The sequence below is a fragment of the Cupressus sempervirens genome, chromosome 11, assembly GCF_028749045.1.
Source record: "Cupressus sempervirens isolate cs-2001-9-10 chromosome 11, ASM2874904v1, whole genome shotgun sequence".
NCBI lineage: Eukaryota > Viridiplantae > Streptophyta > Pinopsida > Cupressales > Cupressaceae > Cupressus > Cupressus sempervirens.
Window position 1 is genome coordinate 472,274,456 of NC_143128.1, and position 144,179 is coordinate 472,418,634.

Consider the following 144,179-nt stretch of genomic DNA (forward strand, 5'->3'; position numbering starts at 1 on the left):
AATTGATCTACCAAAACCACATCATAGATCCATGGGTGTAAATGTGCATCAATGAAGATGATGAATGTCTCAATGTAGATCTCCTTCCTTGATGGCAAACAAATGTTGGATCTTGAAGAGGAAATGCTCACAAAGGATCCTTAAATGCTTGATGAAAAATTCCTTGCTTGAATGCTTGAAATGCTCAAATGCCTTGAGCTTGCACATGAATTTGATATCATGAAGATGTAAGTTGACCAGGTTAACCTATTCTAAAACAAGTCAATTAGGTCGACTTATAACCCAGGAAGGCTTCAGAAAGAGCACCATAAGGTCTCTTAGGAAGCTCAAACGAAATGGGGAAAAGAAAAAATAAATAGGAGAAAGGGAACATTGAGAAAAAATTCATCCATGGTTCAAGAGGTCACTATGGGATGGGTGCTAAAAGATTTTAAGTCATGGGTGCTTCCATTTTAAGATGATAGAAAAAATTTTCAAGATTTTTCAATGGATTGAATGGAAACTCAAGTCATTGTTAGAGGAGGATTCACAATGAAGTTCACAACTTGGAAAATTTGTGAAGATTTTATCTGAAGACATGCAATAGTAGAGGTATTCCATATTTTTGTGGTGAATAAGATTGTAATCTGAAGGCAATAGTCATATTTAATTTCAAACATCTATTTCAAACTATTATTCTACGGTTTTCAATATAATCAACTAAATGAATATAAAATTTTTTTTCTTGCAAAATATATAATAAATATCTATGGAACATTTGAAAAATCAAGAGCGGATCTAGTGGGATATTTTGAGACTTGAGTACAGAGAATCCAACATTAAAACAACAATATGCACAACACAAAAAAAGTGCTTGAAAGAACATCTTTCAAACAAAGGAATATGAACACAACTAGAATTTTGCAATATCATATGAACAATTTTCAAATCAAAGAGCAAAACCTATGAACATAAACAAAAAAAAAAAAAAACTTCTAAAGCATTTTCTCACAATGTTTAACTAAACTAAACATAGCTGGACCAACAAGAATAGCCAACAACACTATCATCCAAACCAAAAATTATATTATCATTTGGACCAACAATCATGTCAACATCATTGTCACCAATACAACATCATATGCACATTTTTTTATACATCATACCTCATTAATACTACATCCTTCAACAAGTTTGACATCAATGACAACCAAAAGCCAAATGTGTAACAAAATTTGCTAGCAATTTTTTTTCATGGGACCTCCTCTTCCTAAAAAATTAAAGCTTAATCAATTCCATGGGGCCCCTCCCGAAGTGAATAGATATGAATTATTTATCTAGCATTTATATGTGGTAGTATACTAACAAAGAATAACACTTCATATTTTTAAATTGATTTATTCTATCAATAGTGGTCATTTAGAAGGTCAAAGTGAATGAATGCTACATATGAAAAGGATGCAAGTGCTCTTCTTTTGTGTATTGGATAAGTTGCAATGGGTATTGTGATGCTAGATCCTAGAATATCTTTCAATGACACATCAAGTTGAGAGTTCTTTAAAAGCTATAAAGAGGGTAATTTTTTTAAGTTGTATCTTGGTGATGATGAACCTTGTAACATTGTCGAAAAAGGAGAGGGGTGTTAAAAATGTTCCTCAACTCAAAAAGAACTTGATTTTTGTGGGAAAATTGTATGTTAAAGGTTGTAGCATCACTTTTGAGTTAAGCAAATGGAAGGCGAAAAAATGAATCTTGATTATTGTTGGAGGTAGCAAGTATAGCACTTTGTATGTGCTAGAGAGACACACTAAAGTAGGAGCTACAATGTCACTTGCGAGAAATGACATAAAATTTTGGTATCATATGAGAAAATACAACCTTTAGATTTTGAATTAAATAAATCAACTTCTAAGTTGGAAATAAATTTATTTGGAGTTGTGAATGCATTGTGTCCACATAAAAAAAATGATGATTGATTTCTCTACCAAAGGACATGATAACAAAACAAGGCCATTCAAAATTGTGCACTCAGATGACTTTGGCCCAAAAAAGATTACATCAATTGGTGTATCTAATTTCTTTTCTTCCTCTCTAGATGATTGCACGCAAAAAAAATTGGGCTTATATCCTAAAAAGGAACTCTTAAGTGTTAAGCATATTCAATAAATTTAAAGCACTTCAAACATTAGACGAAATATTAAAGTAAATGCTTAAAAGTAAGTAATGGAGGTGAATTTTGTTTGACATAGTCTGATCAATTTTGAAAATATGACATTAAAATTTGGTGTTGTTGAGCAGATGAAGGGGACTATTTTGAAGAAAGCACAAAGCATTCTCTCAAACGTCGGTTTGGGAAAATAATTTTGAGCAAATGTTGTCAATACAACAGTTTAATCAATTAGAGTCCATCTTCTTGGTTGGATTGTAAAATTACCAAGTGGGTGGGAAAGGATTTCTTACAATCACCCATAGATATTTGGGTTTGAAGCATTATTTGCATTTCACTAGAGAAAAGATCAAAGTTGGGCATGAAGACAAATAGGTGTATTTTTGTTCAATATGGAGATGAGAAATATAGTTAGCGGTCATGGGATCCTACAGTGAAACAAGTCACTCACAACAAGGATGTGAATTTTAATGGAAAAAAATTACTGTGTTGTAGAAAAAAGGATATATGCTAATGAGCACATGTTTGTAGAAGACATCTCATGTGGAAATTTAAAAACAACAAAATCTACAACCCTATATATAAGGTGTTGAACCATACATTTTGCACCAGCTACCTATGTCAAACTCTCAAAGTGCACCACTCTTTCTAAGAAATCTAACGTGACCTTTGGAAGTGCAAATCCATCTATGCTTATGCAACCCCATATCCAACATAACATGTTCTTGTGCAAGTATTAATGTAATGCCAAGTAGAAATTCACATCTAGACTGATACACATACCATGCAACATCTTGAAGTGGAAACTAGTACGAACCAACATTGTGTTCCAAAATCCTCATCTCCTACATAAAAAATAATACATTATCTACCACCCCCTATGTAGGTGTCATGCAAAATTTTAAACTTTCCCTCAAGTTATGTGAAGGGTATTACATTGAGTTTTTCATCTCTTTCTCGAGCCTTGCATCAACATCAAGTGGGTAACTCACAAGAAAGGCATATAATTAGAAGAAATTTGTAAGGTTCAGATGTCTACTAGGGTGCAAAGACATCCATAAAATATGGATATTTTATTCAAATGTTATGAATTTTAGAAAAAATTGAACTTACCACATTTGAAGAAGTATGTTATGAAAAAGATCACAAATACTTGATGGTAGCTATGAAATGGGTTGCTTGATGGTGAACCACACATGGGATTTGATCCCTCTTCCACATCACTGGGTAGATTTGACAAATAGAAGGGTTTACAGTAAGGAAGAATACAATGTTAAGAAGAGGTACAAGGCCAAATTGGTGGAGAAAGTTTATTATTAGAAGTAGGGTAAGATTTCTCAAAAGGTTTTTCATCAGTAATGAAAATGACTTACTTTCGACAATGTTGGGATTAGCTATTGTGTATGACCTTCAATTGGAGTAGCTTGACATCAAGATTGATGCAACACCTACTAGGTTGGAGGATGTGAAAGTAAACTATCCAACCAAGCTACTAAACAATCTCAACATAAGCACAACACAAGATTTCATAGGAATTCAACTTCTTTATTCATCAATAACTAATTACATGCAATGTGTTAGGTTGTAAGGCCTTCCTAGTTACAACCAAATACATAAGCAATTACAGTGAGAGTTCTACAAGATCCAACCAACCCTAGCTAGTCCAGATGTGTAACTCCATAGCAATCTAGTAGAAACCCCAAGAAAGATCTCAACTTGTTCTTGCAAGCCACCAAGCAACCTTCTTGTTTCCCAAGCCCGCACTCAACTACTAACTTTTCTACACTTCACTCATCCCATCTATTCCTCTTGATGACTCCCTTTTCTCTCACCTTGTTTCTTCCAACACTACCCTAAACCCTTCTTTTATACTTGCATGACCACAAGGTGGCCTGTTGTAAATAGAAACTTCTAGAACTCAAACAAACACAATATGTCTTAAGTCAGCATACAACCATCATTAAGTACACATAAGAGAAAGAACCAAGACCAAAAATAGGTCCCACCACATCCCATGATCGATCCATGTCTCAACCAAACACAACACAAATTAAATGCACCAATTAATTAGCCAAAAAATCAAGAACATTTGGTCGATGAACCAAGCCACCGAGCATCAGCAGTAACAACAACCAAGCACACTGAGTATACATTAAGAACTACAAAGCATAACTCATCCACTAAGTTGTGTGTTACCGAGAATGAGTTTTAGCAAGAAAAACACCTCTCAAACACCACCAAGATCACTGAGCCCATTCAGCCACTGATTTTGTTAGTGAAACCACATCTTTAAACTGAGAACTACCACTCAAGTAACTGAGCATCACCAACCTTCATCCAAGTTCACTAACTACAGGATCAAAGCCACTCCAACAAATAGGATTTCCAACTACCCCACAATGCTCTTGCATCAAAGATAATGTTTCTCCATGGTAATTTGGATGAGTTCCACATGCAACAACATGAAGGATTCAATAAAAAAAGGTGACAGGGATCTTGTTTGCAAATTCAATCATATTTTATATGGATTGATCCCTAACAATGGAGTTTTGATTTTTGACTCTTATGGTTGAGCAAAATTTTGCTAGATGTGAACATGATCCTTACATTTATAATAGTGACCTTGTTTTTCTATTGTTGTATGTTAATGATATGCTAGTGACTAGATCTAGCATTGCAATTGTTAATAATTTGAAATAGTGATTTGCAAACAAATTTTCTATTATAGATTTAGGCACTACCAAAAAACAAGGAAAATATATTGAATGATTTTGGAAAAATTTGGCACAAAGAATGCTAAAGCTCATTAGCACCTCTTGCTAACCAATTCAAGCTGACAACCAAGATGTGTCCTGAGGGATAAGAAGAAAAAGAACTTATGAAACAAGTGTTGTATTTCTTTGTTGTTGGGAGTCTCATGTATGCAATGGTCTCCACTAGACTTGACATTTCTCATGCAATTGATGTAATCAATAGATCCATGAACAATATGTTAGCATTCATGCTAACAATCTCCCCCTTTGGCATTGATGACAACATAGATGAAAAATATCTAAGTTCCATGAATACCAAAACAATACTCTATTGTTGTTGGTGCAGTTCTCAATTTTTCAAATCCTCTTCATCAATCAAATCTAAAAACCTCTGGAACATTACTCTGTTCATCATCTTCTTAGCATCGACAAAAGTTGCTTTTACGAAGCCCTTTCCTAAAGATACATTTGAGTACTTAAGAGGCCTGCTTGGGGTTATGCCCTTGTCTGCTTCTGAGTAGATGATGCAGAGATTGCATCAGTCTAGTGGTATAGAGCACTATTGTTAGAATGGATTGAATTTTGATGCTTCTTATATGGGGGAGTATCTATGATGAACCAAGCCTTTGACGACTCTTGCTATTTGGTCTTGAACAGTATCTTAGGACACTTGAGTTGGTTGAAGACTAAGAGTAGTAATTGACATCTTTGTCATTGATGTCAATGAGGGAGAATATGCATGAAAAAAATCTCCTAAGAAATGGGGGAGAAGAAAATATCTCCTAAGTATGTATGGGGAGAAAAGTGCATGAGAAGTCTCTACTTTACTAGGGAGATTTAGAAAGATTCATGTAAAGAAAAAAGGAGAAATATCTCTATGGGGGAGATATGCAACATGAAGAACCTTAGAGTATAGTGAGTTGTTTACCGTGAACAACTGTTTTCGATCCTAAGAAGATGATGAATAGAGCAATGTTTCAAATGTTTTTAGATTTGATTGATGAAGAAGAATTGAAAAGTTGAGAATTATAGCAGTAGAGTACTATTTTGGTATTCATAGAACTTAGGGATTTTTCATCTATGTTGCCATCAACGCCAAAGGGGGAGATTGTTAGCATAAATGTTGATGATACTACATTAGGGGAGTATCCTAAGCATTAGAGAGTATTGACATGTTGCATTCATGATTGTGTTTGTCATTGATGTCAACATAGCAATAAGTATGTGAAGACTAGAAGAGTAGTATATAGAGATCTTATTTGTACGAACAATATTTTGATTGTCTGGTAATGCACGGTCATGGACATATCCTATATTGTGTCTTGATTACAAGGTTCAATACACAGAGTCTAAGTCAAAGACATACGAAAGATATGCCTGATTTACAGAGAGTAGTACAGAGACAAAGTACCTAAGAAGAAATTTCTAATGTTTGTATTATATCCTATATTTTGATTGTCGAGTAATGCACGATCATGGACATATCCTATATTGTGTCTTGATTACAAGGCTCAATGCACAGAGTCTAAGTCAAAGACGTACGAAATATATGCTTGATTTACAGAGAGTAGTACATAGATAAAGTACCTAAGAAGAAATTTCTAATGTTTGTATTATATCCTTTTACAATGATATAATATGGTGATGTGCATTCAACTAGTGACAAAGGACAGCCTGATGGTGACATTAGCAAGTGTGCAGGTCCTGAAATCGCACATGTGAAGCTTTCTATATACTATGATCCATCAGTGCTATTGTAATTGTGAATTAATTAATTATCTTATTATAATTAATTGGGAAAGCCTCAAGGCCAACTCAAGGAATTATTTTGAAGATATGGTATAAAGGAAAGATGTTTTCATTGTTTGTAAAGGGTATCAAGTATTGTATTGAGTCTGAAGTGCGAAAAGGAGCAGAGTATTTAGTCAATGCGGGTAAGAAATCCAAGGGATTATTGGATGCAGATTTTGTGATCTGGTTACAAGATCAGAAGGAGTAGAAGTCTAGTTGGCAAGACATAGAAAGAGGAAGGAAGTACAATTCATTTCTACCATTCTACAAGGAATAATACAAAGATCATTTGGACAATGAGTTCATTGATCTTGCCCTTGAAGCTATTTGGACAGTGGGTCCAACTGTCTTCCACAACTCCTAACAGGGTTGCCACAACTCTTAATAGGGTTGGAATCTCCTAACAGGGATTCAAAGTCTCCTAACAGGGACTAATTTGTATTGAATATTGTTATTGACTCCTAACAGGGTCTATCCTCTAACAAGGAATATTATATTAGTACATCATCTTGTGGGTACCATTCTCATTGAGGTTTTCCCTCTAATCAAGGGTTTCCCTAGTCAACATAGCTGGTGTTATTGTGCATGAGTATATTATTATGGTTTTTAATTATATTGCTCATATGGTTAACTTGTTTAATCAGGTTGATAATTGTGATATTAGTTGGATAAATGATTCACCCCCCCTACCCCACCTCACCCACCCCTCTCAGTTATAATTGTGGACTATATATTCTAACACAATCTAGGTAAAAATCATTGGCAAGATGTGAAATGGATTTTGAAATACCTTTTTTTTAGATTTGGAGGAAAAGATGCACAGCTGCAAGGTTTTTTTGATTTTGACATGGTTGGTGAATCGGACAAATGGAAAATCAACCATTGGGCATCTACTCACTTTTGTAAGGACATCAATCAGTTGGGTTTCTCGAATGCAAAAGGCATAAGCTCTTTCTCCCACAAAAGCAGAATATATTGGTCTCACCAAAAGGATCTCAAGAGATGACATGTTTTTAGTGGTTAATAGTTGAAGAAAACATAAAGAACTCACTTTGTATAGTGGCAAAAATTGCATCATACATTTGGGCAAAAATTTAGCTTTTCATAATCAAGCAAAGCACATAGAACTGGAGTATCACTTTATCCAAAGCATTCTTGAACAAGGCAAGTTGAAGGTTGAGAAGATGCATAATAACATCAATTCTATTGATACACTTACCAAAGTTGTTCCCAAAGAGAAGTAGGATTTTTATAGAGTATTGGTTTGGTAAAGTTGTGATAATAAGCTTGGAAAAGCAAATCCATCTCAGAGTTGCAACATGTGCTTGGACTTTAAGTGGGAAGATTGTTTGCGTAATATGAGCTCCAATGAGCTTATTACCTACCCCTTTACATTCTACATTTGGTTTGTTTGTTTGATGCTGCCACCAAAAGCCTTTTATATGTTTTTAGGATTGATTATTATAAGCTTCTTGATGAACATTGTTATCATTTGTCACTGTTCACCATAAAGATAATGTGCCCACCATTCCTATGGATGTAGCCAAATTGGCAAACCACGTAATGTGTGATTTTATTTCGTACACTTTGTTTTGCCTGTTGTGCATTGATATTCAATTTCACTTTTGATATGCTATATTTTTTATTAATAATAGTAGAAGATGTTCATAATGTGTTAAAAATGCCACAACCAAATTGAAGCCAAAGTAAATAATTCACATTTAAAGTTTATCAGAGTCATAATTGTAAAGTTTCTGCAAATTGTATGTGATCAGACTTTAATAGTAACTTCTAATCTATTTGTTGAAGATGATCTTCCTTCTAACTGAACTTGGAGAAGAGATGTTAATATCAATTGTTATTATGAAATATTTTGTTCAAGCAAGTATTCAAGTTTAGGTAGAATTTTTTAAAGGAGAAGACTTGATCTATTTGTGTGTCCTTTAACTACATTTCCATCCTATATAAATATGCAACCAAAGGGCATGCCTCTCTAAGAGACATGCCCCCATCTAGGTCGGCCATGATTAGTTTTTTTCCAGAATTGACACTCAAAGGAAAAGACATTACTTAGTGTTTATCCTAACTAATTAAAGACAAGTTAGATTTATCTAAATAACCCAAGGAAGATGCCGATACCTTACTAAGACAAGGCAATTATATATATTTAGCCTATCACAAGAAATGCATAGATTTTTTACGATGATCTGTACTATCATATCAACATAATTAATAAGTTGCATAATTAACACTCCCTCTCAACTTAATAATCATACTGAGAGATAACATATTTAGCATCCTCGATTAAAATGAATAAGTATAGATTGATACTTTTATATCTATCTAAATCTTCAGAATATGTGGTGTCATGAACACATTTTACTATGTCATATTACTAAACTTATGATATGACATATCACTAATACTAGTGATAATAGTATTGCAAATAATACAATATACATGATAAAATCTAGAGAATAATTAAATTCTTCATTTATCCAAGTTGTGACTCATAGGTACTGGCATTCCTATATCACAACATGATCCTGAGTTAAGATCTACCAGAACATAGGATAAACTCTAGAGAATTAAAAAAAAAATTCCTTTATCCAAATTGTGACTTATAGGCATAACAATGTCTACATCACAATGTGATCTTGAACTCATCTAGATATGACAGTAGATCTCTACTATTTAGCACATTGTCTAAGAAATCATCATTTCTCATAATGTCTTTTATAACAGTGTTCATTATCTTAGAGATCATCACCTCTTAAATAATGAATATACATGGTGGAGTCCATAACAATCAATAGCTTGACAATAAAATTATTTTACTAATCATTTATAGAATACAAAATTTTATAATTCAACCATCCCAAGTTTTTTCCTGAAGTGATCTATCTTCACTCGAGAGAGAGGTTTGGTAAGAATATCTGATGTCTAATCTATAGTACAAATGTATTCTAATTTTATAGTATTCTTGTCTACCATATCTCTTACATAATGGTAAGGAATTTTGATATGCTTGGACATGTCATGGAAAATTAGATTCACAGAAAGTTTTATGGAACTCTGATTATCACAATCAATAACCATAGGATTCATGGTTTGACCAAATAATCCCACAAGTAACTTTCTAAGCCAAACTACTTCCCGAGAGGCCATCACTGTTGTAATGTATTCAGCTGTTATGGATCTCTATGCTATTGAAGACGGCTTTCTGCATATCCATGATATCATTGTTGATCATAAACTGAAACAACATCCTGAAGTACCTTTTCGATCCTTTACACTTCCACCCCAATATGAGTCTATGAATCTATCGAAATCTAAGTTAACTTTCTCATATTTGAGACCAAGATTAAGAGTGTCTTGTAAGTATCTCATAATTGTTTGACAACAACTAGGTGAATCTCCTTTGGCTCACACATAAACTAACTTAAGGCATTAAAAACATAGAAAATATTAGGTCTTGTATTTACCAAGTACACAAGGGACCCAATCATCTATCTATAGAGAGTAGAATCTATGGAAGATGATTTTGTTACTTCTTTAAGTTTATGTAGATTAGTCTCCATTGGAAAAGACATAGACCTACAGTTTCACATTCCAAATCTCTTCAAGATATCTAATGTATACTTATCTTGATTAAGTATAATGTCCTAGGAAGTAATGAAGGAGGCCCAAATCTTTCATCTCAAATTCTTTGATTAGATATTTCTTGGATTGATCTATGAGATGATCATCACCTATTATTAGTAAATCATCAACATACAGTATCAAAATTATCATATCATCTTTATCCCTTTTATAATATAGATTTGGATCAGCTTCATTTTTGGAGAATCCTAAGCTAGTGAGATACTTATCAATTCTTTCATACCAAGTCCATAGAGAGCTTTATTAAGCCTACAAACAAAATTTTTAGGATCATGAGTTTCAAATCCTTCAGGTTGCTCCAAATATACCTCTTATGTAATCTTTCCATTCATAAATGTTGTTTTTACATCCATCTGATGTACTTTCCATCCCTTTGATGTTGCAATAGCTATGACTACTCTTACAGAGGTGTATCTGGCAACAGGAGCAAAGGTTTCTTCATAATCAATTCCTTCTTTCTGAGAGAACCCCCTGGCTACAAATCTGACTTTATATTTTTTAATGCTACCATTAGTAGCATGCTTTATTTTAAATAACCACTTGGAAGAAATACAAATTTTCCTTCAGGTCTAGGAACAATTTCCCAAACATCATTCTTCATAATTGATTGGTATTCTTTCGTCATACCACCCTTCCAAACTATATGTTTAATAGCGTATGAAGGATTGGTTGGTTCTGATTTAGACAAATCATTCATGTTTGCTGCATAAATAGAATATATTTTGGGTCTTTTACTTTCTCTGACCGTTCCAAATGCTGCAACTAAGTCTTGTGCTTCCTCTACTATCTTAATGGCCCAAAGTGGTCTTTTCTTAGAATTTTGAGTTTTCTCAAGATTGATATTTTGAATTTCATCTTCAATTTCTTCAATGTTCTCCCTATGAGACTCAGATTCAGTATTTTCTTCAGAACTAGGTAAGGGAGAGGGATCTCTAGAACTTAAGGCTATTTTGAATGCTAAATCTTCTTCAAAAATTACATCCTACTAAGTTCAATACTTTTCTGACCAAGTATCAAAATCCTATATGCTTTAGATGTTTCACTATACTATACAAAAATACCTTTCCTCCCAAAGGGTTCTAACTTAGTTCTCTTTTCTTTGGAACATGTATATATACTAGGCACCCAAAAATCCTAAGGTGACATATGTTAGGTTTAATTTTAGTAAAGATTCTTCAAGATTTTTATCTCTAAGGTAGGAGTGAGGGCTTATGTTTTGAATATAGAGAGCAGTACAAGAGGCTTCTGCTCAAAGATAGTATTCCAGATTTTGATCAAATATCATAGCTCTTATAGGTTCTATAATTGTCTTATTCTTCCTTTTTACTACCCCATTTTGTTGTGAGTTATAAGGAACGATATACTCCCTCTTAATTCTTGTTTCTTTACAAAACTTTTTAAATAAATTTGAGGTATATTCCCCTCCATTACCAGTCCTAAGAGTTTTAATTTTATGTCTTTATCAGTTTTCAATTAAGTTTTTAAATTCTTTAAATCTCTTCAAGATTTCTTCTAGTTCTTTGCATTTTAAGAAGTAACCCCAAGCTTTTCTAGAAAAGTCATCTATAAAAAGTATATGGTACCAGAATCCTCCAAGAGAAGGAATAGACATAGGTCCACATAAATCTGAGTGGATTAATTTTAAAACATTATTAGTTTTTCTAGTGCTATCATGAAATGGACTTTTGGTGTTCTTACTTAGAGGACATCTTTTGCATATGCTTGAGTGAGTGTTATTTGATTTACATAAACCAGTAACCATCTTCTCCATAGTTGATAAAGTTTTGAAATTTTGATGTCTTAACCTTTTGTGTCATATATCGTTTATGTCAACAACTTCATGAATTAAGGCTTGAATAAGTGAAGTAGGTTCTGAATTTAATTCATATAAGCACCATTTTTCTTTGACCAATCAATTTTTCTTTCTTAATTGGGAAGTTCTTAGCCCAAGTTATTACTTTACCATCCATGAATGCAACATTATGTCCATCATCTTCAAGTGTTGTAACTGAGATTAGATTCATTTTTATTCCTAGTACATAAAGTACTCCTTTGAGAATAAGAGAATTACCCGACTTTAGTTTCAAGATGCAATTTTCAATTCCTTCGACGAAATGTGTTGAATTATCACTGATGGTGACTTTGCCATTGACTTTTTCTAATATAGAGTCTATTGCTTCTTTGTATCTTATAATATGTCGAGATGATCCACTACCAATCACTCATGCCTTACTTGAGACTTCTTATGATACTGTTTTAATACATTTATCTTCTTCCCTAATAATGTTTGTACATTTCACTTATTCTTTAAAATTCTCAAGGCAATTAGATTTGTAGTGTCCAAAAATTTTGCATCTGAAACATTTTATTTTGGATATATCTTTCTTAGGTTTGTCATTCTTTTGATTACCCTTTTTCTTCTTGAAGTGCTTCTTCTTACCTTTATAGAAATTTGTATTAAGAACATGAAGTTCTCCATCTTTGGTTTTCAATTTTCCCCCTTTCTTAAGTTTTTTGGATTCTTCTTGAAGATAATCTCCCTTTAGTCTATTGAAGTCAAGAAGATTATCTCTGGGACTTACTCCTTGTGCGAATGTTTCCCATGAATCTAATAACCCATCTATAGCCATCAATGTTAGTTCCATATCATTAATGATGGTTCATAAACTAGCAAGTTCATCTCTTAGACTGGCAACCCTTAGGAAGTAAGAATTCATCGATTCTCCCTTCTTTATTTGTATATGATTTACTTATCTTTTTAGTGCGAGAACTCTAGTTGCATTGTTAACCTCATATGCATTTAGTAATGTATTCATCATATCAAATGTTGTTTGATGTTTTGTTAGCATGGGTACTATATCATTTTTCACTCCATCTAGTATGATCAGAATGGCTTTCCAATTTCCTTTACTTCAAATAGTTTTATGAGGTTCAATAGTAGGTTGTTTGGATGTTGAATCAACGAATTATTTTACATCATTTTCTTCAAGAATCATCATGATTTTGAATTTCCAAGCATTAAAGTGTTCTTTCCCATCAAACTTGTCATTAGGTCTAATTGTGTATGTCATTGAAGATAGAAGGATAATGCTAGATATATATCAAGTCTGATTTTAATTTATAGAGCCTAGGTTCGACTACCAGAGCTCTGATACCATGTAAAGTTTCTGCAAATTGTATGTGATTAGACTTTAATAATAACTTCTAATCTATTTGTTGAAGATGGTCTTCCTTCTAACTGAACTTAGAGAAGAGATGTCAATATCAATTGTTATTCTGAAATGTTTTGTTTTAACAAGTATTCAAGTTTAGGCATAATTGCTTAAAGGAGAAAACTTGATCTATTTGTATGTCCTTTAACTACATTTCCATCCTATATAAATATGCAACCAAAGGGCATGTCTCTCTAAGAGATATGTCCCTATCTAGGTCGGCCATGATTAGTTTTTTTTTCAAAATCAGTGCTCAAGGGTGTTGTGGTTCCACAACGCACACCTCATTTCGCCTAGAAATGGGGATCCCCTACTTTAATTTTTGGCTTTTCAGATCCCTAGTCTAGGGTCCAAGTCTTTTCTAGGGTTTTTTCCTGATGTCTTTGGTCAAATCTAAGTCTTGGCTTGAAAACCCAGATTCTAGGAACCAGAATTCTGAGGGAGGGTAATTTTTGCAAGAAAAATGGCGTACCTAGTGCAACTCACCAAGTGTGCCAAAACCTTTGAGGCAAGCACTTCCTCTTTGAAATGCGCAGCTGCGCACCTCAAAGAGGTGCACTGGGTCCCTGATCTGTAAAACTTGGGACCCCCTTACCCCTCTTCAATTGTCATTTTTTTCTTCGCTCCAAGCTCATCTCCTGCACCTATGTAGCTGCCCAGGTGTGCTACTATGCCGCCTCACCTCCTCACACTTGCACCCAATAAACACAAATAGATAAAACACCAAGTAAAAGGTGCGCAGCTGCACACCTATCTAGGTGCATAGCTGCACACCTTTTTCTTTGCAAAAAATATAAAACATTTAAAACTAAAACCTAAGTAAAGGTACGTAGTTGTGCACCTCTATATAGCTAAGTACTTATGCATTTAAATGACATAAGGGTGCACACCTAGCACACCCTCATATCTTGAAAGCTTAACATGGGATTAGGCGCACCTAGCGCACCTCGAAGGTGCACTAGGTGCACCCCTTTTTTCCTTCTAGGGTTAAAAATTGAGCTTTTAAGATGTTTTCGTCAATTAGGGTTTTTGGGTTTTTTCATGTCATCGTTAGGGTTTGTGTTAATTGATTTTTCTTTGACTCTGGACTAATAAACATTGTTTTTGTATAGATTCAATGGCTTCTTCATCGTCCTCCCTTGCTACAAAGATGGTCTCGACACTAGTGATCTTCAAGTTTCAAGGTAATTCGGCAAAGTCACACTTCCAAGACAGTTATTCAAAGATCCGGGACATAGAACTTGGTCATACAGATTGGAACACATTCCTAGTGTTATGCAACAAGCCTACTAAGAGGTCCCCATCGATATCTTCTCTTATCCGATCAGGACTAGTCAATGCAGCATCACATCCAATATCAGTATAGTCCTTAGAGCTGATCATGGCACTGGCAGAGAACTATGTTTTTGAGAAAAGGGTCATAAAGAGTATAACTAGAGAGATCGTACCAAATCTCTGACCTAAGAACATAGAGAAGGTGTTCCATCTTCCAAAGGCAAATTAGTTTGTCCAACTAACCTATCACCAGGTGGAAAGATGGTACAGAGAACATGCAGAGGAAGCATCCAAAATCATCCAGTCTTCATACTTTATTAAGAAGACTCCTCTGGGGTGTAAAGTAGGCAAAGTGGACATGACAAGGGGTTACATGAAAGAGGATATTAGGTATTCTATAATACTTTTGAGTAGAATTATGGGGTTACCAGCATCAAGACACTTGAACAAATGGATGGTGCACTTTATTGAGAATATCAAAACAATTAAGATGCCAATAGATTGGGCTTCCATTCATAGTGAGAACTTAGATGAGCAGCTGGTGACTGTTAAGAACAGCCGTAAGTTCTACATGACATCCTATCTGGTGTACCTGCTAGCTGCAAGGGTGACAGATTATCCCAGACTCTTCTAAAAGGGAAGTATGCAAGATGCAAATGCATGACTGTATATAGTATATCCCCAGTTGGCTAGAAAAAGCTACTAGAGCACAAGGAATATTGCATAGTGAATGATGCATTTAAATTCACAATTATCCAATTCATTTAAGGGGATTATGCGAAGAGGATGTCAGACGAGGCAATGGTAAAGATTTCAGAAGTTGGCGCCTATTACATCCAATTTCGAGCATTCACTTATTTGAGGGTAGTGGGTACCACTATTAATCCCAAGAAACTCCTTACGTATTCAAGTGACATACTTATATTACTAAACATCACTCAACAACTCTTGTCTACTTATGACAGAGTAAAGAAGCAACATAAGATAACCTAGGTGTGGCTCATTACTATCAGAGCATTTAGTGTGGTCCTAAGATAAGATATTCCATCTTTTGAGCCTAAATGGGATCAATATCCCTTGGAGGAATATAAGTCTCCTCGACCCTATTTTGATAACATTGGAAGAGTGTAGTATTTATCAAGCAAAATATTCCAACATGAAGATGCAATCGAGGACCACTGGATGAATGCTATAGATGACTACGATATTCATATAAGGGATTATTGTAGAATGACTCTCTATTTGGCAAGCAGTGCTTTGAAGATAAGGTTTCCTTTAAAGGTAGTACAACAAGATACTAAGGATGTCCTTGACCCATTGTATAGTAGAGACAAGATTTTTGATCGACCCATTATGAATGCTGAGATTGATAAGGAAGAAAACTCAAAGGAGCTAAGGTGACAATGCCCACTTTCACAACTCAGTCCTTAGCGAGGCCAGAAACAATGCACCAACTTGATAGAGAAGTTGGATATTATAAGGCTCAGAAGGGTAAAGGCAAGAGGAAGAGAAATTATCCCCAACAAGCCGAGCCAAAAGAGGAACCAACTCAAGCACCACCATAGCCTAGGGCAGAAAATGTACAAGGGTTAGAGAATGTAGAAGCTACACAAACCTAGGATAATCCTCAAGTGCCACTGCCAAAACAAGGGCAAGGAGGAGCTGAAACAAAAGTACAAGAAGTGTCTCCATCTCAACAAGAGGTGCAAGCCTCCCCATCGACCCCTAAAAGAAGAAAGATCAAGACTCTGGTCAAGACTCTGGTCAAGAGGAGACAAAAGGTGATTAGGAGAGTTATTCCTTTCCCATCAGTCCTAGAAGTCATTCCAAAAGGAGAGGAAGAAGAGGATCATGAGGGTGAAGAAGATAATCTTCCTTTGAGTTGAAGGACTTGTCTTGCCAACGCCACAGAGTTGGAACAAAGAAGAAGCTCCACAATTACACCACAATCCATTCCTGAGTAGCCTATTCAATCTACTACATTAGAAGATGAGCTGCAGCAAAGGATTGATGAACAGGAGGGTGAAGGCATTGATGTCTTCTAGATGTTAGATTTTGATTTTATGTTGGTTGGCATTGAATTGGTGGGAGATAAGATAAGGGATACTTTGAATAATCAACCTCAACAGGAGGATTGGAGTCAGTTGTCATCGCAGCCACTAGGACCTGAAGTAGTTCCACCATTGCTAAATTCAGTTACATTTTGTGTGGATAAAGGTTCAGTTACTCCTCTCCCTCCAAGCAATGAAGAAGAATAGATTCAAGCAGAACAGGAGGAAGAGCCACACAAAATATTGGTCGATGAAGTGTTAGAGGAAGGGAAAATATGTGAGCAACCTCACTAGACTTCCCAAGACACAAAGGTAAAAACCATGGACTCCACGGATATAGACTCCCGGTGTGAATCTCTTACAAAAGGATAAGACTCCAGAGATGAGTGATAAGGGGAAGAGCATAGCAGAGAAAACTCCTTCATCATCAAAAGGAAAATCTTCGATGGAGCATATTCCAAGATGGCTAAGAAAAGAGGAATTAGAAACAAAAGGCAACAATATGATACTGAGGAGGAAGGAATAAGAGAATTGATTGAAGTCCTAAGAAAACTTGAGTCACCGCCAAAAGATGCACGAGCATTGGCCTTCATCATGAGTGATCAGAATCAAGATTTATTTGCTCATGTTGCTATCCCTCCTCCACATGTAGATGTTGAAGAATTAAATCCGAAAGATTATCAGATCAGGGAAGTTGTGCTAGGGAAACCCACGTTGGACACCGCCAATTTTATGGTAACAACTAGGATTAAAGAAGTGTTTAGGCACTTAGAACAGGATGACACAGAATTGATAACACTTCAGAAGCAGAATGAGATCCTAAAAGGATATCTGAACGAAGTTGTTAGTACTTTAGATCCTGAAAATCCTGAAGAGACTTTGAATGCAATATTGGAGAAAAGGGATAAGGAGACAGTGCAACTAGACCCATTTTTGAAAGCTTGTTAGCAATGACAAGAGCTTTGAAGAAAAGGGTGTACAGATTATATGAGGAAATCTTAAACTGCTACACCATATGCAGGATAATGCAGACAAGTTAGTGGCCATTTTGAACCAGGATTTTGGTTTAATGGACGAAGTACATACCTAGGGCAAGGACCTGCAAGCACTACAGTTGATTAAGGGTCAAAGGTATCGAATGTTAATGAAGGTATATACAACAAAAGAATTTGATAAAATTGATGATTGGATAGAGAAGATTGTAGATAGCAATAAAGTAATGGAAACGTTACATGCAGAGATTCATAAGCTCAAGGATCAAACCCAAGAGCAAATTTTGGAGGCAGAGAAACATTATAGTGATGCATGCTTAGATATTTTTGAATATGATTTAAGGGACAAATTGATGACTGTAGAAGCAGTTGTTGAACAATTCTAGGAGACTTTTGAAGAAGCTTCTAGTGATGATGATATTAGACAAGCATTCATGACTGAGGAAGCATTACTAGATTTGGATGTGAAACTAAGAGATTTTGTAGAGACTCGCATTGAGGTGGGCAACTATAGGCAGAAAGTGAAGGACAAATATGAAGCCTTAGATTTGCCAAATGCAACTCAAGTCACCGTGATTATTGAGAAATTCAAGAGCAAATACCCAGACATAGCTCTGGTATAAATGGGAACAAAACCTAGAAGCTAGAATTTCAATTTTGACAGTGAAATTTTGCATTTTTTTGAACAGGTGCACTGCTTCCGAGGTGTGCTTTTTCAAAGGTGCGCCAATTTTTTTGAAGAAGTCAGAGGTGCGTCGACAGTCAACTACCAATTCTAAATTTAGAGCTTTCCATGCATCGGGAACGCATTCTGATAGCAATTTAACTCCTACAGGCACCTAGCAAACATGGAGCTTCTATTTTTGCCACTTCTAGACACTCCTACATCATCTAATGGCTTTCTTCTTCTTATTTTCTTATGCTTTCTTTGTTTTAAGACATGGAAAAGCTCATACATCCATTTAATGACATAAATATGGATGAAGTCCTACTAAGCACCAATTAGAGAGTTAGTTTATACATAAATAGATTTGTTTTATTAGTTTAGAAGAATATGTTTGCATAAAGAGATCTCTCACTCTCAACACAAATTGAGGAGAAGATTTTCTATAAATTGAGGAATGTAATATGTATTCCAAGCTGCCATTATTTTGATGCAATAATATATGCTATTGTTGCTCTCATTTGGAGTATAGTGATTCTTGCCTAAGTGTGTTATATTTTGTGGATGTATGTTCAAGGAATGTAATTGAGCTAATAGTTTTATTGTGTTGTTCTGGTTGTGCAATCTTTTAATTCTGGTGTTTACTACGGGTCTACAAATTCTACTGACGTACTTAGTTTGAGAAGAGATCACCATATTGTTCCTAAATAGCTTTTTGTCTCACATGAGTGCACTTTTCATGGCCTTGCAATTTGATGAAAAGTGAAACATGTTACAACTACTCAATTCTCATTGGCGATTGCATCAGTGGAATTAAGGAAGCGTTGCTCCTTTTTTCATTGGTTAGCTACCAATCTTTTCAAAGACGTAATTCATAGACGTGTTGTTTCCATAGTTTATGTCTGTAAGGAATTTACTTTTCATGTTATTTGTTTAAACTTCTTGTTACCCTATCTTCGTTATTTGCTTTTACAAACACTTGGTTAATTTAGGTATTCATATAGTTGTATTCTTAGATTGCATTCATTAAAAAACCAAAAAAATACAATAATATATTTCTTTTTGTGTGTTTTATTCTTTTGAGATAGCAAGTAGATTCTACATCTTATTTAAATTGTTCGAACCAACAAAGGCCTCCCTGTGAACAAATACATTCATCTTCAACTAAACAGATTCTAGTAGATCGCAAGATCGCCTAGAACCTTAGAGTTGATTCCAAATTAACTTTTCAAGAGAAGAGTTCGAAAGGATTCCTGTCATTAAACATCGTGCAAAATGACAGCTCAACAAAAAGAAAAGACATTAGTTAATGTTTATCCTAACTAATTAAAGACAACTTAGACTTCTCTAAATAACCCAAGGGAGACGTTGATACCTTATTAAGACAAGGCAATTATATATATTTAGCCTATCCAAGAAAGGCATAGATTTCTTACTCTAATCCATACGATCTGTACTGCCAAATCAACATGATTAATAAGTTACATAATTAACAATAATCTAGTATACTTAATTTAGAGGCAAAAGTGAGAATAAAGGGTCTATAACTAGTAATAGCCATCATCATAATCCGTAAATGTCAAAATGTTTTGAAAAGTATCTATCTACTAGAGGTCATGTGATATCAATTGCAAGTACTTTCAATAGATGATATGTTCAAACAAGAATCATATTTTCTTAGTTACCGGATTCGTGCCCTAGAGGTTGGATCCGGATCCAAATCCATGGCTAGATTCGTCTCGATTCTTGCAAGAAAAATTAATTTTTTTTTTGAATTTTTTTTTTCTCGATAATTTTCTTATAATCATAATGGATTTGATCCATAGATTCATACGAAAATCATAAATTCACACTATGAAATGATTTAAAATCATAGATTCATACTTTGAAATGACTTAGTTTTAGAATTATGTATATTTCTCTCATTTTTTAGTGTATATATATATATGCATTACATGTATTATTGTTACATCATGTGAATTTTATTAATTAAGTGTGGATGTGTTGTTTCAATTTTCAATAGATTGAAAAATTACAGTGAAACAATAGAAGATGGCTACCAATCAGTTGAACATCCACAATGCACTAAAACAAAGAGCTTAATGTGCCCTAGATATTCACACTGCTGTAACATGCAAGCTGTGGAATAGTATCAACCAAAAGCACGTGATAACTTCCCTAGACCTCGTGGTATGAATATTTATGAAAAATCGATTTCAGAATACATTAGATTTTGTTTGTTGCTCCATAATTACACATTTGCATTTTTCACACTAAAATACTTAAATGTTGACATAGTATTGTGGCAACAACAATATTCTTTCTCAAAGACTTTGAATCCACTCTAGTGGTTTTCATGCCTTATGCCCCATGTTCTCAGTAAGTAATAGGAAATAGCAGCTGCCTTGGTAGATAAAATTTACATTTTAGTGTAATGCGTACTATAAGATGTCTAAAATCCCTTGGACAATAATTCCAGTAGCTAAAAGATATTCTTCTTTTTAAAAAAAAAATTCCGATTTTATTTTGCAATCTCAGTTTGAGAGATGAAAGTAAATAACAATGATATTTAGATTGGTGTAAGCATAATGCCAAAAAGCATCAATTCTAATAGCAAAGAAGAGTTGTAGACTGACTTCAAATTCTAGGTATTTGATTATCTCATGAAAAACCAAAAGCGATCCTCATGTTTTGGTAAAAATAATCTTTCAAAAAATGCAAGAAATTGTTACTTTGTACAAAACCAAGAGAGCTTAAGATCATATAATTGCGGTGGAAGTTGACCCAAGGTTTAAGAAACTAGATCTGTGAAATGCTCAAAATTCTCCCAGAGATTATTGGAACTCGAAATATCAACTCCATATTGTCAAAATACTTGGAAAAGGAAAAAGATGTGAAGTAGTTTTTAAGAACAATATTTACATTGAACTTTGACAAAACAAAGTGAATATAGTAACAAAAAACAATTGGGTAGTCGAGAAATATCACCCAGGAAAGGTCATTCATATTCCAACACTGTATGACTTTTCAGCTTCAAGTCAGCTATTCTGTTACTAGAAATTAGTGAAATGATTTATCCCAGTGTTTCGAATGATATCATAGAGGCCAATCATTATCTCTGTACTTATCAAAATGATGATAAGCCATTCCAAAGCATCGGATTTTCTGTTCTGCAGTATCTCCAAAAAGAAGCGGACATTATGCTGTACAGCGGGACCATAGAAGGACATTATTGCCTTGAAATTTTGATCTCTTCCACAAAACACACAAAGCAAGAGTCTATATAGCAAGAAAAACGTTTTTTAAAAAATGCACCTCTACAAACTTCAGTTTGTAATCGAGACTCCCAAATCGCTGTTGTAATTCATATTCATCTCGAAGATACTCCCAAATTTGTGCATATTTTGCATTTTTCCAAGCAACGTCTGACCTGAAAATTATTAAATAGAAATTATTTGAAGCACACTAGTAACTACCATTAGGAACACAACTGTTAAAAATTTAAAATCAACATTCAAATTTAGAATGCTATTTGCTTGAGAAAAAGCACGCCAAGCAATATCAGAACATTACTATTGGAAATTGTCTCCAAACAATTATATATTGAAACACCTATTGCTTTTTCTTTCTTGGCCAACAATTGAATATGGGACACCAATTAAAAGTACCAAGACATACACAGTATCCAACTATCCAATCTGATAGATTGTTCTAAATTTTTAAACAATGCATTATTTCATTTACTGATACCCACAATAGAGAGTAAGGACTGGTCAAGAAAGTTTTACAGATTGCTTCCCAAACACATTACAGCCAATGTGTACTGGAATATCATAATTATACGCACAAAAAGCCATTGATGTATTTACACAAAAACAAGTTGATACACAATAAAATCGCTCTTACTGTCAAACAACTACTGAGTAGCAAAACTTGAGAAAAATCAATAGCGTAAAGAAACATTTCTTTTGTCTGTGTTCATTAACCAAAAACTCGAGGTGAAGATGGGTGCAAAACCCTTACAATTTCACCATAGAAATAGTCAATCGCAAATAAGAAGTGAAGATCAATAAACAACAAACACAATTCATGCAAGTTTTGCCTCTCATATCGAACATCATCACTATGATGTTGGTTATCAACACCACGGAGACAGCTTGCAAGCACCATTTCTTCACAGTACTAAGTAGTGACTTCTTGTTCTGTTTATGGCAGTTCCAAACTGTTTGATTTAAATAATATTAGTGATTGGTCAGTAAAATCCTTGCCTCTAAATCCAAAGCTGAGAAAGGACTGTTTTGTGACCACGGCAAGAGCATCATGTCACTGTAGTGTCAGCTTAGAAAAATATTTAATTTGTTTAATATAAGGAATGTTTCTGGCATCTTATTGCTCAAGTGAAATTTGCTTATTCTGAGGAACAATACTGCATTTTTATTGCTCCTCTGGAACAACAAATATAGAACATAGTTTTTCATAGATTTTCCCACAAGGACTAAATTCTCAAAAAGCCAAAAATCGAAGCAAAAAAATGCAGAATAGAAACACTTCAACCATGATTGCTATGTTATGCCAAATCCCTGGGATGTGGATTGGATGTAGATGGGAGAGGATGGGACACATTTCTAAGACATTCTTTTAGAGGTCATTTTTTAGGGGATGGTAAAAATTAAGCAAATTTTCAAAATATAGGAAATTTTAAATCTTCATATGATAACGTTGATAAGGCATTCATTACATACATTACAAAAGCTTAGTGCATAATATTGTTAATTCTGTGACTTGTTAATGCATACTGGTCTGAGAACAGATCAGTTCGATCTGAGATTGCATGATAAGTAAAGGTTGAATCTTTGCTTTATTTCCTTTACAAGATCGGCACCTATCCTTGGAGGTTTAGTTTAATGTTAATCTAACACCCTTGTTTGGTTGATAATTAATATTTAATTAATCCTAGTTGATCGCCAATTTGGGAGGTTAAGTAAATGATTTGTTGGAAGAGACATGTCCTTTCTAAGGACATGTCTTTTAATCCCTATACTTATAGAGGGTAAGAATGAAGTCTAAGGACACACAAAAGATAAATACAAGTCTGCCCCTTAGTCATTCTGCCCTCATACAATTTGCAGACGCAAAAGAAAGAATTCTGATTCATATTTCTAATCCAGTCAAAGACAATAATCTGAAGTTACTCACTACTAGTTGTAGAAGACAGAGAAGGTAGAATCATATCTATATTCAGTCCAAAGAATTTGCAGAAACTTTACATGGTATCAGAGCTCTGGTAGTTGAACCTAGGCTCTGCAAAATTCAGTTATCAGACTTCATATATATTTAGCAACTATTTTCTATCTTCAATGGCATACACAATCAGACTCGAGGATAGGTTTGATGGGAAAGAACACTTTGAAGCCTAGAAATTCAGAATCATGATGATTCTTGAAGAGAATGATGTAAGACAATTCGTTGACAAAGCATCCAAACAACCATCAGTTGAACCTCATAAATCTATCTAGAGCAAAGGAAATAGAAAAACCATCCAAATCATTTTAGATGGAGTAAAAAATGATATCGTACCTATGCTTACAAAATATCAATCTACCTTTGATATGATGAATGCATTACGAAATGCATATGAAGTAAACAATGCAATTAGGGTTCTCGTACTGAAAAGGCAACTAAATCACATTCAGATAAAGAAAGGAGAATCGATAAATTCTTACTTCCTAAAAGTTGTTGGCATTAGAGATGAACTATCAAGTATGGGAACCACTATTAGAGACACAGAATTAACACTAATGGCTATAGATGGATTGCCAGATTCATGGAAGACATTTGCACAAGGAATAAGTGCCCGAGATGATCTTCCGGACTTCAACAGACTTAAGAACATTTGTCTTCAAGAGGAATCCAGAAAACTAAAGAAAGGAGGGAAACCAAACAACGAAAACAGAAGATGAAGAACTTCATGTTCTTAATACAAACTCCTATAAGGGCAAGAAGAAGCATTTCAAGAAGAAAAAGGGAAATCAAAAGAATGGAAAACCCAAGAAAGATCTATCTAAAAGTGTTTCAAATGTGAAAAATTTGGACACTACAGATCTAATTGTCCTGAAAATTTCAAACAACAAGCAAACTGTACAAATGTTATTAGGGAAGAAGATACTTATGATCCTAAGAACCGTGTTTTGTATTCCTCACTATCAAATGAAATTTCAAATAAAGCATGGGTAATTGATAGTGGGTCTTCTAGACATATAATGGGATACAAAGAAACACTAAACTCTTTATCAGAGAAAGTTAACGGTGAAGTTACCATTGGTGATAATTCAGCACACTCCATTGAAGGAATTGGAAACTGTACTTAGAAACTAAAATCAGGAAATACTCTTCTTCTTTAAGGTGTACTCTATGTACTAGGAATTAAAAGAAACCTAATCTCAATTACAGCACTTGAAGATGATGGGCATAATGTTGCATTCGTGGATGGCAAAGTATTAACTTGGGCAAAAAACTCCTCCATCAAGAAAGCGAAGTTAATTGGTCAGAAAAAAGATACTTGTATGAATTGAATATAGAATCTGGTTGATCTATTCAAACCTTAGTTCATGAAGTTGCAGATATAAATGAAATATGGCACAGAGGATTAGGGCATCTAAATTTCAAAACTTTATCAACTATGGAGAAGATGGTTACTGGATTACCTAAACTAAATAAAGACCACTCAAGTATTTGCAAAGGTGTGCCCTAGGTAAGAACACTAGAAGTCCCTTTCATGATAGTACTAGAAAAACAGATAATGTACTAGAATTAATTCATTCAAATTTATGTGGACCTATGTCTGTTCCTTCTCTTGGGGGATTCTGATATTACATCTTGTTCATAGATGACTTCTCTAGGAAAACATGGATTTATTTTTTTAAATGCAAAGAATCGGAAGAAATCCTACAGAGATTTAAAGAATTCAAAACATTAACTGAAAACTTTTCAGGGTATAAAATTAAAACCCTTAAAACTGATAACGGAGGAGAATATACCTCAGACTTGTTTAAAAGGTTTTGTAAAGAATCAAGGATTAAGAGAGAGTACATTGTTCCTTATAATCCAAAACAAAACGAGGTAGCAGAAAAAAAGAATAGGACAATTATAGAAGCTGCTAGAGCTATGATTTTTAATCAAAATCTAGAATATTATATTTGAGCAGAAGCCTCTTGTACTACTGTATATATTCAAAAGAAAAGCCCTCACTCCTATCTTAAAGATAAAACTCCTGAAGAAGTATTTACTAAAGTAAAACCCAATATAAGTCATCTTAGAACTTTTGGGTGTCGTGTATATATCCATGTTCCAAAAGAAAAGAGAAGCAAGTTAGAATCCTCTAGGAGGAAAGGTATTTTTGTAAGGTATAGTGAAACATCTAAGGCATGTAGGATTTTCATACCTGGACAAAAAAGTATTGAACTTGGTAGGAATGTAATCTTTGAAAAAGATCTTGCATTCAAAAGAGCCATAAGTTCTGATGAACCTTCTCCTTTCTCTAGTTCTGAAAGAAATAGTGAATCTGGGTCCCAGAGGGATAACTTAGAGGAAATCGAGATGAAATTCAAAATATGACTTTGGGCCATCAAAACAATTGAAGCAGCTCAAGACTTTGTTGCACCTTTCGGAACAGTCAGAGAAAGCAAAAGACCTAAAAGATTCTCTAGTTATACAACAAACATGAGTGATTCATCCAAAATAGAACCAATCAATCCTTCTGATGCTATTAAACATACAGCTGGAAATAAGCTATGACAGAAGAATACCAATCTATTATGAAAAATGATTTTTAGGAAATTGTTCCAAGACCTAAAGGAAAATCTGTTGCTTCTTCCAAGTGGATATTTAAAATAAAGCATGCTGCTGATGGTAGTATTGAAAAGTATAAAGCTAGATTTGTAGCTAGAGGATTTTATCAGAAGGAAGGGATTGGTTATGAAGAAACCTTGCTCCTATTGCTAGATATACTTCCGTAAGAGCAGTCTTAGCAATTGCAGCATCAAAGGGATGGAAAGTACATCAGATGGATGTAAAAACAACATTTCTAAATGGAAAGATTACAGAAACAATATATTTGGAGCAACCTGAAGGATTTGAAAAACATGATCCTAACACTTTTGTTTGCAGGCTAAAGAAAGGTCTCTATGGGCTTAAATAGGCTCCGAGGGCCTAGTATGAAAGAATTGATAAGTATCTCACCGGCTTAGGATTCTCCAAGAATGAAGCTAATCCAAATTTTTATTATAAAAGAGATAAAGATGATATGGTAATTCTGATACTGTATGTCAATGATTTACTAATAACAGGTGATGATCATCTCATGGATCAATGCAAGAAAGATCTAACTAGAGAATTCGAGATGAAAGATTTGGGACTCCTTCATTACTTCTTAGGATTGGAAGTACAACAGAATTCTGACAGTATCATACTTAATTAGGGGATGTATACATTAGATATTTTGAAGAGATTCGGAATGTGGAATTGCAAGTCTATGTCTTCTCCAATGGAGACTAATTTACATAAACTTAAAGAGGCAGTAGCAGAATCACCTTCCATAGATTCTACTCTCTACAGACAGATGATTGGGTCCCTTACGTATTTGGTAAATACAAGACCGGATATTTGCTATGTTGTTAATGCCTTAAGCCAATTTATGTGTGAACCAAAGGAGATTCACCTAGTAATGGTTAAACACATTATGAGATACTTACAAGGCACTCTTAATTTTGGACTCAAATACAAGAAAGTTGGCTTAGACTTACATGGATTCACTGATTCAGATTGGGGTGAAACTGTTACAAACAGAAAAAGTACTTCAGGATGTTGTTTCAGTTTAGGATCAGCGATGATATCTTGGATATGCAGAGAGCAGTCTTTAGTAGCTCAAAGCTCCACAAAAGCTGAATACATTGCAGCAACGATGGCCTCTCAAGAAGTAGTCTGGCTAAAGAAGTTACTTGTAGGATTATTTGGGCAATCCATGAATCCTCCGATTATTCATTGTGATAATCAAAGTTCCATCAAGCTCTCAGTGAATCTAGTTTTGTATGACAGGTCCAAGCATATTGAAATTCCTTACTATTATGTAAGAGATATGGTAGACAGGAATTCTGTAAAATTAAAATACATTTGCACTGCAGATCAGATAGTAGATTAGATCTAGAGTGAAGATAGAACACTTCGGGAGGAGACTTGGTATGGTTGAGTTGTAATTCATTTGTACTCTTTAAATTATTAATAAAATAATTTTATTTTGTCAAGCTATTGAGTGTTATGGGCTCCACCATTTGTATTCATTATTTAAGAGGTGACGACCTCTGAGATAATGAACACTTGTACAAAAGACATTATAAGAGGTGACGATCTCTTAAATAATGTGCTAAATACTAGAGTTCTACTATAAGATCTAGATGAGTTTACGATCATATTGTGATGTAGACATTGCTATGAGTCACAATTTGGATAAAGGAAGAATTTTATTCTTCTCCAAGTTTATCTTGTATTTTGGTAGGTCTTAAACTCAAGATCATGTTGTGATATAGAAATACCAATATCTATGAGTCACAACTTGGATAAATGAAGAAATTATATTACTCTTCAGATTTATCCTGTACATTGTATTCGTTGCAATACTAGTATCACTAGTAGTAATGATTTGTCATACTACAGGTTTAGGAATATGACATTGTATCATGTATTTTATGATACCACATGTTGAGCTTCAGATAGATATAGAGTATCAAATCTTGCTTGTTCATCTTCATTGATGTTGCTACATATGATATCTCTCAGTACGATTATCAAGTTAGGAGGGAGTGTTAATTCTATAACTTGTTAATGCATGCTGGTCTGAGAACAGATCAGTTCGATCTGAGATTGCATGATAAGTAAAGGTTAAATTTTTGTTTTATTTCCTTTACATGATTGGCGCCTATCCTTGGAGGTTTAGTTTAATGTTAATCTAACACCCTTGTTTGGTTGATAATTAATATTTAATTAATCCTAGTTGATCGCCGATTTGGGATCTTAAGTAAATGATTTGTTGGAAGAGACGTCCTTTCTAAGGACATGTCTCTTAATCCCTATACTTATAGAGGGTAAGAATGAAGTCTAAGGACACACAAAAGATAAATACAAGTCTGCTCCTTAGTCATTCTGCCCTCATACAATTTGCAGAAGCAAAAGAAAGAATTCTGATTCATATTTCTAATCCAGTCAAAGACAATAATCTGAAGTTACTCACTGCTAGTTGTAGAAGATAGAGAAGGTAAAATCATTTCTATATTCAGTCCAAAGAATTTGCAGAAACTTTACAAATATTAGACACAAATTTAGATTTCACATGGGACTCGACAAACAAATCAACAAAATTTTATTGGTTTTTACTTTTTATTATCAATGTGCATATATTTCAAAATTACAGAAAATGCCCAAAAACTGCAAGTTTGCATTTGAACTACACAATTACAAAGCCAGAGAAAGTATGCTGCTGCCAGTAAACAGCATCTACTAACACTGAATCAAAATTAGAGTCTAATAATAAGTTACTGGCATTACAAAAGGGCTACCTCATCCAATGGAATCCTAAACTATCCCTAATGTGGCTCCTCATCAAACTATGTGGCATCTTGAGGATCAACATCCCAGCATGCAGCTGAAGTGTATCCATCTTGAAGCAGCAAGGCACTAGGCATGGCCGCCAACTCCTCCAATTAGATCATGATTGCAGATGGTTAAGGAAGTTATTTTGACATTGATATCTTGGGTTTGAAAATGCTACTTTATTTATTATCATGAACAATGAAGACAACTGCCCACATCTGAAGACAACATCTCCGTTTCAGACTCTTCTGAAATATCAGCCCTTTTTCACTTATTAATTTTCATTTGCAAGGATGCTAGTAGATATACATCACGTTGCATTATGTTTGGGCATTGATCAAGTCCTAAGACACATGTGTCCTAGAAAGTTTTCAGACATCCTCTGATCTGAAGAACACAAAGACATCATGTACACCACGCACAATATTTGAAAAAAGATCTCAACTTATAAACAGTCTACATTAAGGACATACATCAAACTTTTAGAAATTCATGTTGTAACATGCACATGTTTTCACACATGCTAGAAATTGATGTTGAATCATGCCGTTGAACTGCTCCACATGGCAGTTTTGAAATTGAACAGTAGTTGTACCCTAGATGGGCAATTCTCTTTCCCCAAAATCTAGATGAGAAAAAGTTTCCAGTTACATTGTTTGATTCCCTGTAAGATATTTAGTTTCCTCTAATATAAAGAAGTGCTATTAAGATTATGCTATTTCCCGATAACGTTTTATAAATTTGTTAGTCACCCTTCCAAAATTACCAAATTTGTGAGCTTGCAGTATCGGGAGTCACTCATTTACTCACTAATTCTCTTGGGTTGTGTTTTGCCTAAATCTAAAATGTTGAACATGTTGTACATGTTGACCTGATACAAGATGTTCAAAAAGTTCACACTTTTCGACAAAGGAGTGAATCTTCGGAGTCAAGCCATCAACTTTAGTCCATTTCTAAGTTTGCAAAGCCGTGACCTGCTCAAACCCATTGAACCAATTCAAGCAGTTCATACGATTCAAACTGTTGTGTGTTCGCATTAAAGTTATATTCAAAAGGGAAGTCTTGTCACCTCTTTTTTCATCCAGTCATATGTTTTTGTTCAATAAAGCATATGCTAAAGCACCGAACAACCTGAGCACATCAAGCCCATTGAAATGGTTCGGTAGGTCCAACAATTCTATGCAGAAAAGATATAAAGAAAGTACTAAGTGATGTGACTGACGGCAGCAAATATTCTGTTCATTGTATTTGAAAACTGAACCTTGTTGGCTACCTCGTGTGAAGTGAAAAGTAATTATGATTAGATATGCTCGCACGAATACTTGATATGGCGATTAATGCCCTACGATTATTGCATGTCATGCTATTTAATTGCATAAATATGTTCGCCGAGTATTAGTTATTAAGTATTCTGCAAGAGGAGCTTAAGCATACGGGTGATTGGAATTCAAGGAAAGAGGTAGCAAGGTTTAGCCACTATCAAAGATGAGTTGTTGATTGTTTTCTTTCAGCCTTCAATAGTCTGTGTTTGCAGTTGAATTTTGTTGGGTTTATCCGCTTCGTTTTGAGGCGAAAATGCGGACAACGTTTCAATTTTTTGAAAATGCCTCGTCTGGTATGCAACACCCCAGAACGTAGGGATACCGACTGGCTTCATTTCGATATAGATGACTTCGTAGAGGTTGGAAACCCTGTAACGGACACTGTCAGGAGCACCATATAAAGAGCAGAATCATCAAAGCCACAGCTTTTCCAGCATCAATGATTCACCCAAAATTGGTTCAAGTATCTATAGACAAATATGACCCTAAGGAAAAGTGCATAAGAAAAGTTGATGGTGAGGTGCTGCTCCCAATAACCAAAGAAACCATTACAATGGTGAGTTGCTGCTCCTCTTATGGTCTGTGTTCTTGCCGACGGTTTCCCTGTCCAATTCAGTACATCAACATGTAAGCACCTCGTGACTGGGTGTTTGCCTTATGTTTGAACTCTTTATCTTCGTTGTCTACTAATATTTTCGTGTCTCAATGTCTGCTCCAATAATTACTCATGGAAACCATTGTATTCAAACTCCCTTCACAATACATCTGGTTGTGTCAACTTCATGTGAATCATAATTATTCCTTCAATACATTTGCGGCCTAGCTCTGATACCATGTTGAAGGAATAGATCTCTGCAAATGTAAAAGCACTGCTCTTTATTTCTGTGTTCCAAATGCAGATTGAATGTTATATAAATATGTGTAGAGGAGACATGTCTCCATGGTAAAAATAACCATTAGACAATATTAACACAATGTATAAACATACACACACACACACACACACACACACACGTGAGATTGTCTAACTGATGATTAACTAATAACCATAGAAGGATTATACTCTATATTAATTCAATCCGACTAAAGCCACAACATTAACAGAGATGACGCCAAAGGATAAAAAAATTGAGAGCCACGACATGAATGACAATTGATTCACAACAGGAAGATGGGTAGCAAAAGTCGCCCGACCAGTAACCACAGAAAAAGTGGAGGACCCCACTGCAAGTGACTTCAAGATAGAAAAATTGGATTTGAGAGTTGCAATCAGGGAGGCTGATAACCACTTATTCAAGGCCACTGTTGAGAAGGTGTTGAGCAGGTCTTGGAAAGACAAGAAAGACAAAAAGGAACTTAAGCAAACGTTGGAGGATATGATTAAATACATTGATGTCGTTCACGGGTCACACCCTCAACCTCTGGCTCAAGGACTGCAATCTTTTGATCCCAACCTCCTGCCAGCCAAAAGTTCCTCAATCAGGTACAGAGAGGTAAGATGATTGTTGGCGTGGTTGAAGAGTGGATACAAAATATCATTCGGCAGGGTAAGATTTATGTAGATAGATCCAAAAAAGTGTATGATGAACTAACTTCTGCCCAAGTTGAACTGAAAACACAAGCCTCCGCCTGGGAAAAAGAAAAGAATAAGTGGGTTAATGTAATTGCCCCAATTCAAGAAATCCAAAGGTATGGTGGTCCTAAATTCCTTACTGAGAAACCTTCTTAAGAGTGTAGATGAGTATATGCTTTATTCTTGCAAAAAAAGAATATCAAGTAGAGAAACTCAATTATTGAACAAGGGAAGGCAGAATACTCAAAGTTCATCAAGGAACCGAATGAACTCATCAAGATGCTAGTAGAAGAGGTCAGGTGCAATCGAGCCTTATATGTTTCAGAGAACGGGGAAGTGGACCAAAACGAGGAATCAATTCTACAGCATATGAGGTAGGAAGTCGATAAGGTCAAAGAGTCTAAAAGTATTACTGCAGACAAAGTATCAAAGCTTGCACAGATTGAAGCCTTGTTGGCCATTTTCTCTGATAATTTGTCTAACCATATTATCAAAATCCAGGAAATTAAGAGGGAAAAGGATGTTTGGCAATAGTGTGTGACACATATTAGCACACCTAACATGAAGGAGATCTAGGAGTTAGTGGCGTCCTATGCAGAATGGAAGGTTGTTCATTAGCCAACTCAACCCATGGAGTCCAGAAAAGCAGCCCAGTGATAGCCCACACATGGATAGAAAGGGATAAATTTTGGGGAAGTTTTGAGAATATAAGTTAGGTACTAGGAGATAGTTACATAGGTTTTATGAATTTCTTCAATATCTTTAAAAACTAACTACGGGTGAAAGTTTAACCCATCTTTTTTAATTCTGGTTATGTAAGACTATTTATAACCAATCGGCTGATTGGCGAAGGGTTCAACAGTTTTTCCCTAAGCGTTTAGTTTATTGATACATTCCATAGCATAGAATTGTTTTTGGCTTTTCCTATGATATGAATTTATGACGAACAATGACGACTTCTATATGTGAATGAAAGTTATCATTTATATGATGAACAGATTGATCCTTTGAAATATGTATTTGGGGATTCGTGGAATGCATCTTATTTGTTGAATGTCGTTTCCAATCAATCTCTTTATCAACTTCATATTTCATATCTGCTTTGATTTATATGTGCCAAGGAATGTATGCAGATATTCTGTGAGATTAATTTGCCTTATAATTAAAAGATATGTGTATCTTTCAAAAAAGACTGTTTATTGTGCCACGCATTCATTGTGTATTGATATAATGGGTGTAAATATCTTTAGTGCTCTCTAGTGAAAAGTGCATTTTGATAGAAGATTGGTCATAATTCATTGAAAATCTAATCAAGGGAGTTGTACCTTATTAAAATTCAGAGGGGATCATTAAGATCAACCTATTGTTGTCACTACATTTTTGTTCACCCAAAATTTGGGATAGACTCATTTTAAATTAATTTAATAAGAGGAAAGGAGACAAACTGTTAGCCAACAAAATTATAGCTAACAGATGTTTAACTTGAAGATGAAGATGTCAAATTTATACTGCCAAATAGCTCAAGCCTTAATCCAAGTGGCCTTGTGCATTAAAAATATTGTATGCACACTCAAACAACATATAGTACTTAAAATGCCAGTTATAAAAAAATGTATAAGAATATTAAGTAAATTTTTAAATTGTTGAATCAACAAATGGAAGATTCCTATTATATCAAAAATATCATAAAGATGATTACAATGAGTACCATGATATCAAAACAAATAGAAAATCACAAGATGTAGAGAAGAGAAGCCTCTAATCATCCCTTGGGAAGTCCACCCTCAAGGAAAACTCTTCATTACTGGAAATACTAGACTCCTCATGGTCAAGATCTGCCAAATGAACACCAACCAGCTCTACATTTGAAGTCGTTGCATCCTGATCCTCATCAGTCTGTGATGGCTCCTCTAGCTCTACATCCCATTGTATTCTTGTGGCTCTCCTTGTACACGTGTCTTGTGATGACTGGTATGCAAGGTACTATGTAGAACCACTAGCTTCTCCGCTCTCCAAGAGGTAAGTTTGTACCTCTTGAGAGAGTGGATGACATTATAAGTAAACTAATTCCTCTTTGAAGTTGAAGAACTAGAAACTTGATTTCTCCCCATGATAGTTCCACCACAAAATTGGGTCCTATGCTACAATTTTGATATCCGCCTTTGTCTGCAGCCTTATAACCCCAAAGAGCAGCAAATCTTGTTCACTCAATGTGAATCTTGTCAGCAATTTCAGCATAGTATTAAAAATATCTCAAATATATCTGCAATAAGTCTACTTATCATGATATTTTTTGGCTCCCGAGACGTAACGTCAACTTATCTTCGATAAGTCATTAGAGAGAAGTTTTAAAATATTGGCAATATTTCACTACGTTATCGCGATAAATAGAGAACTTATTTTTTGATGGCCCAGAAAAGATGAAAACACATTTGGAGAGTAGAGAGAACAAAGAGAAGGTTTCATTAGGATTGGAAAAATAGATTTTTGACTGGAAAAAAAAAAGATTTTGAGTTTCCGATATTTTCCCAAGAAAGTTTCTGACTTAGCTCTGATATTTTTCAATATCCATTATTTTTGCCCTTTGCGATAAGTTGCCCATAACGATATTTTGAACTATGGTACATCCTATCAATGCACTTGAAGAACCCTCCCTTCACCTCATCATCATGAAGTAGTGTAACTCTACCAGGCCTAGGCATGTACCACTTCGTATTCAATTTCTACGAAGCCATGTGCAAGGGAGTGTTCACACTATCTTGTCTACACTGAATAATTGGCAATTTGTGCTCATTGTAAAATGCTAAAGTGAGGTCCTTCTCTTGCACGATTGCCATCATCTGGTCAAGCATAGAATCAATATGCTCATACATCTCTCCAAAGGTAGGTGCATCCCCATCTCCATATCTGATGACATGGAGAACTAGAGTGATGAGAGAGACTGTATTTTGCATCACCCTTCATTGTCTCCTTCACCCTCCTCCCTTGCTCTATCCTAGCCTCATCCTAACACTTTCATTCTTGCATCATAATCATGAGTTGCAATGGCTCTTGTAACTCAAGCATTCTCTAACTCTCCAAGTAAATCAAATAGAAAACATATTTGGTCTCAATTGGTTTCAAGAACTCCTTCACGAAGCTCCTGAAGAGCATATGTGAAGTGTGGTGGTTGCAAATAAACATCTACGCATCTCTAGCATCATTGCCCACTCCTCTAATCTAATCAATCTCTCCAAGTCCTTGAGTGCATTGTTCATGGCATGCACACAACATGGAGATTGTCAAATATGTATGTAGGCTACCTCAATAAGCTCCCTTGCAGCTTTGCATACGTGTTGCATCTGTTACTACTTGGACCACATTGTGTAGCCCAAACTCTTTAATAGTTGTTTGAAAACTATCAAATTAAAAATCAGCATCTTTTAGATGCCTTGAACCCATCCATAATTATGTTGTGTTGAAACTCCTCCCACCATGCCCTCATCATCTCCATCAATGTACTTACTAATCTTGGCATGGTTGTTATCCACTATCATGGTCCTCAATTTGTCGTCACCTAGTGGCACATATGATGGTCCTCCCTTCACCACCCTCCTTATAATAAGGAGATCAAGCTACATGAGATGGGATGCCATTGACAAAGAACTTGCCAACGGCATCATCTATTTGTTCATTCGAGTGCACATTGAACAAATCAGCTATGTGGTTACTCTACATCATGTGTTTCCCCTTACCCTATTGTGATTCAGCCATAGCACTACAAATGGATGAAGATCTTGAGGCTGACCTTGACATTATTCCTACTCTTTGATGCAATGTATTAGTTAAAATATGTGGTTGCCCCTGCATTTGCTAAATAGTCTAAATTTGTTGCCTACTACACAAGGTAGTAGGCATTTCAACTCTAATGTCATTTGGAACACCAAAGTTTGTTGAACTCACTTCTGCAGTGTATATTTTTAGTCCCACACCTTTTTCTGGCCAAAAGAGAAAGTGTACATTGACTTTAGTGATGCTCCCAAACCATTTTGTACCACAAATGTTACATTTCCATTTCCTCGTGCCATCACTTGTTGGTGTTGGTTTTGTTATTCTTATTGCAAATTGTTGGAGAGGAGATTTGTGATCATAAAGACCCATAGCAAATAACTCTGTCAAAAGTTGAGGGGCAATCAATGGCAATTGGTGCACTAGCCATGGAACTAGTGTGGCATCCAAATTTAGCCTATGCTCATCCCCTCATCCTTGTGCTCAAGTTCATATTACAAATGACTTGCAACATGAAAATGAATTTTCATCTCATCCTCACTCATATCACGACTATAGGAGCTCATTGTGACACTGGATTTCATAAAATGTAAAAAAAAACATAAGCACCTAATTTCAGGCACCTTAAAAATTTAAAATTTAAAAAAAAAATTGAACTATAAACTTTAAATCTTTAACAAATTTCAAAATGTAAAACAAAATTTGAATTAATTATTCAATCTTGATTCTTGAGGGAAAAATGAAGAATCATAATGATTCTTCATTTTGTCCTCAAGATTCAACATAAAGTATGATTTACAAAATGAAACAACAAAAAATGAAGAAACATTGAAATTTGAAACAAGGTTGAACAAAAACTATTGCAATTTGAATTTACAAATGAAATTCATTAAAATTTTGAAAATCAGTTAAAACCCTACCTTGTGCTTCAAAAATCTCTTCAATAAGGATATTGGAATTCATTAAAATTTTGAAAATTAGTTTAAAAACCTATCTTGTGCTTCAAGAATCCTCTTTCACTTGCAATCACTCCTCTCACTCCTTCAATCACTCTTTTCTTAGCTCTTCACTATTCTTCTTGCTGTAGCAAAGAATTAGAAATGAAAATGTGAATTAAAATGAAGCTTGGAAGGCCTTTTGTAGGTTTGGAAGGCTTTAGATGGACCCCACATGTACTTAGGGTTTAAATAGAACCCAAAAATTAATTAATAAAACATGTCATTTCATTAAAAGAACATGGTAGAAATTGACCACCATTGGGGGATGCCCGAATGGTTGAGGGACGTCTGAGGGTCCCCCTCAACGATCCGAGGACACATGGCATCCCCATGTTCCCACAGAGATTCATGGCTAATGGACAGTGTTGAGGAAACTCAAGGAAAGATGTCCCCAAGTCCTGGGGATGCCCTCGTTTGGGGAATACTTGGGTTTAGGGGTGGGCATGCATCCCTAGATTACACTTACTGCCAATTTTTTCACCAAGATTTTGTCCAGTCCTAAGTTTTTGAATTTTTTGGGTTTGCCTAGTTATTTCTGAGCCCAAGTTTTTCATCCATGATTAAGACCATTTTTTAAGTTTATTACAGATTTCTTTGACAGTGCTGAAGAATGTATGGTTTTTATTTCAGATGCAATCTCTACTAATGAAGGATCTAATGTGCTCCACAATATGTATAACAACAATGCAAAGATAAGATAAAAGTTCTTCAAACTTGATATTTGTACTACCTCCGATCTGCCCGCATTAATCAATTTTGATGCTTGCAATATCGGCCAGCATACAATATCTATACAAATGTGGTTGGGTATATGGGTGAATGGGCATGTCTCCAAAAGGAGACATGACCATTCATTGATACACCTGATTGATGGTATGGTCACACCCGTTGATTAGTTACAACCAAACTAATGATTCCAAGACTTAACAAAGTCGAATGCAATCGATAATGATCAGAATGAATGCGATCATTACTAAGATCAATCTCAAATATAAACACAATAATTATATGCACAGTTGGTCCTGAATACTACGATCACCATGAATAATGCAGATTATATTCATGCATATATAAATATCGATATTCAAATCATATTGACATGTATATACACATGAGTATATTCTCATACGATCAAAGATATTGTCTGGACCGAAGCTACATGTTTCAACACTCCCTCTTAGCTAGAGAAGACAAAGTGCATATGAATTCTTCTCATTATAAGAAGTAATATCCTCTAGATATTTTAAGAAAATCAAGTCTTGTGATATTCTTTCAATTTTGTGTACACAGATATCAAGTTTCATGATATCCTCTGTAATGTCCCCTTTTTCTGGGACATTATAATTCTGTGTTGTTGGCTCACTTCGCCTAGGTTTCGGGGGCAAAAAGGTTCTTTACAGGGTTCAGTTCAAGGTTTGGTCTAGACATTTCCAGTTTCAGACACATTAGAACAATTTTGGCAGGTTGTCCAGATGCTTACTATTTTTAGTAAGTAAACTGAGCACAGTATTTTCGATACCTCAATGTTGATTTGGAAGCCTCTCGCTAAGAGCTTTCCAACGAGCTATTGCACGTGATTATCTGAGTTCATTTGATCAACTATTTTTTTGCCTGATGATTATATGGTTTACTAAGTGACTATTAAAGTTCATTTAACTTGTCACTTTATTTTAAAAGGTACTATGTTCACTTAAGTGACTAAAGCACAAAAAAGGTGTTTTATTCCACATTGCTTAAAAGAGTGTGCATCACATTGCGAAAAGTAATAAAGGTACAACAAACTCCACATGGGATGTTATGAAGATTATAATATTTAAAACAACTATTAATCTAAGAGTTGAAAACAGTTGCTGGTTATTTCTTCGAGGATGCGAACCCTTGAAGAAGCTTTGAAGGTTGGACGCAAACTTAGCCTTCTTACAGGTTTTATCTATATTGACCAATCTGACTGTTATTTATGTTTATAAGATTGGATTTTCTAGATTGTTGCATGTTATTGTATTGCTGATGAATAATATAGTAACATTATTTGGCAACTAATTGTGTTAATTGCTGGTTTAAATATGTACTTCTGAATATTGGAGGAAATAAACACACTTTCCTGGGTTTTCTCGTATGCATATCTGCTGGTTATAAATCGATTAACGTTTTGGAATTTGTATCAAATATTGGCTTTCTATTCGGTTATAAATCTGCACTTTAATATCAAGAGTTTTTGGGAAAATATCCAGAAAGGGATATTACAGTGGTATCAGAGCTAATTTTCCTGCTAGCCTGTGAAATTATATCAGCAATTAAATTGTAGAATTAAGATATACAAGAAGTTTGAAACCAATACACTTCATATTCTGGTTGCTTAAATGTGACTGGTCTAAAACTCTGAGGACATAACCCCTCGAGTTTAGATTTCTGAAATAGATTGGACGACACCCTAATCTTTTCCTTCATTGAAGTTGGAACTCATTACAGGCAGGAATTGGCAAGTAACTTATGGATTATAGCCGGGTCAAATTCAAAGGTTAGGCAAACGAAATAGCAGATTGAGTAAGTGTTGAATCTACTTATTAATGTTTTGCATTTAAGAATAATAGTTAATATGGCCGCAAGACTCAATCTTTGAAGGAGGTCGTCAATTGTTTAACATAGCCGTGTGAGCAGCATTCAACAGTAAGGAATGGTGGACAGTTGAAGGACTCGACTTAGGTTTCAGTATTACAATAGTCGGTCTATAGTTGCAATTAAAGCGGTGACAGCCCCTCCTCAGAAAACGTGTGACAGGAAGACATGGAGTCGGCAATTCCTAAGGTTACACGCCAGCATATTTCAAATTGCCAAGGCAAAACAAGGGAGCACGGGTTGTATCCGGCATTAAAGGAAACATCTTACATCTTTCTTAGCCACGGCAATGAGTGAAGACATTAACATGAGGGCTGGAGAATTCTAAACGTAGGCTTTGCAAGATTAAGACCACCAATTTGCGAAGGCGGCTAACTTGATGCTTGGGATAGACGTGATATATTCCCCACTACAAAACCTGACTAATCTACAAGCTCGGTAATAGGGTCACGGGTCTATGCCTAACTCTCTCACATAAACAATTCTTGTTGTTTGTTATTTCTCAGGCTTACACTGTGTTTAGTCTAAAGCAATACCTCCCCACTGTAGTAAACGTTTTGGGCATGAACCTTGAGATAAAACTCTATCTGATTATTATTTGGTGGAAATATGGGAGGGTATTGATTATATTTATTCATAACGTCCTGCAATTAGTAAGATCATAACATTTTCACAGTTGCTTATAGAATGAAGGACTGAGTTTAATGTCAAGTGTTTGATGGAATGTCTTAACTAGTTCATAGTGATATTAGATAAACTTGCAAAGTTTTTTTCCAGTCTTATCAGTGCATTAATTGGTTGCTTGAGAACTGTTTGATGAAATTCCTCCTTAGCTATACATTCAACACTTGATCTAAATTTAAGCACCAGTTTATTACAGTAGCAAACAAATATCTTCCTTATTGTGGCATCCTCAGCTGGTGGAAAGATTATTTCTTGGAACTTTGACCTGTAGACTCTTCATTATGGCTCTTCCTACTTCAGAAAGATTCTGGATGCACATCTTAAGATAGCATGAGATATTCTGAGTGGGTAGTCACCTAAGAGACATGTACAAATTTCATTCCAGCAGGTAGGAAAAACGAATGACTCCAAGCAGATTGCATACTCCCCACAGTTTGAGGCCATATTGTTGCCGGCAGCAGGTTGGACAGAAATCAAGAAGGTTGACTGGGTTGTATGCGTGGAGCAAACCAAAGGTTTCAACGGCATTTTCCTTGCACGGGTCTGTGCACTCTTATAACTCTCTTGCATTATTTTATCTTGTCAACGTGAGTGGGTCTATTATATGAGTTTGAGCAAGGCACGTAATTCTGAGAATCTATGATTTCACGACAACTATTTGTCATAATACCTCAAAGCTCAGATTTAACTAATTAATCAAAACTGGCTGAGACTATTACAGAATTTGTTACCCTTGATAGTGGGCGTAAGGCAAGAAAAAAAAAGCCCAGTTAAAGATCATCAGCCAACCATATTACCTTGGCATTTTGTTTTATGCTTTGCAAGCCATACAAACATCAAAGAATGTACACCAAGTGTTTGACCAAATTCCTACAACAAACATTTAAACTCTCTATTCAGGTTAGACAAAATTGTGAAGTTTATTACAGCGGTTTGACGAAATACCTTCTGCATTCAGAGTTCAACAACAATTGGCAGTCGAACTATAGCTTTAAGTTGACCAAATTATTGGTCAGAAATTGGAAAGTTGTTACAGTGATTGGCATTAAGCCGAAGGCATAATCTTGATCAGTCTTTCAGTACTAGTATAGAAGACGAGAATTGTTGAAGACACAAATCACGGCTACAACAGACCTTCAAAAGAATAAGAGTTCAAGGTGCACCCGTGATGGGCAAGTCAAAGATCCTTATGAATGTAAAACTGAAGTGAGGAGATTGTACAGTGATTATAACAAATTTCTGTCAAAGCTTCAAAAAGAACTTTGTTTCATTGAATATGTGAACCTTCAGCTAGAGCTACAAAACAAAACAAATATGATAAGAAACAAATGCTATGATTTGGCTCAGAATCCTCTTGCAGAGGATAGTTACAAAAATTTGCATAAGGAAGATACCAATCAACTTGATAATAGTACGGATAATATGCAAAATACTAATGATGGCTCAAATATACTAATGGGTGATTGGGAGACAGAAGTATCTTATGGAGTTGTTTACACTAGTCCTTCTGATGAGCATATTGATAGCCCAGGTAGAAGAGTTGACCAAACCGCCAATGTTGGTAACTCCCCATCTTATTTAGACAGGGAAAACACCAACATCTTATTTGGGGACATGGAAATCAACTTGGATGAATTTTATGATGATACTAGGTTAAAAATTATGTCAAGTTTTAAGGAGGAGCAAATGGACTGCGATGTTGGTAGAATAGATGATATAGCATGCGTTGAGTTAGGGACATATCTGGAAATGTTGTTCCACTAAGTGATGCAAAATCAGAAAATTCTATGGAGAGTAGCCCACTTGTGTTCGAAGAAGATGGTCAAAAACCATTATCACTCCTTGACTTATTGGATATGTTTTTGATTAAAGAGGACAAGATTGTCCAAGTGTTGACAAGGATGGATGATTCTTCCAATTTGATTGAGGATCTCATACGAAAGATTGTGATAGAAGAGAGGCATGAGAATGTATGTGGTGTCACAAGTCGTCTTTTACATACTATTTTTGAAATTTTGAAAATGATAAAATATGAGTACTTGCAACTATTAATGGATAGAGATCCAACAATAAAATTTGGAAGGGAAAAGGAGAGTGAAGTAGATGAGCTATGCCTTCAATTGAGCTTAACACATTATTCCATCCACAAAGCTGAAAATCAAATGAGTGGGGCAGCCACTTATGAAGAAGATATCAGTGGTTCAAGAGCATAAGAAATCACGCAAATCATTGAAGAAATTCATAAAGCGGGTAGATGTGAAAGCAAACAATGTAATTCAATCACATGTTCCCCATCTAAGACTTTCTAAGATGAGAAAAATTCTATGGATCAACAAGTTCATGAGTCTGGAAATTCTGATTTTTATGACAGCAGTTGTACATCTTCACATGAGCACATGGTTAGTGATACAACCAGTGAGGATAATTTAGAGATTTCAATTAATGGTGAACCATCATTTTACGAAGACTTTGACATAAGTGAGAGTACTTATGGTGGAGTAGGAAGTTCAAATTTTTCCTTAGCATGCTCTGAGGGATTTTTCAGCTTACCCAGAAATTTATCACCCAGCTATTATGAGATGGCCATTACCTATTTGTTGATTGGTGATTTTACTTGTTGGTATATTCAAGCTATCAATGATTTGCCTGTGTATGTTAGTAGTAATTTCGCTGATTCTATTTGGCCTTCATGGGTTAGTGAGTTATTTGCAGATGAGTGGGGAGAACTCACATTGTCCTACTTTTCACATGAGGTGTCTACATTTTTTATTCAGCAGTATCTTGAAGACAGTGTTAGCCTTTATGATGTTGGTGATTCACCAACCACTCTTTCCTTTATCCAAGATCATGTTGATTGGGTGATCGGGGATCCAGGTGTTAATGATATCTTACATCTGGTGGATTATGCTGTGTTGTTACATAGTCACAGGATTATGATCTGTGTGTTTCAACCTTCTAACACATCAGAGTTCCAGAGATTAGAATTACTTCATTTTCACCATGGCGAGATAGTGGTTGAGTCAGATTGGTCGGATTTGTCATGGTCATTGATACAGGTGTTACAGGAGTGGTATAGTGGTATAGGGGTACAAACATTACAGGAGTTGGTCAATGATATCCCAAACAGCGTACGAGTTCTCACTTGGGATCCAGGTGAAGTATCCCTATGTATTGCCTTCTATCGGGGAGCTAGATGGAGAGTTTGGTTGATATCATCGTGAGGTGGATATTGGTATATTGTTGAGCCCCCATCTTCACTTGACAATAGAGACTTGTAGGGTTGCTCATGGAGTGAGGCATTCATTCTGACTGAGGTATTGGTACTTAGAGTAGAGCAGCAGCATATGGCAGTTGGTGTCCCTTAATGGCGAGCCTTGGGATCCTGACATTCAGTTTTTTGACACATTGATTCCTATTGTACTGTTTCACCATTCCGAATTCGGGAAGATGCATGCCGAATTACATCGGTTGAGGAGTAGAATCTCATTCTGAAGGCGAGTATGGGATCCTGGCATTTGGTTTCTGCAGGTATGAGCAGATTGCTTGAGGGCAAGCAATCTCTGAGAAGGGAGGCTTTGTAATGTCCCCTTTTTCTGGGATATTATAATTCTGTGTTGCCGGCTCACTTTGCCTAGGTTTCGGGGGTGAAAAGGTTCTTTACGGGGTTTAGTTCGAGGTTTGGCCTAGAAATTTCCACTTTCAGACCCATCTGAGCAGTTTTGGCAAGTTGTTCGGATGCTTACTATTTTTAGTAAGTAAACTAAGCACAGTATTTTCAGTACCTTGGTGTTGGTTTGGAAGCATCTCGCCGAGAGCTTTCCAACGAGCTATTGCACATGATTATAGAGTTCATTTGGTTAGCTATTTTAATGCCTGATGATTATATGGTTTACTCACTAAGTGACTACTAAAGTTCATTTAACTTGTCACTTTATTTTAAAAGTACTATGTTCACTCAAGTGACTAAAGGGCAAAAAAGTGTTTTATCCCACATTGCTTAAAAGAGCGTGCATCACATTGGAAAAAGTAATAAAGGTACAATAGACTCCACATGGGATGTTATGAAGATTATAATATTTAAAACAAATATTAATTTGGGAGCTGAAAACAGTTGTTGGTTATTTCTTCAAAGATGCAAACCCTTGAAGAAGCTTTGAAGGTTGGACGCAAACCTAGCCTTCTTACAGTTTTTATCTATATTGACCAATTTGACTGTTATTTATGTTTATAAGATTGGATTTTTTGAATTGTTGCATGTTATTGTATTGCTGATGTATAATACAATAACGTTATTTGGCAACTATTTGTGTTAATTACTGGTTTAAAAATGTACTTCTGAATATTGGAGGAAATAAACACTTTCCTGGGTTTTCTCGTATGTATATCTGCTGGTTATTAATCAATTAACGTTCTGGAATTTGTATCAAATATTAGCTTTTTGTTCGGTTTTAAATCTGCACTTTAATATCAAAAGTTTTAGAGAAAATATCTGGAAAGGGATATTACATCCTCCATAAAGGATCATGGCATATCCATAGATATTAAGTCACATAATATCCACCATGAGTTTAAACATATTGATCTTCAATAGATATCAAGTCACATGATATCCATCAACATGCTCTTTTAACTATTATGATTTTCAAGAATATCAAGTCACATGATATTCATCATAATAGAAATCTAATAATTTAAAGTCGTCACCTTATATTATTAGTGTTAAGTTTATAACAGTGATAACATACTGGTCTGAGAGTGTAGACCGCACTTAGTCTTCCTCCTAATACCAATTAAGGCAATACATATATCTTACACCTCTTATGATGGGCGGCGATTTTTAGGATATGTTAATGTTAACACTAACTTAACATATTATGTTAGTTTTGTTTATGATTAAACATCTCCATTAGTTGCCAATTTCTAGGAGAGGAGTATAAGCTAACCTAGAGAGGGTCATGTCCCTTTGAGGGGCATGCCCTTTGGTCATGGCATTAAAGGTAGGAATTACTGTAGTTTGAGGACACACAATAATCACAAGTCTGCTCCCTCAAGCAATAATACCTGTTCGAATATATTGCAGATATAAATAACATTTAGATCAGAATTAAAGGTGATAGATCCTCCTTACTTCAAAATATTAAGAAGATCATATTCAACACTAAAAAGATATTATTCAAGTCTGAGTTTTTTAGTACAAAATTTGCAGAAACTTTACATAATATCAGAGCTTTGTTAATCGAACCTAGGCTCTACAAATTAAGTAATCAAACCTTAAATATATCTAGCATCATTCTCCTATCTTCAACGGCATACACAATCAGACCCGAGGACAAGTTTGATGGGAAAGAACACTTTGATGCCTAGAAATTCAGAATCATGATGATTCTTAAAGAAAATGATGTAAAACAATTTGTTGAATTAGCATCCAAACAACCTACAGTTGAACCTCATAAATCCTTATAGATTAAAGGAAATAGGAAAGTCATTCAGATCATATTAGATGGAGTGAAAAATGATATCGTAACCATGCTTACAAAACATCAAACAACATTTGCTATGATGAATGCACTACTAAGTGCATATGAGGTTAACAATGCAACTAGAGTTCTCGCACTGAAAAGGCAACTAAAATCACATTCAAATAAAGAAGGGAGAATCGATGAATTCATACTTCCTAAGGGTTGCCAACATAAGAGATGAACTTTCAAGTATGGGAACCATCATTAGTGACACGGAACTAAGACTGATGGCTATAGATGGATTACCAGATTCATGGGAAACTTTCGCACAAGGAGTAAGTGCCAGAGATAAACTTCCTGACTTCAACAAACTTAAGGGAGATTGTCTTCAGAAAGAATCCAAAAAACTAAAAAAAGGAGGGAAATTGAAAACGAAAGATGAAGAACTTCATGTTCTTAATACAAACTCCTATAAAAGCGAGAATAAGCATTTCAAGAAGAAAAGGGGTAATCAAAAGAATGACAAATCTAAGAAAGATCTATCCAATATAAAGTGTTTCAAATATGAAAAGTTTGGACACTAGAGATCTAATTGCCCTAAGAATTCTAAACAACAAGTGAACTGTACAATGTTACTAGGGAAGAAAATAACTATGATCCCGAGAATCGTGCATTGTATTCATCACTATCAATTGAAGTCTCAAATAAAGCATGGGTAATTGATAATGGATCTTCTAGACATATAATAGGATACAAAGAAGCACTAGACTCTATATAAGAAAACGTTAATGGCAAAGTTACCATTGGTGATAATCCAGCACATTTTGTCGAAGGAATTGAAAATTGCACCTTGAAACTAAAATCAGGATATTTTCTTTTCCTCGAAGGAGTACTTTACGTACCAGGAATATAAAGAAATCTAATCTCCGTTACAGCACTTGAAGATGATGGGCATAGTGTTGCATTCATGGACGGTAAAGCAATAACCTGGGCAAAGAACTCCTCAATTAAGAAATCGAAGTTTATTGGTCAAAGAAAAGGGTATTTGTATGAATTAAATTCAAAATCTAGTCGACCTATTTAAGCTTTAATTCATGAAGCTGCAGACATAAATGAAATATGGCACAGAGGGTTAGGACATCTAAATTTCAAAACCTCATCAACTATGGAGAAGATGGTTATTAGTTTACCTAAATTAAACAAAGACCACTCAAGCATATGCAAAGGGTGCACTCTGGGTAAGAACACCAAAAGTCCATTTCATGATAGCACTAGAAATACCAACAATGTTTTGGAATTAATTCATTTAGGTTTATGTGGACCTATGTTTGTTCCTTCTCTTGGAGGATTTTGGTATTATATCTTGTTCATAGATGACTTCTCTAGGAAAACATTGATTTACTTCTTAAAGTGTAAAGAATCAGAAAAAATTCTAAAGAGATTTAAAGAATTCAAAATATTAACTGAAAACTTATCAGGACAAAATTAAAACTCTTAGAACTAATAATGGAGAGGAATACACTTCAGATTTGTTTAAAAAGTTTTGTAAAGAAACGGGAATTAAGAGGGAGTGCACCGTTCCTTATAATCCAGAACAAAATGGGGTAGCAAAAAGAAAGAGTAGAACAATTATACAAGTTGCTAGAGCGATGATATTTGATCAAAATCTAGAATATTATCTTTGGGCAAAAGCCTCTTGTACTGCTGTCTATATTCAAAACAGAAGCCTCACTTCTACCTTAAAGATAAAACTCCTGAAGAAATCTTTACTAAGGTTTAACCCAATATAAGTCATCTTAGGATTTTTGGGTGCCCTGTATATATCCATGTTCCAAAAGAAAAGAGAACTAGGTTAGAACCCTCAAGGAGGAAAGGTATTTTTGTAGGGTATAGTGAAACATCTAAAGCGTATAGGATTTTCATACCTAGATAGGAAAGTGTTGAACTTAGTAGGGATGTAATTTTTGAAGAAGATCTAGCATTCAAAAGAGCCCTAAGTTTTGAAGAACCCTCTCCTTTACCTAGTTCTGAAAGAAATACTGAGTCTGAGTCTCAAAAGGAGAACATAGAAGAAATTGAAGATGAAATTCAAAACCTAAATCTTGGAGAAACTCAAAATTCAAAGAAAAGACCACTTTGGGCCATCAAAACAGTCGAGGAAGCACAAGACTTTGCTGCACTTTCTGGAACAATTAGAGAAAGCAAAAGACCCAAAAGATTTTCTAGTTATACAGCAAACATGAATGATTTGTCCAAAATAGAAACAACCAATCCTTCAAATGCTATTAAACATACAGCTTGGAAAGAAGCTATGACAGAAGAATACCAATCTATTATGAAGAATGATGTTTGGGAAATTGTTCCAAGACCTAAAAGAAAATCTGTTGTTTCTTCGAAGTGGATATTTAAAATAAAGCATGCTGCTGATGGTAGCATTGAAAAATATAAAGCTAAATTTGTACCCAAAGGATTCTCTCAGAAAGAAGGGATTGATTATAAAGAAACTTTTGCTCCTGTTACTAGATATACCTCTGTAAGAGCAGTCCTAGCCATTGCAACATCAAAGGGATGGAAAGTACATCAAATGGATGTAAAAACAACATTCCTAAATGGAAAGAGTACAGAAGAAGTTTATTTGGAGCAACTTGAAGGATTGAAAGAATTGATAAGTATCTCACTGGATTAGGATTCTCCAAAAATGAAGCCGATCCAAATTTATATTATAAAAGAGATAAAGATGATATGGTAATTCTGATACTATATGTTGATAATTTACTAATAACAGGTAATAATCATCTCATAGATCAATGCAAGAAGGATCTAATTAGAAAATTCTAGATGAAAGACTTGAGACTCCTTCATTACTTCCTAGGACTAGAAGTACGGCAAAATTCTGACAGCATTATACTTAATCAAGGAAAGTATACATCATATATTTTGAAGAGATTTAGAATGTGGAATTGCAAGTCTATGTCTTCTCCAATGGAGACTAATCTACATAAACTTAAAGAAGCGGCAGCAGAATCACCTTCCATAGATTCTACTCTCTACAGACAGATGATTGGGTCCCTTATGTACTTGGTAAGTACAAAACCTGATATTTGCTAGGATGTTAATGCCTTATGTCAGTTTATGTGTGAGCCAAAGGAGATTCACCTAGTTGCAGTTAAACACATTATGAGATACAAGGCACTGCTAATTTTGGGCTCAAATATGAGAAAGTTGATCTAGATTTACATGAATTCACCGACTCAAATTGGGGTGGGAGTGTTAAAGACAGAAAAAGTACTTCATGATGTTTTAGTTTAGGATCAGCTATGATATCTTAGATATGCAGAAAGCAATCTTTAGTGGCTCAAAGCTCCACAGAAGCTTACTACATTGCAGCAGCGATGGCCTTTCGAGAAACAATTTGGCCAAGGAAGTTACTTGTGGGATTATTTGGGCAAGCCATGAATCCTATGATTATTCATTGTGATAATCAAAGTTCCATCAAGCATTCGGTGAATCCAGTTTTTTGCGACAGGTCCAAGCATATCGAATTTTTTACCATTATGTAAGAGATATGGTAGACAGGGATACTGTAAAATTAGAATACATTTGCACTGCAAATCAGACAATAGATATTCTCACCAAACCTCCATCTAGAGTGAAGATAGATCACTTCAAGAAAAGACCTGGTATGGTTGAATTGTAATCCATTTGTATTCTTTAAATTATTAATAAAATAATTTTATTTGTCAGGCTATTGACTGTTATGGGCTCCACCACCTGTATTCATTATTTAAAAGGTGATGATCTCTGAGATAATGAATACTTGTATAAAAGACATTATGAGAGATGACAATCCCTTAAATAATGTATTGAACAGTATAGAACTACTATTAGATCTAGGTGAGTTCAAGATCATTTGTGAAATAAGCATTTCTATGCCTATTAATCGCAACTCGGATAAAGGAAGAATTTATTCTTCAAACTTTATCCTGTTTTCTGGTAGATCTTAACTCAAGATAAAGTTGTGACATAGGATTACCAGTACCTATGAGTCACAACCTAGATAAATGAAGAATTTAATCATTCTTCAAATTTTATCCTGTGTGTATTATATTACATGCAATACCAACATCACTAGTGTAAGTGATAAGTCATATCACAAGATGGTTATATGACTCAGTATCATGTGTTCCATGATGTCATTTGCTCAAGAAGATTTAGATAGATATAGAGTATCAATCTATGCTTATTCATCATAATTGATGATGCTAGATATGTTATCTCTCAGTATGATTATCAAGTTAATGGAGAGCGTTAAGTTTATAACAGTGATAACATACAGGTCTAAGAGTGCAGACGCACTTAGTCTTCTTCCTTCTAATACCATAAGGCATTATATATATATATATATCTTACACCTCTTATGATGGGCGGCAATTTTTAGGATATGTTAATGTTAACACTAACTTAACATATTATGTTAGTTTTGTTAATGATTAAACATCTCCTTAGTCGCCAATTTCTTGGATAGAAGTATAAGCCGACCTAGAGAGGGTCATGTCCCTTTAAGGGAAATGCCCTTTGATCATGGTATTAAAGGTAGGAATTATCATAGTTTGAGGACACACAATAATCATAAGTCTGCTCCATTAAGCAATAATACCTGTTCAAATATATTGTAGATATAAATAACATTCAGATCAGAATTAGAGGTGATAGATCCTCCTTACTTTAGAATATTAAAAAGATCATATTCAACACTAAAAGGATATTATTCAAGTTTGAGTTTTTTAGTACAGAATTTGCAAAAACTTTACAATTAGAGTCAACATTTCAATATAAAAGATTGTCTCCTTTTAATACTAAACATAGGGTAGGCCCATGAGTCATAGAGTCACACATATGACAAAAGAGCTTACACTTTAAACATCTTTATTAAATAAAACAAATTTACAGGTTTGAGACTCAATCTCATTAACTTACATTTCAACCAAGCCAAGTTTCTTTCTAAAATGATCAACCTTCCCTTTAGGAAGTGTCTTGGTAAGAATGGCAGCTGTTTGATCACCTGAATTGATATATTCCAAATAAATAGCTCTTCTTTCCACCATATCTCTTACATAGTGGTAAAGGAATTTCTATATGCTTGGATCTATTGTTACATCCCAATTTTTGACCTAGCTTGGAATATAGACGTTGAGGTTCACATGAAGTCAATTGGCAGTTTAATTTGATATACTCTGGCGAAATGGTAAGTTAGTTGGTCATTATGATTTCAAGTGCAGATGACATGTTAGTTGATCGTTAATCGTGAATTCATGGAATTAGGATGAAAGGTTAACTGTTATGATTATTTATGGTTCTATAATTTATAATTTAATTATGAAGAAAATTCTTGCAAGGAGCATGCCGAAGAGGTGGTATCATTGTCAGAAAAGAATTAGGCAGGGCATCACCATCACTGGGCAGACAGGTAGAGAACCTAGCGAATTGGATCAGAATACATTTGTGGAATCGCATGAGTTATTTTGATAAATAGTTAAATTAAAATAATTGAGTTATTAATAATTAATTCAATTGAAATAATTAAATAATTTATAAAACGTATCTTAAAGGATTTTAAATTATCTTTTGTCATAATATTTTTATTAATTGTTTATAAATATTCATTTAAATATAACCCATGATTTGGCACCATTATCATTTAATAACTTAAAAGTTGTATATTATAATAATGTTCCGATTATAATAATTATATTATTATAATCTTCGAATTTTTTAATTTTCTAATTCTATTCTCTTCTTTATTATTCTCGCTTTCAACCGATTATTGTTTGGCATGTTTAATAATATTTTTGTTTTTAAATTCTTTTAGACTTTTGGGGAATTCGAAATAAATCTTGTAACTGTAGGAAGACGTAGAGGCATGCTTATTTTTATTTAATAGTTTTCCTCTTGGACTGCCGGCATTCATTCTTTCTCCTACGGCATTCATTTTTTGTTTTTGGCAAATCGACAATCTTCAACTTAGGGTGGAAAAATAAATTGTAGAAGCAACAGCGAGTAATACTGTTCATACGGATGAGTGTCTTGCCACAGGCTGGAGAATACCTTCAAACCCGAGTTACACATTCACAGGGCAATAAGAACCTATTAATGCATTTCATTGAAAACGTCTTTCATTCTTACATGATTGGTATATGCATTCGTTCCTGCAATAGTCATATAAGATTCTCACTTTTCTTGGCAAATAAATAGTTCATTTTTGAGACATCAATCTAAGATAGGGTCAAGTGATTTATATACTCAGTTTGCCTTTTCAATATAAGGAACCGTCTATGTCCTTTTCCAAATCTTTTTCATCAGCTGGAGATCAGTCGGTTGCCATTGGAATGAATAAACATAAGTCTGTTACGGTTATATTATGCACCTTTCAGAATTTTTCTTAAAATCCATTCTCTTTGATAACATTTTAAATTGATCTAATGTTGAATCTGAGATGAGATAATGAACCAAAGCCAGATTAGCAGACTTCTTCAAGCACATGATTACCTTCAGACATTCATGGTGGAGTCACGTAAGATTTCTGATATGTATTTGTTATTGAAAGTCGAATTTGTCTCTTATCCGTTGACAAGATACCATTTAATGTATAAGTTTGTTGAATTAACTCATGCAAGTTTGTCGGTTCCTTAGAATCAATATGTCTATGAAGCATGTCATCTTTCTTATTCCTTAATAAGTTTAACAGGTCTGCTTTATTTAAAACACTGCAATGATTTATACTTAAATCTGAGTTTTTCTCAAACGTAATGTCTAAAAGATAACCATTTGGAACAGAAGTTTGATGGGAGACATTTAAGTAGAAATGCATTCATTGACTTTGTTGAAAAACTCTGTCAGGAATAATGGATATGATCATCCACAGCACATGTAATGTTTTTGGAATGTAGTTGGTAAAGATTGTCTTAATGGACATCCTTTATTATTTTATATATGTCCACCGGTGCTCAGTTTATATTCATCTCTCCATGTTAACATTGATGCATGTTATGTACAGTCTAAATAAATTAGGATGATAGATGTTTTAATATAGCTTTTTAGTTTGTAGATAGAGATCTAAACATAGCTTCTTAGACAAAATCCTAAGGGTCTGATAATCATGTCACTCGGTGATTGTTAATTGGTAGAACTTTCACAAATATGAATAAGGAAGATAGTGATAGCCAATAATTAAAGATCCTGCCGAATTTATTTCTAAATTATCTTTTATTCATCATACTGATATGTTAATATTAACATGAATTCCTCGGCAATGATGCCATGAAATGGTGTAAAGGTGGAGTTAAAGAGAAATCAGTTATGATTATTATTAATTAAAATTAAAATTTGAAATCTTTTAATCATAGACTGTGAGATGCTGAATGCATGTAGACTTCATGAATAAATTGATAGAACTGGTTGATTTAAAAAGTCGTAACTCCTGGAACTCACCTGGCTGTGCAGCCAAGAAAAAGGGTGATGAGGTGAACAGAGGAATCCGAAGTAACACGGTTCAAATCAGTAATTAGATATGACAAATCAATGTTTATCGTTCAATATTAATTAATTAATAATTCATGCATATTCCTGTTATGGTGATCTCCTGTTGCCAAGTCGTATGGCGTGGTATACATCATGATGCCCAGTGAATGAAATAATGTTTCCTATCAATTCCGGGTAGGGAGGGCCTTTCTCATTAGAGATCATGTGGGGATATATATTGTGGTCCGAGGTTGGGTGGTTAAGCCCCTAACAATGTCACCTCACTCAAGATGTTAGACATGAGTCAGATAGAGATAAGCTATGCATACAATTGTTTATCAGAAACAAGTATTATCATTTTTAATATGACGAGGTAAGATTGAATTGAGTTAAATTCATTGTTATCATTATTTTACACCTAATTTGATTTGTGAATTGCTTTCTTTTATATGAATATTGAATATAAGTATTTATCTAATCTTGAGATACTGTCACAGATAAGTAATTGGAAGGAAAAGAAATCCGAAGCCCTAATTGGTTGTGTGACAGCTGGAACCTTAATTGATACAGTGGTATTGGAAGCCCAAGTTGAATCAGTGGTCGTGGAAGCCCTAAATTGAATCCGTGGTCGCGGAAGCCCTAGATAAAATCCGTGGTCGCGAGAGCCCTAAATTGAATACGTGGTTGCAGAAGTCCTAAGTGGTAAAGCAATATTAGAAGCCCTAAATGAATCGATGGTAATTGATGCCCTAATTGGTAAGATGATATGTGATGCCCTAATTTAAATTACAGAGGGTATTTAGTTGTAATCATCAAATTTTTTTTGAGATAGCGGTCAATTTGAGAAAATGTTTTGGTGTATTTGTGGACTAACCTGGGTGGTTGCAAAAGCATACTCAGATGATTTTCAGTCTCAAATTTTCGAGGTATGAGATTTCAATTTCTGAAGTAATTTCATTTAGTGGTATTCCAAGTATTTAGTTAAGAAATTTTGTTTAACTGATTTTAACGGTAAATCTTCTTCACATGAACATGAATGATGTAACTGCCTTCCTATTAAATCAAAGTTATACCTGTATTCTATACTTATGTTAGATGTTAAATTAGACCTTGGAAAATCGGATGTTTCATCTATCATAAAATACTGGATTCCAACTAAATAGCTCTTCTTTCCACCATGTCTCTTACATAGTGGTAATGAATTTCTATATGCTTGGATCTATCATAAAATACCGGATTCATGGATAACTTGATACAACACTGGTTATCGCAGTGAACAGTGGTAGGTTTCATAGGCTCACCAAACAAATTAGAAAGCAACTTCCGACACCACACTGCTTCTCTAGCTCCCATCACTGCTGCAATATACTCTACCTCAAGGGAACTTTGAGTAACTGAAGCTTGTTTTCTGTAGATCCAAGAAATCATAGTTGATCCTAAGCTGAAATATCCTGATGTGCTTTTTCGGTCTTTCACACTTCCAGCCCAATCAGAATTAGTATATCCATGTAACTCCAAGCTGGTATTCTCATATTTAAGTTCATACCCAACAGTACTTTGGAGATGCCTTAATATATGCTTCAAAGCAACAAGATGAATCTCATGAGGTTCACACATGAACTGACTCAATGCATTCACAGCATAGCAGATGTCAGGTCGAGTATTTACAAGATACATTAGGGACCCAGTTGTATAAAGTAGGATCAACTAGTCTAGATTCAACACTTGCTCTTTTTAGCTTGTGTAAGTTAGTTTCCATAGGTGCAGATATAGGTCAACAGTGCCACATTCCAAATCTTTTCAAAATATCAACAGTATACTTCTTTTGGTGTAGAAAGATAGTCCCAAACTTTTGACGTACTTCTAATCCAAGAAAGTAAAGAAGAATTCCTAAGTCCTTCATTTCAAATTCGAAAGCTAAATCTTTCTTACACTGATTAATGAGATGTTCTTCTCCTGTAATCAGAAGGTCATCAACAAAAAGAATTAGAATTAACATATCACCTTTAGTTACCTTGAAGTAAAGATTTGGATCAGCTACATTCTTAGTGAATCCAAATGTTAAAAAGTATTTGTCAATCTTTTCATACCAGGCTCGGGGAGCCTGTTTAAGTCCATATAGAGCCTTCTTCAATTTACATACATCAGAGATAGCATCATGTGTCACAAACCCTTCTGGTTGTTCCAGGTATACTTCCTCGATTTTTCATTAAGGAAAGCAGTTTTTACATCCATTTGATGGATTTTTCAACCTTTGGCTATTACAGCTCTAACAGAGGTGTACCTGGCAACTAGTGCAAAAGTTTCTTCAAAGTTGATTCCTTCCTTTTGAGAAAAACCTCTAGCCACAAAACAAGCTTTATGTTTTTCAATGCTGCCATCTGCAGCATACTTAACTTTGAAGAACCATTTTGAAGACACAATGAATTTTCCCTTAGGTCTAGGAACTATGTCCCAAACATCATTTTTTAGTATAGACTGATATTCTTCCACCATGGCATCATTCCAAGCTTGATGTTTAAGTGCTTCAGAAGTACTTGAAGGTTCAGGGTTTGGACTCACACATGAAAGCATTGTATGTCAATTTTCTAGGTCTCTTGCTTTCTCGGAAAGTCCCTGAAGGTGCTACAAATCCATCTCCTTCCTGTATAATTTTCCTTGCCCAAAGTGGCCTTTTAGAATGATCAAGACTCTCTTCTTGAGTCTCAGGATGGATCTCTGTTTAATTTGAAGTATTTTTAGGGTACTCCCTCTGAATCTCAGGAGCAAGAGCCTCTTATTGAGATGCATCAAATGTATCTAGTTCGTCAGAAGTTTTAGCTCTTCTGAAAGCAATGTCTTCCTCAAAAATGACATCCCTACTTAGTTCTATTTGTTTTTGTCCAGGTATGTAGACTATGTATCCTTTTACTGTTTCACTAAAACCAATAAGGATACCCTTTCTTTCAAAAGGTTCTAACTTTTTCCTCTTCTCTTTAGGTACATGAACATGCATAGGACATCCAAATATCCTTAAGTGACTGATGTCAGGTTTCTTTTCAAAAAATGCTTCTTCAAGGGTCTTATTGTCCAAATATGAGTGAGAACATCTATTCTGAATATAGAATGTTGTCTTAGATGCTTCAGCCCAAAGAGACATACTCAAGTTTTGATCAAAAATCATAGCCCTAGCAGCTTCTACAATAGTTATGTTTTTCCTTTTAGCAACTCCATTTTGTTGAGGATTGTACGGCACTTTAAACTCCCTCTTAATCCCAGCGATTTTGCAGAACTCTTTAAATATTTCAGAAGTATACTCTTTCCTATTATCTATTTTCAGAACTTTAATGTTCTTCCCGGAGGAGTTCCCTGTGATTGTTTTGAATTCTTTAAACTTAGAGAGAATCTCTTCAGATTCTTTGCACTTAAGGAAGTATATCCATGTCTTCCTTGAAAAATCATCAACAAATATCACATAGTACAAGAACCCTCCTATAGATGGTAAATACATGGGTCCACATAGATCAAAATGTACTAGTTCCAACACATGTTTAGTTTTACTCGAACTATGAGGAAATGACTTTTTAGTGTCTTTTCCTAAGGCACAACCTTTGCATGATTCATTGTGAATATGGCTTAATTTGGGCATTCCGGTTACTAACTTCTCCATTAATGTAAGGTCATGAAAGTTGATATGACCTAATCTTCTATGCCATTTTTCATTTGAATCTAAGGTCTCATGTACAAGTGCAAGGTTTGTCTTAGTGCATAGCTCATATAAAAGTCCTTGTCATACTCCTAGTGTTAGAGCCTTCTTTAGGGTTGAATTCTTAGGCCAAGCTAGTACTTTGCCTTCAATGAATGCAATTCTATAACCATCATCTTCAAGTGCAAATATAGAAATTAAATTCCTCTTAATACCTTGTACATGAAGAACTCCAGAAAGTTGAATAGAACTTCCAGATTTCAATTTTATGGTGCAGGTCCCAATTTCTTTTACGGAACGTGCAAAATCATCACCATTTGTAACTTCTTCATCTATTTCTATTTGCATGCTTTCTAGGTTATCCTAAAATCCAGTGATGTGTCTTGAAGATCTGCTGTCAACTATCCATATATTAGATTTGGTTGAAATCTGGCTGGACAATGTTGAATATAAGGCATATTTCTCAAATTCATGTCCTTCATTTGATTTATTAGATTTTGCAAAAGATGCTTGAGGTTTAGATCAATCGGGACAATTTATTGCCTAATGTCCAAATAGATTACATCTAAAATATTGAATTTTGGACAAGTCTTTCTTCTATTTAGATTGTCCTTTTCCATGAAAGTTTCTTTTCCTTTTGTTGTTCTTCTTTTTTCCCTTCTTATGAGAGTTTGTGTTAAGAATTTGAACGTCTTCATCTAAGGTTTTGTGTTTTCCCTTAATCATTAGTCTTGATTCTTCTTGAAGACAATCCGATCTTAACCGATCTAGTTTTGGAATTTTAGACCTAGCACTTATACCTTGTACAAAAGATTACCAGGAACTTAGAAGTCCTCCTAATGCTATTAAGGATAATTCTTGATTGTCAATCTCATAACCAAGTGCAGATAATTGATCTCTCAAATCTGTGATTCTCATGAAGAAAGCATTTATAGTTTCTCCTTTATTCATGCTAACATTATTCATTTGTCTTTTAAGAGCAAGTTTTCTGCCTGTATTATTGATTATGAATGCATTTTCAAGAGCTCGAAACATACAATATGTTGTTGTATGTTTTGTTACAATAGGTACTATGTGGTCTCGAACAACATCCACAATTATCTTCATGGCCTTTTCATTTTTCTCGATCCACTCTGATTTCTCAAGATCATCTTTAGGTTCCTCTTTGTCCTCTCTTACAAAAGATTCCAATTTTTTTTCTTTTAGCAACATCATTATACAAAGTTTCCAAGATTCGAAGTTACCAGCACTTGCAAGGTGATGTTTGAATCTCAATACGTTTGTCATCTTTGTAGAGAGAATAGACCGTTATTTAAAGCGAAATCTGATCCTTCTAGACCTAATGCCATCTCTCCTTAGCCTCGTTCTTATACCATGTAAAGTTTATTATAGATTTCTCTGACAGTGCTGAAGAATGTATGGTTTTTATTTCAGGTACAATCTCTGCTAATGAAGGATCTGATGTGCTCCACAATATGTATGATAACAATGCAAAGATAAGATAAAAGTTTCTTCAAACTTGATATCTGTACTACCTCCGATATGCCTGCATTAATCAATTTCAATGCTTGTAATATCGGCCAGCATACAATATCTATACAAAGGTGGTCAGGTATATGGGTGAATGGGCATGTCTCCAAATGGAGACATGACCATTCACCTATACACCCAATCAGTGGTATGGTCACACCTGTTGATTAGTTATAACAAAACTAATGATTCCAAGACTTAACAAAGTCCAATGCAATCAATAATGATCAGAATGAATGTGATCATTACTGAGATCAATTTCAGATATAAGCACATTAATTATATGCACAGTCAGTTCTGAATACTGCGATCACCATGAATAATGCAGATTATATTCATGCATATATACATATCGATATTCAAATCATATTGACATGTATATATACATGAGTATATTTTCATACGATCAGAGATGTTGTCTGAACCGAAGCTACATGTTTCAACATGATTGGAAATATTATTGTTAATCTATTTGCAAATGAAAAGCAACTAAATAGTGTTAATAGTGAAAAACTAGATGTTTGTTTTGGCAAAGTAATTAGTATTACTAGATTAGAATAAGTTGAATTAAATTATACTAAGATTCTACTATTCCACACATGCTTTTCAAATTCCAAGGTAATTGTAGTGTGGAAATATTGTTTTCAGTTTTAATATTTTGCAGTAGAGCTTTATGGTTTTCACAAATGTAATCCATCTTATCATTTACTAGAAGATCAGATGCTCCAAGATCATCCACAAGATTTCAACCATATAGTTATTTAAGCACACACTAATTCACTCTTCCAAAGGAAGATAGCCACTGACAAATCCCTTTGGATAGCCACTGATAACGCTAGAGAAAGTCATTGAAATTTTGAAATCATAGCAATAAGGCCCAAAATGCACAAACATCAGTAATGAGTTTATCACTAAAAGAATAACCATAATGTAACATCAATAATAGAAGCCCTGATATAATTGTCTGCTCTCCTTTGCCACTAATCTTTTACAGCCAACAATCACATTTTCTCACTTTGTATCAATAACTAACTTTTCAGATACTGAAAGGAAGCCAACTAAATGTATATATTCTGTGATGTTAACAGAAAACAAAGAAAATTATGGTGGCGAAAATCACCTTTCAAAAAGTCCAAGCTTAAAAATCACATTTGCAAGATTGGTATTTGTCTGTCCAACAAGTTGAAAAAGTTTTTTGCGATTCATTGTAAATGTGCCTGTCTTCTCCATTCCTTTGTTCAAATCGATAAATTCTGTCACCATACCATCTACCTGAAAAAGAGTCAATATACCATAACTGCTTCTGGTATCTACATGTGATACATTGTCTACATGGACAAGTTTTGTACAATGACAATACCAACTTAAGAAATATGATACCTGTCGAACAAAGTGATCAAGGGCAATGCTTTGTCCAAGCACAATTCCAATGGTGCGAATGCAGTCGATATCAAACCTCCTTAGTACTATATAGTCATGACCCTCTTGCATCCAAGTCTCCAATGATGGTTTCTCCACTATAGCATAATCTGCAAAGAAATACGTAAGTATTTACTTAAGAATAAATGACCCCATACTGTAGGAAAAATGTAATGTGATAATATTATGTCTCTATCTCCTATATCTAGTACATGTGTGTTTGATTTTAGATTACTAATACCTTTGAGTACTATATTTTACATAATATTTTAAAAATTAAAACATCACTATTGTTGACTCTTATGATTGTCACACTAGAGTAGCACCCATAATCAAAGTATAGAAATGATAAGCTTGAGAACAGTTCCCTTAAGCAACCTCCAAATTCAAACAGGCCCCCTATTCTAACAATATCCATAGTTACACCGCCCTGGGAGATGGGGGGACGGGGGGACGGGGGGACAAGTTTCCGAGACGGGGGGACAGAGGAGCCTTGATTTGGGGACTGCAAGGGGACGGCGGGGGGACAGCGGCAGGGGATGGGGGGGTGGCAGAAGGAGTAGGGGTGTATATACTATACATATGGTATAGCGTATACCATATCAACTGGAATATCATGATTCATGATCAAATGACAAACAAACAATGAACATTAAACATTGAACATCAGCAAATAATAAATATTAGTCTAAACTCTATATATCAGCCTTCAAATCAATAGTATGAGTATCTAGATTCTACTATCTAATAGTAATCAATGATCATATGAGTCATGACATAAAGATGATTACAATAAGTATCATGTGCCATGAATCATGATATCAAAATAAGTATATAATGCAAACAAAAACTACAAGTCTCCTAGAGTCCAAATCAAAATGTCAAATCAATGGAGACTCCTTGGCATCCCCCCACAATGAAGGAGACTTCTTGCCGTCCCCCCTCAATGAAGGAGACTCCTTGGCGTCCCCCTGCACCCCCACACTCGGAGACCTCTAGCCGTCTCGGAGACGTCTCCCCCGTCTCGGAGACCTCTAGCCGTCTCGGAGACATCTCGCCGTCTCCAATGGCGGTGGCGATTAAAGGGGAAAGAGAAAAAATGCAAGAAAACAAGAAAGGGTGATGCAATTAAATAGAGTGTGATAACTCCCAAAGGAACAAGAGAAACACAAAAGATCTGAAGATCCAGACTTTCAACAATTAAATAGATGATAAATTACTCAAGCTACAGGTAAGAATTTAACACACTAATAAGGCCAAATATCCACATAAAACTCAATATTGGGGTCAGAATGAAAAAATGCCACAAAATCTCTTAGAAAATATTTTTTTAAATGCATAGTAGCACAGATCTCTAAAAGTCAGAAGCTTCTGAATACAAAAAAAAAACAATTATTGAGTCAAAATATCTCACAACAGAAGCAACCTTGTGCAAAGACAAGATGCTTTGCTTACTTGTATACAATGTATTTAATAACAAATTTGGCAAGTTGAAAATGGAAAGAGAAAAATCCATTTGGATCATCCTCCTCATTAACATCTCACAATCGCTTGTGAAAAACATTTGCTGAAAGGCATGTAGGCCATGAAACAGTCAAACTTTATTATGTTTTGATCATTGGCCTTGCCTTTTTATTCGCAAAGGATTGTTCTAATTCCTTTCTTTGAGGAGAAATGTATTTTTAATCTTTTGCCTCTTTTAACTTCAGCGGCTCTTTATTTTATAGGACGAAGTCTCTTTCAATAATTTAGGCTTTATCCTATATTTAATGCTCCTTTTGGTATTAGAGGTACTATCTCTCAAAGCTTACATAAGTGAACAAATAAAAAAGGCACAAGGGCAACATATTAAGCATTTAACAAGGGCAAAATGTTTTGCACCCAAATCTTACCACCAAAGTCATACAAATATGATCTTCAAAAGTTTGTACATAGCGACAATTGCAATTTGTAAGCAATAACTTAAAGATATAAATGAAGACTCCAACTTTTGTTGCCTACTGTTTCGGTGGACCTCCCTTGAATAGCTAAGGGTGAAGAAAAGTGTCTCTCCCTACAATAATAGTGGTTATCAATTGGTTGGGGTCGAGGTGCTTGTTTCATTCCCAATTGGTTGAATAGCCTACGCACAAATCTTGTGAGCTTGACCTTAAAATGTGAGGCCTTCTTCCACTTTCTCTGGATCCTACGGTAGTTGGTTTGATGCTCCTATGCAACTACCTTAGCATTAATGGCATCATTTTGGACAGAGATTGGGTTGGATACAACTCCACCCTTTTTCTTTTCTTTCAAAGCGATGTTGACCATCCCCTCCTTGCTTGACCTCGCTTCCTAGGATTACTTGCTGGTGCAAAACTTCTAATAACACAACCATACAGGAGTTACTTGATAAAGTCTTGAAGTTGAAACCCAATAATGTGGCACTTAAGACTTCATTCAAAGAGGTCTCTGATAGTATTTTGCAAATTTAGTAGAGAATGCAAAGCTCAGGAATTTGCTAACAACAATCAAACAGTTTACTACCACAGACACAAAATTACTTGATCACAAGTACAAACCAAAAAACAATTGAAATCTCATGCTTTTGTTTTCAGCAACAATAGCAATAGTCCTAAACTCATTTCGGTCGAGATGCTTGTTTCATTTCAAGTTGGTTGAATAGCCCACGCACATTCTCGAGCTCAACCTCAAAATTAAAGTATGGGGCCTTCCACCACTTTCCTTGGATCCTATAGTAGTTGTTTTGATGTTTCAATGCGACTACCTCGGCATTAATGGTATCAATCTGGACAAAGCTTGGGTTGGATATGACTCCACCGTTTTTCTTTGCTTTCAAACTGCCGTTGACCATCTATGCACTGTCAAGGGTAGATAGAAATTGTTTTTCCACCCACGAAGATCTTCCTTGACGAAGATCTCATCAAGACAAAGGTTGCCCAACTCAAGCACTTGCTACAACTAGACGCAATAACAAGTGGGTCGTCATTTGCAACCTTAAGGCTATCATCAAGGACTCCATCCCCCTCCCCCCCCCCCCTCAAAGTAGGAATCTCGACATCCATTCGATGTTGCTAAATGACAAATTTGTAACCTGCAAGTTGTGGGTAGGAGGAAGGACTCAATTCTAAAGGTTAATTGTTCGAATTGCAACAAGTCCATTTGGTCATCGCCTAGTCTTCTCCACAACGTGATAGACTCATGTGATTTGCTCTTTCTCACTAAGACTTACGATAGCCCTATACACCTTCTTCCTACCATTTGTTTTCAATTTTCAAGAATGAGACTACGAGTTAGGGTGGGGTCTGCAATTCTGGTCGGGTTGCATGCCTTTGCTAGATTTGTGGCTTGGTTCTACTTGCCTTATCTGATAACTCTGCCAAATTCATGTGGGTTTGGTTGTGTCACACTATTCCTTGTGTCAAAGATGTATTTTTTGTGTTTGCTACTTTCCCCCAACATCCTCCTATGCTATCTAGAATGGTCTGAATGGTGATCACTTTATGATTTGTATGAAAGCATTGCACAATTTTCCACAATTAGGGATATTTTTCTCCTTATGGACTTCAATGCCAAGACTCAGGTGGCCCAACCTTCTCTTCATAACAAGACCAAAAACTCTATGTATTGATGATTTGGATCTTGCATTTATGAAGCTCAACAGATCTTTCGAGGATGTGGTTGTTCCCTTCACCAAATATAGTCAACATCCTCTTCAACTCAGTGAGTCAAGATTTGGTGGTCTTGAATGGGTTATGATGCCTCCTAGGTTCCCACTTCTTCAGGTGCAAACCTCGTGGAGGCAATCCCAGCATGGTTAACTGTCTTGTCTCCAAGCAGTCCTTCCTCCCAGTTGCCACTTCTCCATTCCTACCTCTGGCTTACCATGTTCTATTTAGCCTCTCTATCCTCCAAATCCCATACACCTACTGCCTCTTCCCCTCTCCTTGCTCCCTCCCTTCCTCCTTATACCTTGGTTTGTTTTGACAAGGGCAACACTAACCTCTTTGTCCACTATTTCAAATAGCTTCTTCCCCTTGACTGTTCATCCTTGGAGTGCATGACCACCATGTTCTCCCATCTGTCTACAGTCATTTGGAGGCCGCACTGCTCTCCTCTCATTTCTCCACTCCCCAGCTCCCCCTACCCAGGCCTAAACATATTTTCCCTATGAACAAATGGTACGATGAAGATTGCAAGACCTTTCATTGGACCCTTCGTTCCACTTTCACATTTCATCACCCTTCTTACACCTTATTGAAGACCTCCTACCGCTATCTCCTTCGCCGCAAGAAATGTGTCTTCATCTCCCAACACAAACGCACTCTTCAGGCCTCCCTCCACTCTCCCAAGTCCTTTCGATGTACTCTCTTTACTTGTAGCGCCCCTTTCTTCCCAAGCTTGACCACAGTAATCGTCTCCCATACCTTTGTGCTCTACGACATCTCCGGCTAGCACCTTATCCAAGTCATTCCCTATTTACTTCACAATAAATAAGATTGTCAAAACCATGAATTGTTGTAGGCTGACAAATGAGGGATTCTGGGATGAGTTCTTCAAACATGGTTTCACGATTCTAGGCTCCTACTTGTCCAATCTCTTCAATCATGTTGTTTGCACAAGATTACCTCCTTGATCTCACTACATTATTCATCTCATCCATAACGCAAGTTCTACCTCAGACCCCAACAATTACAGGACTATCATGGTCAAGTACACCTCCAAACTTTATACCATAGTTCTTCACATTCGTCCTTCTAGGGAGCTATATCAACGTTCCATCTATGCTAAGGGACTCTAATGTCCCCTACTGACTTTAAAAAAAATCAAAATCAATTTATAAAATGCCTTTTCCCTTTTTGGCATTTAATAAACAAATAACAATATGTAAATATATTTACAAACAATTGGAGGCTTGTATTTTAATGAATATACAAATATGTTTACACACACACAAATATATGTATATGTATATTATAAAGGGGACTAAAAGACAACAGTAGTTGAAATAGCTTAGTTATTTACGTGGATATGGGGAAGTCAAGAAGACATGGGCAGTTATGAATTGCAGGAGTTAAACCAAAGAAGGAAATTGTTCAAGGGGAAGTTTTGGAAAAATAAAACAAGAGATTTGTGTGCCAAATTGGTAGACCTTTGTGTCTATAGAGCTTGCCTAGAAATAGATTCTTCGGCACTCAAAGATGTGCCCAAGAATCGCTTGTAGTTATAGAAATTGCAAAGAATCCTTGTCAAGGAATTTGCAGTTTGCGCCCTGGCATATTTAGAAGCTTGGAAGAAATTTTGGACTTAAACTATGAAGGAAACATAGAGACAGTCTCCCAACCAATGAGGAGTTCAAACGTATCTAGAGTGGATAATTTTGAAAAAATTAGATGGTGTGAGTAGTGTTGAAGTTGTGTGGGATAGTTGCAGAAGTTGGTGTTGTGAGATTTTCACACCATCGCCCCAAAAAAATTTGGGGACCCCTTTTATTTTATCGCCTTGGCAATAATTTCTGAAGTTGTCCAAAAATTTCAAGTCTTAGAAAATTTTACTTCTTGGACACCTTCGGGTCAAGAGGGAGGAGGTTAAAATTATTTTTCACTCGGTTTTAAGCTTGATTTTCCAGAACGACTAATTTTATCCTTAGGCCAAACAAGTTTTAAAGAACAACACTTGGCAAAATAAAATTGTAAATTTTGTACTTAGATGATTTTTTTTGAAAATTTGGATATAATTATATAAACTTGAGTAATTTTCAAAAAATGAAATTTTTGTTAGATTTCGATTTTTAAGAAAATCTTGAATTTTTTCGATGAAAAAAAAATTAATTTTGTGATGGTGAAATCAAATTGCAAAATCAATTTTGGATTCTAGAGAAATGCTTTATTTCTGTTAAAAAATTAAAATTGCATAGCAAAATCGATTTAGATTAAATTGCAAAAATTGGCATTAAATGAATTAAATATGCCTTGAAGATTTTAAAATATTTAAAGAAATTAGTAATTTAAAATTGAAAAAATCAATTTTGGCTTGCCAAATCCGATTTTTAATGATATATTAATTACTAAATTGTCATTAAATGGAAACATTTAGCGTCTCCAAGGCTTTATTTATTTTATTTTTGCAATTTTGCTCTAACTAGCAATTTAAAAATGCAAATTTAATTGTGGCAAAATTAATTTTTAACTTATCATTTATTCCGAGCCAGAATTGTGCATTAATTAATGTTTTTTTTTCCCTCCTAGATGCAAGTCGGCCAGCTAGAAAAGGCAAGTGAATTGGGTGTAAGAGGGATCTCCTTCCCCTTACCTCCTCATTCATTCCATCCTCCTCTTCCATGCTTGGGCAAATTTGGAGGAAGGCAGCAATTTTTCTTAAGGAAGGCGATTTTTTAAATTTTGGCATTCTTGCAGAGGTGGATTTCCATTGTTGGCAATCTGATTTTTTTCCACGAAGGCTGCATTTCTACCCTAAGCAACTTCTTGTGGCAAATCAGAATTTCTTGCCCTAAGGCGAATTTTGTGGAGCTGCAGTTTCTTGTGGAGCCAAATTTCGTGGAGCTGCGATTTTTGTGGAGCCAATTTTGTGGAGCCGAAATTTGCGAAAGTCTGATTTTCTTGAAGAGCTGCAATTTTGCATCAGATCTGAACAATATTATTTGGCAAAGAAAAACAAGTAATAAAGTCTGATTATTTGGCACATGCATGGGCAATTCCAAGTGGACAGAATTCTGATTACTTCAGCTAGGGCATCAATATTTACAAGGGGCTTGAAATTCCTAGTGTTGATCCAAAATTCAAAAGAAGACCCGACTATTGGTAAAGGTAAATTCAATTCATTTAGAGTTGAAAGGGGTCCTTAAGCGGATTTCGCTCTTTTGTTTTTGTCTAGTTTTGTTTCCCTTAGTTCTTCTTGCCTTCATCATCCACTACTTCATCATCCCATCCTAGGTTGAAGATTGGAGATTGATAAGGGTAGAATCCATGATAGGACATTTGAAGAGGCAGAAATAAACTAGACCACCTAGGTATGAAGTTGGAAGATATAAGTGTAGTCTATCCTAAGGCAACGGTGAGGTAGAAATAAGTGGTAGTCCCACCCCTAAGTTGAAGATTGAAGATTGATAAGTGTAGTGATAGGACTTGGCGAGGCAGAAATAAGTATAAAATCGATTGATAGAAAAAAGGTTGAAGATTGATAAAGGTAGTCTATATCACTTAGAATGAAGGGGCAGAAATAAGTGTTTAGGATGGTAGATGTTAGTGCAAGCAAGAACCCTAAAGGAACAAATACTAAGAAAGACAAAGAGGATATGATGCCCAAAACAACTTTCTTCTCAAAAATGAGGTGAATAACCGATATCAATGTCGGTACAGTAAATCTGATACAAGTAAAGGATAGACTAAAGGAAGGACAATCCCCCATGGCACAGAAGATATATAGGAGCGAAATTGTACATGCAACAGCTTTTCCTCCTACCTTGCCTTGTCCAAAATTGGTCATGGAATGCATATTTAGGTTTGATCTGATTAGTAAATCCATCATTTTTGATGAAAGGAAGAGAGTGTTGGCCAACATTGGCGAACAGGCGATTGAAGAAGCATTTAACATTCCCTAGTACAAGAGCATGACAATGGTGATGATGGATCAGGTGGCCAAGTCATTTCAGGATAACCAGGAAGCTTATTTCACACATCTAAAACAAGATTGGCTACACGAGGGAAAGAAAGGAGTAACCAGATCATCGAGGCTCACAATGGCAGATTTCAAATCAGAATATGGAGATCTCATTGTGCTTCTCAACCGGATCATGGGCCTAGCTCAAGGTATGCAATTCCAAAATTGGATGTACTTTATTGGTGAAATTGAAAAAGGAAAAAGAAGATTTGATTGGGCTAGGATACTAAGCAAGAATCTAGAGTTGCAACTTAGAACCATACAAAACCAAAAGCAATTCTACATGGGATCCTATATGTTTTACCTAATTGCTAGATTGTATAAAAGTCTGGGACTTAAGGCCTTAGGAGAAGTTAGTAATGGGTCGGGGCAACATTTGGTGCATGAATGCTATCCATAGCTTCATTTGCACAAAAACAAGGAGTACAAAATGTTTTGTGATGCCTTTCCCATCAAGACGGTAAGGGTATTACAAGGGACACCTGCTAAGAGACTCTAATCGGAAGCAAAAGCAAAAATAAAGAAATATGGGAGTTGGTTCATCCAATTTCCGCAATTCACATACATTAGAGTAGCAGGAAGCACAGTTTGTCCCAAGAGGCTTCCAAGATACCCACCCGACAAGGTAGTTTTGATGGAATTGGCTAGGCAACTTGAGCATTATGACAAAATAATGAGACTCGAAGGTAAGACAGGGATTACCTTCTCATTTGGAATTGGCAATGATAGTTGCCCCAATGATAGTTGCCTTTGCAGTTGCGGAGAAGGAATTGGAATGGTATCATCTAAGATGGGACAGAGCAAGGCAAGGATTTGATCCTAATGGTATTATCAAGGTATCTCACAAAAATGCATTTAAACATGTTCCCACTATAGAAGACTTTTGGGCCAATGCCAAGGATGACTTTCATGTGAGAAAGCTAGCTTTCTCAAGATTGTCGGTGAACATGATGAGAGATATTAGATGGAGAGGCCTTGATATTCCCGATCAACTGAAAGATGATGGAAATGTGTTGAGAGAAGATTATGATACAGTAGAAGGAACAGAGTTGAATCCAGTAGATTGGGATGATCATCAGGATCCTTCCTTGGAGGCAGTTACAAGAGTAGTTGATTTGCATACCGAGTCATGGTACAATGAAAGATTAAGAAAGCTACAAAGTCAAAGGATTCCCCTTACTTATGAGAAGATGAAGCCAAAAGAAGGTCCAACGGAATCAATCGAACAGATGGGTGAAGGAAGTAGCCGGCAACAAGAAACAATTAGGAACAAGAAGAGAGCTTTGGAGGTTGAGAAAATAAAAGAATATCCAGAACCTCCAGCAAAGAGACCGCATGCAGCACCATCAAGGGAAAGTATAATTGAGGCTAGAGGCCAAGAAGATAACACAAGTGAACAAAGGACCACGGTAGAAGTGAGCTCTGATTCAAAGTCAAGTGGTTACAATAATAGCACCAAGTACTCTCCTCTCTCAGAAAATCAACGTGGAGATAACATGTTAGTTACTAGCGAAGAAGGAGATGGACCAATTGACATTGAGGAAATAAGTCAAGCGCCCAAAGATGTTGGTGATGATCGGCTAATTGAACCAAATCCAGATTTGGGGAGATGCACCGCACCACTATGGTTAAGGCAAATGCTTATGCCAAGAGACGAGGTAGTAAATGCCCGAATAGTTGAAGACATCCAAGGATTAATGGAAAGGGGTGATAGCGAGAACCAGAAACAGATTGCAAAGACAATGGCAAAGGCAATTAGGAGCGACAGTGATGGCCATCGAAAGGTCCAGATTGCTATACTGACAATTGACAAGGCATTGGATGAGATTGTGGCCCAAGAATACGAGATAGTGGAGCATAACTTGGGAAGGAATACAGATGACATGGAGTGTGAGGAGATCCAAGAGGACATAGTTTCAATAAGAGAAAGATTGAGGAAAGCAAATGAAAAGATCATAAAGTTGGAGGCCGAGAATAAATATTGGAGGGATTGTCAGCCTATCCATCAGCTGCACCAGGCAGCCCTTCCTCAAGACTGTGGGAGCAATATAGAAGAGATAGCGGCTCAGCTACATGAAGTCAAGGATTGGATCCATGATACAATCCAAGATGGGTGAAATTTCTGGCCTTCCTTTATCTCAACATTCCGGTCATTAGTGACTGTTAGAAACAAATTAGAAGTATTTGAAGGGGAGTGGAAGGATTTCCAGTCAAGGATTTAGCTATTCCCAGGCTACAGGCGTTCATTGGGCTATCGGAGGCATATTTGGAAAGGGCTAAGTTGGTTGATGAAAGAGGATTGAGTACGGTTGAGTCTTGGTTTGTTGCCTTGACTACCAGATTGAGAACACTCAAGGAGATACAAAATGCAGTTGCACAGCACAGCCCAAGCGTTGACACTTCCATTTCAATCATGATGAGCGACACTGGGGTGGCACTTGATTTTGAAGACATCAGAGATGGGGACATCGATGAGACAAGACTTGGATCAAGATTGGATGAGTTAGGAAAGGTTGCTATCAAGAAGAAACATTTGGGCACCCTTTCCTCCCTCAATGCCTTTCTCAATTTTGCAAAAGAGTATGAGAAGGACCATGAGAAGACACTACAGGCAGAAAGCAGCATGATGAAATCAGCTGAGCTCAAGATAAAGCATAGACCTTGCCCTCCCATGGAGGAAGTCAACGAAAGGCTAGCTAGGTTCAATGCCTTAGCTAAAAGAACGAAAGAAAAAGGGAGCTTTATATTAGAAGATCATTTGATGTAAGCCCAAGTGGCAATTTCTCTTTCTTCTAGGGTAGGACAAGTGTATAATTCTGATTGGCCACCATTTTGGTGCCTTCTCATTGGTTGCTACTTTTCCACTTTTTACATTGGTCCATTGATGATGTGGCGTCTTCTCATTGGCCGATGGGGTGGCAACCCTAATTAGGGTTTCTAGGATTCAATCTAGATCGTCAATTTTGCCTCTTTATCTCTACCATCGGTTGTACATTTTGGCCTCTATATAAGGCCATTTGCTCTCATTTGTAAGGGTCGGAGAAAATTGTTGCATAAGACAATGCCAAAATCGCTTTTCTTTTTCATTGTTGTGACTTGCATGGTGATTAAGAACTTTTGGTGTTGTTGCATGGTTTCTACTTCCACTAGTTAGAATAAGATTTTCATTTTAAAATTGCTAAAATAGATTTCATTTCAAGTTGCTAAGTAAGATTAAGAGTAGATGGATAGTTGCATGGTAGCATTAGTGGATGTTTGATAGGGATTAATAACTAGGCCACTACCATCCTAGCGGCTTGTTCGGAAGCCTTGTGCAGTAAACTAGTTTATTTTCCTTTGAATCATTGCATCTATGGAGGTGGAGCCATTGGTAAACTTTCATTAGATTCGATCCCTGTCCATTTGCTAATCTTTCCATTCATAGGAGTAGGAATAGAATAGCAAGTAGTTTAGGAGTTGGAGTTTTGAAGAGGAAAGTTACAAAGGCGTAAGTCGTAAGAACATTCACCCTCCATCACCATCACCTTCTCCATCAACATCATCTGACATTCACACCGAATCACCATCACCATCATTCCACCAAGGACCAAGTTATCTTCGAATGAATAACATAAGCCCGCCTACGTGATTACCAACAAATCACATCGATATACTCAGTTAGTATCCACAAGTGTGAGGAACATTGGAGTTATTCTCATGTCTCATGAGTATTAACTTTTCAAGAGAGGAATTGTGTGTTTGATACTCCGTATCAAGTATTCAATTGCTAATATGTTATGTAGTGGTACAAAAGCTGACATCAACAGTTAGTCGATATGCAGTGGGAATTACAGGACTTACAAAATGTGATGTGCAGTAAGGAAATCGTTGGTGTCAACTAGAATTTGGTTCACAAAGGATAGGAGTCACGCAACATCCTTTAATATTGTCGAGGATAACCTATCGAATTTTTATTGCCCACGAAATTAGTAGTTCATAATAACATCCTTATGAAGAAATGGCTTCTGTGAGGACCCTGCATGTTAAGACGGTGTATAGGTACATTTGAGTGTAGGAAAATGGCCATTACCTAAAGCTGATGCTGGGAGTTTTTATTAGAGCCAAAGGAATTCAAACAAATCTGTAGAATGGTAGTATGTTCAACAGGGCCAGAGATCACCGACAAGAGTCAATAGGAATGTCGTGAGAAACATGATATTGCATTAGAATTGCATTGTTGTATTAAGAAGCATGTTAACTTCAATCACACGGAAGGTTAGAGAAGAAATTTGTTATGGCTCGTTAATGAATCTAGTAAAATGTAAGTTAAGACTACTAGTCATTGCTTGTTATAAGGTGATATATTGATTAATAAATTGTATACGTATTGCTAATTGTTATTGCTAGTTATTGCTTCTTGAACTGAATGAAGCATTGCCTTTGGAAATCCAATCTTCATGCAACTGTTTTCTCTTTTGAGGGAATGCGTCTATAATTCTTTTTCTAAGAAAATCATTACTGTTAGAATTTGTGCCAAGTCAAAAATACCATATTATAAGGAGGGGTAGATTATTATAGGAAAGAGCTGATTTCAGACTGGATCATGAGTCTATTGATCACATTTTGACTCTTTGGGGCATCATCAAGAAAGTGACATTGTTCCTCGAAGGTTTACTATTGCTTTGTTGACTTTTGCAAAGTCTTTGATTCTATCTCGAGGACGACCCTGTTTCAAAGGCTTTAGTGCATTGGATTTCTAGGACTTGTCTATGCTATTGTGAGACATTACGAGGATGTTCATAGTCACATCTCAAGACCCCTTCTGGATTCTCTGGCTTCATCAAGAGCACTATTGGGGTCAAGCAAGGCTTCCTTCTTTGGCCTACTTTGTTTGGAATCTACATTGATAAGCGTGAGAGGTTTCTTTTGGACCATACTCTTGTGGGAGATGGATGCCTTCTCCTCCAAGTCTTGATCTCTATTCAACTCTTTGTGGATGACATTCTTTTGGACTCCTCTTCGGAGGGCTTGCAGAGATAGCTTGATGGTTCGTCCTTTACAATATCTGGTGGGGATGGTAGCCACAAGATAATGTACTATTATATAAGTTCCCTGTGAATAGATTAACATTGTTAGGAATAAAATAAAATTCATTTATTATAATAGTCCCTATTAAAGGGAACATCCTTTTGAGGAGACAAAATTTAGAATAACATACCCAATAGCGTGGTCTTCAATACACTTAAGACCTCGCACCTCCATTTTTTTTACAAGGGCATGGAGGTGGAGATTTCTTCCTTGTACACTTATCTTGGAGTTAAGTTCTTTGGACCCCAATTAAGCATGAGACCCATCTTTTAGTCATAGATCAATAAAGGGTATGGTTCTATAACTCTCTTAGAACATCAGTGTTCTTGACACTTCTTTTAGGACACTTTGTCCAAGATGGCATTTATGGATACTCCTACCGGAACCCCACTATTCTCTATGAGTCAGTGGTGTGGAGTTCTTTGCTAGATTTTGATTGGGCTTCTGTTGAGCGAGTTCAAATTCTCCTTCTCCAACATCTCATCGCATGAAAGCAAATCATCCCACACTACATTATTCTTGTAGTATTAGGGTTTGCCCCTCCATGCTTGATGCCATTTTCGATTTGATGTGGTTTTTTCATCACTTTCAAGGATTTTCTGATTCAATTTAAGGACATCACAAGCACTCTTTCCTCCTCTATGCTCACCAAAGTCTATTGTCACTTCAATGTCTTTTGGTCGGGCTTGTGTTGGGTTTGCTAAGACTTTAGTCCCCCTTGGTTCTACAAGGATTGAGATGGATTGTATTTCCTCCTTCCAATACTCTCTTGATGCCACCCCTCATCTTCTCCCTCGTTAGCAAGAGCTGACTCTGTGTCAAATCAGATATCTACATGTAGTTCACCCACACCATCTGGGTCAATCCCCATAGAGTCCTTCGTCCTAAGATGGCATGTCTTTCTACACGAAGCAATTTTGGGTTGATGGACAAACTAAATTCCACCATTTCTACTTATCCCACCATTAGTCTCATTCCCCCTAAATCCTCCTTGGTTCCTTCAAAGTGGATTCTCATTAACTCCCCTCTGAGACAAATCATCAAATTGACAGGAAGCACAAGATTTGTCAACTTTGTTGTATCGAGAAGGTTGACTCTAAGGTGCACTTTGTCTTCAACTACCCTTCATATTACGAGATCAAAGGGAGGTTCTACTATCTCTTCAAGGAGGCACGATCACTCTCCACCTTCTTCAAGTACATGGATCAAAGGTGCCTTGCTCTATATCTTCAAGAAGCCATTAGGCTCATGGACGACACACTTCACACTGAGAACTCGCAACACCTAAGATAGATTCTTATCAACAGTAGGCTTTATCTCCAAGACTATTCTAAGGTGGACCAAAGCCCTATCTAGCCATGTGGTTTATCCTTCAGAGTTGAAGTTCTTTGTGGTTGTTCAATGGGGTTCTCTGACTCCTACTTGTTTTGTTTTCATTTTTGTTGCTTCCCTACAAATACTATTTGGTATCCTTGATGTGGGTTGCCTATCTTTTATTGTTTTCAAAAATCCCTTTAACCCTTGTGGTCTTTTGTTGGACATTAATAATTTTATCATTTCTCAAAGTAGGCTTCATATATTTTTTCTTTAACAATCTAGATAGAGTTCAGTAGCAATTGTTGCATTGAAAGGCAATGTTGCTTGTACTTTGATTTTTCATTGACTCTTGTACCTATAATCTATCAAATGTTTTTGACTCCCTTATCCACTTCTATGCAAAATCAACGAAAATTTACTTCAACAATGTTAGCTTAAAATTGTGGCTCCAATAGATGCTCATCCCTTTTGTACTAGTAGGTTGTTATCATCTAATGGAGGAATATCTAACACTCCCTTTATCATTTTATAAATCTGCAAGGATGGTTATCAATAGTAACATTTCAATATCATTTATGGTCTTTTGAGATGAAATATTTTGTTTCAAAAGCATTTTCTATTACTCTTATTCTGAGTTATTCAATTCAAGACGTATTAAGTTGAAGTTTACATTTGCTTTCTTTGTCATATTATTTCCCTTTCACACTCGATATAGTTCTCTTTCATATTGTTCTAGAAATTACAAGTGTCATTTAATCACAAATTTAAACTAATTGATCCTAGTTTATAATTCATGATGTTTTCTCAATAAAGGAAAATGTCATAAACGAATTTCTTGGGTCTTGAGGATTTTGATATTCTCAGGGCCAACTGGTAATCATGAGGTTGAATGAGTTAGACAAGGATCTAAACTAGGAGCTTCGTCATTAGTTAGCAAGAGTAATTGACTATGTTTTGAGTTTCTCTTTGTAACTAAATTATAAATTTACTTTGTACAAATTGTATTGTAAATAAAATTTCCATCTAGTTATTATTTATGTACTACATAATAAGCTTTATGCAATGCAATATAATGAATGATATGAACATAAACAACATAATCCTATTTTCTAAAATTCACAGGTTGAAATCCATTTAATTTGCTCCCTATATCTCTCTGTTATGGAAATGCTCTTAACCTTGGAAAAATAAAATCCCTTTTTCTACAATGTTTTACTTTTTTGTAATTCAAATTTTCCTCGATTTTTTCTTATTTTTTTCAAAAAAAACTTATACTTTTGGTTTGCCATTTTTTCCCCAATTGTTGCTATGACACCTATTAGCACAAGCTTTTTCCCCTTGTTGTGTCACTCATGAAGCTAATAACCTATGGGTGAGTATAATGTATTTTGTGGTGTTCCTAGCCTTTTTCATAGTTGGTCTAACCCAACCAATTTTGTCCATGCCCTCCAAAAGATGGTCAAGGCAATGGGCTTCTCAAGGGGTTCAAGACTCCAACGAATGATGGATAGCTCTCCAAAAGCAATTTACTACCACCAAAATATGTTGTTGATTATCGATATCAACTTGTAAAGCATTTTTTAAACCTACCTCTTACACAATCAAATGTTAAACTCAAACTTTTTGCATTCTTTAATTATTGGAAACATTTATGGTCTTTGAGCTATAAACCTTCGAAAATACTAGAAATTTGATAAGGTTGTGAATCCATCCATTTATTGCACTTGTGTTATCACAACAAATAGTAACAGGATCGATAACTTCTTCTTGCATTCATTCCAACAGTTGCTTGATCCAAAGTTCAAACTATGTTTGAACAATTAATAGAAACATCAACATACTCAACTTTACCTAGAGACTATGATATACAACTTTGTTTCTTGCTCAACCATGTAATCATTCTTTCTCCTAAAAGAAAGGCCTACCACTAGTACTTTTTCTATCATCAACATTTCTATCCCGATCAACATCAATGTAAACTATAAGTTCAGAATAACCTTCTTGCATGTATCATAATCAGTAGTATTCTATTCCTATTAGGTATATGAATATTCTTTTAACTGCAGTCGTGCGTGTTTCCTTAGGATTAAAGGAAAACCTTGCAACAATATCAACTACATTTTTTCTTTGACAATCTAGATAGAGTTCAGTAGCAATTGTTGCATTGAAAGGCAATGTTGCTTGTGCTTTGATTTTTCATTGACTCTTGTACCTATAATCTATCAACAAATGTTTTTGACTCCCTTATCCACTTCTATGTAAAATCAATGAAAATTTACTTCAACAATGATAGCTTAAAATTGTGGCTCCAATAGATGCTCACCTCTTTTGTACTAGTAGGTTGTTATCATCTAATGGAGGAATATCTAACACTCCCTTTATCATTTTATAAATCTGCAAGAATGGTTATCAATAGGAACATTTCAATATCATTTATGGTCTTTTGAGATGTAATATTTTGTTTCAAAAGCATTTTCTAATACTCTTATTCTGAGTTATTCAATTCAAAACGTATTAAGTTGAAGTTTACATTTGCTTCCTTTGTCATATTATTTCCCTTTCACACTCGATATAGTTCTCTTTCACATTGTTCTAGGAATTACAAGTGCCATTTAATCACAAATTTAAACCAATTGATCCTATTTTATGATTCATGATGTTTTCTCAATAAAGGAAAATGTCATTTCAATGAATTGCTTGGGTCTGAGGATTTTGATATTCTCGAGGCCAACTTGGTAATCATGAGGTTGAATGAACTAGACGAGGATCTAAACTAGGAGCTTCATCATTAGTTAGCAAGAGTAGTTGACTATGTTTGAGTTTCTCTTTGTAACTAAATTATAAATTTACTTTGTACAAATTGTATTGTAAATAAAATTTTGTCAACTATAACCATCTAGTTATTATTTATGTACTCCATAATAAGCTTTATGCAATACAATTTAATCAATGATGAACATAAACAACATAATCCTAGTTTCTAAAATTCACAAGTTGAACTCCATTTAATTTGCTCCCTATATCTCTCTACTATGGAAATGCTCTTAACCTTGGGAAAGAAAAATCCTTTTTTCTACAATGTTTTACTTTTTTTTTAATTCAAATTTTCCTTATTTTTTCGAAAAAAACTTATACTTTTGGTTTGCCATTTTTTCCCCAAATATTTTTTGTTACTATGACACCTATTAGCACAAGCTTTTTCCCCTTGGTGTGTCACTCATGAAGCTAATAACCTATGGGTGGGTATAATGCATTTTGAGGTGCTCCTAGCCTATTTCACAGTTGGTCTAACCCAATCAATTTTGTCCATGCCCTCCGAAAGATGGTCAAGGGAATGGGCTTCTCAAGGGGTTCAAGATTCCAAAGAATGATGGATGGCTCTCCAAAAGCAATTTACTACCACCAAAATATGTTGTTGATTATCAATATCAACTTGTAAAACATTTTTCAAACCTACCTCTTACACAATCAAACGTTAGACTCAAACTTTTTGCATTCTCTAATTATTGGAAACATTTATGGTCTTTGAGCTAAAAACCTTTGAAACCACTAGAAATTTGATAAGGTTGTGAATCCATCCATCTCTCCACCCACTTGAAAGTATGGTGCATCAAAACTTGCACTATTATTTCTCATATTCTTCTAACATTAATATTACATTTGTAGCAATATTCTAGAGTAACTTCCCACTTTAGTCACATGGAGAGAGTGTCTTGGACACTTTACTTGCAACAATCAATGCCATGACCAAGTACTCCTAGTATGGACTCTTCGCCATGTTCATTGGAAGGTTATTATAATACCAAAAATCAACACAAGCCTTATATGTTTCCTCATGCATTTCATATTCCATAATGTACCTTGTAGCAAATTGTGTGCTCCAAGTGCGTTTCAAGGTACCAAATAACCAATGACTAGGGTTTGCTTGTGTTAAGTTAAACAAGGTGGATGTGATATGAATGTCAAAACTCATACTTGCACCCACAATAAAGTAGGATTAACAACAATTACTACCACTATATCTTTCCTTGTCCTCTAATTTCTTCAAATCCAAAAATGTAAGGGTTACCTACATTTCTCAATCTAACTCATCTATGACATTGAAACATGCTTTGATGTCACAACAAGGAATACATGCGACATTGTTCTTGATGTCTCCAAAAACTTCCTTGTCCTCTAATTTCTTCAAATCCAAAAATGTAAGGGTTACCTACATTTCTCAATCTAACTCATCTATGACATTGAAACATGCTTTGATGTCACAACAAGGAATACATGTGACATTGTTCTTGATGTCTCCAAAAACTTCCACAATGGTTGTAAACAATAGCCCCTATGTTTGGTAATAGTATGCATGTTTCTAAGCAGCATCTTTGTGGCAATGACCTTCAACAATGTATCAACTTCCACTTTCTAGTGTCAACAACATTTTATACTAAACTAATATTTATGAAATTATAGAGATAATTGTTAATATAACATAAATAAGCATAAAAATTCTAAATTTTAAAATAGTTATTTGAACCTAAGCATATAATAAAATTTACATGAAATATGTTTTGAATACATAGAATTAAAATAATTTACAAATTAATAAATTTTATACCCTCAGGCCTTAACAAACTTGATAATCAATATTTGTCTACATAAAGAAAAGCACAAATCAAAGTTGTCGAAGGGGTTGTGATCATGTGATTAAGCAACATGGTTCTTATGTTAAATACCAAGTTTCAACTCTCCCTTGGTGACATCTTAGCATTTGTAGACATGCTAAGGTGGTAGTTTATCTTTAGTAGACAGGTATGGAGTAGTCCCACAAGGGACACAAGTAAACCACATTGGAGGTGTGTTAGTGAAATTTGGGCCAAAACAAGGAGGAATGCACTAAAACAAAAACATCCAATCCAAACTAAATTGCACCTCAAATAAAGCAAAGGAAAGCATAGCAATAAGAAAATGTGGTAAAAGACACCAGCATCACTACTTCCTTTGGGATGTGTTGTTTTATGTGGACAAAGGATGGCTAGGTATGAAATGTATATTGCTCATGAGAGATCTTAGTTTGGCAACATGTACCTATGATCTTTGAAGCAACTCCACATGTGTAGTCTCTCCAAAATGGAGGTTGATATAGATTTTTAGTTGTTGATATGGATGACCATGTTGTAGATTGGATAGATGGATTTTGATTGCATATGAATGAGATGAGAAGGATGCAAGTGGATGCATAGGATTACAGCAAATGGATGAAGAAACTCAGACATTTTTATGTTTGCATGTGGAAAGGAGATGCAAGTACTGCCTTGAGAAGAATGTAAGTAGTTGGTCAATATGCAAAGGGAATGATTTTTGGATTTTAGTGGTGAATGAATTTTAATTTAATTTTAAGGGGGAAATCAATTAGTCAAGGAAGATTATGACAATTAATTACATATATATGATCTGTTTAGTTAAACATTAAAGAAAAGATGGCCTAATTAAAAACTGAAGATGTGACACAAGATTAATGAAGGGGATAAAAGTGTGACAATTTAGGTTGAAATGTGGAAGTAGATTTTAGGTGTCTACGAGAGGCACATAGAAAAAGAGAATGAAGAGGAGTGATGGAAGCCTTGTAGAAGGAAATAGGAGGTAAGAAGGTGAAGCATTGAAGTTGGAGGAGCACAGCAAAGAAACATAAGAAGAAAGAAGGTGATACATTCACAATAGAGGAGCACACTAGAGGAACATAGGAGGTAGATGGTAGAGATAAGGTTAAATGGATGCCCTATAAGAGGAGATACAAAGTGGGAAATAGGTGCATTCAAGCTAGAGACGAATTTAGGAAAGCAACAGGTAGATGAAAGTAATATCCTTAGTATAATTGTTGGAAAGTGATACATCTCTAGTGTTGTGAGGCAAAGTGGTATCACCACAAATACAAGGGGTGAGTGTTGGAATTGATAGCTAACCCCAGAGCTCCCAAAAGTCACTTACAAACAAAATGCCTATCACATCTGAAGAGGAAAAGCCATAATTTATGGTATGCAACCTTGAGAGATGATTATTAGGTGATTATCCCCTAATTACATAATTATTAGGTGATTATCCAAATGACCTCATCACCCCCTTAAGATTAACTTAGGGAGAAGCTAAAACTCTAATGATGATGCATGAACCGATACATGGATAGATCTCGCCTACAAGGCTTGATGAGGTACCCATATGCAATCAAATGCAATATCTCATGACTAGAGAAAAGGAAAGGACCTAATATTACCCCAAAGGACTATAGTTACAATATAAAAACAAAAGATGTACTCCCATGTGAGAGAGGAAATGAAAGTTAGGAATCCCCCAGCAAAGAAGTGACTCCTATGCCAATGATAATAGCCTGAAGACAAAACATGATCTATTGACTGCAAAAAATGTTTCTCACCTCAAAAAGAAACAAATTCTTTGGGGAGGCCAATTTCATAAATTGGAAGAATAAGGAACTCAAATCCAAATGATGTGTGCCTTTGAAAATGACACAAATGCCCTATTTCGGAAAGAGGGAATCTCACTCTTGAACCTTTTTTAGGACTAATGTAGAACAAGATCCATGGACAATGAAAATGAGCTAAAAACATTGATGTGGCTATTAACAAAGAGGAGATGAATGTCCTCAAGATAATCTTATAAACCTTTGATCTAAGAGTCTACAAACAAGGTGTATCTGCAAGATATGAACCCCAAATAGCCATGTTTGGAAGATGCTAAGAGTCTTCTAGCACTAAACCAAAGGGGGGCATACATGTGTCAATGCCAAGTTGATCAAGAAAAAACAATAATAAAAAATTGAAATGTGGTTTCAATATAAGAGTATGAATATGAAAGCAAGCCTATGATCCATCAAAACATGCAAGACATGATATACTCAAGCTCCTCTAAATTGTCATCATCAAGGAGCATACAACCTGCATGCAAGGGGAATAAGACAATCTACTGCAAGACCCACTAGGAATGGAGAGATACAATCTGCATGTGCAAGGGGAATAAGACAAGTTGCTACAAGATCCCCTAGGAATGGAGAGATATGAAGGTCTCTGTAGATCTCCTTAAGTTGTACCCAAAGTGTGTGAGGATACTCAAGGTTTCATATTACACACAGTGTCACAATCCACACTAGACAGATCATTCCTACCACATGGTCTATGATAATACCCCATGCTGATCCACCCTCTAATGTGTTTGGCTCAGGTAAGAGCCATGTTGTTGTGAGCTTTGTGACTATGCCTACATGCAGGATGTAATACTTAGTATTCAAGGACAAAACACCACATATTGAATTCTCTCTTGAATAAGGAAGCTTAGATGTTAAACATATGACAATGTGTCATCAACTAAGACAAAACCAAGATTCCTTCTAATGTTGGGCTTAACTCAATTTTGTGATGTGATTCGTTGATAATCGTTTGGTGACTTACATTAGCTTGTTTGTGGAGGATCTATCAACTTCTCGAATGTGAATAATATATCAATTGACATCTTCAAACTACTCCTATCAATGGCTTGAAACAAAGTGAAAATAGAATAAGGGTTTAGAGATCTAAGCTACTTCTACTAATGCAAGACAATGTTGTGTTGTGGTGAGACCAAACCAATCCCTCCTTCGCCAAGTCAACTATGCATAGTAGGGTGCCATTATGACTTTTAAACCACTTGTGCTTATCGAACCCATAAACACTAGAAGTTAATAACACAAAGTAGTTAAAGTGGAGTGCTTGTGATGAAGCACAGACTAACATTACACTATTGCTTGCAATCAAAAAACACAAAAAGATATGAACACTAGCCTTACCATCCATCAAACTATCCAACTATCTAGCTCCAACTATTTTAAACTTCTAATCAATATTAAGCAAATTTAAGCTAAATGGGGAATCAAGAAATCATGGAACTCCAAAATAGCTTAAGCAATCCACCATGAAACCAACAATGAACTTGTCATTATATTGGTAGCATTCAGGCAAAAAATTCTCCAAATATGCCTTTACAAATTATAAGGCTTTGCCTGTTATATGAATGAATGAATGCTTTTAATGATGTCCATGAGACCAGAGCAGTCTAAGGGATCGAAGAACAACTGCACTAGATAATTGCCAAATTCCTTTCCATTTCTAATTTTTTGATATGGATCTTAACCAAAAAACCAACAGTTTATTTTATCTTGTCCCCTTCAAATAGGCTATGCATGTTGTCTGCCTTCAAGATGACATCATAGAGAGATCGGATTTTGTTGTATGCCACGCATTCTAAGAGAAAATGTCATTTTGTTTCAACCACTCTTGACCTACAAAATATGCAAGTTCCCTCCTCCCAAGCCTCTTTGGGCTTCTTCCATCTTCTCATCTCGCACCTAAGGTGATGAGATCCCATCCTCAGTTGTGCCACTAATAACCTTGCCTTTCCTTTAATAGCAGCCCCAAGGTACGCTTTTTCGCCAAGTTCCCCGATTGAATTGAATTCTTTAATATAATATGTTTTTTTTCTACTCATTATTGTTCCACATGGCATTGTGAAACTTCCCTCTAACAAACTTTCTTATGTTCACATTTATATTCAGGCAATCCTGTAACTTGATGTTCCATTTAGCCAACCATTTAATGTTTTGCTTCATCCATGTTTTCTTCCTTCATTTAAGAGACTCTCCCCTTCACAATTTTTGTCCAACGATGATCCTACATGTTTTCAATCTTCTTTAGGTAACTAAATAACCGGATTAGGGCTGAAGCCTCTAACAGAAAAGCCCCCGCCTCGGCTAAAAGAATTTCATAAGGCACAAAACTCTTGACTTTAAAGTTACTTGTGATTACTCGTTTCTATATTCTCTCTATTTGTCTCCACCCACATTTTGACACATTGCCCCCCTACACCTCGCAGCCATAAAGAACCACTGGTGTGACCAACAAACCAAAGAGAGTCTTCTTGGTTTTCTAGTCCCATAGTTCTGCTGTCCTGCATCTATTCTAGAGTAAAAATGAATCTTTCCAGCCCCTTTGAATCATTTTCACTCTACAAGTCTCCCAGTTGAGCTTATAATGGAAGTCAATCCAAAGATACTTGTATTCTTTCACAATTTCCAGTGGGTTGCATTCAAACAGGAATGTGATATGCTTTTCTTTCCTCCTTAAAGAAAAAATCATGACTTTGGTTTTAGTAATATATCTTGCATCCCCACATTTTGACAAAATTGCTCTAAGGCCCCTAAATGATCTCTTAGCCCCATACGTCATGTTTTATATCAAAATAAGATCATCAACATACTAAAGAAGCTTCACCACGTACCTTACCAAGTTAACACCCTCCCCCTTGATTTTATCTAACCAAGCTTCTAGATTATCGATGTATAACCCAAACAAGGTAGGAGATAAAGGGCATCCTTGTTTAACGCCAATGTCACTCCCGAAAGATTTTGACATTCCGTCACTAGTTCTAATTTTGGCTCTAACTCTATCATATAATCTACGCACTGCTGCTCTATACACAATCGGAATTTCCAAATCTTTCATTCTATTTCATAACTTGTCTCTAGGCACCATGTCAAAAGCTTTCTTGAAGCCTACAAAATAGTAGTAGGCTTCTTCTACCTGTTTGTCCCACAGTTTCTCTATTATGTGCCAAAGAGTAATGCAATGATCAATTGTGGAGTGTCTAGATCTGAAAACTGCTTGCCCTCTTGCTCTCTTACCTTCATTTTTGGCCCATTTGCTGATCCGACGTTCTATCATGCTCCCAAAAAGTTTGCCCAAAAGTGGGTTAACCATAATAGGGAGTTCAATTATAATGAACGACTCTAATTGATTTGGAATTAATGGCCAAGATTAAGCCAAAACAAGCCTAATGTAACTACCAACAACAAGCATTGAATGCTTATACAATTACATAAAATCACCACTTTAAGGGCCAATAAGAAATTTAAATAGCTTTTATATTCCAATAAGAAAATTGGTTAGGTAGAGACATTAGATGTCCTCCACAAGTACACTTGGAGTGATTTAATTGATTAATCTTGGACACGTAATATAGTAATCTTCTAATTGGTTGAAGATGAGTGGCCGCCAACTCAACATGCTTATCTTGTAGATTTAATCAATTACTTAGAGACAAAAAAATCTCTTGATACTAACATTTCAAGCTTCTAGTTGATTGGCTCATATTCCCAAATTTCATCTTTATGCAAGCTTTCATTCTTTGAAGTTCTTTACCTTGAAACCTTCTCCTTGATATGATTTTGAACTTGCTTGTATTGATATTCCGCCTTGATCTTGCTCTTGTAGAACTAATGAGGTGCTACATGTAGTTGGATCCTTCTAATTGAACTTAGATTTTCAAAGGAAATTTTGATGATCTCCTCCATTGGTAGACTTGATCATGATGTTGCACTTGCTCTTCAAATTCCATTTCAAAGACTTGAACTTGGACTTGCAAGTATCACCTTGATCCGTGGCCTCGGGTCTGCGCCTTCACTTTGACCTTAAAGATTGAACCTCACATTCCATGTTCCTACCCCATTTTATCTTGCCAAACATCATTTTGTCAAAAATATATCTTTTACATCCTCAACTAAAAAATAAATTCATACATCCTCTAATCCAAACACTTAAACTCCAAGTCCCTAAGACAAGTTATTTGACATTCCAATGAATGATTTTTAAATCTTTCTAATTCTAGAAGTACATTTTTTATTTATCCAAATTACATACTTAAGTCTACCCTCTAACCTAATCACTAACTTGCTGAAGAATATTTTAATTTTAAAACAACTCGAATCCAACACTTGATTTCTTTTGAAGAATGTTGATGAATCTTTTCAATGCATGGTTTCCCATTGTAGATTTGATGTCTTTTATACCCAAAGGAAGCTACCAAATAATTTTGCCAGCCCAACAGTAAGGAAGTTCTTTAACTTCCACCTTACTTTGTCTTACTCCTGCTAAAGGAATTCAATTAACTTCCTGATTTTCTAACTTTTCTCCTCCTTGCTTTACTCATCACTAATCAATGTTTTTTATTTTTTTTGGAATGACTAAGATATCACGAGGTTTGCCTCCATTTATATAGTCAGTTAACCTAAGTAAATAACCTCTAGAAGGGTCAATTTGATCAAACCCTTTTCAACAAACTTCAATCACAAATCATCCTCTTAAAAAAAATTTGCTTGTCAGGCTCCATGTTTCAGTATTTTCCAATTTCAGTTATACAATTGGCTCATTTTCTTACATTTGCGGATAATGCTCGTCTTTTGGGTGCTTAAATTCATGAGGTGGACGGAAAATGACTAGGTGTTGGGCTTGATCTTAAGGCATGTTTGGAAAATGCTGAATGCAAGGAGGCTCAGCAAATTTTGTTCTAGCATTGGGTGAACATACCCATGGATTGAGTGGAATATGTATACTTGTTGGGCGCCTACCTCTAACATTTTCAGAAATTGCCCATGTCTTGGGCTTCAACTTTGATCTTGACTTGGTGCCAAAATTGCTCTCTTTTGGGCTTCCTTCATTTCAGGCAGAAATTGCCCACTTGTTGGGCTTGACTTTATTGGGATTGAGCGGAATTTTCCTAGGTGTAGGGCAAAATACACATTGTTCGTGTCATTCAAAAATTGACATAGTTTGGCATTAATTGATGAACCAAAGAAGGAGAATGCCCATGCCTTGGGCTGAGTCAACATACCTAGTAGCATAAATGGTCGACTTTGAGATCTGAGCAATGCTTGGAGCGAAAAGTGTTCACTTTTGGTCGCTCAATTTATGATGATGAAATCAGAAATTAACAAGCCCTTAGGTTTGCACGTTAACTGATTCCTACAATTCAATTAAGTGTTAAGCTTGACTTGTTTCTCCCCTAACTTTCATTCATTCCATGACTTCTTTGTTCACCTTGATCAATATTTCATACTCAAGCCCCAAGTTTGAGAGTTTTGCAAGATCATAATGTACATAAGTTATTCCATCAAGTTGGTGAAGGATTTCTCTAAGGATTGAGTATTTGACTTATGCTCACATCCTCCAATTCCCATAAAACATCAACTCGGCGATCTTCACCTCAATCCATCCTAAGAACTAGACATCTAAAAACTTTGTGACTTGAAACTCTACCAAACTACTCCAAAACTAAACAACAACTAACTATGACCAACTGCAAGCGTAAAAGAGGGGGTCCCCATTTTCAATGGGGTGATGGTGTGAAAAGGTCACAACAGGTCCCTACAAATATAACAAAAGTACTATAGTTAAATCTTTTTATTTTTGTTTTTCTCTTCCATATATTTATTTCTATTTCTAATGGTCATTCCTCTTCTATGTTTCCATATTCTCTCTATTCAATACGAAAACTTTCTCTTTTTGTTTCTCTCTTCAGAATGTTTATATTTCTCTTTGTTTGTTATAGAAGCATTCTTGTGTATACTTGTATATATAGATCATTTATGATCTTTGTCTAATAGCACATTCATTATTTTACCATAGTATGGTATGATAGCAGGTTTTTTTCAAAAAATTATAATTTCATTATTGAAATTTCCTTAATTATTTTTGAAAATAGGTTTTGAAAATTTTTAATTTCTTCATAAAAAATTTAGACTCGTAAGATTTCTAAAATGGTTTGCCTAGGTGTGTTCAATTTTCTGCAAGGGTCGTGTCTCTATGTAGTTATTGTCATGAGTTTATTGCAGCTTGCTTTCAAGGCTTGTTGCATCTTATTGGCACTGATTTTTAGTTTTTGCTCACCTGAAAACGTGTCGTTTCTTTTGCTCAATTCTTGAGCCCATGGTCATTGTTTTCATTCTTCTACCACTCGCAACACCTCTTTTAGCCACACAAAAATCACTCGCTCTTGCCTTTCACAACCTCTCAACTATTTTGTGCATTTGTTTGCAACCCGCAACTTCAAAAACGGCCTGTGTTTTCGTTTTTCTCAGTCATTTTTCATTGCACACATTTTTCTTCTACAACCATGTTTGAAAAAACAACCATTCTTTTAGTCTTTTTCCACCATTTTTTGCTAAGGATTTGTGGATCTGCTACATTCTGCTTGTGTTTTGCGGAGTTTTTTCTCTATATTTTGACGTTCTTCTCCTTCAGTCATACTCTCATGGCTGCCTAGGGTTTTTGTATTTTAGGCTAGGTTTTTCACCCTTCATTACAAGTCGAAAATTTATTTTGTGTACAAATTCCTTGTGGGTTTTTTATAAGCTCAACTAAGTCAGTCTATGTTTTTTCTAGGTGCATCATTTTCTGTGTCTCAATTTTTGAGCCAGCAAATTTAGAGTCTAACATCAGCACCTAGGTTCATTTTTTGGGGGGTCTTTTGTCAATATGCATCAAAGTTTATGCCTTTTCTAGATATTCACTTGTATTGCATCGAAAAACATGTCATGGCAACTCTCACCAATCTTCTATTGGAAGGCAGCCAGCAATTCAACAAAAAGAACTACAACACCTGAAAGCAGAGAATGATGATGATCTCTCAATACCGTCAGCTTGAGGCGCTTGTTCCGGGTACCAAGACTCGTCCTACCACAATCGATGCTACTCAAGAGAAGTTTGATGAGCGCAACTATTAAGTAGTTATGCTCTTTAAGCTTTCAGTCACTGATGATCAGCTCACTCAAGTGTCGTCTGACAAGACAACTGCAGAGATCTGGACTATACTAAAGGATCTCCACAAGGGATCAGGCAAAAGCAAGGATTTCTCTCTAAAGAATCAATGACACTATTATTATGGATGAGCAATACCCTTAGCTTAGTTTGTGCCTTCTGTGAAGTTAAAGGATCTCTGCAAATGTACTATCATGGTCATTGTAATTGATGTGTTCCAAATACAGATTTGGATCTCATATAAATATGAGAGAAGACATGTCTCTATGGTGTAATCATCATTTAATAATATTATATTAACATAAATAATAATAATATGTATAACAATATATAATTTAACATGGATAATTATATATAGGAAATGATGATTTACCAATAAGAATAATGTATCTCAGATCGAACCAATCCAACTAAAGCTACACTCTTAACACCTTCAACACTCTCCAAAACTTTAATCACCTAAAATCAAAATATCCTCTATTTGAGTTATCTAATATACTAGTCCTTTTGATTTCAAATTCTTGGTGAAGCCTGGAACTTCCATCTTCGTTCCTTTTCCAATCTAAGAAACATTCTTTCTTCCTCCAAAGATTCCACTTCTTACTTTTCACATACACTTACAGAATAGACATGCCCTCTTTCCAACCAAGGGGTATTTTGACACACTAGCCAACCAAACACACTCTCAAACACAATTTGTTGCCTCCTTTTGATGGAGCCCTATTTTTTGGCAAAAATAAGGGCCTCAGTTTATGTACACTTTTTAAGCCATATCACTGTCAATTTTATATTTTGGATCATTTACTTGTGACCTGGATAGATTTTTATCTGAATACTATACTTTCCTCCTATATTTCCAAGTTACATTTCCAAACTTCACACACCATTTGCCTTATGTAAAACTAATTTTAAAAGGACCATCCTTTTCACATAGAGTTTTATACAATTTTGCTCAGCCATGTAATTTTGCATCGCATCCAAATTTATAATCTGCTCATCCATGTTTTTAGTCATTTTGTTTTAACCTAAGTCATGCTTGAACAAACTGGACACACAATTACATTACACTTCCACGTATTATCTGCAAATAGCAATAGATTCACTAACCTCTATTCTCATAACTATTTCTTGGTTATAAAAGGAAACCAGGTTTATGATTTCTGATTATGAAACAGGTGAATTTATTCTCAATTTATAAAAGCACACTGTATACTCATAACATGGCACCTTGAATACCAACCTATAAAGCTGCTCACTTCACATTTTAGAAGACAAGTGTTTGGTGATATGGTAAGTTTGGAAACTCGCAGACTTGTTGTATATCTGAAGAAGGGTTGATGATAACAGATACGCAATAGAAGACTACATCTTTTTGCACATCAGTAGGATGCCATAACCCCGTGCTTGTTTAGAATTTCCTATGTACCTGAAGTGTGATCTACAACCTCATGGTGTCTCTGAATGCTTAATTACAAAAGAAATTGTGCAGCTCATTTTAGAGACTATTCTATTTCTTCCAGCTGATTTGTACAAAGAACTCATAACATGGCACCTTGAATACCAATCTATAAAACTGCTCACTTCACATTTTAGAAGACAAGTGTTTGGTGATATGGTAAGTTTGGAAACTCGCAAACTTGTTGTATATCTGAAGAAGGGTTGATGATAACAGATACACAATAGAAGACTACATCTTTTTGCACATCAGTAGGATGCCACAACCCCGTGCTTGTTTAGAATTTCCTATGTGCCTGAAGTGTGATCCACAACCTCATGGTGTCTCTGAATGCTTAATTACAAAAGAAATTGTGCAGCTTATTTTAGAGACTATTCTATTTCTTCCAGCTGATTTGTACAAAGGACTTTGAAATTCGAACATTTCCAGCTCACACCTTGATGTCCATGCATTCGATTGGTGGCAGATAGTATTACAAATCAGTGATGCATAGCATAGTATCTATCTGGCATAGACAACGAACAGCAGATCAAGGAAAAGACCAATTAATTCCATGTAGATGTGGCATATATTTTGTATAGGAAAATGGATTATAAGAGCAACCTCACAGAGGAAGAGACGGTGTTTGAACAGTGTGTATCATTATCTGAAGGTAGTAGACGTCCCAGAGAGAATTAACATACCTACTAACTATTATAGTTATCTAATCCAAGACATGTAAATAGCGTACACAGAAACAATTAGAAACGATGGTAACATTATATGAAGACAATGCACATGTTGAGTTATCAGGTTTAATGATAGCAATGATGTTTCATATCGAGCCCAAGGCTGGCTCGTTTAGTAGAAGCCTGTCCATTGGGAATAGAAGCAGTGACGTCTAAGAGCTGAGACACCATGTTAACTACCAGTAAATGTTTTATTGCTAGTTGTTTCATTGAATGAAATGATGGAGTTAAGAAGAGTGTTCTTCCTTTCATGGCATGAAAAAATAGTTTCTGGGTGTGCTGTCAATGATTTGATGGGCTTATTGACACAGCAAGTGGAAACTACACAAATATCCAAATGGTTTTGCTATCAGGAATAAAAATTTAAGACACTATTATATTCTTTTTCTGGTGTTCGTGTTAGGTCTTTGCAGCGGGATCTGTTAACAACAGAATAATATTATTGCAATGACATTCTGAAACAAATGCCGAGAGCTCGCAGTTAGAAAGACAAGCGAGTATATCCATCAGATGGAATATTATAAGGAAGTGAAATACTGTTGTTTTCAAGCCATTCAGGAGTGAGGAAGGATGAGCAATAAATCCCAGTGATTAACTCATAAAAACCGAAGTGCTATACCCTAGCAAGATATTTGAAAACACATGAAAGAACAGAAGCCCGACTTGGAGATGAGAAGACAAGACATTTGATAAAAAATATTTGACATTCATATATTTATTTGTCTGGAGGAATAAGGAGCAGAATATGACTTCATAATATATTTTAATATTATATTTCAATGATTTATAAAGCTTGTTGCTTTTGATTATTTAAATGGCATGGAGAAGTAAATTGTAGTTAATTGGTCCTTTATAATCATTTATTATTATTTTGTAAACAATTTATGTCAGATAAGTGGACGAGGTCATCTATGGCATTTTAAACTTGATCATAGCAGATATTGTGAAATATTTAATTGTTTCCGAATCTGTGTCCAGTCTGTCTCCCCGAACTTAGGAGTTAAAGAGCAATCTGGACTAGTTTAGAATTGTGTATATATATTTGATCCATCACATCTTGATTATCAAATTGTTTATAGTTTATGTGCATAGAACATTATAAAGTTGTACGTTATAATCTTCATTGTACTTGACTATGCTGCCCAAATTAGCTAAAGCACTGGTCTTTTTATCATTGAAGTATTGGATTTATATTTGAAGGCAGAAAATCCATAACTTCCTTCTTACAAACTTCAAATCCATTGTAAAAAACCTTATACAAAACATTAATTTCAAACTATCACATAACTCCATATTAATTGAGTTCAAAGACCTTGCCAGTTGAAGAACTCCAAAGCTTAAATTCACTATAGAAAAACCTTGAACCATGCAGTTAGTGTTTGAGGTGAAGGTCTACCTGCCTGGGTGTAGCGGAGCCTGAAGTGCAAGGGAATTGAAGTTATTCCTGTTCGTTGGCCAAAACTAACTAAGTAATCCTATTAGAGAAGTGACAAGCTCAATTTGCGTCTTTGGGAACCAACACCTTTATCAGTTTCATAGCGGTATGAAGTCTAAGATTCCTTTTTCAAGTGTCCAACTCAAGTCTCCAACTTCATAAGGGCTCACATCCAAGAAACAAAACAAAAAAGCCTAACGTACATCCTTACTTCCTATAGAGAGGTACATTCAATTACTTATGAACTTAGATTAAGAACACAAAAATAAGAACAGAAAAAAAAAATGTTGATGCTCATTTCGAAACTCCTAAGATCCTCTCACATCATAAACTATTTAAAGTTCACACACTTCATCAAAAATACTTCAATGTGTCTTCTCTCTTATTTCAAACAATAAGAGATGCTTGGTTTGTTGAATTAATTCTAGGTTGCATGGGTACATGTACCCACACCCCTAGTGCGCGTACCCACCTACCCAACTTTTGGGTACACATACCCTAAGTACCACGTACTCAAGTGGAGAGTATAATAGCTGGGGACCTTGGTTAAGATTTTTGATTTATTTTTTTGTTTTTGTTTGCGTATTGGCATGTTGTTTATCAAGCTTAATTCAATATGTAATCAGTTTAAAACTTTGATACTATACTGATTAATAGTTAACTTTATCATTGTTTAATTTAGAAGTTTATCATTTGCAATATGTCATTGTTATATTTATGATCTTCTTGTTCATGTTTAAAGTTTGCCTTCCTCATTATGCATCTAAACATTTATTATATATTATTATTACAAACATATAACATATCTGAAACTGAAAACAATACATTACATTTGCAAACTTTAGCACTGTTTGTTTTAAAAACCATTGTTATGACTCATAATTTCAGATTTTTTATTAATATTAAATTATAACTTATAAAAAAAGTTTGACATACCCAAGTGCCCTTGTCCCCTATTTTGAAAAATAGTCGTACTCACACCCATACCGGTACCCTAAGTACCCAAGTACCCCCGTCCCCGTGCAACCTTGAATTAATTTGATAACTTGGTTGGAATTAATGTTTACTGCTCTATCTGATAAATTAAATCAACGAATTAATAATAACGATGACAACACGTATCAATTACAAAAAGATATATCTTTATTCATACATGAAGTTATTACAGAAGAAGACCAATGATGATCAGCCAATGATTGGAGTTGATCCAACTAGATCATACTACTTCCCTTGCTGATACACAATATTTCAAGGACTTGATGGTTGCCAAGAAGAACACAACCGTCAACCAACCAATGCTTATAACTACCCAAGAATGACAAACAAATTAATACATGGTCAAATAACAATAGACATTGTACACTGACTACAACTTACCATTACAACTTCTGCTTTGCTTTGGTGTTGCTATACAATGCATTTAACTTTATCCTTAGCCCATCTATATTTGTTAGCCATTTCATGAAAATTATCTCTAACAAATAAGCATAGATGGACAACTCTCACTCAGCAAAAACTCGCCAAGCCCAAAAAAACCTCGAGAAAAATTCAGCCATTTTTTTCAAAACTTCGGGAAAAACTCGAGAATCTAAAAAATACCCTAAATTTAATTAAAAATACATTTTTTGGGGAAATTCAATGAAAATATGCATCCAATGAGTTACTTAATGAGAACACATAAGATACAAGCAAAGTTTAGATATATTTATAGCTGCAAAGTGGGTACAAAATCAAATTCTTATGCAAAGTGCTAATGGCAGGAAGCAAAATAGTAGATAGTTTCTATAAAACTAGAAATAAATACATTATAGCAAAATAGTCCGAGAGTGAGTTTGAGCAACTTTGGCATGTTGGAAAGTAATGCTTATCTTGTGTATGAGCAAGTGGTTGAGCTAAGTCTGTCAGGACTCGGGAATATAGAATTGAAACTAGGTGATCTGTGAGAAAATGAGTCAGAATCATTAGAAAATCCTCGTTCCTAGAATTTTTTGAAAATCCCCAAAATCTAGAATCTGCATTTTAACTCCGATGAAGCTGAAACTGATCTCAATCATCTTGACAGTATTTTTACCAATACAACTTAAAAGTATAAGAATGGAAATAAATGTTAAATATTATATTTGTATAAATCCTCCTGCAAATAAGAAATTTAGCTTCAAAAATGATTTTTTTTTTTCTTTTAGACTCTGAAAAAAATATCAATGGCAGTTTTTCTAAAAAATCACCCTCCACCTATGAGTTTTTCTCTGGAAAACTTGGTGACTAGTCTGCAATTTTTCCATCTATGCACATAAGGACTGTCAAGCTCTATGTCACGAGTATCAACAGAGTTTACAATCACATCCACTTTGTCTGTATATCTACTCCAAATTGGAACTTGTGCTTTTTAGTTAATTGTATTTCCACACCCTTTGTCAACCAACCAAATGCATACGAATGAGGTCAACCATTTGTTTTTAGACCAATATTCTTTAACTAAGTTACATTGTGAATCACCGCAACAATTACTGCATTTACATCTAAGTTTCTCTACTTACAACTTTAATAGAAATAGTTTGTTCCTCAAGTTGTGTATCTATTTCACAATGCTGACAAGCTATCTATACATTCAAGATTGTTGTTTACATCAGAAATACCCTCTATCTTGACAAATCCTTGTAGTGTTACAATGGACTTCTAAGAGTCCTCTCTTAGTTTTATATTTTAGATGTAATTTCCAACACTTGGCTTCTACATTTCCATCCATGTTATAATGGCTAGAGTGATTCTTTGGACCCTTCCATTGGCATTAAACAATATTAGTCTTCTTACCCTTCTAATTACATTTCTTGAAGTATTTCTCTTGGTTCTTCTTGTGCTGACGATTGCTTCAGCCTTTCTTAGAATACTCTTCTTCTCCTCTTCTACATGGTAAGCTTGGACAAATGCTTATTCTGTGTTCATTGGCCTTGTAGTGATGCCCTCCTTTATATGTCGGTGTGGCAACAACTAAGGTATTAGGTGAGAATGTCCTCTTTTGAGTCCATGACCAACAACGCAGCTTGTCTTTGAAATTACGTGATGTATTCTTGCACATTTTGCCCACTTCCCTGTCTATGATATAATCAGTTTGTCTTTTGGTCCATTTTATACCTTACTAAATAAAAATTCATATGTAACAAATCTTTGAATCTTCTCAATTAAATAATATACGCTTTTTTTCCTCTTAGAAGTACTAAATAGCTATTTCACCATATAAGCCCATAATCAGAAATTTTGGGACTTACCAAAACAAAGTGTCTGATCTACATAATAAATACTAGAGGAAACCTCTACTTGTATATTCTAAGAATTGAAGAATTCAGTGTTTACTTGCCTATCAAAAGATATAAGTTTTAATTTGTCTCAACCTTAAATGGAATTTGACCAGTTTTGAACTTCTTGCCTTTTGTTGGCCTCTTCCTTGAAGAACTTCTCACAATCAAAATCAGTTTCCTCATTACGATGTCAAACTTTTAGGCCAGAGCCCATATCAAAGAACTGAAAAAATGATTTTTAATGGACAATTTGATCTCGTTGTTGTTTCACATATTTTTGTTGTTAGAATATACTTGTTTAATTCTTCATCATTCTTTCCATGTAGCCTTGGTTTCATTTTACTTCTTGAATCCACTTGCAAGAATTAATTTCAAGATTGCAAGGAAGTAGCAACTTCAATGATTTGATATATCCTGAACTAGGATATCGTCTCAACTCTATTTCAGGTTTTCAACTTTTGCCATGTTTTCCTTCATTTCATTGCTTTATAACAACATGTAGACATGTAAATTAACAAGCAAAGGAAATGATATAGATTTCCAAGGAAATAAGAATGTTGTTACAATGCTAGAACATGCATAAAAATTTTCCTTCAAAATCTCTTTAGAACAATAGAAATTTGCTCAATGATGAACCCAGAGTTAGTCCACCTCCCAAGTAGTGTTGGGTTTCCTTCCAACCTATGAATATCCAAGACTTTCCATCCTCAAATATGGCTGCTACGGTCAAACCAGAAAAAATGAAGAAATTATCAAGTAACAAATCAACATTCCATAATAGAATGAGACTCGAATCCCCAATCAAACCTTTTATAAAAATCTCCAGCCAAAAAGCTATCAATTTCCTTTAATTCTTTTATTTAGCAACTTAGGAAAATAATAATATTTATTATTTGCCTCATTTGATAATTAACCCCCGTGACCTAGGAAAGACTTAAATCATTACTTAATTTGGCCCCTTTTTAACAATTGCCAATGAATAATTAAATTCATGATAGCAATTACTATAGCTTTTTCCTCATTTTATTTAAAAAACACTTAAACCCCTTTATTAACTTTAGCCTGTTGGAAGAATAGTTAAATATAGCCGATGGGGAGAATAGATAATAGGCTAGCATTAACCTTTATTTATTTATTGACATGCTAGGTAAAAAGGGAACATTATGTAATTGCTATACAACTATTTCCACAACTTTCGAGATCAGATTCCATAATTTCTTGAATTCAAAGTGTAGAAATTACTAGAACACAAAATAAATTACTGTTCTACTTGCTTGCACAATGACAGCAATTAAATAAATGAATAGTGTTTGAAAAAGTGAGATTCATGTGCTGGAACAAATGGAAACTCACCACAAACTAGCTTGGTAGTAGCAATTGTAAGTCTACTTCAAGTTATTGATCACCAAGACAAGTACAAAGCGAACATACAACAAGACAATACTCCTATGTTCATTGTCAAGCTCCAAAATAGCTACAATCGGCTGAATCTCTCCTAATCCCCGCAGAATCCTCCAAGAGGCAACCCAAGCCTCTCACAACTATATCCCACATGCTTCAATTTTAGAGGCTCTTTATCATGACGAAACCATTAAGCAGTGATATTGCTTCCGCCGCAGAGGTTCCACTCTTACTGCAACAATATCAAATTCAACAAAGTAATTTCCTTTTATAACTGCCCCCATCACAAATGGCAGTTTCATCATGTGGACATAACCATTGCACATCTTCATACTGATGAAATTAAACATTTGTAGATCCCTATCAATCAAATAGTAATTTTAACTCTAAAGTAATGGTCTACAAAAGAAAAAGGTGCTTCTCCTAGTGGATACAGAATTACTGAGTGTTGTTATTAGGGATGCATTGTTCCCATTTGATAATGAATATGAAATATTATATCTGATTTTCGTATTATTTCATCCATGCTTGTACTCCTTTCATATTTGTTTAGCATTCATCCAATGCTTTTCACTTTTTCTCCAATATATAGCATACTATTTTCACTCCTCACTTTTCTTCTCCTTGTATAGCTTGCTTGGTGACTGTCATTCACCTCAAATAAATTTTATTATTTTTCCAATACTGAGGGCTATTATTGCATTCCTGTGAAACAGAATTCATTACCCAGTCGATGATTTGCCATTCACTAAAGAATAAGTGTCCTTTTTTTAATACAATGTAGGATCAAGATGTACATAAAATAAATGGTATATGTTTGTTAGAACATTTTAATAGTTTGTGACTGATACATGAAATTCTCCATCTTATGTGTCTCTGTCTCCTTGTTTATTCTCTGCTTATTTGATTTGATATACTCTTTTAGTATAAATGGGAACTCAGTCCCATTAGTTTGATGAAACAAGAAACTACTGCCTTGAACATTTTTTAAGTTTCTTTTGGGCTGCAATTGTCATTGCATGTTTTAATTCTCATTCTCATTAAAAAGTCAAAGAGATGAGAAAATGATATGAATTGATTGGGATTGCGATTTCATGCTCCACTTTAGACATGAGAACTATGTTTTTTTCAAAAAGTCACAGAGATATGGTGCTTTGAGATAGATTTGGCATTCCTCTGTTTTGTTTATGTTGAACAGGCTTCATGGGTATGTCATGATGACCCTTCAAAAAAATTGTAGAACGACTTCAGTGTAATTTCAAAAGTTAGTCTAAATCTGTTTTCGAGATTTTGTATAAGCTCTAATTTGAATTGCAACACAATTCGGACAAATGTGGTAAGGTACACGAGAAAAATCTTTGCTCCATCACCCTTGCATTGTATAATTACGAGGATCACAACTATCGACAAGGATCCAATTCATAATCCAAAAACAAATCTCAATGGATAGTTTACAACAAATTGTACAATTCATCAATCTCACCTGCTCACAAAAACTGAAATTTGTCTACTTCCTGAAAACCATAACTTATTTCCTGAAACGCACTTTTTAGGAAGACCAGAACTCTATATGTTGTCACTCATACCTTTTACAATTTAACAGCCCTAAGCAATCCAATATGTTGACAGTATCTATATAATGCTTCAGAACACAAGGACTCTGTAGGACTTACCAATGTAAATTTCTTTCAATCATTCCTTTCTTCTTCTGGAATTATTGTTTAGTTAGTTCCCATCTATATAGAACACACTGTTTGACCAACAAGACCTCCTAAGAAAGATATAAATCGATGCATTGCCACACGATGCCTATAATGTTCAACCAATTGGCATTGTTGTAGATTTCAAGACTGCAAAAGTTCAAAGATATTACAGCCACAAGAAGCCCCCATTTCTTGCAGACAAAACAAAAGAGTATCATTATATAGTTTTATGTACAAAAATACAAATTATGTTCAAAAAATGTTGCTCGAAACAACATATACAGAATCAAGTATTGACTAATTATGATACCAGTGTGAATAACCTGTAAATAATAGCAATTGACAAATTAAGATTAGGGCTTAGAAAACACATTGAACTCCCTATGTGATGAAATTCAAGGTGCAAAATGTACCATGTTTCAGAAACTTGGTGATTTGCAAATGTCATAGAAAGTGGAATCACAGACCTCTAATCACTTCTCCATAATTCAACGGCAATGTCAAAGCTAAGAAAACAGCAGAGAATTGAAGTGAACTCCTTAAAAATGTATGTAATCACATCACCTATTCCTCATGTAAATCACAAGAAAATTCTAAGTAGTCAATGTTTATGTCTCTTCCTCATTATAGTACATAAAATATAAATATATGTGATGCTACAAACAATGCCACCTCAAAGAGGGTATGCAAGAAAAAAGTACATATGAATATCTTCTTGAGAAAGGCAGGTTAGTTTGTGCATACCATCTTTTCTTGTCTCGGTAAGCAAATCAGAAGCATATTTTCTCACAATTTGTAAATATCCTTCTTCTTCCTGCTCTTCAAAGTTGAATAGTACAACAGAGCCATATTGGAAAACTACCATATGGCGATGATTGCTCCAAGATTCATTCCTAGATTCTAAGCCCTGCTGTACTCCAATTTGCAAAACAATTCAGTTATCATCAGTGATAACAGAGGTTATAAATATATCTTTTAATTCCAAATTGAAGCTCATTATGATAGATTCAAAATCATTTTTCATACAATACACACACACACACATATGATATATACATATATACAAATACATACATACATACATATGTATGTATGTATATTATATGTGTGGATGTGGGTGTGTGTATTTCATGTTACATATTTTCTACAATATTTGGTCAAATATAATAATGAAGTCAGCTACTGTGATGAACCTACATTATTAAGCTAGAAAGATAGACAGCAGCACCAAACATCCAATCTCCATAAAAAATGTTATACTATCCCACTAGGATATTTTTTCCATTTTTTCTTCAATTAGTTTTCAGAATCATAGACAAATGGTTCATGCAATAAACTTTCAGATTGAACAACAAATGCTCATATAGAAGACCTCCAAAATTACTATTGATTATGATTTTCCAGCAATACAATATCATAACCAGCAAGTCCATACAAATTCCTCAAAGATATGCTATTGCAATATGCATCAGCAATGCAGTAACAAACATCAAGTCCAATCTGAAATACAGAAATATAGCTAGATTGGAAATAAACAATAGAGTACACCTATATGCTCAAATGTGAATTCTGATGTGAATCCACCACATATGATGAACTGGGGCTACATCCAATCCACCTAGAGAATTTGAAGGTTTTCGTCCTCAGGCTTCAACAAGAGAAAGCTAGCAGCTTCACAGAGTTCTCCAAAGAGAAACTAGAAAATCAATCTCAAATCCAAGCATGTCCAAAAATGAATGAGGATTTCTCCTTTTAATCCTAAAAATTGTGACTCTTCAACTCCCTTCCTGTCTTTTCGTCTTATCCCTCCTTGTCACTTTTACCCCACTTTATAATATTAAATTGACCTTTTATAAGCTCAAATTATGCTCCCCATAGTCAATTTCAATATTATATGAATATGTCTTTAAATTTCCTAATGTCCCAAAAAGGGGACATTACAAATGTAGCATTGTAATATTAATTTTTTAAGATATAAAGTAATTATCTAATATATGAATCAATTGCTTCAACACAATAAAATCCTTGAAAGGAACCTTCTATGTCCAAAATCAAGGCACTTGCAAATGACGCCTTGCACAGGATCTGAAATATACGGAGTATATACTGAAAAGTGTTTTAACTAGCACCCTAGAATAACACTTGCCTCCATTATAACGCAAATCCAGTATATATTTCATAAACAAAATACCAAAAATATTTAATTTAACTATACCTCATCCAGGGTTCTTAGATTATAACAAAATTATGTAAGTAGGCCTTGTTAATCTTTAATCAAAATAGCATCGAATTTATACCAGCTCTAGATGACCCTAAATAGCAACATTTTTGTCCTAAGAACATTGTGTTAAAATTAAAAACAACTGTGCTACTTATCTGAGTCAAGTCTATCGGAGTAGAAAATTTAGAGCTCCAACATTAAGTCAATATTAATTAAAATGACAAATGTTAAGCATAATACAGGTTATGTAAGTGAAGTGATTCTAACAAAAACTGTTTACATGGGAAAAAAGTTAGAACAAAATATAATCTTATTAATTACACATATAAACAACTTGTGATGTCACCTTCTCTCTTGGCAAAGGTAAGTATTACCTTGCTTTACAATGATCCTTGATTGGGTGAACTAGCATGATTTAGAAATTTAAAACAAAAACATATATAAATACATAAATAATATAAGAGTATCTAGCTTCTTTCATTTAATAAGGGTAAGAAGAAGGGAGGCCTCATGTTGAGCCATTTCTACACAACTCCTACGGAATTGCTTTGTACAACTCTCTCTCTCAACTTGACAGACTTCTCCGCATTCTCACTTCCTCCTATTTCTTGGGAAGAGACCATAAACAGTTTCTTGGCTCCTCAAGGTAAGGACCTCCTGGAGTTCTAGCCACCTTTGTGGTCGTCTTACAACAGCCTCTTACAAGCCATTATGTTCACCACCTCATTACAGCTAATCTCTTCTTAGTCCTTGTGGATACACTACTCTATCTATATATCCATCATATCCTTCTATATATATTTCTATCATTTATATTAAAATAAATGTATACGGACCTTGAGAGAGATGTGTTAGGATTGAAGAATACTGAAAAAGGGGGAATAGCACTTTGAACCAGATTAGACTTGCAGCTTAACCATATCAATGCACAAGTGAAAATTAAACTCAAAAAGAATAAGAACACCATGTAAGAATTCGTAACACCATATTTTTATTGTGGAAACCCTGTTAAGGGAAAAAACACGGTGGGAATTGTGACCCACAAGGAATTACTCTGCAGAAGCAATTATCCTTGTTAAAGGATTTAGTACAAGTATGAAATGGGAATGCACAAGGCATTAGGCACTTGCCTAGTGCTCACTGCTCTATTACAAAAATAAGGCTACAAACTTTTGAGGGATACTTCCCTCATACAATAAGAAAACAAAGTGAGCTACAACCCAGACAAACTACAAAATGGCATCTCATATGCCTAGTCAGTCCAACTATAAGTACACAATCAATATGCTCATTCTCCTATTTCCCTTCACACTAATGGATCACGGAAAAAGCATTATGTCTGCCAAAACAATCGCTGCCATCTCTATCATCAATAATCCAAAAACCCAATCCTTATATCAACCATAAAGATAACTTAGTCAGCCCAAAAAGATAAATAATGAATCGTGTAATTCTTCGCTAAATCTCGTTCAAATCATCAAATAGCAACTTGCTATGCAAGTGTTTTGTCTTGCATAGTTGGCCCTATCATGTCAAATCACTGAACCGATCTCCACATCGTTTTACCAAGCACACTGAATGACATTACCGAACTATTCTGATCAAGCCCAAAATACTGCCAAACCGTCTCATGCATATAGCAAAAACTCCAGTATATTCAAAGATGGGATTAGACATATTATGATGTCTACTTTCATATCCTACATTTGCAGCCTTTGACTCTCTATTTCTTCCATACCAAGCTGATCATTCTTACTGTAGTCTGCTCTGTTTCCAATACTTAGTCATTTCTTGCATCAAATCCATCAGTGAACATAAAACTGAAATGTGGCCAAGCATGATGGATGTAGTTGCCATCAATGAAAACATAGCATGCAGTAATGAGTAACTCTAGCCTACAAGATGTTATTTCTGACTCAATCTGTGCAATTATTAAGACTTAATCAAGAATGTTGAGAAATGGTTTTGATTACTATATGATAATTACAGAATTAATATTTTGTTCAGAGATGTTTTTTTCTACTATCTGATGCTTACTAAATCTGATCATAAATTCTTCGATGATGATGATCCAAGTGAGAATGAAATTGATCTCCACTTTGTACCTTGCCAACCAAATGGTTGCATCCCTTGAACATGAAGAGATGTTTCTCTTCCCTAACCATTTCATAGACAATGATTAATAATTCAATTATCCTCATATAATATCAAGAATCTTCCTAATCCTCTTTGCTAATCAGTGATCATTCTTATGATCTTTAACCAACATGGATTATGTATCCGACCAATCATTTTAATGACTAACCAATGAAAAGGGTTATTCGATTATCGAATGGGATGATTAGTCTTGGATCTGTTAATGTTTGGGGGTCTAATCATTTCTTCTTTATCACTCTAGTTATATTAAATCCATTACAGGATAGTCTAAAAGATTCTTATCATCTCAGTAATCGATGTTTCTTATTCTTTTCACGAGTCTTTACATATGTATGCACATCGTGATGTAATGCATGCAATCAAACTTCAAAGCATCATTGTCCTTCACTGTATTTGCGGATAAAGTTAAGCGCCATCACACAGGTCTAACCACATTAAAAATGTAGAAATAGTGTGAAGGAAGTCATTGACAACAAAAAAGATATTTAAAGAGAATCCTTCCCTTACAGGTTATCTCACAATAAGCCTCAAGACTATTCTACATGTGTTTATCTTATAATATTATTTTCCACAGATTACCATTAAGGTTCTAGAATCTACAAGGCATCAACGCAATACCCATTCCCGCATGCCTGCAATTTAACATTAAGGTCCAGACATCAAAGCAAGATTTGTGGGTCAAAGACACAAGATCAAGAATGTTGACCAATTTTATGGAGCCCCTAAAGTGCTGAATTAGGTTTTAGTAAAATCAAAATATTCATAGAGGCTCCATAAAATTTAGAAGTTATTGCTGAAAATCTATTAAAATTAGAAAGAATATAAAAACTCAAAACCTCCATTTCAATGCTCATCAAGGAGCAATCTGTTCACAGTATTATGTCAACCAAAGCTTTTTATAGTACTTCATCTGAATGCTCCCAATAGTTAACCTCCAGAAGAAAACTACCGTAGATCCAAGACAAGACCTGCAAACCCTGAAGCACAGGTGTAGAGGGATTTGTTATTGTGCTAGAACCAGATAAACATCTGGAACAGAATGATGAACCACAAACACTGCAGAATAGATGCATACTTCTTGAATATATTTCAAAGAAATCTCAAATGTCTAGAAGACATTCTTAATTTCAATAGATGTTCTATTTTGGTAAAAATGGAGAAGTTGAGAACAGCAGCCGATCTTAGAGAAGATCTGCAAACCAAAAGAGGCATATGACTGTATGATTCCAATCCAAAAAAGAGTCCAACATCTAGAAGACTGGGTGACCTCCCAGGATGTTTGAGTGTTTCACTTCTATGAGCATCACCTAGATGCAATGAGTGCTAACTATTCTATTCATTCTCATGAGAGATGGGAACTTTTGAACCAGTACCCATGAAACATGGGTTAATGAGTTTCACTCAAAAACTACACAATTGAATCCTGGTAGAAATATCATAATTCAACTTGCTGTGGGAAAATATCTCCTACTTATCAATTGATGAGCTCTGTTGTCGGTAAATTCTATATTGTAGCCGACGGGTAGAATAGTATCCGAACGGGCACGTGATGGTTGAGTCACCCCTTCCGGAAGGTATATGTACACCATCCGGAATGGACTTTGAATCATCATTCTAATCAATCATATCGAATATTCTAGTATCTTTTGTATACATGCGAATAATAAAAAGAATACTTATGTGTTACATGTTCTTGTCTATTGTCTAAATGCATTAATAAATCGTTTACCATGTACAGTAAACATTTGGTGCCATTGCCTATAAGGACCGGGTGCTATGAATGTTGAACACATTGAATAAAGATAGAAATAAGAATCTAGAAGATGACAACATAAGTGTGGCACGGGAAATATTAAACCACACATAGCAAAGCGATTGAAGGCATAGACTCCAACAACTCGCCAAAGGGTATGGCAGTGGTGTCACAGGAGGTGACCATGGTACCACAGGAGCACTGACGAACGGAGTGTAGTCGCCAAGTCAATCAAGGGAGAGGTTGATAGAAGAAGCCTGAGAAAGGCGAAGGGTGATCGAAGGAACAAAGGAAGAATTGGCAAACTAGTATACGCCAAGGGGAAATCCGGACGGAAGGGAAAGGACTAGTGTGGCTCGAAGTGTCGAAGGAACACGAGCGTGGGTAGAACTCTTCGTCCCTGATACACATAATGAACAAATATAGTTTGGTTGAAACGACCAAGTCCTTGAGGAAGCCTTCCTGCCACTTGAAAACGTAGGTGTCCGTAACACAGGTGTCCAGAGCGGTGCGGGAGTACAAAACAATGCAAGTACTGACAGCAGCGCACAACAAAAGAAAGAAAGGGTACCGGTGGCCGGTGGCCGGTCCAAAGGAAAAGTTACCAAAGTTTGACAGGGACAGCATGGCTAACCCAATCAAACACTGCAAAACTTGCGAAACAATTTGGACAACGAATGGAGAAAACAACCATGACGAATGGGCAACGCAATTTCCAACCACCTTATGAGGTGTAGCAATCGATTGGTTTTTGAACACCAATCCGGCAAAGCTAACCACATGGAAAAACATAAAGAAGGAATTTATTACAGAGTTTCAACTACTACGAGACGACAACGAGATGGTAGCAGAAATCTACAGCACAAAACAAGAAAGAAATAAAACAGTTCATGTATATGCTAGAAAACTAGAAGAATTAGTAAATAAAATGGAAAGTAAGCCAGCAAACAAGCTGAAAAAGAGATGGTTCATAGAAGGACTACGCCTGGAATTAAAAAGGAAAATGAAGATTGTACCGCCATCATCATACACTGAAGCATACAATCGAGCAATGGACTTAGAGAGTGAACAGAAGACAAAAAAGAAGAAGAAAAGCAGATCATCCGACTTGGATGAATCCTTTTCTAAGGATAGCAGTAGTGATGAAAAGGGCAGTAAGAAGGTCTGAGCCCTCCAAAAGGATATGATAAGGATGATGAAAGAGTTTAAGAATATGCAGAAAGGGAATAGCTAGACCAAAGAAAACGAGCTATGGTGCACAGAATGCAAGACAGAAGGCCACACTAAGGGATCCTATCCGAAGAATCAGTTCTGTGATATTTGCCGAATCGTAGGACATTCCACAAAGGAATGCTCGTTCACTATAAAAATAAGAGGGCATCAACAAGTGCTCTTGACACAGGAAGCATCCACGTTAGGAGGGAGCGAAAACACAAACAATGATGGTGCCACCTCGGGTGGGTACAGAAACAACAGAAGGGGACAAAACAACAACAACAATAATAACAATAATAACAAGGATTGCAGTCGGATTTAGTATGATGCGAACGACCGATTGATGGTTAAATGTCGGGCATGCAACTTGTGGGGCCACTTTGCATGAAACTGTACAATGACGAACACACCGCAGTTGTTATGCAGATGGTGTGGCCCTGGAGACCATGAAGATGCCAAGTCCCTGAAATCGAAATTAGGAGTGAATTTGATCAACATCGAATCAGGAACGGACGAAGAGGAAGTCCTAGCAATTACATGTAAATAGGCAAAGTTGTACCCAAACCCGACGGAAGAAAAGAAGACTGGAAGAAGCACGGGCAAAAATTGAGAAGGGGATGCAGACAGAGAAATCACAAACAGAGGAGGACACTGCAGTTACCTCAATGAGGAATTGCGCAGAACAGAACATCATAAGGTGGATATTACAAACTGAGGTACCAGTAAAATTAAATTTTCTGATTCTCACAATGCCCCAACTACGAACGACACTTACAAACATGGCTCCAGCTGCTAAACTACCAGAAGAACCTAGGAAGGAGAAGGAAAGTGGAACAAATGCAGCAGATCCAATGCTACTAGCCCTCACATCAGGAAGGCATCTGGTAATTGTAGAAATGGGTATATTAGGAACAATCCTCTCAGACACAATTGTGGACGGAGGTTTAGGGGTAAATGTCCTACTAGAAGATACCTAGAAGAAGTTGGGACAATCGACGTTATGGCCACCCACATTCCAATTGCCAACTGCAGACCAACATGGCATTAAGCCTCTAGGGATCCTAATGGCACAACCAGTAACTATTGGAACACAGTCGTTCCTGCTCGACTTTGTAGTCATCCCACTAAAAAGAAGGGGATAGGACGCCATTCTTGGACAAGGATGGCTCATACTAAACATGACTAGAAGAAGAATACACTATCAATAGAGAGTAAAGGTCGGAGATTTATTATTGATTTACACACACAAATGGTGGGAGAAGAAGCCGGATCGTCCAATTCAGAAGGAGAGGACGAAGGTAAGAAGCAAATGGAACCGGTTGAGGAAGGAGTCCTACGGTTGAAGGTGGATCGAAAGACGAAGATCTAGATTTGGTGAACGGTCTATTTCACTGGCAGATGGAGGATTATGAACTCTTCCAAAGTTGCAACATACTAACGATAGAGGAAGAATGTAACGGAGATAGATTTCCAAAAGAATTTAGGGAAATAAAAGAAGGGAACACACAACTGGATGAAACATCTACACATATATTCAATAAGGAAAAGCCAATAAGATATGAAGAGGCTACGATACAAACCATGAATCTGGGAGATGATACAGAACCAGAGAACATACTGGTGGGAGATAACTGGAGTCTAGTATTAAAAACAGCTGCATTTAAAATAGTACGGCCTTTTAGGAGAGCAAAGAAAGTACACCGTATAGACAAACGTCAAAAGAAATTCTAGTCGTACAGGCACGTGTGGAGGAGAGTACAAAGGAGTGCATTCGCCATAAAACAAGGCCGTACGGCCTATCAAGAGTGTAAGCAAGAAAGGAAGGCAGTAAAAAATAAATAAAACGATGTACGATCTAGGAAGGACACCGTGCGGCCAAGCAAAAGACAATAGGAAATCACAAGTGATCCACCGTACGGCCAAACACGAGAAGATATTGTACATGACACACCGTACAGCTCAAGAGGGGAATAAGTATCACCATACGGTAATAACCAGCTAGTGAATTGGACCGTACGGACTCAAGGAGAACACAAGTTAATGCACATACGGCCTTAAGGAAATCACAAAGAATGTACGGCAATTTGCATGTTCAGGAAAGATTGTAACAAAATCCAAAGAGAGCTTTGACCCACGCGGAGAAGAGAAGGAACACCGTATGGCCCACTTTCGTATGGCTGAAAGCTTGTGCGAAATTAGAACACCATACAGCAATGAAAAGCAAAGAAACAACATCTTCCGTACAGCTCAAAAAGAAGAAGGCAGCATACGGTGGCCCCTATGGCTTAGAAAGAAGGTAAGCAACATACAGTGGTCCGCACAGCCTGGGTGTTTGAGGAGGCAGAAAAAATAACCGTACAACAAAGAGAAAAGTGAACCGTACGGCCTCAAATTTGTATGGCCTTGAGGAGAACAAATCGCATAGGAAGCTGAGGAAAAGTCCAGTACGGCATCAAGGAAGCAGACATCGAATCAGTACATACCGTACAATGGAAGACAAAGATAGAGGCTTGTAAGTACATGCCACAACCGTACGACCAAATGTACGGTAACAGGAGCAAGGAAGCCGTACATTGTAGAAGGAGAATTGGGAACATCTTCAATACAGGAAATGGAGCCATTCCATACAGTAGGAACTAGAGAAAGAAGAAGAACCGTATGACATCAGCATAGTCAACTATAAAGTCTGAGATCACAATAAAACACAAAAGTCTGAGATCACCGTTCAGACTCTCTTGAAGGAAAGGAGATTGCAGTACACCGGTAGACACAAGAGAAAGGTGATAGGAGGTTCCCAAAAAAAAAAGACGACAAATAAAAAATGTTCACAATGAATAACGTATGATATCAAAGGGAAGGGAAAGACATAAACAAGTAGTAAAACACAAGCGGTTGGCAGAAAGAGTATGGGATCGGAAGAAAATCACAAAAATGGTGTGGTCAATGGACTTTTGTGTGGATTTGAGAGTACTAATTTGGTCTTGGCGGCGACCCCGCCCTATCTCGTGATAGGGAGCGCGCAACACTACCCCTCGACCCTACGAGGGCGCTGCCCCCTAGACCCCCAGTCGTGCAGTTATCAGTCGTGGGAAGTGTGACCAGTTGATGAGACCTGGAGCTACTGCAGGCATATAGTGTCTATGTGCCAGAGGTGGAGAGAGCACTGGAGCAAGCCTTTCAAGAGGGGTGCTACACTTTGAGGCACTCAGAGTAGGTGTTGGATGGAAGGTTGTCTTAGTGGATGCATAGAGAGCTTGAGAGGAGCTGATCATTTAGTTGGAGACAGTAAAGCGACACTTGGCTTAGTGTACCTAGGAGTTGGAAGCAGAGAAGGCAGCACAGGTGGCTATCAAGGTCAACTTGGCTAAGGAGACAATATTGTGTTAGCAGAGGCTACAGATGCAACATGTTTTGGAAACTAGTTTGGTGCAAGCACGAAAAAAATGTGAATGTGATGTGATGGAAAAAGATCTATCTTGTTATAGTTAGTCACAGTTAGTGTATTCTATTTTGTTAATCTGTCTTGGATATTTTGTAATTGTCGTCCGGAGACGACTTTTCTTTTTGGGGGGGATGATATTGTCGGTAAATTATATATTGTAGCCGACGGGTAGGATAGTATCCAAAGGGGCACATGCGGGAAGGTATATGTACACCATCCAGAATGGACTTTGAATCATCATTGTAATCAATCATATCAAATATTGCAATATCTTTTGTATACATGCGAATAATAAAAAGAATACTTCTGTGTTACATGTTCTTGTCTATTGTCTGAATGCATTAGTAAACCGTTTACCCTGTACAATAAAGAAGCTCAAGGGGCTTTATAATGAATGGGTCATGAGGCACAACACTTGTTAAAGGTTTTGTGAATGGGGTTGAAAGCGAAGTGGGCTTAACCTTGAAGGATACTCCGTAGTTAAGTGCTTGAGCTAGAGGAGTACTGGAATGGGTGACCTCCAAGAAGTCTCAGTGCTTCAACTCTATGAGCATCACCTAGATGCAATGAGTATCAAATGTTCAATTCATTCTCATGAGAGATGAGTTTTTATGAACCACTACTCATGAAACATGGATAGAAGAGTTTGACTCAATAACTACACAGTCATCCCGATAGCAATATCAGAATTAAGAAGACATTTTAAACTTTGGGATATATATATTATTATATTAAAAATAAAATAAAGTTAGCAGTTTTGTCTTCCAATCCAGCTGAAAACTATTTTACTATTATATCAAGCTCTCAATGGTGCTCAGACTGAAGTTTTTGTTATGAATCTGAATTCAACATCTGTTTCTAAAAACAGAAGTTTCCCTAAGAAGTCTGTTGTACATTTGGAGTCTTCATTTTTCGGGTCTGAAAGATTACAATTTCCTTTCAAGTCACAGTGAATTTGTGAAAACATCAATAATTGTGTGCTGTTTCAGATTTGAGGTATGAATTTGCAGATAACATTGATTCAGAATTCAAATTTCACAATATTCTTTTTTTCTTTATTCGAGATTTCACAATATTCTTAATCACGTTCAATATCAGAAAATGAGTATTAGAAAATATGTTCTGAAGATAGAATTCTGAAATACAACTACAACACTACTTCAAAAAAAAATTAGTTCCCACAATGATTATTTTACAGATCTATCAAAAAAGTCTGTAAAGCCTTTTTCAGAGTCAAATTAGAAATACTCAATTCGAGAGCAAAACGAGCAATAGTTATTTCAGGTTGTTTACTGTGGTAAATCTTTAAAGGTTGTGCATCAAACTGCCATTAGACAAACTGTAGCAGAACTCGTCTAATCATAGTGGACTTTCTCACTTGTTAGCTATGCCAAGCATTCTCTCTTATGGGTATGATGATCAAAATTGGGAATTTTCCCAGGACACTACTGAAGAATGACAGGCAGCAAGGTAGATTTCAGTTATTTTTTATGCTCCTATGATCCTATCTGATCACGTTTTCAAGCAAACATGACAAAGAAAGGTATACTTCAGTTGCAAATAAAGACACAACTGTAAGAGAAGACATTTAATTAAAAGCAGAAAAAGATATTTGAGAGTTGAACTTCTTAGAATAATTTCCAAGTTGAAAATGCTAGGCTCCAAAAAGAACTTGAAAACACAACTTACACCTTAAGGAAGTCATAAGGGGAGCATCTAAAGACTTAATTTTAGCCCCCCTTTTCAACCTCAAATTGCATTAATAAAGAAAGAAATGACATCTAAAATAATAATGTAAAACACAGCCAAAGGAACAGTTAGCAGTTTAATCTGTCTCCCACGAGACAACATAAAATGGAATAGAATGCAAGTATAAACCTCTCTTCAAATTCTGCAAGTAAGCTCCCTAGAAAGTTAAATTAACCTAGATTCTAAGCAATGATCTACAATAAAAAGTTACCAGCACTATAAACTTTTCCCTAGGGGATTTGCAAAAAACAGGAAAAAGAAATAACTGAAACGGAATCTCACCCCATTGTTTTTATCTCAAAAACGAGCACGACATCTGGAAAGTTATTCTCTAACAAGAAGGTTTTATGTTCTAAAATACTTACAAATACACTTTCTTACTAGTGGTAATCAGAGACCAGTTGGTTAACATTCACACAAAAGGCATAAATTAACCAGTTCTACTATGCATCCACAATGAAAATTTCAGCCACGGAATAACTTAGATGCACACAAAGTTTTTGATATAAAAAGTGGCCGAAAAAAAGGGGGCTGTCCCTTTAGACATACCACCTGGGTATTATCAACAGATTACCATTGTCAGCATATTAACAGAAAAATGACATCCACTTAAATTTAACCTCTATCAAAAACAACATAATGATAAGTTCTAACCATACTAGTACCAGAGAAAACTAAATTACCAGCACTATTCAAAGTTGCAGTAATAACCAGCCTTGCACACAGGGCTATAACAGATAGAGTCTGAAGTGGCTATAACAGATAGAGTCTGAAGTAAACCAGATAAACCTATAAGTAGTAAAACCACTACTAAGGCCACAGAGGCCACCGAGCATCAAAAAAGACAAAAAGATATATACCATCATTAATTTCTCATGCTATTTGAGGGCTTGGAAAGCATCATCCTTCCCCAGTCTTCAGTGAGGAACTTAAGCTGTTAATTGTAATTGTCCTCCTCGCAAAGCTTGCCCTTGTGAGAGCCGCCTCCTGCATCAAACAAAGTGTGTTTACAGAGCTATGCATGACATTCAGCGCAAAGCGAGAATCCATTTTGAATTCTCTTATCAAGCAGAGTGACATCGCTAACAATATCCTGAAGTTTCACACCCAACTCAGCCATGGTTTTCTTGATAGCATCCAACACACTATCGACCTCGCCCTTCATACTGCATTCCTCTTCCCAAAGTTCTTGTCTAGACCCAAGGTAAGGGATGGGAAATTGACACGAGATGGGGAAGCAGGAGCAGGATTGACAGAGGTTTTAAGGCTTTCAGAGATGTGTAGAACTGTTGCAATGGTCAAGGGAGCAGCTTGCTCGAGGTTTCCTACTCCCCCTCACCACTCTTCGTCTCCTCAATTTCCGCAGAAGAAGAGGATTCTTTCAGGTTTATTCCTTTGTCAACGGGTTTAATTGCAAGTCTAACCAATCAATACAGAATACAGGCTTCATCAGTAATTTCAACATCCGAGTCAATTTTTTGGATGTTGAATATTAATTTTTTTGGCTTTGTGGCTTTAGCTTTCTCAAGGGGCTAGCTCACTTCTTCCCTTTTTGCTTATTAGTTACCTTGAGCGAGGAAGCATTGTGGGAAGGGTTGGAGCAAGGTTTTCCCGTCTCAACTTCTTATCGTGGCCTAAGTCAGGAATAACACTACCAGAAGGGGAGGACTGAGACTCTGGAACATTTGGAACAAATATGGCACAGGGAGGGCATAAGGCAAGATGGAATTTGTATAGGTAGTAATTTAAGCCCCAGTGAAGGATAGCGTAATTCTTTCCTTGGTGCTTGGCTTCAGCTATGTCCTTGACATTTGAGTCCATAGAATGCAGAAGGAAGAATGGAGTTGAAGTGAGGTCCCTATTCCTAAGTTGATTAAGGAAAAGGAGATGATGATAATAATAAACTACAAAGCGGCTCTTGAGAGTAAATTAATTCATTATCAAAGTGCAAACTAGGTCTCATGGCGGCGACAGTTTCTCACAGTTAGATCCACCTCTTTGCTCAATAGGTTTCTCGTCTCCATGAAAGAAATGGTTGAGAATCGCAGTATCAAAGATTCTACTGGTTTTCTTCTATTTCCTCATGCCCACTGAGAGGCTTGTTGCCTGCGCTATGACCTCATTGTTCACCTCGAAGGAGATTCCCCCAACAGAAACCCTCCTATCAGCCCAAGATGAGAAAAGTTACATGGAGAGCCTCTCATCGAAGCCAGTCAACTTCCTATATAGTCCCCAAAGGACATTTTCCCCAAATTTCTCAAAATGTGACAGATAAATTTTAAACAGTATTTCAACAGGTTTCCAATCATCCAGCAAAATACTAGAAAATACTCACATAAAAAAAAATCTCAGAAATAATATTGCTTTTCAATCTTCATCAATACAAAAATAATATGCAAGCGTAAATACATAAACTACAGACAGATTGGATAATAAGACATGAACCTGATACACATATGTGAACTCCATTTAAACCCACCTCAAGAGATGAACTGGGTTTCCATCCAATCCAGTGAGGAACTCTGTCGCAAATCCACCTCAAGAGATGAACTGGGTTTCTGTCCAATCTACTGAGGAAGCCTGAAAGTTTCTGTCCTCAAGATTCTAAATAGAAAGCTAGAAGATTCCCAAATCTCTCCACAAGAAATCAGAAATCAAAACATAATCCAAGCATACTGAAATGAGCATAACCTAGTGACTCTTCACATCCCCATTTTCTATCTTTTCATCTTCTTCTCTTGTCACCTTTTAATCCTCTTTTAATATTGAAAATGACATTTAGCAATAAGCATTAAGCTCCAATAAAGTCACTTTTAATATTTGAAGAGGTTGGCCTTTAAATTTTCTAATGTCCCAAAAATGGAACATTAGAGTCCTCCCTCCTTCAGATTGCTTGTCCTCAAGCAATCATGTATCTGTAAACCAATAAAAAAATCCCATATCAATCTGCAAGTTGCTCTATAGCTCATTCTGGAATCTTCGAAATCAGAACATGCCATACTATGAAGTCAAATGTTAGGATGCAACTCATCCATCAATAAGATCCCTGGATCTCAAGTCAACCTGAAAAACACTGCTTCACCTATCTGGCACATCACTCAGAAAATAACAGCATCAAGGCTCCGGCTAAAAAGAAACTCGTCATGATACACGCCAGGAATAAAATGCTCAACTCTGTCAAGGGATCGATCATCCATGTTTTGTTAAAAATACGCCAGAAGCAATATTTGTTCCTACACTGGGAATCAAACTGAGAATATTCAAATTCAAACATTACATAGTGCTGCTAAAAGGATAGAAAATCATAAACTTGGCTTTCGCTTTAACTACAAAAACCTACAAGCTCCAAACACAAACCAACAAAAATATCCAATCAGCCTGGTACAAGGGAAAACAACACAGAAGTATCCTTACACATGGCACCTTTATTTGTGTGTGCCATTCCTTTCAAGGGAATCAACTTGCATTTCCTTATGACCTTGAAAATGCTACAAAGCATGTTTAAACTTCTATACTACAAAACTGTGAACATTAGTTAATTGGGATGTTTGACGCTAAACAACACTCATGGCAAACATAAAATTGCAGCATGATGAGAGATGGATGGTTGAAACTTGATATACCAAACTAGGACCTTCACTAATTTCTTAGCTTATTACCAAAACATGTAATAATCATTACTGGAAGAAGTAGCAAATACTTTGGACCTTTTTCAGTCCCACGAAGCAATCAAAATAGAATGAGGTGGAGTGTAGTGAGCAACAGATTCATGTTTCAAGCAAATAGGATCTTGATAACTGTCCCTGTACATTGTAACGAAAATATAATGTCACTATAACTAAAAGAAGTGCCAATACCATTTTAAGAAAATTTAGGTCATCAAAGAATTCATCAATTCACAAACCAACTGCTACAAAAGTTAGGATCTTGATAACTGTCCCTTTATATTGTAACGAAAATATAATGTCAATATAACTAAAAGAAGTGCCAATACCATTTTAAGAAAAGTTAGGTCATTGAAGAATTCATCAATTCACAAACCAGCTGCTACTATATTTATTCAATATTTTTCCTCATACAAACACTATTTGCAGTTTTTAATGGACTTACTAATTACTGGTAACGCCTGAACACCAAGGGAAAACATGTTACACACGTGGGAGTATCTCAGTGGCTGAGAATTATTTAAAATACAATAAAAACATAGTTCATCTGTTTAGTTAGGAAATCAATTTAGTAAATAAGGCAAATTGGTTCGATTAGAATGTCGACTCCGGTTAGTCATTATGAGAGTTTACATTACCTGGAATGCCGGTTCTATTTAAAAAATGAATTCTGTTTGGAGAGGGTTAGTTTTGCTAGAAAGAAAAATGCCCGAGGGAAGGGACGGAAGAATTCATTTATTAGGCAATACAAAGGTCAAGTTAGGAATAGTTGGGAAACTGACCTCCTTGTTGTAAAGTTGCGAACATTATGTTTTTCCCATATTAATTAGATAAGAAGTTTACCCACGTAGTGCTGAATTTGAATTACTTTGGCAAGGATGCATTACTTGCGTGATTACGCTTAAAACCCTTACAGATTAGCGCCACATTAAAGAGCAAAAACGAAACGTTTTCATGTTAACTTTGCACAGTTAAATATTTTAGTACCGCATCTTCCCAATATCTTTCACAAACATTTCAGCTAAATATACCATCCGAATAGACAAAAATTACCATCCAGTACCATATTCTATTTAATAGTGGAACTACAGTTCATTTTGACTAAAGCATTTCTTAGCAGTCAACCACAGCACTAGATTGTCATTGATTAAACCCAACTACCTGTGCTAATTTATACGCACAAGAATATTTCAGCAACTACAAGAGTTTTTTTAGAATACACAATAATTGAAAATTAGAACAATTAAATACAAGTTCTAGTAGCAGAACTATTTGGGCTTCCAAAGAGGAGCTCCATGAAACAAGATAAAGCGCTAAAGCTGGATAAAATACAGCATCCAACTCAATAGGTGCGGCATACCACAATCAATAAAGTTGTGGAGAAGACAATCAACAAAGTTGTGGAGAAGTTGTAGGTCAATTGATCGTGCCATATTAGACGAAGGGAAATTTAGCAAATGAAATTAATATATTATATATATTTTTAAACTATCGATAACGGGAAAACGTTCTTGCTTATAAGGTCCTGGCCTTAATGAACTGTACAAAGCCAGTTCACTTACATTTTTTGTAGAACAATATTCAAGCATGTTACTGGACGGGACTCTCAGCACAACATTGTTGGCGCTACGAGAACTGGGGGGAACAACTTCGAACAGAGGCTCCATTTGCAAACCTTTCAAATCCACACTGTAGATACGAAATACACAGCATATAAAACCCTTAAAAAGAAACCTTCAAATCAAGAATCTAGAGACAAATAGCCTCAACGCAAGGTAGAAGGATCGAATCCCACAAATAGAAACACAAGCACAAACCTCGTGCCCAGCAAGTATGCCTTGACTGTTATATAAGTTCCTTGGTTCTTATGCTGTGCTTCAATGCTGGACTCATCGCATGCATCCACAGAAGGCCACTTCTTGCTCCACTCTAACATCTCAGTATCAGGAGCACTGCTACAAAATCTGAAAGGCATTTTCTCTACAAATGCCGGGGAGAAGCGGGAGAAACCATTGTTAGCAAATGGGGTTTCCTTGAACTGGGAAATTGAATTGAATTCTCTAAAAGGGGCTGTCTTATGTGGTGATAACAGGGTTTTAGTACAGGATGAGACGATTTTATAACCCCGGCGAAGAAGCTTTCGTGTTGTCAACATTGTTTCAAGCGTTTTAGTTGAGAATTTTAAGCACTGTTATGTAGTTGAGTTTTTATCATCAAGACATGTTTCTGGGAAGGATTCTGATCGCCTAAAACTATCTGCTTGAAGGATTTACTTAAAAGACCAAAAAAGTTCTATTTGTAGTGCTGGTAGAGGAAGAGTAGCAGAGGAAGGAGGGGGAAGTGCTTTCAAAAAAACCTGTGCATCACATTTTTACATGAATGATACCAATTATACGTTAGAAGGGCGAGAATGGAGCTTTCCCTCCTGCTTAAGATGTGAGGAGTCCAATACGAGACTATACACTCCCTCAACTAATTTGTTATGTTTATTAAAAACAACAATAGAGGGGGAAAAACCAATTGATTTTGTATTAAAAAAATCTATATTGGAAAATTAATATGAGAAATATAAAAAGGGGCGCATGGGCGAAAGTTCCAACCTTCATTGATTGAATTGAAGTAGGTTTTGGTTAAAATATAATGTATTTAATTTAATAAATATAACAAATAAATAGTAATAAAAAAATAATATTATAGTGTTAAACTAAATTATATTACAAAGTATAATTAGTATATTATTAAATTATATAACTGCAATTGCAATGATATCTATTAATTAAAGCAATAAAAATATATATAAATAAACATTATAATATCATGCTAAATTAAAATTAGATGACATCCTAAAGAATATTTATCATACCAAAGATATTTATCAACTAATTATATATAAGATATAGATAATATTATATAATTTTTTTTTAAATAATTAAATTGATTAATTTTAATTATTAAATTGTTTGATATATCTTGTTTAAGCGGTAAATTCATCCAATTGAAGAAGCCGGACAATATTCTTAAGTTTAAATCTAATGCATAAAAATAAATAAACATAAATTAATTTAAAAATAACATTTATGCTTTAAAAAAACCAAACACACTTATAATAAAAATAAATAAAGTTGATAAAGCTAAACAATTTGAACTTTATTAAAATTGATAAAAAATTAATATTATGTATTTTAAAGTATGAATTAAACATATCAATTTTAATTTAAATGGTATTAGTGATACAATTAAATGCAGTGACGTGAGGGCAAATTTTTTAATTTTCGTAATAACGGTGTTTTTTTTACTGTATTCTTAAGTTTAATAATATGAATTTGATACTTTACCTATATTTTCACTAATGGAGCGATATTTTAAATTTTTATAAAATAGTTAAAGTTAATTTTTTTTTTAAATGTACAACCATTTGAAAATAATAAATGTGTTTAAAATAAGAAATATATTTAACTCTATATTTGATTAAAATATCTATATTTGAATAACATTTTACAAATTACAAAAATAAACATCAATTAAAACTAATTGTCTTTTTTAAATAAAAAATTATCCACTTGTCACAAATGTGAAAAAGGAAAATTTGAAATTAATGCATTCATTAATAGAGGTGTTAGAAAAATGATTGTTTTTTTTTAAGTTTGTCCACTTGTCACAAATGTGGAAAAGATAAAGTTGCAATTAATGCATGCATTAATAAAGGTGTTGGGAAAAATAGTTGTATTTTTGTTGAAGAAAATTGAATTTTTTCATTGCCTTTTTCATCATGAGCCAATACAATTTTTAAAAAATTGTATTTTTCAATTTTACAAAAAATGCAAATTAATAAACCTTTTGCAAACATTAGTATATCAATGAAATTTTTAGATTATGCAACTAATATGGAACCTCATGATTCCATTAGTTTCCGGCAAGAACTAAAATATTATAAATTGTAATTTTCTAAAATTAAATGTTATTTACACTAAAAATTAATATTCAAATTAATATTGTGAAAAGCTAAATTAATTTTTAAAATAAGTTTAATTTAAACTTAAATCAATTTTAAAAATTAAAAGTTAAATAATTAATTAATTTTTAAATTAAAAGTAGAGATAAGAGTTAATTAAGCTAAATAAATAAGAAAAAAAATTAAAACTAAATTAAAAAGTACACAAAGCATATCACAAGTATGTTAAATGAATTCAACATTTCACCATTCCATTTTCTTCTCCTATTTTGAAGGTTTGATTTCGAATGGATGAAAAAAATTGACACATTATGATCTTAATTAATTATTAGTACTTGTTATTAAGCTAATATAATTACATTTATAAGTGTATTGTTATCCAAAATCATTTTTTTCATAATCAAACTAGCACTTTGGTGTTATGTCCATAACAAGATATGTTATAAAGTATAGTGATGCCAAAATATTGAAATGTTGTAAATAATTTTGTGTTAATAAATAATTACATGACTAGGAGAATATCTTGGAGTTTATTGAATTAGGAAGCTCTATGATGTGCAAATAGGTAATTGTGGAAACTTCTTGTGCATTTTTGCATCGCCAAAAGTTAGATGGGAGAGGGTGTAGTTGATGCAGTGCAAGGCAAGAGAATCCCCAATAGAGATAGCCTAACCCCCAACAAATAACCATGTTGCCCAAGTTTTAGTTCATATCTTTTTGCTTTAGGGTTTTGAGTCAAATCAAGTATCAATGTCTTGAGTCTGAGTCTAGATTGCCCATAAGATGGCCTTTATTCTCATCATTCCTTTGAGCTAACCTAATGCAGGGAATCATATGAGCAATGCATCAGTCCAAAGCTAGGTGATTAGGGTTTGGGAGGTTTTTATGTGTCATCCCGATGAGAAGAAGGTCTAGATCTTCTATTGATTTGTTCCTAACCATGATAAAGACAAAGAATTAGCATTATGTTATGGTTTCCATGAAAGACATTGCAAATGAGCAAGGTCAGTGAGTAGAAGAAGCAGTTCATGTAGAAGAAAACATTCAAAAGCCTCCTAGAGTCAAAATATGAAGATAAGCAAATGTGCGTTGTCGATCCAGTACATGAACGATTCATATGCGATCATAATAAGCTACATGGTGGAGAAAAGTTAAATGAATGAAAGAATGCACATCATTGACCAATTGACAAGTCAAATGGCTTAGAAGATTAAGTCCAACTCACCAAATGAAGACTAGATTGACCGATAATATTTTAAGATGGAATTATAACTAACCTTAGAGATGTATTTTCTTAACCATTAGATCAAAAGTAGATCTAGGCTTGTCGTTATGTCGCTTTCCAAAGTTGCAAGAAGAATAACTAAAGTGACATAACGACTATATGACACATGGAGCATATGGGCCTATGTTATAGAGCAAAAAGGGTAGTTAAGGCATTTTTGAATCTCAACCGTCAGATCCTTAAAATCTACGGTTATCACATGGTCACTAATGATTAACGCAAACCCCAAGTTAAGGTCGTGACTAAGTGAAAGGAAACAATTGCACCTTTGCAGCCAAGTTAAGATAACTCATGGTCAAAGTTGCGATAGAAAGAAAACACAAAAATCACATGGTCACAGGTTAAGAAAATGTTGTTAAGTTTAATGTTGCAAAATTGTGATCATGGTTAGTGAACAATTATCACCGAGTCGTCATGGTTAATGAAATAAAGGCATACTTACCCCAGCAAAAAGGTTAATGTCAGATTCTCCAAGTGATGAAATTGTGCCACATGTCTGCCATGACATGCATAGTTGGAAAGTGGATCCACATTATAAAGTAAAAGCGTTAACATCATATTATTGCCATCGTCAGATCGAAAAAAGATCTATTTTCGTCGCTATGTAGAGTTGCTCGATTGTTATTCATAGCGACATAACAACAACTTTCAACACGTATACACGAAGGGACTTGCAAAGGAAGTTATAAAGGAAGGTTTATAATGTTTTAATCATGATCGTTGGTTTCAGATTGACGGCTTGAATTCAAAACTGCAATGACCGTTGGAATATGAATAATACAGATTTGGCACGAAATAACATAATATGAAGAAAATGATTATTTTCTACAAGATTCTTGAGATTGCATGAAGTTGAACAATCATCGGGTATTTACAAAAGTACTATAGATTCATAATTATCGATGGAAAGGATGCCACGTCTTCATATCATTAGATAATTTCATATTTTATTCTCTTTTCTATTTTGTGACTATTGTTCTATTGAACTGAGAGAGGAAAAAAAACTATAAATGTTACAAAGGCTGACAAACTTGATGGTGAATTGGTCTATAATTCCATTTACCCTATTTTATTGTCATGTCTTGTTGCCCATGCATAGACTAGTTCTGCATTAAGAGTTGAAAGACAGTCATATGTCATTTTGTGATAATCATATGGATTCCATTTCATTTTGGTAATTATAGTGAAGGTGACTCCATTTACTTTCTTCATATATGGTTTTGTTTATTCTCTTGTTAATTTCATATCATGTTAGATGGTGTTATTGGGAAATGATAGAGAAATGTATATGAATCTATTAGTTATTGGTTGGATTCCATTTCATTTAAGGCTAATAGTGAAAACAATTCCATTTGCCCTCATGTGAATATCTCTTCATTCCTCTTCTGCATTTAGATGATTAATCTACATTTAGAATAGAAGTAAGTGTTACAAATCTCAAGATAATCTACTACAGCCATTCCATTGGATGTGATAGTTTATTCAAATCCATCTTGCCTGAATTGTTTGTGCCTACAAACAATTTGGTTATCCTTTACTGCTCTCAGGTTAAGAGTTTATAATGTCAAAACTTTTGATCTCATAAAAAAACATATTCATTGCAAATCATAGGGAGTTGTACCTAGTAGTTTAGAGGGTAGTGATAGAATACATACATTGACCCATTTATTGGTAAATATCCTTTTGTCTCTCCAAAACTTTGGGAATCAAAGAGTCATGTTTTAAAATTTAATAGGAGGCCAAATTGTTAACCAATAGTTTTTAGCAACTTTGCTGAGGACTTTGAAATTTTTTTCTTGGAGTGTGAAACAGATTCAAAAGCAGGATGTGATTGTTTTGCTACTCTCAAAGGACCTCAGTTAATAGTAATGACCAAAGGTCAAAAGAATAAAAATCAGACCAACAATTCAATTCCTATCAAAAGTAATACACCATCAAACAAAGTTGATAAAGATATTGGCATAGTAATTTCATCTTCACAGAAGGAGCACAAAGGTAAGTCAGCCAATTCCTTTGACATCATACAATACTATGAAGAAGTAAGAATCTAGATATCTCCATTGGATTACTTAAAGTCTAATCCTGATCAATTGAAAAGATTAATTGAGCATTGTAATAGTAAAGATGTAGGTCATGTCAATATTAATGCCAATGTTGATCATCACAATGAAGCAAGCACTAGTGGAACTTCTTTAACTAATGAAGATTTTGCACTCCCCAAGTTGTTTAAAGAAGAAGAACCTCTTGTCTTAGCCACATGCCCAAATGAAAACTAGATCCCTTCTACATTTCCTTGTTCATCAAAGGAAATAGATTAAGTAACTGCATCATGGACTCAGGAGCCTCTGATAATGTAATGCCTACTTCTATAACAAAAGCTTTAGGACTTCCACTAACTAAAACTTTTGGTAGATGTTATTCAATGGATGCAAAACAATTGTCTTTGCTTGGATAGATAAAAGATGCTCAAGTTGCCCTTGCTGCATATCCTTCCAAAAGGCTAAAACTTACTATTTTATTGGCAGACATCCATGCAAGCTATGGCATGCTTCTAAGTAGAAGTTTATGCAAAGACATGGGGGGGGGAGATAAAACTAGATTGGTCTTGTGCTACTATCCAAGTTGGAGATAAAAAGGTAAAGCTAGAACTAGAAGAAAAAGAAGGATTCATTGTCTTGAAATTAGATGATCCTAGATCTCAACTCTTGTATCATGAAATGCAGTTTGGTAATTATATGTTGTAAACTGACACCCCTGATATTTTAGAAGAATCAAAATAAACTAATGCTGATCAATTATGGACTTTGGAATTTGATGGCAGTTGTGCCAATGCTAGTTTAGGTGTAGAGGTAGTATTGAAATCACCTAGTGGGGAAATGACTTGCTTAGCTTATAAATTGGATTTTAAAAATACTAACAATAGTGTAGAATATGAAGTTCTTCTCCTTGGAATAATGGCAGTAAAATAAAAAGGAGTCAAGGTACTTAAAGCTCAAGGAGATGCAGAGTTGGTGGTGAGACAAGTCAAAAATTAATATGCAATAAAGAACTCAAGATTGGGAAGCTATCGTAATAAGGTGTGGGATGAGATTGAGAGTTTGGATGCTTTCTCAATTACATCATTACTAAGAGAATTCAATTCAAGAGCTTATTCTTTGGCAATTTTTGCATCATTGCTTCTACCACACCCTAATTTCAAAGATCAAGTTTATAAAGTAGAAGTTATATTCAGGTCTAATGTCCCAGAAATGAAGATTCATTGCAGGTGTTTGAAGATGATAAACACATACTAAAATTCATTGAAGGGGAAGATCCTTTTGAATGCTTATATTTTGAAGGAAGCACTAATGTAAACAATGATGATTCAGTGACGAGTGATAAAAGAAAAACAGAGTTTGATATGATTCAATTGAGAGGTAATTAGATTCCACCTCATCTAGTCTCTTTAGAAAAACTTTTTGTTGGTGTAAATACGTATTTACTATTTACACTTAAGTTTACTTAGGTTAATGCATTATTTTATTATTTTATTTTGTGAGACACTTAAGAGTTTGCACACCTTTTTGAGTTGTCATGTTGACAACACAAGAGTACACAACTCTATTTTAGCACATGGTGTCTACAACACTAATTTGCATGTCACACCCTTGTAAGCTTGTCCTCTCATCATCACACATACTTTCGTGCTTAATGAAGGATAACCCATATCTGGTGGACATGTGCCTAGTTGTATGGCATATCATGTAGCTGATTACGAGGCATTCTAGATGTATCTTAGAGGCCTTTATATATAGGCACTCCTAGTGTACTTTTACATGGCATATTGAATGAATATATCATCATTCTAATCATACTCTATCTTTCTCATCTATAGTTGTGTTTGTGTTTGAGTTCTTAGTTCCTAGGTGAATTTTTCTCTTAGGAAAATTCTTACATGGTATCTGAGCTTGGAGATTTTCTCATCACATAGCCATTCAAGACCATTGTTGCTTTAACACCTCTGTCTGAATCCAAAGTACTGCAAAAATTGGGAGTGTCTAGAGCTAGATCTGACCTCGCCATTATGTCCGGAACATTGAATCGGTAAAGATCAATATAAACTCGGCTACCTTGGCCCAAAGTTGACCATGAGGCAAAAAAATTTTGCAAATCGGAACCCGGAGGCCCTGATTTGCAGTTCGGGTATGGTCATTTTCATATCTGCATTTTAATTAATTTTTGGATCTATATTTATTCTCTGCAATTTTATTTATTTTCGTCCAAATTCACACAAAAAAAAAAAAAAATTTGCCCTTCGGGCACCTGACAGAAAAAATTATTTTTGCAGAACCAGGCTATCAGATCCCGCCCCTACGTAGAGTATTTTATTTGTTCACAGGCATTTTCAATGGGGAGGTCATAAAATTTAGTGGGCATTGTTCCTGTATTTTCCAGACACTGCACAGCCTAATCAACAGACAAATCTGGCATCAACTCCATCCGATCGAGTGGTCAACATCCTTAACCGGCACACTGGTGAGCTTAAGACTTGCCTTTGTTAGCGAGGAGTATTTTTTTTAAACAACTTTGCATACAACTCCCACAACTTTGTGAGACAATTGTTTTATCCCCTGCCTACTATGAAAGGCAAAATCTAGCCCCGTTTTACATTTTGCGGTAGCGCTTAGCCTTTTCCAGCGCGAGATCTCCCATGACCTATTTGGAGTTCTGACGAGGTTTCTGGCAAAGGTTTATGTGGTTTCATCCACCACTATTTGTAGACTTTCTAGCCCTCACCATTGGAAGTTCTTAGCACCATCTTCTTCCAAACTTCGGCTGAACCACCGGTGGCATCCTGTAGTGATTTTCAGTCAACATTACAACAACTTTTGGTGCCCTTTTCAGTTGGCTACAAACATTATTCTCCCACCTGTATTTGGCATATTCTGGTGTGTTAAACTCTGCGACTATGGATTTCAAGTTTCTCAGCGCCATTTGAAACTCATGCCCACTGTCGAACATGCAGACTTGTGTGATGCCGCCACGTAGTGCTTTAAAACTACAGACACACAATACAATTTAGTGGTCAATTAAACTCAGCCACATAGACTAATTACCACGTCCATCCAACGTCATGCTAGCGCCAACTCATCCACTGACAACTAAGCCCGCATATGTCAGCACCACTGACTCACTAGCCTCCACATACTGCCACGTGTACTCTTTTGCCACACAGGCACTGCCACCCTGTCACCTACATCAACAACCACCTTAGTTGTTTTGTATAGCCATGCAGTCCTAGCCATACATGACAAGTCAGCAAACATACAACCATACAATGACGTCAGCGGTCTAATCAGCTTGACATGTTAGCAGGGGCCATTTTTTGCTTACGTCAGCATTTCATGGTGTTAAAATTGATAGTTGTCTGACCATCAAAACCAGGCCATTTACAAGTAATGCAACGGCTGTTTCACCATCAAATTTAATCACGCAATTTTCCTACCAGACCCCTCTCCAATTTGCTTTTTGATTTGGCAGCCTGACTTTGCGAGCCCATAACTTAGACATCCGGACTCTAATTTAGGTGCATTTTTTTTGAAATTAGGTAGAATTTCCTATATTTTCCAATGGTGGTGTTGTTTTCTAGTTTTGGTGCACATATTTTGTAGAAATTGCATTTTTTGGTGACTATACCTACATAATCTTGTATTTTGCAACTTCAAATGCTTTGTACGGGCACATCTGGTCACTTTTTCAAGTTCCATTATTTTTTAAGTGTATTTTTTTGTCTACTTTCTAGATCTGAAGTCAAATTCTAGGGTTGTGTGGACCAAAATCTCACTTTCAAAATTAGGCCTCCTTCTGCATTGTAAAGCTTTGATTACTTTTCAGAATTGTTGTATATCTGAGCTATAATGCTTAGTGATAGATTTGGGCATCATAAGGTAGTTGTAAAAGAAAAATAAAAAAGTCCACTTTGTTCATTTTGACAAGTGGCCCATTGTACACACACTACTTATAAAGTGCCAAAGCATCTTTTTTGGGGGGGTCTTTTGATTGAATAAAAAGGGGGGGGGAGGTGTACTATATTTTTTTGTGATTGTGCTCTTTTCATTTTCTACATCATGGGTTATAAATGTCCTCCTCTAACTTCACGCAACTATTCTGCATGGAAAGATATTGCATGGAGTAGATTAATGGAAAAATGATATAGTCTTTATGTTGATGGTACAATTACCAAACCTACTGATGCTAAAGAACTCATTGAATGGAAAAGACAAGACCAACAAGCTCTAGGAGCTATCAGGAGTTGTATTCATACAGATCTCTTCTTTCACATTGCCAGTTGTACAAAATCCAAAGCAGATTGGGATAAACTTAAATCATTGTATAGTAAAGTGGATGAAGAAAAGGAATTTCAAATTGAGGATGATCTACTTCTCTTGGATCCAAAGAACTTTGACACAATTCAGGATTACATCAACAAAGCCAATGAGTATAGAGTACTTCTTAAAGATTGTGGAAATCCCATGAAGGATGACAAGTTGATTCATCACATCCTGAAGAGGCTACCTTCAAAGTATGCTTCCTTTGTTTCGAGTTTTAATACTCACAGGTTGACCATGGGATCTACTTACCAAAAGCTTCATTTGATGCATTTGCGGAGATGTTGATTGTTGAACAATCTCACTTGATGGATTTGGGACTTCTCAAGTCATCAAAGACCAAAGCCTTGGTGGCTAGTGATGAGCACCAATCAAGTCAAGGAGGGGAAAGCAACAACAAGAAGAAGCAGTGGAAGCAGAAATCACAATCTGAGACACAACAATCTTCCTCTCAACAAGGCAATTCTTCTTCCAACAAGAATGGAAGTAATGAAAAGAAGGACAAACTATATTGTGCATATTGTAAAAAGCCAAATCATGATGAGCATCAATGCAAGACAAAACGAATCAATGAATTAGAAAACCTACTTGGGAAGAACAAGATTCCAAGTGCCGAGTACTTCCAAGGATTCAACTCCAACCTCTTCAAAGGGTAAAGGGCAAGCACTTATGGCAAACACAAGTTCTTCTTTGGAATGGATACTTGACTCAGGTGCCTCTTACCATATGGGTTCTTTAAAGGGAGACTTTTCTTCATTGAAGCAGTCAAAGGTACCACACATCTTCATGGGAGATGATACTAAAATGGAAGTTGAAGGGAAAGGACATGTGGAAATGGAAAATGGGGAATTCAAAGATGTTCTCTATGTTCCAAACCTTAGCTCCAATCTCCTATTAGTTTACCAAATCACTCACATTGGAGATGGTCATAAAGTTGAGTTCCTTCCAGATTTAGTGATGGTGCGAAGTCTTAGAGATGATTCATGTTGCAGTGGGGAAAGTCAATGATGACAAGAGGCTTTATTCCTTCTCCCACTTTATACCTAAGTCTCCTTATCAAGCCTCGTTGACTCACTCTACTTCACAGATTACATTATGGCATGAGCGGTTTGGTCACCTTGCCTTCCACCATCTTTGGCAACTTTGCTTCAAACACATGGTCAAAGGTCTACCTAACATCAACTTTTCTAAAGGAGAGTGTTCATCATGTTTGATGGATATACATCTTGAGGAGAAGTATGGGAAGCCTTCTAGAGCTCCAATTGTTTTTCAGTTAGTTCACATGGTTTTAGCTGGACCCTTTGTAGTGACTTCAGTCAGCCAAGGCCGCTACATCCTCACATTTGTTGATGACTTTTCAAGATTCACTTGGGTCTACTTCCTTCATCATAAGAGTGAAGTGGTTCATAAGCTTTAAGCCTTTAAGACTCATGTTGAACACAAATCAAGGAAAGCCATCAAGGTTCTAAGGGTGGACAATGAGAACAGATATGTAGACATAAGACTTAAGGACTTTTGCAAACTTGAGGGGATTGATCTTCAGAATTCACTAGCATTCAGTTTGCATAAGACAAATGTTGTAGCTATGAGGATTATGACTCTCAAAACCAAGGCAAGTTGCATATAAAAGCCAAGTCTCTTAATCCTACACTTGAATTTGAAGCCATTAGTAGTGTTACTCACATACTTAATAGGTCTCCTCATAATGCCTTAAATGGTAAGACTCCTTTTGAGGCATGGTGTGGCAAAAAACTAGTTGTGAGTCACCTTAGAGTCTTTAATTATCTAGCATGGGCAAACCTATCTTCCAGGAGTTGCAAGGCACCGACACCTAGGCTTTGTACCTTCATCAGTTATGAAGACAATGCAAAGGCATACAGACTAATGGATCTAGAGACTCACGAGATTTTTGTGGAGAAGGATGTTCATTTTGAGGAAAGTTCACCCAGCTTATCCTCTAATCCTCTCCACACATCATACATAGTGGGAACTGATAGTGACACAAGCGATAGTGCTTCAATAGATTCAGACACTTGGGGTTCTATCGACAGTTGCAGTGAGAGGTCATGTCATCAATCCAGTCCATGTGCTTACATTGCCATAGTGAAAGGTCCATCACAACATGGTAGATCTCGTCTTCTAGCTCCAGCTTTAGTTGACTTGGGAGACAGTCTTGAGGACTTACATCTCATTGATAATGATGATCCTTCTACAATTATTGCAAGGGCTCACTTTGATCCTCATGTCCATTCTCTACATGATCAATCTTTACAAGTTGGCATGATTGTAGATCCTTATGTACAACAATTGTCAGAGGTCTCTTTTTCAGTTGAGGAGACAGATTCTTCATTGGAACAGGTTCAACAGACATCCTTGTCAGATCTACATTCATTCTTTTTAGCACAATTGGAAGGGGTGAGCATCCGCATCAGCACAGGGATACTAGAGCAGGTTTCAGTGCCGCCATTCATCTTCAGGATTGTAGCTTTGACTTTATTTCTTCCTAAGAGGAGGAACATCATTCTACATTCTTGGACCAACTTCTTTCTTGGAGCGACTTTCACTACCTGACATTCTTCATTGGGGGGGGGGACTACCTTGTCTCTCTTCCTCTTCTTTCTTATGGGGGGGATTTTTTCCTCTTATGAGGTTTTGTCTCTCTCATTCTTCACTTGTATATACTAGATGTGTGTTGTAATTGGGGGGGGGGGGGGGGGGGGGTCTTGATTACTCCATCCATCCATGCATCCCTATTTATCTCTCTTTTTGGGGGAGGGTTTTTCCCATGAGGTTTTCCCTCTTTCTCTGCTTTATGAGAGATTGCATTTCATTATGTACATGGGTACCTAACATGGCCTAGTAGCCAGGACCCATTATGCATCTTCATCCTAGTTTTTGTAAGCTTAAGGGAATTCCCCTAAGTTGCACTTAAGGGGGGGTGTTGGTGTAAATACGTATTTACTACTTACACTTACTTAAGTTTACTTAGGTTAATGCATTATTTCATTATTTTGCATTATTTTATTATTCTATTTTGTGAGACACTTAGGAGTTTACACACCTTTTTGAGTCATCATGTTGACAACACAGGAGTATGCAACTCTATTTTAGCACATGGTGTCTACAACACTAGTTTGTGTGTCACAACCTTGTAGGCTTATCCTCTCATCATCGCACATACTTTCGTACTTAATGGAGGATAATCCATATCTAGTAGACATGTGCCTAGTTGTATGACATATCATGTAGCTGATTACGAGGCAATCTAGATGTATCTCAAAGGCCTTTATTTATAGGCACTCCTAGTGTACTTTTACATGGCATATTGAATGAATATATCATCATTCTGATCATACTTTCTCTTTTTGGTCTATAGTTGTGCTTGTGTTTGAGTTCTTAGGTCCCGGGTGAATTTTGTCCTTAGGCAAATTCTTACACTTTTTGATAGGCATGATACATAAATAAAGAGGGAAAGAGATAAGAAAGGAAAAACTTGTGGTGAATATGATGGAATCAATATAGGGACATAAGTTAGCGCAAAGATGATAAATATAGGAAAGTGTTGCACACTAGAGGAGAAGGTAGAAATCAAAAAATTACTCATTGAATTTCAAGATGTATTTGCTTGGAGTTATGAAGAGCTAAAGAATTTCATGGGTGGAAAGTTCAAACATGAAATCCTTCTTAAACCAGAAGCAACACCATTTAGACAAAAACAAAGAAACTATGATCCTATAGTTGAAGGAGAAATCTCAAGGAGATTGACAAAATGTTGTAGGCCAGGATTATATACCCTATTCATCATCAGGGATTTTTTAGTGGCGATTAGTCGCCAAATGGTGAATATGTCCCGATCGGGCTATAGAAATTGGCCAAAAAAAACACCATATACTAGTTGACCGGTTCGCCCATAAAATATACTCATATAGTGGTTGGAACGTTCACCACTATTATTACGTAATTTCAGTTTGGTAGTATGGTTCTTCGCCCATATTTCTCTTTAATGTTTACTCTTATTTGCCACAGAATTAATTGAGTGTCTCTTTCGACGATCATCATTCGCCAAATTCCCATTTTCCTATGTGAAATTTTTATTTGTCCTAGGACCCAATTCGCCATGCATCACACACAATGGGGTCCCAAATTTCGGCCATATTTGCCCACTCGATTACTTGAAATTACGCGGGCTTCGCCAAATATTAGTTCTTATCATAAGTAACGGTAAGCCCATTCGCCAAAATGAAAATGGTTTATTTGTAGTTGTCTATTTAAGACATGAGTTTCATTATTGAAACATGTCAAAAGGAGCCTTCTTCATAGTATTGCGATCAGTAGAGAACTAGAAAAATTACGACTATGAGTCCATAGTATTTTATTGCAGCCTTAATTTGATGGAGATGTCACAGTCAAATTTAAATAGGAAGAGGAGTAGGACTAAATAGGGTGGAGATGTCCAAGAGAGGCCAACGAAATGCAAAAATATATCTTCATACTTTGGCGGGGGTAGACGCAACAATGTTGGTCAAAGTAAGGAAGGTACATCATCAGAGGAGCTTGTACAATCTCAACCTACACAGGAGTCCATTCAACAAATTGGGGAGCCTAATAAATCTGGTGACAGAGTTGCAGAACCTGATATCTCTAATGAAGATGACCTTGAAGAAGAATATCCAGTAAATAACCAGTACTAGGATGAATCAATTGACTTCGGTGATGATGATGGTGCAATTAACAGTAACAGTGACACTAAAGGGAGATGAAAATCGAAAGAAAAAACTGATCGTCAGTGGGAGATGGCCAGGAGATTTAAATTTGATTGGGTAGCAAAGTATCCATTCATTGAGCCCGTGGACAATCCAATTGTAGGTGAGCCACCAGTAGAATGCAGATGTGCAATTTGTAGTTGGAAATATAAAAAGGAAAAGCAGTTGCAGGTTAAACTAGACACCATAGAGAAACATGTTGGTAAGATTTACGAAACCTCAACTGTTGATGGTAAGGAAATAAAAGTGGTAAGATATAAAACAAAGGAGAAATGTCAACATAAAAGGAATGCTCAAGAATATTATATGTTTCAGAAATTTCAGACGAAGCGTGGTGGAGTTCAAGGTTCTATTAATTCTATTTTTGCAAAAGCAAGTGAAGTAGAAGAACGTGGAAAAGTTTTTCAGTTAAGTAATGTTTTCTATATTTTGAGTAGAGGGCGTCCAATGACAGACTATCCAGAAATGAGTGGTTTTTTACACTTTCTGAAAGTTCCTAACTATCCTGTCAATCATTGGTCGATAAACAGCGGATGGGAATGGGCAAGTTGTATTGCGCAGGTTGAAATAGAGGATGTACAAAGAAAAATAAAAGAGTCAAGCTTTATTGCATTGTCCTTAGACGAAGTTACGGCAATAGATAATACGTCATGGGTATGCATGCATGTTTATACTGTACAAAATAATGTCCGCCAACTACATCTACTATATGTTGCTAAATTGAGAGACAATGCGACATCAGAAACTTTATTTCAGTTAGTAAAGAGCAATTTAATTGAATATGGAGCTATGGATGAATTGACAATAGCGAAGAAGTTGGTATGTGTTGGAGCGGATGGAGCTTTAGTAATTCAAGGTCAAAGGAATGGTCTTTGCACAAAGATGCAGGCTTCTTGTTCACCATATGTTGTTGCCATTAACTGTATGGCCCATAGGATAAATCTTGCTTTTAGAGTTGTGAAGAAGTTTCCTTCAGTAAACAAGGTTGAAGATTTAGTAAGAGAGTTGTATGCATATTTTTGTCGAAGTCCCAAGCGTTTTAGGGAATTTCAACACTTTGCTGATGGAATTATCGATGGAAACAAGGTTCTAAAAGATGTTGATACCAGATGGATCTCTTTGGATGGACCAATGCATAGAGTATTTTATGAATATCAATCTTTGATTGGACTGATGTACGAAAATCGGAACAATGCAGAAAATCAGAGATGTGGCGACTTGCTTCGGAGGTTAAGCAATATAGAGACACTTTTGACTTTGGCATCTCTTCTTCCCATGCTAGAAGAAATGAGGTTAATTATGAAAAAAGCCCAGCAAAGAGCCATGTATATTGCAGAATATGCTCAGTTGCGTAAAATGTCATGCCAAGCCCTCGATAGTCTCTATCGTACTGACCTAAATTTATTTGATGATAGATTTAATCACTAGCAGAAACTAACAGATTTGGATGATCCCGATAATTATTTAAAGATCGTTGAAAATGGAGATTTATGTGTTTGTGTAAGGGGATTTCAAATACCAATGTACTACAGTGCCCCAAAGAAGCGAGCTACAAGAGTTACAAGGGAAGAGTTTACCAAGATCGTCGAGTCTATAGCATCTACTGCAAGGGACATAGCCTATAGAGTTTCCTTTGAAATAACATCACGATTCCCATATGATCAACTGCTTGAGGCCATGGCAATTGTGTTTCCTCAATATTGGTCCTTCAACAATAAGGAAGATTATCGTAGAAGGCTGTTGATTTTGATAAAGGAATTTTGCAAATCTATAGAATTCAATGGAGTGACTATCAACGAAATATTAGATGAGGGTCTTCTTAGACAGCAATCAGGCACCTTTGCAAGGACCATGAAGCATCAATATCAATTAATGTGTAACCCACATGAAGAGGGCTCGGCAACAAAGCTTTGGATAGAACTAAAACAGAGCACATTGTTGCGTGAAGAAATTTCAGAGTACTTCAAGCTTGCTAATCTATGTCAAACCATGATATTGGGTTCAGTGGAGGATGAGAGAGTTTTCAGTGCTTTGGGCTTCCTAAAATCAAAGCTAAGAAACAAACTAGACAAGAATTTGGAATCATGCTTGAGGGTTTACACATCTAGGTATAATGTCAATACTTTTCCTTTTCAAAAAGCAATGGAAATCTAGAAGAAAAGATGCAAAAGAAGAAGGGTGGGACTAGGAAACACCATTAACCAATCTCCTATAGCAACTCCAAGTGGGACAAGTACAGTTGGCAGTGGTACTGGCCATGGGATTGGGAGTCCGAGTCATAGAAGCGGAGGTCAGAGTGAACTTGAAGTTGAAGAAGAGACAAACGAAAATGAAGAGAACAATGAAGCAACTTGACTACTAGAAATGGATGATGATGACGACATAGAGATGAATTGGAAAATTTAGGAAATTTTTGCTAAATTAGTAGTGGCAACCAATAGGTATTTTTTGAACTTATTAACTACTATATGATATCCTATCATTCAATGTTCATTTTAGAAAAGCAAGAAATTAGAATGCATTATGTTTCATCATTAAAATTTGAGAACAAAGAGTATTATTACTGTAGAGTGTAGTTTATATCATGTCATCAATGATCATTCATATTTGAATTTGAAATTTTGTTTTCTATTTTATTCATTTATTCAACATACATTGACTTGGAAAACATGAAAATTATATAGAATCATAGATTCAATTCCACAATTAATAATTATTAATGGTTTTCATTTGCAATATTCAGCTAATATGGTACAATTCTTGTAAGCCAATGACCCTGAATTCCCTTTTATAGAAAAAAGGGAGCAACAACAGCTTCAGGTCAATTTGCCTAATGTGAAGTCTCAAAATCTAAATTAGTAAGACATCTACAAGTCTAAAACATCTCTACAACTTTAGTTGTATATTTCAACATTTGACAGGCCGGTTTAGTAAATTAGCAATTTTAGCATAGGCAATAGCATCTGCAAGACTGCAACATTGATCCTGTTCAAAAAATAAAGTTCAAACTTGTTACTTTAAACTCAATTCTAAAGTCTAGACTGTAGTATGTAAAATAATATGAAAGATATTCATATATAGTAAAGATATAGAGATGATTGAAACTGAAAGTACTTTCACATACAGACTATAAGTTTCTGTAGTATGCTCCATTCTTCTTCGATTGGAAGGGCAAAATTTTTGATGTTATGGTAAATGACCTGCATTCTCGTCAACATTCCATACTTGGAAGAGCGAGTTTCAAGCAATGTTCGTTCCACTAGTGCATGCAAATTTGTGAATGTTTTCATGCACTTTGCAATGTGTTCATGAGTTCTGTCCTGAGGAAGGTTGCCTAAATCAGAGGTTATTTGGTCCTCCAACTTTTGTTTGTAAACTTATCTCCCAACGAAACCTGTTGTTGAGAAATCAGGTCCAAGACTCGATAAACCAAGATATATCAATTTTGTTGTTTTATTGTTCATCTTGGCGAGCTTTGGCCCAAATAAAGCAAGAACTTCTTCTCCTTCTCTTAGTTTTTGACATTTATGAAATATAGAGGTCGCCTTTATTATTGAACCAATGCGGTCCTAAATTCCCTTGCTTGCCAAATGCTTGTTAGCAGTGCTGTTGATTTCTTCCATAATCCGCTTTGCAGTTTTCTGTCTCTGACCAAAACTTTTGTTCTCCTCAAGTTTCTCTTTCAGCTTCCCAAAAACATCTATAAGAGCTTCGTAGAGTTCGAACCAATCACACAACCTATCAGAAGAAGTCTTTATGTGCCCCCAGAAGTAATTTTTTATTTGCTTTACTGTATTATTTACATGGTCATTCAAGCCGTTTTCATATTTTTTAATAGTATCATTTGCCTTCTTTAGGTCTTCTTTCATTTCTGAGTACTGGTGTTCACTATGTTTTCTTATTTGCTTTGCTTTATTTTCCCACCCTTTTGCTTTCTCTTCCCACTCTTTTGTTTTTACCCTCTCATTTTCCAATTCTTTATTTAACTTATTGTTTACATTTGCAACATTCTCCAAGTTTCTGTATAACTTTGTTGAAGATTCTTTTTCATCCTAGAGTTTTTTTCCCATTTTTTTCAAATTTTCCCTCAAAGTTTTTAGTTCTATGTCCATTTGTTCTTGCTGTTCAATTGCTTCTTTAGAGCCAGAGGATGAATTTTTTATCCTTTTCTCTAATTCTTTGCATCTGTTTACTGCTGCTTTCTCACTTGCCTTTACATTTGCCAGGTCTGCCTTTAACTTATCTATTGTGCCCTGAAGCTTTCCTTTCTCTCTCTCCAACTTCATCACTGAACTGTAGACCACTTGGTTGGTCATTTTGGACACATTTATCTTGTCCACATTTTTAATTTTGGATAAATCCATTTGGAGGGTGCTAACTTGAAATTCAGATAGATCTAACTGACTCTTTAGTGGATTGTTATCTCTAGCTGGGGGCATAACAACCATGAATTCCATCATATCTTTATCTGGGTAATATGTCAAAAATAGCCTACTGGTTGCAGGTTTTGCATCACAAGCTGCAACAATTTCTTTCATCTTCATTGTCTTACTATTTTGTCTATTCTTGTTTTTTGATTTTTCATAGTTAGTTACAAATTCATTGTAACGAAAATCAGGATTTTGTGAGACAATTGAATGTTTGAATGGTGAAATAGCAGTAGCACTTGCTCTGATGTATGAGCTTCCACCAATACCATGAGGATAACCAACACCTAGACCCATTAGTGGGGTTTGTGGACTGTTTTGAGGGTTTTTTCCTAAAGGATGGGCAATTGTTGGACTCACAGTCACCATTGACGTTGTTGTACTAGTAGTACTACTAATACTTGTCATAACCTTCTGCTTCTTCACTTTCTTGATCTTCGGGACCAATTTTTTTTGCATCTATATACAATGTCCTTTTCAGACCACTAGTTGTAGTTGTGCCCATGATATCTACAGCTGTGGGAGTGACAGTTGATTCAGATTGAATCTGAGTGCTTGGAAGTGGAACTGTAAATGAAGCAGGAACAAATTTAATTAACTGAGATGAATCCAATGTGGATGGAATTGACTGAGTTGATGATTGATCTCCATGCCCAAGGCCTAGTTTCTGACCATGTTTTGGTGCTATAGCTGGTGGTTGAGGTGGTAACCAAACCCCTTCTCCATTGGGACCCAGACCACCAAAACCTTGGTAGCCCATTTTTTCTACAATTTTTGCCCCTTTTCTATATAGAAGTTTGGTGGATGCATCAACTCCTCTCTGAATTTGTGTACTGGATGAGGGATTCAAAGAATCTTGGTCATCGTAATCATCATCAGTATCACTATGATGTGCTTCAGTTGGATGCTCCTTATTCCACAATTTGTCAAATATTCTATCCTCTTCAGCCTCATCACAATCTAAAGAGGTCTTTGGCTCACTGAGATTCTTCCTCATTTCCCAAAATTGATAAATTTTGCTTCGACTCCATCCAGCATCTATATAATCATTCATTAGCTCTTTTGGAATAGGTTTTGTAGATGGTTTATCAACTTTCTTGTAGAAATTGGACGATGTCATGCCCTGCACTTTTCCTTTCTGTTTGTGCAATGCCATTATTTGTGATGACAATTCCTGTATTGACATATTATTTTCAGCAGCATATTTCTCCATCTATTTTTTGACCTCCTCCCAGGAGTCCATGTTTTTAAAATTTTCAATAAAAGGCATACTTTCATGTTGATATTTGCTTGCAGAAGTCCCAATGCCCTTAAGCCTTGCTCCAATTATGTTCAGTGGATCATATTGCCAGTGACTGTCAACATCAAATCGAAAAATTGAAAAAAAGGCTTCTGCCACTTTGAATCCTCTTCTCTCAAATGCGAACCCTCCAAAGGAGAATGGCAAGGAGGGAAATATCATTTTCTTTTGTTGAGCATGAAAGAGTACATCTGTGCTCTCCATTTGTCATACATATTCCAATGCAAATACCCTCTCTGTTACATGTATTGGAAGTTTGTAAGGTTCTACCCATGAATTGTAAAACCTTAACATAGTGTACTCTTCCATTAAGTACCAGTCAGCCAATTGTAGTTCACTTCCGAGTTGAATGCAATTTCTACAAGTAATAGGCAATCTAGGCATTGGAGTGCCTGTAATTTTATGGTACATTGGTGCCAAAAAGAAGTCTACAAAATTATTGTAGTTCCTTCTGTTATCAATCATCCTTATATGAGGTGTCCACTCATATATTGGATTTTGGCCTTCAGTCTGACTGCAAAGCTTGTTTGCCTCAAATAATGCATGATGCTTTGCTAGGAGAAGATAGCACAAGTAGGTTATGAATCTAAATGTCTTCTCTGAACCTCTTTGAATCATTAGTAATTGATCTTGCATGCAACGAACAATGTGCTCAATAAAATGATATCTTATTGGTTCTTTTTAAAAATGAATATGATAAAGCATTTCAAGAATGCTGGCATCCACTTGTTTGTTACTATCCAATCCCAAACAAAATGCTAGCAAGGAAATATTGTCCTGTGCCCATGGCACAAAAAATTCAAAATCATAAGGAGGCATGTGATTTGGACTCAACCTACAACCGCTTGTTATTCCTCTGATATAAGAATCTCTCTGTTCTGCATCTAATTTTTCATAATCATCTGCCAACTTTCCTAGGTCAATATGTACGTTTGAATGTTGTTGTTGAAACCCTAGGTTCAACAGACTAGCAAATTCACTCTCAGTTATGGACAAAATTTCCTCCTGAGTAATTTTATTCACAATTGCTTTTCTATTTTCGTCATAATTTTTGGCACAGAGCATAACAATTTCTAGGCAAGGGAATACTTGAGGTAACGCCATGTGTGCTGACCCAACTAGCCACGGTGCAATTTTATTTGCAGTTGCATTTACACTAGGGTTAAATGAACAAAATTTTGAAGCCTTATTTGGATCGTTCCACTTGTTTTCAAGTGCAAATCTTATCTCCATTATACCCTTATTTCCATGAATAACAGGATCATGTATATCATGGAATATATCACTGAAACCTGGTGTTTTAAGCATATTGTGGAATTTTGTTATTTTGCCCATGTTATTCTTGGTATTTGTTTTGCCCATCATGGTAAATATTTAAACACAACTACAAGCCTACAAGGGTGATTCAAAATTAAAACCTTACAGACTAATTTTTTTTATATAATATAAACAGTAAAGTTGTAAAATTGAAAATGCGGGACGTAATTTTTCAGGATTTTAGTAGTTACACTTACCCGTTCACGTTCACGTTGCCCTTCATTTCGATTTTTGCAGAGCGCTGAGAGTCTAGAGACTGTAGTTTGTTGCTTTCCTCGGACCACAATCCTCAACCCAGAAATTAAGAATCCGTAACTTTGTAAATTGTAATTTGTAACCCCTTTCTAATTTCTAAATCTGTAGACAACATATAACTGCAAAATTAAAGAAATTTAACGCGCCAAAATTGTACAATTTGTACTCTATAGTCTATAGTCGATACACTTGTCACACAATACACTTTCAATATAAATGTGAGTGGAATCGTGGATCACTAGTGTTACCTAACTTGTCATAATGTATTAATGTCATTCATAACGTCACTGTTAACTGCAAGTGGAATGTGATTATGTCAATGTGTTAGCTGAGCAGTGACACGTGTCATTTTTTCGGGACGCGTTTGAAATGACAGGGTTTCTTTTTCCTTTTCATCCCAAAACTCAACTTCGGTCGTTGATCTATTAACATCCAATGGCACCGGTGAATGGTGTGGTGGCCCGGTGGGTCGTGGGTCCCCCATTAACTATGGTAGTCAGGTATCAGGATGACTCACATCACGAGTTAGACGTGTCAGTGTCACGTCATCACCAAATTGAAATTACATTGTTATTTGTTGGTTGACTGAGGAGTTTAGTGACACATGTCATGTTTCTGGGACGCATTTGAAATGACAGGGTTTCTTTTTTCTTTCATCCCGAAACTCAACTTCGGTCGTTGATCTATAAATATCCAACAACATTGGTGAATGGTGTGGTGGTCCCGTGGGTCGTGGGTCCCACTCCCATTAACTAAGGTAGTCAGGTATCAGGATAACTCACATCACGAGTCAGACGTGTCAGTGTCACGTCATCACTAAATTGAAACTACATTGTTATTTGTTGGTCGATCGAGGAGTTTAGTGACACGTGTCATGTTTTCGAGACGCGTTTGAAATGACAAGGTTTCTTTTTCCTTTCATCCCGAAACTCAACTTCGGTCGTTGATCTATAAACATCCAACAGCACCGGTGAATGGTGTGGTGGCCCCGTGGGTCGTGGGTCCCACTTCTATTAAATTACGAGTATAGTTATTATATTATTGTACTTTCTGGTAGGCTAGTACTATTGCATTCAGTTTGCACAATAAGTGAATTAGTTTAGAAACAACCAACCAATGAAAATGAACTATTTTTCTTTTTATCAAATATTTCTAAAGTTTTTATATAAATTTATTATTCTCATATATTATCTATACTATTTATCTGAATGATAATTGGTTCTTTTTATTTAGTGTTATAAGACCTCTTTTCTCGGAGGCTACCTCCATGTTCATTTATTTTCGGCTAGATTCTCGCATACTTTTTGACATAAATTTTCTTTTACATAGATTTCAATATCACAATTTGTAAATTGAATAAGAAATAATTATATTATTAAAAAAATTAATAATTCAAGAAAAAAGAGTTTATTGGGTTTATCCTAAGCTAGGTGATTCTGATAACATTTTGATATGCAATAATCTATAAATTATACAATTTTAAATCTAGAGAAGGATTGGTTAGAACCTTCTTCACTAACTTGGTTATTAAAAATTAAAATTAAATAATTTAGTAAACTATTTTAAATGTATATTTGTATAATTATATATATTCTAATAAAATATTTAAATTATTTTGTACCCAATTAGAATTTATTTTAATTGAAGTTAAAATTAGTAAATTTTTGTATTTATTTTAACCAATATTTGATATGCAAATTAATAAACCTTTTGCAAACATTGGTATATCAATGAAATTTTTAGATTATAGAACTAATATGGAACTAGGTGATTCCATTAGTTTACTAATAATATTTTATATTCACATAGGCTTTTATAAACAATTCAATAGAAAATTAAAAAATGCAAAATATTGCAATGTTGCATAAGTAAGCATAAGAAGTTAAAACAATGAAATACAATTTTATATGGAACTGAAACTTGAGAAATTTCATTGATATTTCTTGAAATTTACAAATTTACAAAATCGAGGGAAAACCCTAGACTCTAGAAGTATTGTACTATTCATTGTAGAAACCACGAGAATTGACCATGGTTGTGAATTCTTGTAGCCAGTTGTTGCCATCTTCCACTTCATCCAGGAAAAACCATTTTCAAAGAAAATTCAACCCAATTCTTGCACATTTCCTATGGTGTTGCAACTGCCCAGTAGTCAAGCCCACTAAAAATGGTTGCAGGACCACATTTTGGCTAGGTTCCAGAAGCTTGTGGACTTCACCCGCCCAAGGGATCCCCACTCCTGAAATTGCATGAGCAAAAATTTCAATGTCATCGCCCAAATATACTACTTTAAAAATCTTCCTCAGGAGCAGCAAAATTTCGGCCCTTGCTTCTTCGAGGTCAAGTAGGGAGGCTAGAAACTGTGACGTAACGTCATTGTTGACATGATACCGATTCTCATTCTTCAAAAACTCACGCCCCAGAACCATTTTGACAGCAGCAATAACAAACTTCACACCAGAGCATGGAACAACCTCATTGCAAATTGACAAGAGGTTTTCCTAAGGAATGTGACCTAGAAAGGCCTTCTGCTCCTCTTCCAAAATGCATCTCAGGCAAATAGGGTTGTCCATCTTTACTGCAAAGTTCAAACTAACACCAAATAATTAACAAACAATTAACAAACTAGACCTATCGACTACCAAAAATGAGATGAGCAATGATGAAAGAATTAGCTCAAACGCCTATAAATAAGCTTGGCGGGCAGGGTGCCAGGGATTATTTGTTTGTTTTCCTCCGACTGCCAATTCAATTACATTAAATTAGCAAATATTCTCAAATCTTGAACATAATTGCAAGTACGTGCCGAAAAGGCCAATTGTAATTAAACACTAATACTGTCCATTGTCCTGTAATGCGTGTGAAGCCACTTAACCGATGGAAAAGGCCAATTGTAATTAAGACTAATAGTAATAGTACTACTGCTAGTGGACTGTGGCATGTCCTGTAATGCGTGTGAAGCCGCTTCGCCAATGGAAAAGGTCAATTGTAAATTGTAATTAATAGTGACAAGACATCAATATACTATCTCCTGCAACTTAAGTGATACACGTTGGATAGAAACGTGTCACCATTCTAGACACTTGAACAAGGTCGAGGCTTCACATACTAGCAAGAGAATTTTGCTATCACTGACATGGCATTTAATTCTTTCCGGGTGCACTGTACTCCGCATACAACTTACCTTGATATGTGTCAACATTCCGGTGACTACCTCGACAATTCTTCTTCCTTCAAGAAATGTTGGCCGAAATTAAACCTCAGCCATTGATGTTGGATCATCAGACAGTTTGAGTTCTCAAATAATACATTTAACATAATTACAGTGGTAGTGGCCAATAATTTATGTAAGTTGGTATGTTAGGTTAGGCTACTTATTTCCCATCTTTTGAAAATAGCCATACCAACTATAACTTTCTGAAAACCATTCGCCATAACAAATAAATTAATTCAACTATTTGAAAAATAATTTCGCCACCTTTTTATAAAAAAGGTATCGGTTATTAAAATATTCGCCAACCAATATCCATATTTCAAAACATAATTCGCCATCAATATTAATAATTTTATTAAAAACAAAAATTATAATCGCCATTATTTTATAAAAATTGTCTAAACTATTAAAAAAATTGCCACCAAATATCCATCCATTGACGCATAATTTACCAACACTATTAATTTTTTTTTCACCGAAATGACATGTGATTTGCCACAATTTTATAAATTTTGGGAGGGGGGGTTCCTTAAAGTTATCCCTGTTCATCATTCCACTTGGGTTGTTAATATTGTGTCGGTGAGGAAGAAGAATGGAGAGATAAGGATTTTTGTAGATTTCATAAATCTAAATTAAACCTCACTCAAAAATAATTTTTCTCTCCCTAATATGGATCATCTTTTACAAACTGTTGCAGGATCAGAAATGATGTCCATGTTAGATGGTTTTTTAGGATATAATTAGATTCAAGTAGATGAAGTAGATCGATTCAAAACTACATTTACCATACCATGGGGTACTTTTGCATACAATAGAATACCTTTTGGCCTAATTAATTCAAGTGCAACCTTTCAACATGGTATGGATTTGGCCTTTGAAGATTTGAAAGATAGAATTATTGTCATATACCTTGATGATTTGATAGTTTTTTCCAAGAAGAGAAAAGATCATGTCAGAGATCTAGAAAAGGTGTTACAAAGATGTAAAAATCATGGTATCTCACTAAATCCAAAGAAGTCAGTATTTTTTTAGACAGAAGGCAAGTTGCTTAGTCATATTGTATCCTAAGAAGGAATGAAGATTGATCCAGAAAGAGTTAAAACTATCTAGCAATTAAGTCTGCCATTGAGTAAAAATGGAGTGAAGTCCTTCTTTGGTCAGGTAAATTTCTTGAGGAGATTTGTTCCTAACTTCTCTGAGATAGTTAAATGTATAGTTGATATGATGAAAGGCAATAAAACTTTCAAATGGAGTGATGTTGGGAAAAAGGCTTTTGAAGAAATCAAGGGGTGCCATTGCCAAAGCCCCTGTGCTTGTCCATCCTGACTACACTAAAGAGTTCATAATTTAGTGTTGTGCCTTAGAACATACAATGTTAGCTATATTGATGCAAGAAAATAAAGAGAGAATACAAGATCCAATTGCTTTCATGAGTGTACCATTGAAGAATCAAGAATTAAGATACTCACAAATGGAAAAACATGCATATGTAGTGGTGAGAGCCCTTAAAAAATTCAACTTTTATGTGTTTTATTCTCACTCAATAATATATATGCCAGACCTTACAGTAAAAAGTATTCTAACACAACAAGAGGTTGGTTATAATAATACATGGGTGTAGATAGCAAACGTCCAAGAATATGATATAGAAATCAATCCAACCAAACTTGTAAGAGGAAATGCACTCTATAAAGCCCTAGTAGAAGATCAACAATTCAAAGAAGAAGATACCACAAAAGTTCTTATGGCAAGTCTTCTGGATCCTTGGTTCTAAAACATTGAATATTTTCTAACATATGGTGAATGTCCTGATGGATTGAATACTAAGCAAGGTAGCGATCTAAAAACAAAGGCCTTGCAGTATGTGATTCATGATGACATCTTGTAGAAGAGAGCAATTGATGGAACATTTTTGAGATGTGTGGATAAAGAGCAGTAGGTAAAATTGTTGACATCTTTTCATAATGAAGCATGTGGAGGACACTTTTCTTCTACTATCACTACATTTAAAATTTTGAGGCAATGTTATTATTGGCTTGAAATGTTTAAAGATGCATATAAGTGGGTTTCTAATTGTGAGAAATGCAAGATTTTTACTAGTAAACCTCAGCTTGATGCCCTACCTCTTAGGCAAGTGGTAATTGAAGCTCCGTTCCATTAATGGGGTTTAGATTTTATAGGTCCAATCAATCCTCCTTCCAGTCAAGGACATTCATATATACTTACTACCACTTATTATTTCAGTAAATAGGTTGAAGAAAAGCCAATGAAGAAGACTTCATCAGAAGTAGTATGTGAATTTCTCAAAGAGCATATATTGATTAGGTTTGGAGTTCCTATGAAATTGATAATGGATAATGCATCTTTATTTTCTTGTTCAATGATTATTGAATTTTTCTATGATAATGGTATTCAAGTTGGATATTCCTCTAATTATTTTCTTCAAGAAAATGGATAGATTGAGTCTAGTAACAAGAATCTGATTAATATTTTAAAGAAATTGGTCTCAGATAATCAGAAAAGTTGGCATAAGAAGATCCATGATGCTTTGTGGGCTGACAAAACCACACCTAAAAGAGCTATAGGTATCTCATCTTTTGAATTAATCTATGGAGTGGAAGCTAATTTGCTACTGCCTTTAGAGCTTGTTGCATGTAAACTAAAGATTGTGATTGAAGAGGATGTGTTCAAAGATGGATTGGAAAAGACGATCATGTATCTTACCAAACTACAAGAAGAAAGGGAAGAGATGGTTGATAAGATCACTAAATATCAAGGAAGGATAAAGAAGTTGTTTGATAGAAGAGTAAGGCCTAGAAAATTTATGGAAGGTGACTTGGTGTTGTTATGGGATAAGAGATATGAGCCAAGAGGTATGCACTCTAAGATTCAGTCTTTGTGGAAAGGGCCATTTTGAATCATTCAAGAGAATCAAAATAATTCCTTCAAATTGGCATATCTTGTTAGAGAAACCCTACCATGTTCTTATAATAGGTGGTATTTGAAGTTGTATCAAATGCAAAATTGAAAGCAGGTAACCCCTACATAATAGCTAGGTAGGTAGGTTTTCCTTTCATGCAAATTACTTTAGTTAAGTTGCTTCTTTCCTAGGTAGTTTATTGTTGTCTTCCTAGTTTAGTGTATTATTTTTGTTTTCAAGTTGTCACCTTTTGTGCAAAACCAGAGATTGCTAGAGTTCTTTCAAGCATTATCATGCTTAAATCTGCAGACAGAGCTAGTTGTTGCCCAAGTTTAAGTTCATATCCTTTTTCTTTAGGGTTTTGAGTCAAGTCAAGTATCAATGTCTTGAGTCTGAGTCTAGATTACCCATGGGTTGGCATTTCTTCTCATCATTCCTTTGATCTAACCTAATGTGGGGAATCATATAAGCAATGCATATGTCTAAAGCTAGGTGATTAGTTGGGAGGTTTTTATGTGTCATCTTGATGAGAAGAAGGTATGGATCTTCTATTGATTTGTTCCTAGACATGATAAAGACAAAGATTCAATGTTATGTTATGGTTTCCATAAAAGACATTGCAAATGAGAAAGATCAATGAGCAGAAGAAGCAATTCATGTAGAAGAAAACATTCAAAACCCTACTAGAGTCAAAATATGAAGATAAGCAAATAT

General features: G+C 35.5%; 1 protein-coding gene across 2 annotated transcripts; it reads right to left on the minus strand.

Annotated features, from left to right (window-relative positions):
• Positions 1 to 21,360: 21,360 nt before the first annotated feature.
• Positions 21,361 to 116,138, minus strand: LOC149530425 (protein RETARDED ROOT GROWTH, mitochondrial-like). Of its 2 annotated transcripts, none has more exons than XM_089811869.1 (7): positions 115,482 to 116,138; positions 115,227 to 115,353; positions 98,207 to 98,372; positions 59,722 to 59,870; positions 59,462 to 59,613; positions 21,863 to 21,977; positions 21,361 to 21,750 (listed from the first exon to the last, which is right to left on the minus strand). In XM_089811869.1, the coding sequence occupies exons 1-7, from the start codon at positions 115,817 to 115,819 to the stop codon at positions 21,601 to 21,603; spliced, it is 1,197 nt and encodes a 398-aa protein (XP_089667995.1). In that variant the 5' UTR covers positions 115,820 to 116,138; the 3' UTR covers positions 21,361 to 21,600. The 2 variants fall into 2 exon arrangements, with proteins under 2 accessions (XP_089667995.1, XP_089667996.1); XM_089811870.1 differs by having other exon boundaries at positions 98,207 to 98,369; positions 115,482 to 116,128.
• Between the last annotated feature and the right edge of the window lie 28,041 nt (positions 116,139 to 144,179).

What these genes read in the sequence shown, in the direction of transcription:
- LOC149530425 (XM_089811869.1), bottom strand. Translation starts at nt 115,819, where the DNA reads ATGTTGACAACACGAAAGCTTCTTCGCCGGGGTTATAAAATCGTCTCA. An exon ending in TTGATCACTTTGTTCGACAG is followed by an intron (nt 59,614 to 59,721) that starts GTATCATATTTC and finishes ACTCTTTTTCAG; the next exon opens with GTAGATGGTATGGTGACAGA. An exon ending in AAGCTTGGACTTTTTGAAAG is followed by an intron (nt 21,978 to 59,461) that starts GTGATTTTCGCC and finishes AATAATTTTCAG; the next exon opens with GTCAGACGTTGCTTGGAAAA.